Genomic DNA, 113448 nt, shown 5'->3' with positions numbered 1-113448 from the left:
CGGACACAGGTTAGTTGTTTTAAAATTAAGATTTCATTTAAATAGGTCTAATAATGTAACGCGTGTCTATTGATGATTTCTTATTTTTGTTAGGTGGTTGCGACGTGGAAATCAGCATATTGGGAATGATGATCTGATTGTATTTCGTCGCAAGTTGGATATCATGAAAAGACATGAGGTAAGAAGATCATAATGAATTCGTTAAACAATTAATACAATGTCATGTTTAAGTGAAAATTAACAATTTTGTTATTGTATGCAGTTTCTGTGGGAGCCTTACACATCAACTGTTATGTCGTCGTTGCCTCCGATATGTTTGGTTGGTAGCGTAGCATGGTGCGCGGTGGTGCCACTAATTTGTTTCCATGTTGTTGAGTGGCACCAACCCGATAGAGTGTTGCGACAATTTGGGATGCAACAACCTATTCCCGAATGTCCTTCGCAACCACTAAATATCCATGGGCTAACGCTGAAAGGCAAACAATCTGAAAATTGGTTCCAGTTGTTAGCCCCAATGATCAGCCAATGGAATAATCGAGCTGAGTTTAGGGTCGACGTGTATCCTCGACAGGAGGGCCTATTGAGTTTTAACTTTGATTACATGGTGTGGTATAGGCGAAAAACAAAGATATTTGTCGACCCAAACAATGCTAACACAGCTACATTGGTATTTATTTATTTTTCAATTTTTAACTTCAATTTATTTTTGAAAGCATGGGAATTAATGTGTGAACCCTAATATTTACAGGCTGAAGTTGCGGAGACATTACAGTATATGGTGTCACCGCAAGGAAGGAACACATGGACAGTGGATGATCTCGTGCCTTATATGGAGAAGATCACGATTTTATCAGAAGAGCAAGAGAGAATGACTGAGCCGGCGGCACATGGTCCAACATCAGAGCGTCGATTCCCACCGCAGCAGTTTCACATGCTTCAGTCAAGTATTGAAACTCGCGGTTTTGACAGACGAAGGGAGGCTGTGGAAGCGCAAGAATATGAGAAACAAATTGAGGAGCGTGGCCATGGAATGTATTACACGCCACCAACATTTGCGGAGTATCCTTCACAGATGTATCAGTATCCATTCCAAGGTCATCACACTGATATGTCTGCAAGCTCACATTCGTTTGGTGGTGTTGCGGAAACACAACCTCATTTTTCATGGCCGACTATGACTCCTACACAGCAACATGATGCCCCAATGGTGACACCTGACGCCCCATTAGCTCCGCAATGGAATGTACCCGGAGCAATACCTGATATGGGTGACTTATTAGGTGTTGATTTGCGTCAGGAGTTCTCTGCTGAGGCTGAGGAAGTACAACCAGCGAGGCATCGTGACAGAAGAAATCCCGATCGTCAAGCGCAAAGATGGGATCGACCATGTGGCACATCCTCACGTCACCACAGACATGATAATGAATGATTTTAATGTCTCTGCTTATATTTGTTGTTTTATGTTTGTAATTTGACTTTGACACTTAATGTATGATATCATATTTATTAAGGTTTACTAATGTGTACACTTTTTGTCGAGCATCTAACTATTGGTACTAACTAACGATGTATTAACGAATGTAACTGTTGTTACTAACTATTAGGGGTTATGGTTAGGGTTAGGGTTAGGGTTAGGGTTGAGGTTTATTGTTTAAGTTTAGTGTTTAGGGGGTAGGGTTAGTGTTTAATTTTAGGGTTTATTTTTAGGGTTAGGAAGTTTAGTGTTTAGGGGTTAAGTTTAGTGTTTAGGGGTTAGGGCTAGGGTTATGGGTTTAGAGTTGAGGTTTATGGTTTAAGTTTAGTGTTTAGGGGTTAGGGCTAGGGTTATGGGTTTAGAGTTGAGGTTTATGGTTTAAGTTTAGTGTTTAGGAGTTAGGGCTAGGGTTATGGGTTTAGAGTTGAGGTTTATGGTTTAAGTTTAGCATTTAGGGGTTAGGTTTAGGGGTTATGGTTGAGGTTTAGGGTTTAGGGTTAGGGTGAGGGTTAGGGTTAGGGTTAGGGGTAGGGGTTATGCTTAGGGGTTAGGGGTAGGGGGTTATGCTTAGGGGTTAGGTTTAGGGTTAGGGTTAGGGGTTATGGTTAGGGTTTAGGTTTAGGGTTAGGGATTACGTTTAGGGTTTTTTGGGGGTGAGGGTTAGGGTTTAGGGTTTAGGGTTGAGGTTTATGGTTTAAGTTTAGTGTTTAGGGGTTTATGTATTTTATTAATTTACATTTTTCTATTTTTTATTATCAATTTTTATTACTAATGTATAGTTTATGTGGCGCATGAAACTATAATAATAAAAAGAAATTATGAAGAACAAATAAAACAAATAATAAAAATATTATTTGATGCAATTAGAACTGATTTCAAAGAAAAAACAATAGTAAATGGAAATAGAACAAAGTGTATTACAATAAACAAAATGCGTAAAAAAGTTCCTTGATGGTCATACAAATTTATTGACCAGATGGAACGACTGCAGCGAAAAATGAACCAGAGAATTATCAAATTCGTTCTAGAAAAGCCAAACGTGTAGTCAAGAATTATGAAATTCGTTCTAGAAAAGGCAAACGTCTAGAAAATAAAGTACACCAACGAAAATTAAGTACTTTTACTAACTAAAGTCAAACGTCCAGATACTCCACATTGACAAAGTCCATACTTCATCATTGTAGATAGTTCTCCTTTAGTATCAATTTGAATACCCTTAACTAAAGCATTGGACTCCCCACTTTCACTCTACCTATGTTTAGGGTTGACGTGTTATGGTTTAGGGTTTAGGTGTATTGTTTAGGGTTAGGGTTTAGTGTTTAGTGTTTAGGGGATAAAGGTAAGTTTTAGGGCTTGGGGTTTGGGGTTTAGGATATAGGTTTAGGGTTTGGGGTTAGGGTTTAGGGTTGGGGTTTAGTGTTCACCATGAAGGGTTAGGGGTAAGGTTTATTGCTTAGGGGTTGGGGTTTAGTGGTAACAGTTAGCGTTTAGGGAAATGAATTCATTGAACCCCACAAATAAGTAATGTATACAAACCAAAATAAGTAATGTACAGAAATCAAAATAAGTAATGTTATAAACTAACAAATTCATTGAACCCGACAAATTCAATACATTTAAGAGAACTTAAACAAATACAAGTCAATTCAGTAACATACATAAATCAATGATTTGAACAACTCCCATGCTCAGATTGCATTGGACAACGACGCCTATTATGCCCTTCGGCTCCACATCTACTACATTTTTGTCGGTGCTCAGATGGTTCGATCCAATCCATCTCATTCCTTATCCTTGTTGATTTTGGCCGACCTTTCGCACGAATTGTAGTTGGGTCAGGGATAAGTGTCCATGCGTCATTAGAAGGAGGAATAACCGCTTCATTCCCAAGAGGCCACCATTGTGCGGAGTAAGCTTTTAAGATGTGTTCGTTTGTGTAAACAACATCTATATATTGGTAGTAGTTCATGCTCACGTAACCACAAGCTGCAATAATGTGTGAACATGGATAGTGAAGCGTAGAATACCTTCCGCATTGACAATGACGTCCATTCAAGTTTACTGCCCACTTTTGTCCGCCACGTTGCGTTATAGGGTTGAAGCTCTCCTCTACTTCAAACCTTGTGGAGTGGATATCATACACGCGAACGATGTGCGAACAAGCTTGTTCTTGATTTTTTCTAAGTTCTTTAACAAGCTTTGAACAATATACTTGTCCTTCATTTAACTGTCTTTGGGCTTAGCGGCCACGCTCAACAAAGTATTTTCGACACCTACTGTACGTTGATTTGACCAACGCTGTTATGGGAATGTTGCGACAATCCTTCAAAACCTTATTGATACATTCTGAGAGGTTGGTTGTCATGTGGCCATACCGACGTCCTTCTCTATCATAAGCCATCGTCCATTTTTCTTTTGAAATGCGATCAATCCATGTTGCTATGGCTGGACTCAATTCACGAAATTTTTCTAGATTTTGATCAAAAATGTGCTTGCAAGGAGTGTAGGCTGCATCAAATTAGTTATGAATAAGAATTTTAAGTATATATCAAACTTAAATAAATATGACCATGAAATATGAAATCTTACCCAATTTCTTTAACATTTCTTTTTGTTTGGCATTATTGAATTTCCGATTGAAGTTGCTTGCTATGTGTCGCACGCAGTAGACATGATAACCGTGGGGAGGTTGCCAACCAAGTGCTTCGTTAGCGACAACGGACTTTATACTCGCGTGTCGATCAGATATTAGACAAATACCATTTTTATCTGTGACGTGTTCACGCAAGTGTGCCAAAAACCATGACCACGCTGTCAATGTCTCACCTTCCACCATCGCGAATGCTAGAGGAAGGACACCACCATTTCCATCTTGTGATGTGGCCATCAAGAGGGTCCCACGGTATTTGCCGTACAAATGTGTCCCGTCAACTTGTATGATTGGCTTACAATACTTGAAAGCCTCTTTACATTGGCCAAAAGTCCAAAAAACTCTATGAAATTGACGATGTTCGCGACTAACCGTATTCCCAACGATAAAATCGTCATGTAGTATTTGAAAATGTGATCCAGGGGAATGATTTTGCATGTGTGTTAGCCACGACCCAAGTTTCGCATATGACTCATCCCAATCGCCATATTCAATTGCAATGGCTTTTTGTTTGGCCAACCAAGCTTTTTTGTATGACACCTTGTAGGCAAATTCACTGTTAATCCTCTCTTGAATCAAAGAAATTTTTATTGATGGATCTTCTCTGATCATGCCTGTGAATAACATAACAAAATTTAAATGACAATTAACAAATAATTAACATAATATGAACATAAAATACGTACCTACTACACAAGTGGCGATTAAATCAGAATCAAGTTTCTCGTGATCTTGTGTGATGGTCATATTCAAACATGTGTGTGGTCCACCCCATTGTGTGACTTTCCATGTATCTGTTTTTTTAGATAAAATTGCCCTCATATAGAAAGGGCAAGGACACTCTGCACTTTTATTCAAGCAACAAACCACATACTTGTTCGATTTGCTTTCAACAACTTTGAACTTTGATGCACCTTCATAACATATTGTTTGACTGCATTTTTGACCGCATCTTTACTATCAAATTCCATGCCAACATATAATTCTTCACCAATATTAAAGGTCGACGGCAACTCCAAACCGCAAATGTCCTCCTCATCAGGATAACTCCAGTTGATATTGTTATAATGCATAGCATCATTCCAAAATGGATTTTCAATTCGTTGTGCACCTAACAGTTCAAAATAAAAATTCAAATCATACTTATTTAGCATTAAATGGAATTTCCATCAAATAATAAATGTATTGTCTAATTTTTTTGTACAGCAAATTATACCTTCTTCTGGGTGAACAATCCTTACTGGTTGAGGAATGTTGGTGACTTCATCGTCAGTATCAGATACACCGTCAACACTGTCATCTTCGTCTAAAGACTCTTCAACGTATGAGTTAGACACAAGATAATCATCATCATCATCATCATCATCATCTTCGGCAATATGTAAATTGCTCATATTTGTTGTCGGTTGTGTCTCGTCATTAGATAAATAATTTCCACATGATGTATGCGAATTTGCAGAATGAAACATTGAACCACCAGCCACATCCTTTTCTATGTACAATTCAAGAACTGACATTTGTTCTTGTTGTTTAAAACTTTCCAACATTGTTTCAACGTCTTCGTCATCACAAATTTGCAAGGCAATATATTTTCCTGACACTAAAAATCTACAACTAATAGCAGAAATAATTTCATTATTTTGTAACTTTACCTTGTCTCCAATTTTTTTCTTCAAAGTATTGAAACTAATTCCACGTTTAATCTGAATGGCTTTTTTACTGCCTTCGAATATTACACCATCATTATCTTCATATACCCTTCCATTGAAATACAACACTGTTATAACTGAATTCATCGTCTACCTACAAAAACAATATTTTAACACGTCAAATAATTTATAAAATGGGTATGACAAAAAAAAAATTGCTTGAACTTCAAAATAAAACTTTATTTTAAAAAAATAAATTCACTTCAAATCAATTTCACATTAAGACACTTTAAATAATTAACATGTAGTAATTTTAAACTAATCAAGATGTAATCAAAATTATTATCTTTAAATAAATTAAACGTCAATACACTTAAATAAGACAAACAATTTTATAAAACTTAAAATCCTAACTAATAAAATGTAATCACACAAAAGTTTCCTTTATTGGAAATTCACATTCAATTTTTGTTTTGAAAAAAATTAATTAACCATTTCAAGATAGTAATTTTAAAGACAAAATAAAATACATCATACTTCATATTGGATTAGTGTCGCTTTATACTATTGTATAAGAATTGAGAATGGCATACTTCATACTTCATATTAGTGAAAATGGCTTTTAAAGACAAAATAAAATACATCATACTTCATATTAGTGAAAATGGCTTTTGCATGATCTAAATTACACGAGCCTCCAATTTCTTGCAGAAATGATGATTTCACACTTTCAACGAATGTGTTCACTTTAATTATGAGGAAAAAGAGAAAGGAAGGAAGCAAATAAATTAAAGTAAAAAATAAATATGATAATTAATGTTATCAATAAAAAAAGGACAAAAAAGGATGTTAGACGGTTATAATAATTGAGCTGTGAAAAATTAAGATTAAAATTTTAAGTATGTTTGAAAATTGGAAAAAAGGGGGAAGAGCAGAAAGAAAATAGCGGACATACAAGGTTTATATTTATTTGGATGTTTCCAATTTATAAGGAGGAAAAATAGAGAGCTAATTAATTTAAAACAATCAATAATAACGTGAACTTATAATTTCATTTTTTTTACAACCATCTTTAATTATTAAAATCTAATATAATTAACTTAATATATTTTTCTCCTTAAAAATTTTCAACTTGGAGGAACTTAAATATATATAAGAAAGGATTTAATAAAAGTCTCAATTTACTGATCTCCCATATTTTTCTAAAAGTCCTTGCCAAAGATTATACTAATTAGGACTTACAGGGTGCTAAGAAATAAATTATAATGTTAAACAATTTTTATTAAGAAATAAATTATTACAACTTCATATTAAGAAATAAATTACACTCAAAATACTTACTTCAAATAAACATGATGCTATAAATATTTTTAATTTTAAACACAGTTAAAAGTATAATATTAAACAATTTTTATTTTACATACACAAATTTTTAATATTGATAAAAAAAATTTAATTTTCCATACACAATTTTGAACATACATAATATTTATCAATTTACTTAAACTCATAAACAAAGTTTCAACACACACGAATAGGCATATAACATATAAAACTAATTTATAAAAAAATTAATTCAACAAAATACTGATCAAATTTAAACGAAGCTAACAGTGTTTGGACTTTCAACAAAATGCTTGCTAACAGTGCTTGCTAACAGTGCTTGGTTGAGACTTTCAAACCTTGAAATAAACTTCGAAGATTGATAAAATTAAATGAAGCAAATCTGGACAATTTTTAAAACCTCTGAAGAACGCACTAAAATTCGAAGCACTCAAATGGTGAGTTTTATAAACACTGAGCAGTATATAAAGGCCCAGGAGGTGCAAATCGCCATTGAAATGGGCGATTTCCATGTGTGCAAATCGCCAAACCAAATGGCAACTCTCCCCTAAGCCCAAAAAGTCAAAAAACCAGCTGCAACTACGTCCTGCAAAGTCTGCAACCCTAGACTCTGCCTGTCTGAAATCGCTAGTCAAACCTGCGATTTCAGCACAGCCTTGAAATCGTCAGCACCGCTGGCGGGACGCGCCTTCCCCTGATATCGCCAGCACCAGTAGCGGCTTGCTATATCCACGTGTCCGGTGCTCACGAACTCGCCATTGAAGCTTGCGATTTCCATGCACAATCCATGCAAACCACGTACAAAACAGCACCATGGCGGAATAAGTTTCAAAACGACCCCAAATGGAGAATAAGTTTGCAAAAGGACCCCAAATGAGAAATTTTGCCTGTGTTTGCTGGTCAAGGTGCAAACAAGAGGCTTCCACGTCTGCATAAACTACAAGTGTTTTATTATTTTTAAATAATAAAAAATATAATGATAGTTTATAACTATCATTAAAAGTTATAAAAAATATAAAAAATATATTTTTATTATAACATAATTAATTTTGAAATAATAATAAATGTAATGACCATTAAAAGTTATCACTTTTTATAAATGAAATTGTAAACCAAAGAACCCGATAGATTGAAGTTTTTCATCCCTTTTGTGTGAATATATATATATATATATATATATATATATATATATATATATATATATATATATATATATATATATATATAATGTCATCGAGTAACTGTTAAAGGAAGCTAATTGGTTAAGTCATGATATTACACGCCATAAAGCTTCGGTCACAAACCATGTAAACATCACATCAAGATATTCGATTGTACGTTAAATTAAATCATATATGGGCTATTCCTTTTGTACTTAATTATAAAATCTGTCATTCTATTTTTTATTTTATTATTTGAATTTTTCAATATTTTAAAGTTTATTATCTGAGTTTTTAAAGTTAATTTTAACTTAAATTTTAAATGTTAATTATACTAGAAAGTTGATTAACATTTTTTTAAAAAAAAGACTTTATAAATGTAAATAACTAAAATCATAATCCTTAAGAGAAGAAGCGTACTCTTTTATCATTACACCCAATACAAGTACTCATTTAAATATTTTATACAAAATATAATACTAATATAGGTTTAATGCAAAAATGGTTTAAAATTTAATTTTTTTAATTTATTATGTTTTTATAATCTTATATATTATCTTTTAAAATATAATATATAAGATTAAATTTTATTTTTCCATAAATTAGAATATATATGTTTATATAAATTTTATTTTTATTTTATATATTATATTTTTATAATTTTATGTATATTTTATCACATTATTCAAAACTTATTTTATACAGTAAAAATATAATATAAATTTTATCTATCTATATTTTTTATATAAATTATATTTTCATAAAATAAAAATATTTTATTATCTTTTAAAATATTTATATATGTGATTTAATGATTTTTTTACCTATATTAAGATATTTTTATTATTTATTATAATAATATTTTTTATTTAAATTTAACTTTATTTAATCAGGTATATAATTTTTTTAAAGAATTAAATTATATAATAAAAATATGTGATTAAATAAAATGTCAGTATTTTCTATTCTTTAAAATACTTATGTATGCGATTTATTGAAAATATTTTTATATATATTACAATAAGTAAAATGAATATCTTAATATAAATAAAAAAAAAATATTATCACTAACTCACAAATATTATTTTAAAAGATAAATATAATATATAAAATTAAAATAAAACTTATATAAATATACATATTTTAATTTATGTGAAAATAAAATTTAATCTTATATATTATATTTTAAAAAATAATATATGAGATTATAAAAATATAATAAATTAAAAAAGAATAAAATTTAAATTTTAAATTATTTTGCATAAAATTAAACGTATATTAATATTATATTTTATACAAAATATTAAAAAGAACATGTAAGTATAGTGGTAAAAGGTGTGTTTTCACTCCAAAAATTATAATTTTAGTCTTTTTTCAAGCATTTTTAAAGTTTTATTTTTTTAAAAAAAATATTAATCTAACTTTTTCTTTTGAAAACTCACATCATATATAGAATTAGGCGCACTTCATGCAGATCAATATACACCTGTTGGGAATCCAATTCCCCATGATTATAAAGTTTTGATATAAAAATGAAAAGATATATAATTTTAAAGTGAATTATAACATCTATTTAATTGTACTTGTCGTTTAATTGAGTAACGAGAGTCTGAGAAAGAAGAATCCCAAAAAAGTGAAATGCCATAATTCGAAAAGAGAAGGCAGGGCAATATGGGAATGTCGTTCTTAAAGCAAAGCATCTTCAAAATTATTATTTGTGAATAGTGTGTATTTGAAGGAATGTGTTAGAGAGTATTTCTATCATTTCTCTTATGGGAATCGTATAATTACTGGTTTTGGAAGCAAAGCATCCTTTTAAAACGTGTATCCTGTTAATAAAAGGAAATAATAATCTAATCTCCCTCGTATAGTCGTAGGCTATTACCTCTTTCTCTAAAACTGTTACACTACTGAATCCTGTCTCTCTATATATACAATACAACCCTATTCCTCCCTGCATCACAAATTGTTTAGATAAAGGGTTGCTATATAGCAAATCAAAACAACATATCCAGATGAGCAACCACAATCATCAACAACAGCCTTCAACTGCTGCTCCTGCCCCACAAGGTATACTAGTACTATATATCTATGTAACTATGTTAAATGGTTTTTATTATTTTTATTTATTTTCTGGCTTGTGTTTGGGTATTGAATTATTAATATTTGTTATGTTGTGAACACTATATATGTAACTCAATAGAGTCTCCAACAAAGGACAAGGACCTTGACACTCGATCGGCATGCCCGCCGCCAGGCGGTGCAGCACAGTTCGTTCAACCCCCTCTTACTCCCACTGAAGAAATCGGTTGTCTTGAAAAATGGTATGTCATTCTTTTTTTATTAACCCGAAGTGTCTCAATAAATTTGAAGAACAGATCTTCTAAAATAAAACGGTGCAGTATTTAATAAAGTAATCAAATTATTAGTCAATTTAACACTTGAATAAATAGTTAGATATTAGTACTGCAAGTAAATTATGATCTTCTATCAACAAATAAAAATTAATCGTCGTAGAACTTACGTGCCTAGCTATCTATAAACACATTCTTTCCAATTCATTCTCGTAGAAACAAAAGGCTCTGTGAGTGGGATGGCTGACAAGAAATTTTTAAGAAAAAGAAATCAGAAATATGATGAACGACATTCAAAAATGAAATTGGGGCACCAAGCTTCGGAAACGCACCAGTATTAACATAATTTGTTGTTCGATCAATTTATAGACTTGGCCATCTGAATAATAAAAAAAGAAAGAGATTGCAAAAACTCAATAACAATAGGAAAATAGAATAAATAACAAGAAAAAAAAAGGAACAAATATGGGTATATGTATAAATAATGGATCTGATGTGGTGAATGTCTAAAATTTAAGTTTAAACTGGTCAATAACTTGGTAGCTTTACCAAATATTGCACCATTTTACTTTAAAGGATATCTCAAATTTTTGTATTTTTTAGTGGCCTAAAATTATGAATAATTTAAAATAACATTTAAAAATATTATAAATCTTTTTATAAGTGTCAACTGAATTTTTTTAACGATATTATAAATATATATATATATATATATATATATATATATATATATATATATATATATATATATATATATTAGTAATGAATAAATATTTTTAATATATAAATTTTAAATTTTTATAATGCTCATGATAAATTTTTTAAATTTTAAATTTGTAATGAATAAATAATTTATATTATAATACAAATTCATTTTTAACTATTAACATTTTATTTTTAAAAAAATATTAGAATTCAATTTAAAAAATCAAGATTAAAATGATAGTTAATTTGAAATAGATAAGTTATTAAGAAAAGAGCAAATTACAACAAATCCTCGTAAGATTCGCACTAATTACATATCCTTTTAAAATCATTTCTTTTACACCTCCTATTGTCACAATGTTAATTTTCCATTTTGTTTTTAAAATTGATTTACATTAAATTTAATTATTTTATGAAAACCCAAAATTGTTCCTGATTTTAAGTGGTCCGAAGGAAAAATTCTTTCGATTTCCCCTAAATTACACATGTAACTCTGAACTTTTCAAATTATTACACATGTATCCCATGTTTTTAAAACTATTACATATATATCTCATATGTTTTACAAATAATACACGTACACCCTATGTTTTACAAATTTTAACGTGATATCTCTCTTCCATCCTTGTTGTCAGAATGTCAAAAATGCAATAGGATTATTTTTCATAAAATATTGTTAACACAAAGTACATCACAAATTTTGAAGGTCTTGCGACCAAACACTAAATAGTGTTCATAGCACAATATATCTGTTGAACATCATCAAAACAAAAACAAGAAAAAAAAATTAATACCATGGATAGAACAAGGAAAAAATTTAACAAAAAAACTTAATCAAACCTGTCACTCAATAACACCTCCTAAAAATGGGATTTCACACTTGTCCGCGAAACGCACCACCACCAACTTCACTGGACTAGGGGTGGGTAAGCGGGCCGGCCCGTCCCGTGTAAGACCCGCCCGCATAAATTCGCATTGGCAGCGGATCGGGCCAATCTGTCCCCGCTTCTTACACGGAACAAATAAATTGGTCTGCCCCAGCCCCACAAACCCCGCGGGTCAAACGGGCCGGTCCGCGGGCCTAGCTTTAAAAGAATTTTAATTTTAATAAAAATACAATATAATCAAATTAAGTTCAATACAAATGTAAATAAAATCTCAATAATTAGTCAATTACATCAATAAAATAAATAAATCATACAAAAACTCAATTCATCATGTTTATAACTTGTTGATCAAGAGTTTCATGGTTCATTCCCTTATCCCATGATTTTATCATATAATAATAGACAAGTGAAGTGTGATGGGTGTAGTAAATTTGTGAAAACAAAAGTATCTCTGCGACAAAATTGAGAAAAGAGGCATAGAATTTAAGAGTTCAACAACAATGAATCAACCCAAATAAAAATAGGATAAAAATAAATTCTAGAGAAAGAAGAGATGTACTTTACGTGGTGGCGCGGTGGTGGGCCGAGGCTGTGCCGCTGTGGTGTGTCGGGTGACTGCGTGAGTGTTAGTCGCGTTTTGTCTTCTTTGTAAGGGAAAGAGTCGTATGACATGCGAGTGTGTGGTGGAGAAAAACCGTGAGGAGAAAAAATGTTCTTAGTATGCTATAATGATAACTACTAAATATGATATGAGCTATTTTTTATAATAAAAATATATTGAAATATATTTAAAAATATTTATTTAACAATTATTTTTGGCTTAAATGATAAGAATTGATATTTTTATTATTCATAACTTGGAGATATGAAAATGATAGATTAAAAGAGAAAAAGATCAAAAAAATATCAAAAATGAAGATTTTTTATCACTTATCTTTTTTATAATAAAAATATATTGAAATATCTTTAAAGATATTTATTTGAAAATTATTTTTTGGCTTAAATGATAAGAATTGATATTTTTATTATTTATGACTTGCATATATGAAAATGATAGTTTAAAAGAGAAAAAGATTGAAAAAATATCAAAAAGGAAGATTTTTATTATTTATCACTTATCTTTTTTATATTAATCTTTTATTTTTCTTATCTTATCTTTTTTATCTTTATCATCTTTTAATTTAAATTTTTTATTTTTATCTAATATATATTTTTTTATCTATTATTTTAAAAGAAAAGAAGTAAAAAAGAGAAAATCAAATCTAATATAATTGGGTCAGGGTCACACAAATCAAACCTAATACGGGCTACGGGTAACCCGCGGGCCAAATCCGCATAGTCTGCGGGTTAAGCGGGACGGGCAAAAAAATATGACATAACCATAAACGGTTTAAAAAAATTGATCCGTAACCTGCGCGGACCGCGGGTCCCTTGGGCCAATCCGTGGAGTTGGACCCGTTTACCCACCCCTACACTGGACTCCGCAAGATAGTGGCTCCAAAGGGGTAAATGTTCAACATTGATGTGTCAAAGCTAGGAGATTTAAAGGACAAAAATAGGAATAATTTGGGGATTAAAATTTTCATAAAAATCATGTGATTTAAAAAATAAACGGGATTAACATCATTTACAATGAACATGATACAAGTGTAACAAGGCCATAAAAGTTAAAAAAAAAATATGTATATATAATTAGTACACATCTCAAAAAAGATTTCCATGATTTGTTACTAAGAAAATCAAATGTCCCAATAAAGACGAAAACATAGTAGTTTTAAACAAACAAGAAAAATACTTTTTAAGTTAATTACTGAATCTAATAGATATGAAATTAAAATTAAGAAGTACTTTTTTTTTAAAAGGCCAAAAGAATTATTTTATTAAAGTAACCATAGCTTTAGCACAAGTTGTGCAGAAGCAATGCTACATACAGTCAAAAGATAAGACACTTGACATAACGAAAGTGTTAATAATTCCTCAAAACACTTCCATGTAAGAAAAATCCTAAAAAGGTTCTAATTAAATAATAGCTTCTAACATCATTCTCATTCAAAATAAAGATTCTAATATATATATATATATATATATATATATATATATATATATATATATATATATATATATATATATATATATATATATATATATATATATATATAGATATATATAGATAACGGGTTTAAATAATCTTTTGATCAATAATGATTTTTGATTTTAGTCCTTTAATTAATTAAAATTTTTTTTCTTTGTTTTAGTCATTTTGTTAAGTAATAACGTTAAATAATAACATAATAATGATGTTGGTAATTCATTGACTTGTTATATTATTAAAAAATTTAATAGAACATTCATGTATATTTTTTTTAAAATTATGTTTTTGCATCCTTATTTATCTTATTTATCTAGAATAGATAACAATATCATACTAATAGATGAAGAATTTAAAAATACAATTTACTAAAAAATATATATATGAATACTTACTATTTTGTTAAAGTCATTAATAATGTGACAAATCAATGAAGTATCAATACCTCATCAATTATATGTAACATATTTTTTGTAAAATTAAAAAATAATAAACATTATATATCGAAGTCCTGATTAATTTTATGTTTAGGATTCCCATTAATACCAAGATCACCTCAATCCCATTATCAAAGTCCAAAAGCAAAGTGTCAAAATGCATTAAAATTTAAACCATGCTAGTGAAATCCAAGAAAACTAGTGAAATCATGCTAACCTTTTCATTTAAACCATTCAAAACATGAATCACAAGAAAATATATACCTATATTCGGTTTTTTAGACAAAACATGGACTTCAAATTCAAGTCCAATTTTATCAATCAAGGCTCTATAAATTTTCTTATCCTTGATTTTTTTTAGTTACAAAATTTCGAATGTAATGTTTTTCTTTTTCTTATATAAAAGCTAACAGATCTAATAAATTATTATAAGTTTATTTGTTTTGATAATTTATAAATGTTTTTTTGTTTAATTTGCCGATTGAAGAAAATGTTTTTTTTTGTTTAATATTGATACTCGTGACTAGAGGGAAAATGACACTAGTTGATACTGTCTTATTTTGCAGTTTAATTGATCTTTGTTGCTGTTGCAAACTTGACTTTTGCTGTTAAGTTTCGAAGAGACGTATTTGGTTGCTGAATCAAAGCATTCTAGTTGGCATCAACAGAGTCCTTGTCTATATGTTCTGTCAATTCTATACTAGAAAATTAACATTTGTTTAGATTTTTCTTCAGACGAGTGCTCTTTGAGGATGCGAAAAATGTCTCAGTAAAAATTATGACAATTGTTGTCAATTCTGTATCTTAAATATTAATGCTTAATTCACGTACAGGTTTTTGTAACTTTGAATTTGAAGTGATTAGAGCTCTAGGTTCTTTATGTTTGATCTTGAATCATACAGTATACAATAACTAATAACTAAAGTTTTAGTACAAAGTTAGTTAAATGCTCATACACTGTAAAGCTCCTTTACAATCAATCTATCTCTACAAATTGCCACCTCATTTTTAAAGTTTTAATTAAACAAAAATAATTGAAAATTGTAAAGAATTCACGTTCTGTTACGTTCGTTCACTCCATCGACTTACGACTTCGACGCCTCAACCTCTAATTCTCCCACTTTTCGTTGCCGCCTAGCTTGAAGATCAATGTCTAACATTCAATATTTCTTGAAGGACCCTTATATACTCTCTGTTGGGATGTGCAACAATCTGTAAATTGTGTCTACAAGTACCATTCTCCATCTTCACTTCACTGTGGTTATCCTTGGATATTTTGCATGAATTATAGAAAAAATCATCGTGGCATTCATCTTCTTTGACATTCATTAGCTTCCCAAGGGTATAAGCTGCAAATAGAAGACAAAATCATTACCGCAAGCGGTAACTAATACTATTAAAGAAAATATAAAATTAACAAGCACCAAGGAACGTTGCTTTTTCAAATAAGAAAGCCGGAAAATTAAATCGAAATTTTTGCTTTCGCTGTGCGTGCTCGAGGTAGTGTGAATCCGAATGGGGGAGGCAGCGGCGTTAATCAAGAGGCGTCGACGTCGACGTCATAAGTCGAGAGAATGAACGACCGTAACAGAACGTGGGTTCTTTACAATTTTTAATCATTTTTATTTAATTAAAAACACTCAAAGTGAGATGACAATTTGTTAAAATATGATTGATTGCCTATCTAAAGGGATTTTACACTCATCACCTTGTATGGGCATTCAACTCACTAACATAGAGAGAGACTAGGACTCCTATAATATCATCATATAAGAATAATTAATGATAATCCTCGTATCAAGATTAAAAATAATAAATAATTAAGATTAAAATATTTAAAATTTTAAATTAAAAATTTAATACATCATGAGATATTTAAAAGATTAATCAAATAACAAATAAATATATAAAGATTTCAACTATCACTTTCAAATATATCTCAAATAATTTATCATCATTATTATTATTGTTTATTGCACCACCATGATCACTATCATAATTGTTGCCGCTATGAACATCATTATTAATTGTCATCACCTTTGTTGTCATGACGGTTGTCGTCGTTATTGTCACAACCACCGTCGTTGATAGTGGTGATAATTATGACACTAACGACAACGATTGTCATAACGACAGAAGTGGTGGATAGATAATAATTGAGATATTTTTTGATTGGTTTATTTAGTGAATCTTTTAGCGATTTAATGACTATATTAGATTTTAATTTTAATTTTTAAGTATTTTAATTTCAACTGCCTATTATTTTTAATCATGATCATATCTAATGGTTATTATTAATTGTTTTCATGTTCTCACACAAGAATGTGTCATCAGATGAATAATATTTTATATATATATATATATATATATATATATATATATATATATATATATATTGGTAATGATATAAAAAATATAGGTGGAAGCCATTGTTGGCAATGATTGAATCAACATGCTAATGTGATGCATAATCTCTACAAGATTTCTTTATAAAGTTTACTACAACTATACATAATTGTCTAAGGGCTACTTATGGTGAATGACAAGCTTGCATTTGTATTCCTTCTAAGAAATTCAACATGTTATGTTAAATTCCCTATAAAGAAGTAAGAATACTTGGAACATACATGCAACAGTGGGAGTACTAAGTGTAGTAGACCTATAAAGGTAAGAATACTAAATTAATAAGCAACTTGGAGATGTTAGGAAATGATACTATGAAAGCCTAAAGAGTCATAAGGAGAAAGAATATCATGTGTAATTGGTGTTGTTCTTAGTGAAAAATTCTATAAGTGTAAGGATCAGATGTATTCCAAGATTTTTGGATGAACTCAGATTTTGTGTGTTGTATCCATTCATTACTTCTCATATTTATTTGCTTGATGATTGATATATATTTGTTGACAAACTTCTTAATTGTTGATATAATTTCTATCTAATTCTTAAAAGAAGTTTCCAAATTATATTAGGCTTAAGCAACAAATTTAAACATGAGGATGAAACTAAATTTTGTAACAAAATAGAATATGAGAATTTACATACCATATTTGAGAAGCAACTTCTCATAGAAAAATGTAGTATACATCTTATTACTGTTTTCATTTCCTAGTTTAAGGAATAAATTTCTTGTCTAAAAAACATATACTTTTGATATCCAAGCTAAAGTTTGAGAATATATGTGCACAAATTCTCACATACATCAATCTTCCAATCATAGAGAGGAACGTCGAAGCCCGCAACACTTGCCTTGCACACACGAGCAAGCTCTATATCGCATTACCTCCATTAGTTAGTTGGAGTCAATTGGCTTTACATTAAACCCAGTACCATTTCGGTGTAGCCATATACTCCACATGCACAATGGATGCCAAAACCCCCCACCAAATTGATTTTGTCTTGTGTCCTTTGATCCTCCCATTATATTGCCAAAAGTGGGGAATGCATGATGATGCTAACACTCTAGTGTCCCGAAACCATTGATAGCATGATAACCAAATATAATGGGCAAATCTATATTGAAACAAATGATGTTGTGAAGATTCTACACATTCCACTACTCCAAAACTGATCTTCAACAACATTGGATCTAAAACGGTTTTTCCAAAACCATCATTATTCAAAATGCGGTGATATTTTTGTAAATAAATGAATCTTTTTAACTACGGTTTTTATAAAAAATTTCATAAAAATAAGTATTCAAAGACATTTTTTTATAAAACCATCATAGATATCACGTGCTTAAAGACAATTTTATAAAAATCATCATAGAATTCAAATGTTCAAAGATAATTTTTATAAAATCGTCATAGATATCAATTGTTCCACCATGACTTTTTAAAGACCGTCTTTGAAATAAAATGTTCCATCCCCTTCCGCCCCTTCTTTTTCTCACTTTCCCCAACCTAATTTGAACCCAAATCCCTCCAAATTAGCACATAATCAGTTTTCGCTTGGATTTGGAAACCATCCGCGCATCCGTTAGATCTCAAACTAGTTCAGTTGGATTCATCATGACTGTTGTCGTCCTAGTCCGCGGTGATCAGACACAGTAGAGGTAGCAGAAGTAGTTTAATTCATATGTCCTCTCTCTGCCTTGGACATAACAAAGAGCCTATTAGGCCTTGGGTGAAAGTCTTTTCGCCTTCTCTACTAGTGTGAGGAAGGTTGAATCAACATGGCGAGAGCTCACTTCATGAGATCTCCTTCTACGCCGCAAATTCACACAAGCGAGTTAGTCATCATCGATCTGTGCGCGTTGAGGTGGTGTGGCAAGTACAATGCCAACACCGGAGCGTGGCTCTTTTTGTGGAGGCTGCAACGGAAGGAATGTGCCGATTTGCGGTGCCATCGAGATGGAAAACCTTCAATTTAACTATTACGTAAAATTGTTTTCCCCCTCTCCCATTTTTGAGTGTTTTGATGGCTATTTCCGATTTGTTAATTCCAATTCTTTCAGATTTATCTTTTAGATATTTTTGTGTTTTACACTCTTGTATGGAATGTTTATGGATTCTTACTGGGGCAAGAGATCGACTAGGAGAGGTAAGTAGTCTTTTTAAGTTGTGATTGACGAACGATAAATATTTTTTATAATATGTTGTGTTATTATTAATATCTTTTATGTATTGCTAGTCTTATCTGTACATTTCAGAATTTAAGATTAGTTGACATAACTTTTTTGTGGCTGTATGTGGTCACCAGATTAGGTCATTAGAAGCACTGCATAAACTTTTTGAGCAGTTTCCTGGAGCTTTTATGGACATACTTCATGTTCCTTTACCCAACATGTGCTGCTTGTGAAATGTGCTTTTTCCTGTTTTATGATTTTCATTATGTATTTGGAAGATAGTTGTATGTGTATGTGTCCTATCTTTGTTGTAGCTCTTTGAGAATATATCCTCTTTTCTTTTAGATTTTCCCCTTAAATAGTACTGTTAGTTGTATAAGCTTATATAGTTCTTCTCAATATTTTATATTTTCAGGAGTTCTCATCAGCTGTTTAGGTTAGCCTTTTGCTATAGACAAAGGAAGAAATAGTTTAGTTTAAATTCATATGTTTGTTTGCTTGATACCTGTGTACTAACTCTAAAATAAGGAACTTTTTTATGTTGATGGGAAGGTTAGGGTACACTATCATGTTTGCTGAACATTTGTTTCAAACTTGAGTAAATATTACTTATTCAATTACTCTTCATCCAAAGGTTGTGGAGAATAACAAGGTTGATGCTGCTCGATTTGCCCCCTTTTGGAATGAGATCATAAGAAATCTAAGGGGGGAGGATTATGTAACCAACTTGTTAGTCATGGAGATGCTATACATTTTTTTTTTGGCTTTATTTTATCTTTCTTCTTTCTAGCAAAATGGAGTTGCTTTTAATGCCTAGGATTTCTGGGGATCTTCCTTTGGTTCAATGTCCATTTTTTCTACTTGCAAGTAAGGTATTTCAGTTATTATAATCATTGTCAAGTTGTTATTAAAAGGTCTTTTTTTGAGTGTTTAAAAAAATGCACTGTAATTGTTCAAATTTTAGGTTTATGCTAGAATGAATGTTCGGTCCTAGTGTATATTTAAATATCTTTTTATTCACATGAATTTTAAGTAGGTTTCTAGAGTTTATAATATTTATTAATGATTAACACTATGAGTCTAATACTATCACTAATGGGGTTTAATGTTCTGTTTTTTTTATGTCGCATCATCACTCTACTCTAGCCACAATTTGTGCCTTCCCGGATTTGTATTGATGATATGAAATTGATCAGGTTGGTTCTATTTCAGCTTGATCTGTATGGATTACTTTGAGTGTTGCTAGGTGCACCCAGCATTATTGTTGGTGCACCCAACATTCTAACAAAATGGCAAAATTGCACCTGCTTGTTTTTCTTCTTACGGATCAAGGTGATCCGCACGTTGATCCGTAAGAAGAAAAACAATAATTTATTAATTAATTTGTTATATATAGAAATCTATTTTTTTAGTTGAGAGTCTTGTAATTGAAAACGATTATGCAATACATGAATTCAAACAGTACATTAACTTCAACATAGTCGAACAAAATTAAATTTCCATCAAATACTACAACTAACTAACTCATGCTAATTTTGCGACAAGGACAACTCATCTTCCATTTGCGGTACATGTTTACTGAAAACAACTAAAATTTCTATTGGTCCAATCTTTTTCCAGTAGTTAGACTCAATGAACACCTTCATCACGTCCTTGTTGGTTTTGAGTTCAATTATTTCAAATTTTATAACTTTTTCTGAATACTCATGGTGACTTGGTTTCCGAAAAAACAATCGTCTTACCATTTGTGTTTCATCAACACCATAAGGGAGAATTCCACGAGGCGCAACTTGTTTGATCAAATCCTTCAGTTCATCCATGGTACATCTGGTGGGAATGTCAAAGTTTTTGGGATTTTTTCCTGTGAACGAGTAACCAACAAACTCATTTTGGCGTGACATGTTCCACCTCCCATTGTAATATAGCAGGGCATCATGAGTAGGGGTCATAGTAGTTTCAAGTAAGTTTAAAATATCATCTGGGGTTCTAGCAATGCTACATAATAACTTAATCGGACCAACAAACGAAAATTCATGATTACACATTAACATTGTGTTAACATCAGCATCATCTTTCAGTTGCATACATTGAAACCGAAATTGATTACCTGCATACGTGAAAGGCTGTCGGTAGTAAATTTCATCCAAAAATTGCTTGTCGGTTAGCTTAAGGGTATTGTGTATTCTGGTTTTTAACGTTTGAAAATCACACCCGTTAGGTACTCGAATGGGAACTAGAGTGGAAGCTTGGAAGGAAACACCATTGTCGTTGTGAACAATGGATCCATTTGGAAAAATAAAACCTAATGTGGAGTTCACAACTGTCTGACTGCTAGTCTCTCCCAAGAATGCCATAGTTTTTTGTAAGACTTGGGTTGATACTGAAACTTGTGCTTTCTTACAAGGTTAGGTTGTGCCATATATATAGATGAGTTTTAATATCAGTGCTGCATTTTTTAAAGATTGAAAATACGCATGCACATGCTTTCTGTATGTGTTGTCAACTACACGAATGACATGACATGCTTTAGCTTGCATCAGATCTGCATGTGTAGTCATGCTGTGTAGGGTCCTTTCACGCGCTTTATGTTTATGCAGACAACAATTTATCATACATGGTTTTCCACAATGTGTAGTCAAGTCAGACAACGATATAACATACATGCTTTTTTAGAATTAAGTAATAATTTTGTTGTGGACGTAACAAATAAATTACATGTTCAAAATGATCAGGCATTTATAAATTACATGTTCAATCATCATTTATGTCAACATAGTCTCTCTTGAACATCACGAAGCTCTTGTAATGCTGCATTCTGCTAATATATGGATTTGGCCACGACTTCGCTTGCGGATGACAATTGCTAGACCATAACAATGATACAGGCGGTAAGGGACAACGTTCTTTTAAATAAACCTGTTGTGTATGCGAAAAAAATGTTAACTCAATCCTACAAAACTCATTGCATAATCATAAAAAAAACACTTCATATCTACAATGTACCTCAACAAAATGATTGTCATACACATGATCGATACAAATTATACGATGCAATGAAGAATTTGTCAGCGGTTGACTTCTAAGGGGAAAGAATGTCATGCTTTGTTGTTTAGTCAAGGATACAACGATTACGTTATACCTTGATGCAATGACATGTCCCATGTCCGTTATATCCATCCACTTATCCGTTGTCACCTGAATAAAACAAATATACACGTCAAACTTAATTTCAAACTAAAGTCTTAAAAATCAAATACATAAATTACATACCTTGGTTAATCCATCAACAAGTAGTGACATCCTTAATTCCTCAAATCTCTCTGTGCCACCAAAGAGCTTGATATAGTCTTCTGAGAAATTGGTAAGTTCTTTAAACAGATGGTTGTGGACCACCGACCAAGAGTCTTGACCCATACCTAATAAACCGGCAACCGACCGATATCCACAGTTACCATCACCTTTGACATCAACAATCTTATCAATGAAGTCGTGCATAAATGGTTGAAACTGGTCCAACATGGCCATCATCGTTCTTTGATTCGGTTGCTCAGAGGATGATGCAGTACGCCTCACCGACGAATTGCTATTTTGTTGTGATTCAAAGGCATCTACATACTCCCAGTAAGATGGATCGCACTTTGTTGACCTTGGGTTCCTACTCGTAGTTTTCTTTGGTGCCCCCTTTGTGTTAACCTTTGTTGGAGGAGGACACATCGAATGCTAATCAGGGTGTGCAATTTCCCAAAGTTTACTTCTTAGAGTAAACTTGCCACAAACATCAAGTTCTTCAAATTTTTGGTATATTGTTTCCATTACATCCTTGATGCCCACCTCGAGCTCAGATAACCCATGGTTTGAAAAACTAAGTTTCCTCCAAAACATATGGATTGAATCAAGTGGGATGCAACCACCAACATATTTGGATAGTTCACAAGCACAAGGAAGACCAAGCGTGGTTCTCACCATGCAACCACAACTTGAGGGATTCTTGCCAGCATAGTCAACACACTCTAATTCAGCAGCAATCTGATTTAAAGCATACCTTGAAACCATTCCAAGCAACCTCCTGTATAAGGTTTTTTGGAACACATGTCCAACGACATGTGTACTTGTTTCAAATGATGCTTTAGTTTGTGCGTGCTGCAACATAATCATGTTGTTCACGGCATCCCACACACTACATAAGTCTCCAATGCTATTTTGTAACAGTCTTTTTAAAGACGAGTAAGCAGATTCAACCCTACATTTCAAATACACAAATAAAAATAAACATATACAATAATACAATTCCATAAATTTTTCAATGTTAATAGAAATAGTTGAATAGTTTCATACCTGTTTGTTGTTGTGTTTCCTAAGTGCATCACCTTATTAGTCCAGGCAGAAACAAATTTTTCCTTGTGTGGTATTATCCATGTTTCCTTGACATAGTCAACAAATATTGGCCAAGGTGCGCAAGCTATTTCGAACTTCTTCAGGCATTCATCAAACTGTTGTTCTGAAGGACAATCAGTCAGAGATCCCCAACAATCCATGACATAATCCCAAGCATTTTTTTTGCGCAATTAGTGATTTACATTTAGCCTTCACATTCTTGTTTATGTGAAAGATGCACAACAAATTTGTGCATTCAGGGAATACATCTTTCACTGCATTCATCAATGTTTGGTCTCTATCAGTGACAATAACTCCAGGGAGGGCATCACGCTTTAAAAAAAGGTCTCAGAAGCGTTGTAAAGCCCATACCAAATTATTAACGCGTTCACCCTCCACATATGCAAAACCGGCAGAGAATGTCATCCCAGTCGGTGTCACCCCAACAAAATCGAGCAATGGGAGTCTATACCGGTTTGTTTTGTAGGTGATGTCTATCAAAAACACCAAATTACATGAGTTGACTAACTTCACTGAATCAGGGTGACACCAAAAGATATCACGAACCACGTCTTCATCCTTTATTCTGTGCCAATAAAATATATTGATCACGTTCAAGAAGCTTCATCAAATGTTGCATTTCAAGATCGCTTCCTCTTATGGAAGAATGGAATGCACTTCTTGCATTGTATATCTGTTTAATAGTCGTACAACTATTGGCATTGTGTTCCTTCAGAGTTAGCAGAATGTTTCTTGGCTTCACCATGGACTTCGTCATATCAGCAATAAGTGTTTTTTCAGCTTTAGTCAATTGCCCCACATATGGATGTCCAACTAATGACTTGTCCAATTCATGATTATGCACTCCACAAATCAACTTCACCATCCAGCCTTCTCCTCCAACCACTGGCTTGCAACGAAGCTTGAAGGGACACCCACATTTCCTAATCCCAGTGTCTCTTTTGATAAATTCTTTTTTCCTACACTTATACTCGCCACTCCTTTCACAGCCAATTAACACAAACGTACTCCTTCCTCTACTACCTGTGTTTGTGTCCGACCTTAAAATCACCGCCACAAATCCGTTTTCGTGAGCCACGGATCGAGCCCACCGCAAAACATCCTCTCGGCACTCAAACACCTACAAAATCCACATAATTTAAGTTTTCTACCAGTATTCATTTTATTAAATATGTGACAAACATTAACATTATAACCTGAGAAGTCTTGAACGCATCCGAACAATCAACATGTGGTTCATTCGCACCACATGATTCTACATTTTCATAATCCATATCCCCTCGTTCAGACATTATTTCATACATCCACTCATATTCATCCATCTAACCAAATCAAACAAAAAATGGCCATACAAAAAAATTAGTAATTTAAAAGAAAAAAGGAAAATAAATGCAAAAACAGATGCAAAAATGCAAAAACAACAAATACCAAAAATAATACACTTACGGATCAACTTGATCCGGAAGCTTGTTAATACTCTTCCGGATTAAGTTGATCCGTAACATCCTTCCGGATCAAGTTGATCCGGAAAAAGCTTACGGATCAACTTGATCCGGAACTCATCCGTACGTCCGCGACGAACAAACCACCATCTGCGTACCTCGTTTGTCGCCACCGACCACTGCAAAGCTCGACGCCGAAACCTTCACCTTCTCCGCTGTGCTCAACGCTGCTACCCCCACGAACCAGAGGCAATGCCCCACGAAAAAGAGAAAACGAGAAGCAAAGTTTTCTGAAAATGGAGGTAAGAAGCTTTTCCGGAAAAAAAATGGCATTTTTAAGGAAGAAAGGTGGTAGGGGCAATTTTGGCATTTAATAGCTTTGCTGGGTGCTCCAGCAAAAATGCTGGGTGCACCTAGCAACACTCGATTACTTTTAGGAAAAAATTGCGCTTGTCCAATTAATTTGTGGCTAAAATTGGGCCAGTCAAATGCTCAACATCCTTTGGTTCTTGTTACTGTTTTTTAATGACCAAATGAAGGGCGGGACATGCTAGGTGCACCCAGCAACATTGCTGGTGCACCCAGCAATTAGGTGAATGGGCAAAATTGCCCTTGTATTAAAAAAATAATTCCTTCTTTCGGAAGAAGGTTCTTCCGGTAGAACAATTTATTCTATCAGAAGAACCTTCTTCTGGAGAAGTTACCGGAAGAAGTTCTTCCGGTAACTTCTCCGGAAGAAGGTTCTTCCGGATGAACAATTTGTTCTACCGGAAGAACCTTCTTCCGGAGAAGCTACCGGAAGAAGGTTCTTTCGGTAGAATAAATTGTTCATCCGGAAGAACCTTCTTCCGGAAGAACAACAATTTGTTCTTCCGGAAGAACCTTCTTCCGGAAAGCTTCCGGAAGAAGGTTCTTCCGGAAAGCTTCCGGAAAAAGGTTCTTCCAGTAGAACACAAATTGTTCTTCTGGAAGAAGGTTCTTCCGGAAACTTTCCGGAAGAAGAAATTATTTTTTTTAACGCAAGGACAATTTTGTCCATTCACCTAATTGCTGGGTGCACCAGCAATGTTGCTGGGTGCACCTAGCATGTCCCATGAAGGGCTTGCCAATTGTTTTGGGCTAAATTTAAAGCAACCCAATGATTTACATTCACGATAGTCCGGTCCAGTTATTTACTTTTGGGTTGATATTCAAATCAACCTGCTTATTTTTCGGTCTGAAAATAATTTGGTTAAATTAATTTGTTTTATCCCTATAATTTTTGGGAATGTTCACATATGTTCATATTTTTTTATATTCTAAGCAGTTATAGGGATAGACTGATTTCAGCAGTTATTCTGAGCTCTTAGTTGCATTCAGGATGTGTCACAGTGATTTATAAAATAATCTACATTGCTTCACCCATACTTCTAAATTACTCTCTATCTATACATTCTTTTAATTGTTATCCACTAATTGATAGTTTTTGTAATTCACTACAGATGAGTGGAAAAACTTGGCAAATTTCCTGCATGGGGTTACTTTTAGAAACATTTTCCCGAAATGGGTCTGTTTCTAAAGTAATCCCTGCATGGTGCTCTTTTTTACGTAGAGACCATACAAATCGCAGGAGGGAATGGCGATTTCGTCGTCGACGCGACAGCTGGCACCGGTGTCGCCATCTTCAATGGCGTGTTGCACCAAGCTTAGACTCGCCAGTTTGACTGGCGAGTTGAGGGTAGGGGACTGTTGTCCTCAGGCTACGTGCAGCAGCTTTGCAGGAGGAGAGACAGCTTTTTGGCAGTGGAAAACGCCAGTGCTACTGGCGATTTGTGCTGCAAGTAGGAGTAGCCAGTAGCACTGGCGATTTGAGCATGAAGTAGCCATTCCCAATGGCGATTTCAGCTCCTTTATAAACCAAAGCTCCGCCCATTTGATGTGCGTTTCTTGAAATCATCTGAGAGTTGATATTTTATGTGCCTTTTCTAAAAAATAGTGAGTTTCAAATTGTTTTATTATCCTATTTTGTGTTGAATCCTAAAAACATTGTTGAAGGCAGGTTCAAGGTACAACTTTAAGGTATAAAAGTTCAAATGTGTATAGTTATTTTTAAATTATATTAAGTTGGTGTTGGTGTAAAAAAAATTGTATTGAATATGAAGTTTATAGTTATTTTATAATTATATTAAGTTGGTGTTTATGTTTTATTAGTGTCTTAAAAATTTATGAGTGTTCTTTGAAATGTGTTTATGTTGGTGTTTTTTTAAGATGAAGTTATAATATTTTTTAAATTAAATTAGATTAGGTTCATTTGTTGGTGTGTTAAAAATTTATATGCGTTGAAGTTGAAAGTGTTATTTATTTTAATATATTTGTAGTAATAATTTTGTAATTACCTATTTTTATTATTGTGAAGATTAACTATTTATATGCCCGCCTAATTGAGATATTGTACAAATGATTGATGTTATTGATATTTAGACACTTACAAATTACAGACACCATAATAATACGTTTAAATTTTTGTTATATTTTTTTCCGTCAAATCACTTAACGAAATACACCATAAAAATTTATTTGACGATGCTTTGTTGTTTCTCGTATCATATTTGTTTGAATATATTTGTAGTAATTTTGTAATTACCGTATTTCATTTTGAAGTTATTATTGTTAAGATTAATTATTTATATTATTAATTTCGTTCATGAATTTTTTTATTTTGTCTTTAAAATTTATTAGTTTGAAATTATTCATTTTTTTTAAGTGTGTCCCATGAAATTTATTTCAAGTTAATTAAATTATTTTAAAAGACAAATTGAATGTGAAATTCCAATAAAGGGACCTTTTGTGATTAGATTTTATTAGTTTGAAATTATTCATTTTTTTTAAGTGTGTCCCATGAAATTTATTTCAAGTTAATTAAATTATTTTAAAAGACAAATTTAATGTGAAATTCCAATAAAGGGACCTTTTGTGATTAGATTTTATTAGTTTGAAATTATTCATTTTTTTTAAGTGTGTCCCATGAAATTTATTTCAAGTTAATTAAATTATTTTAAAAGACAAATTTAATGTGAAATTCCAATAAAGGGACCTTTTGTGATTAGATTTTATTAGTTTGAAATTATTCATTTGATTTAAGTGTGTCTCATTTTATAATTTATTTGACGTGTTAAAATATTGTTTTTGTAGGTACACGATGAATTCGATTATAACAGTGTTGTATTTCAATGGAAGGGTATATGAAGATATTGATGGTGTAATATTTGAAGGCAGTAAAAAAGCGATTCAGATTAAACGTGGAATTAGTTTCAATGCTTTGAAGAAAAAAATTGGAGATAAGGTAAAGTTACAAAATAATGAAATTATTTCTGCTATCAGCTGTAGATTTTTAGTGTCAGGAAAATATATTGCCTTGCAAATTTGTGATGACGAAGACGTTGAGACGATGCTGGAAACTAAAACTTATCAAATTAAATTAAATTTATCATTTCTAACTAAAACTAACTTAAGATAAAAAAAAAACTAATAACACATATTAAATTATCAAATTAAATTAAATTTATCATTTCTAACTAAAACTAACTTAAGATAAAAAAGCTAATAACATATATTAAATTATCAAATTAAATTAAATTTATCATTTCTAACTAAAACTAACTTAAGATAAAAAAAACTAATAACACATATTAAATTATCAAATTAAATTAAATTTATCATTTCTAACTAAAACTAATTTAAGATAAAAAAAAACTAATAACACATATTCATAAAATTATAATTATAAATTCTAACTAAAACTAACTTAAGATAATAAAAACTAATAACACATATTAAATTATCAAATTAAATTAAATTTATCATTTCTAACTAAAACTAACTTAACATAAAAAAGCTAATAACACATATTCATAAAATTATAATTATAAATTCTAACTAAAACTAACTTAAGATAAAAAAAATAATAACAGATATTAAATTATCAAATTAAATTAAATTTATCATTTCTAACTAAAACTAATTTAAGATAAAAAACTAATAACACATATTCATAAAATTATAATTATAAATTCTAACTAAAACTAACTTAAGATAATAAAAACTAATAACACATATTAAATTATCAAATTAAATTAAATTTATCATTTCTAACTAAAACTAACTTAACATAAAAAAGCTAATAACACATATTCATAAAATTATAATTATAAATTCTAACTAAAACTAACTTAAGATAAAAAAAACAAATAACACATATTAAATTAAATTTATCATATCTAACTATAACTAATTTAACATAAAAAAAACTAATAACACATATTCATAAAATTAAAATTATAAATTCTAACTAAAACTAACTTAAGATAATAAAAACTAATAACACATATTAAATTATCAAATTAAATTAAATTTATCATTTCTAACTAAAACTAACTTAACATAAAAAAGCTAATAACACATATTCATAAAATTCTAATTATAAATTCTAACTAAAACTAACTTAAGATAAAAAAAAACTAATAACACATATTAAATTATCAAATTAAATTAAAGTTATCATTTCTAACTAAAACTAACTTAACATAAAAAACTAATAACACATATTAATAAAATTATAATTATAAATTCTAACTAAAACTAACTTAAGATAAAAAAGCTAATAACATATATTAAATTATCAAATTAAATTAAATTTATCATTTCTAACTAAAACTAACTTAAGATAAAAAACCTAATAACACATATTCATAAAATTCTAATTATAAATTCTAACTAAAACTAACTTAAGATAAAAAAAACAAATAACACATATTAAATTATATTTATCATATCTAACTATAACTAATTTAACATAAAAAAAACTAATAACACATATTCATAAAATTATAATTATCAATTCTAACTAAAACTAACTTAAGATAAAAAAACTAATAACACATATTAAATTATCAAATTAAATTAAAGTTATCCTTTCTAACTAAAACTAACTTAACATAAAAAACTAATAACACATATTAATAAAATTATAATTATAAATTCTAACTAAAACTAACTTAAGATAAAAATACTGATAACACATATTAATAAAACTATAATTATCATCAGCATACAAATAAAATAAAAAAATAATTAAATAAACTCACTGAAAAATTATAATTGAAGAAATTTGTTCAAACAGCACAACAGCAAGGCAAATCCTTCTTCACAGCACCAGCAAAAATCCCACCACCAAGCTTCTCTCTTCTCTATCTTTTTCAGGCGTGAATGGTCTACGGGGGAGGGGGGATTTAAAAACCCCAAGCAAGGCAAATCGCTGCTCGTGCTGGCGATTTTGTCCAACCAAAACGCCATTGGAGCTGGCGACACCCTGCACCTAGGAACTGCCCATTGCAGGTTGCAGACTGCAGTGTTGGAAATAGCCTGCACCTAGGAACTGCAAACCCCTCAACTCGCCAGTCAAACTGGCGAGTCCAAGCTTGGTGCAACACGCCATTGAAGATGGCGACACCGGTGCCAGCTGTCGCGTCGACGACGAAATCGCCATTCCCTCCTGCGATTTGCATGGTCTCTACGTAAAAAAGAGCACCATGCAGGGATTACTTTAGAAACAGACCCATTTCGGGAAAATGTTTCTAAAAGTAACCCCATGCAGGAAATTTGCCGGAAAAACTTTCTTGCCGGAATCGGTCATGAGACTAAACCCGCTCCCACCCTGTCTCTCGCCTCATTGTCAAAACAACTTGTGTCTTTTTTTAATTAAGAATATTTTAATCTAAAAATAAGTAAAGTGAGAGACATTATAGATTGAACCTTGATGCAAGAGAGGGATTTCTTTTAACATTTTTCTAAAATTAAAAAATTAAAAATTATATTAATAATCATAATAAATTAATAATATAAAAAACAGATTATATTTATATTTTAAAGTAATTCTTAACTATTATATAGTGAGAGAACTAGAGAAGTACTTGTATAGAAGTATATGTTAGTGTTACATGTCCATTCTCAGTGAAAACAAACAAAAAGCCAAGGCTGAACCTGAGCCTGAGAAAGAGAAAAAATAAGAATAGACATTGCATCTATTATCATATCTATATGATCCTCTTGACGATATGATCCTCTTGACCAAATAATTCACTCTCTTTATGTCTTTCTTTCAAACTTTCGGAAATGTGCTTTTGCTGAAAAAGAAAAATCTTGAGGACATGGCTGCATGTAGTTGTTGGAGGCCACCCTTGTCACTGAATAGCCATGGAAAAGAAAATTGGCTTTCACGAGGCCCCACACATTCCAATTATTATGTCTTCAACTATGGTCAAAGTGTAACATACCAAGAGATGAGGAAAAAGAGAGTTAAGGTTTGTGAAGAAATGCTGGGGGTAGTAGTGGCGTGGAGGGTGAATCTGATGAAGAAGAGTTTGTGAAGGCTTTTTGGCAAGTCCATTCTTACACGTCTGTGCATACCAACAGAGTATTTGTTGTTGTCCCGTAATTGTTGCTAGTCCTTGTTTGGATGCCAATCAACGTAATACTTCGCTCTCTCCCCTCTCTCTACATAGACAAAATTTTGGACTTGTGTGATAAGAATGGAAAAAGCAAGTGAGAAATAAAATAGATTAAGACTGTGGCTTTGTTTGTTTTGAAAGATGAAAATAAATAAATAAATTATATTCTTTTATGTGAGACATACACCTCATACACTCTAATTTAATTTTAAAAAAAATCTTTAATTTTTATTTTTTTTTTCTCTAAATCAAATACACTTTAAGAAAATGTCTTCATAGAAACTCTTAATTGAGACTTGTCACTTTTTAGTTTTGCTCTTTTATTAGTTTTTTCTGCATTTTATGTTTCGCTTTGATTGGATGGAAGAAAAAATAGAAAAGGAAAAAAAAATTTAAAATTCGAATTGAAAAAAAAAAATGAAAGAAAGAAAAAATTTAAATTTTTATATCTACAAAAATAATTTTTTTCTTCCATTTTCTTTTCAATTAAATAGAGAAAATGCTTTCTTAATCATGTTTTCTTTCTTTTCTTTGTTCTTTCCTCATACTTTCTTTTTAGAAAACATACCATTAATCTTTTCTCTATTTTTATTCTCTTTTCTTATTTTTTCACTCTTTTATTTATGGGAGTAAATTGATGCTCAGCTCCATATGTTTTAGGGATGTTCATGGGTACGGATCATCTGTGAATCCAAATTAACCCAAATTGATTCGAATAGTTTGAGTTGGATCATTTATGTATTTGGGTCAAAATTGAATTGATCAAAATCGTTAATGTATAGGTCAGAGGTTTAGATTTATAGATACGTTGACCCGATCCGTGAACTCGTAATTAAAATATAAATTTTATTATATATATATATATATATATATATAAATATATATAATAAAAACTAAAGAAAATGAATAAAAAATAGGATGAGGTGAAAAAAAATGAGTTAGATAACTATTCAGAGGATGATGTTGAAGATGAATGCCATCAGTTTGACATTTTGAATGGGTGAAAATTGAAATAATCCAAATATTATATTGTTTCCTAGAAATGTATTGGTCATTCTTGTGTCTACTATATCATCTGAGGCTGCACTTGGTATAAGGAGTAAAATTTTAGATTTATTTCGTAATTCCTAGAGTCTCACTAGTGTTGAAGCTTTCATTTGTGCTCAAAATTGACTTAGATATACTAAGAAAAATGTTAATGACTTTCAAGTTAAAATAAATAAAGCAAAAAAGAATAAATCAATTTGTAAATCTCATCAAAGAATATTTTATTTTAATTTGTATTTGTTTATTTTAGAACATTATGATGATGATATTAAATTAATCAATTTTACTACTTTTGGATATTTGATAATAGTGTATCAATTATATTGAATATTTGGATGAATCATGATATATAAAATGATAGTTTTAAGAAGAAAAAAAAATTAAATTCAAATGAATAATCGGTTGACTTCAACCGAACAAAACCGTTCATAAATAAATTGGATTTCAAAAGAAATAATAAAAATTAAATTGAATCAAACCAATTAAATTTAATTAAATTGAATTAAATTTAATCAAAACGAATCCAAACCTACCCACGAACACCCTAGAATTACCAATTCCTTTGTAAATTTGATTAAACATGTGTCGAGTTCAGAATCACATTATTGCACGTGAAGGTAACCTTTTGCTTCGTCACATTCCTTGTATTCCGAAGAGATTTTTTGACGCCATTCACTTTTTCTCTTTTCATGCTACAAGTCAATCTCTGCATAATTACTGTACTTATTAAGAACATTTTAATAAGTGATGTTAATGAAAATTTTAGATTTGAAAACTAATTTTTTATAATTTCACTTTTAATAAGAGATGTTTATGAGATTTTTAATTTTATAAACTAATTTTTATATAATTTCATTACCTAAACAATTGAGGTGACAACTCTTACATAAAGATAAGAATAAATCGTGGATGAAATTACACAAACATTTATTTTAAGGGTTAATTAAGTTTTTATTCTCTCGAATTTATTAGATTTCAATTTTTAATTCTTTAATTTTTTTGATGATTTTTAGTCTTCTATTAAATTTTCATTAGCATTTTTTTTCAGTTCTTTAACAAAAAATTAGCTCATTTTTAATCTTTATTTATTTTTATTGCTCGAAATTCATCTTTGTTTTATCTATTTTTACTTTTTTTATTTTACATTTGTGACTAATTTTGAGAAATAAAAATAATGAAGAGAAAAAAATATAAAAAAGTTTTAGAAAGATTATAAACATTAGTAGAAAATTCATAAAGGACTAAAATTTATTAAAATTTGAAAGATTAAAATTGGAATTAAAAAAGTCAGAGGAACAGAAAACTTAACTAACCAGTATGTTATCCATTATAATAATCTTTCTTGTAAGACATGTTAGATAAAAAAATCAGAACCATGGTCGTCCGTTAGATAATTCAATCATTTACACTTCATTTGGAGATTTTGAGGGAATTATCACATAAAATATTTTATCTTCAAAGGTAAATGAAAGATAATTGAGTTTCTAAATCATTGTTATCTCTGCAAATTAATTTATATTGTCACCTGTGTCAGTATTTTTAGATTTCCATACAAACATTCCCAATCCCAATTAGGTTATTCAACCACTATTTTTCTGCAGAAAAAAAAAAACTACTACTTTTCACCTTGGCGTGTTCACTTAACTGGATCATAATAACAATTAGATAGAAAGATTCACTTAAAAAACGAATACAAATTTTGAAGTTCAAGAGTTTAATTATCAAAAGCAAATACAAATTTGAAAATAGTTCAAAAATTTAATTAAAAATTATCAAATAATTCCAGTACTCCTTAATAATTTAACCTAAAAAAATTACTTTATTATTTATCTTAGAATAAATAGATATTTTGATTCCTGACTTTTGATTCCTTTAGCAAATTAGTCCCTATCTTTTTGAAATGTAAAAAATATTTTAGTGTCACTATTAAATTTAAAAGTAACACTGTTAGTGAGGTACATTGTTGACAATTTTAGTGCCACATAAACTATTCAATGTGACAAATTGTCTCAGATTGTGACATGTAGACCGAACTTTAATGCAAAATTTCTTCTTCACTTGCTTCTTCTTCTTCACTCTAATTAGTAGCATTCATCTCTGAACTAACCTTCAGCACTGCAAGTAAACGTGATATAGCATTAAGGCTAAACAAAACAAGTTGCGAAAGAAATCACCAACATTTTGTGAATTAAAAAACAATAAATGGAATTAAACTCTGTGAAGGATATCAGTAGCATTGAAGACCTCGCTGAAGAAGTTTCTAGAAGAAAGATGCAAAGCCTGATACCACTCCTTGGAGAAAAAACACGAAACTCAGGATCCAAGTGTGAATTCTTTTTATAAGGAATAGTTGCAACACAATTAGTCCAATCTTGTGACCGAACCAGTTAAGAAACAAAAAACGACGATGAGAGAAGCAAAACGCACCGAACCAGTTAGTCCAATCTTATGACCTCTATAGTAATTCGACACCGTATAGCGTGAAGAAGTTGACAACATTGTCGTTGCGGTTGCACTGGATGACGTGAATGACGTAGAAGCGTAGAAGAGAAGTCTCCAACTTAGAGAGCATGGAGGCAAGCGGCGCGTCGGAGGAGGAAGAGAGGTAGTGCTTGAAGAAACCGAGGAGCGCAAGGAGGCAATCAGCGTGGAACTTGGGGACGTAGAGGGAGAAGATTAGGTCGAGGATCTTGTCGACCTCGAATCCTTTTCCGATGTCAGTGCGCAATTCGGCCTCATAAGATTCGAGGGTGTTGGTGAAGCTGCGGAACACCAGAAACTCCCTCACAAGTCACAAGCTTCTCCGTGTGCTACATCTTCTCCATTGATGCGTGTTTGGTTTGAAGAGTAGTAATAGTTAGCACACAACTCGTGCCTCGACGTGTCTTGACTGTGAATTGGGATTGTGAAACTATTTGGAATTTACATACTGTGTGACGGAGGCCCTCACTTCCAATCAGCTAAGCCGATTCATTAGGGGTGGGGTGGATAAAGTGTAATTCGAGCAATAAGGGTAGTGAAACGTAATAAATTTTACTGATCAAATCAGTTTTTTTTTTATTTTAATTTTTTGAAAATTAAAAACAATTTTGGAAAAAGAAATCAAATGTTAAAAGTAGGGATGTTGCAGTTATCTATTATGAAAATAAATGGAAATAAAGGGAAATAATTGCTCAACTAATTAGAGTGAAGAAGAAGAAGCAAGGGAAGAAGAAAATATTTGATAAATTTTTAAATTTTGCATCAAAGTCCGGTCTACGTGTCACAACCTGGGATAATTTATCACGCTGGATAGTCTATGTGACACTAAAATTGTCAACAATGCACCTCACTAACGACATTACTTTTAAATTTTAACAAAAAGGGTTAAAAGTTAGAAATAAAATATCTATTTACTCTTTATCTTGTTTCCATAAGATCTAGTGTGATACTTAACAAATCCCATTCAACAAAATCCAAGTAAATAAAGAGGCTTCTTGAGTTAAGTTGCAACGAACAGAACACTCCCATGGCGGTTTTGTCTTCGAGCTCTCACACATCCCTTCCAAACCTTTCCAAATTTCCCTTCCACAGATTCAATTTCCATCCCCACCACCTAAATTTACCTCATTGGCCCTCAAAACCAATGCCAAAGAGTTCCTTATCGCTCTCAACAACTTGCAAAGGCCGCAACGTGTTCAGTGAAGAGTTCAACGGAAGCGTGGCGGAAGAGGAGAGTTACAACTCAATGGACAATAAGCAATTCGTGCGTTGGTTTCGCGAGACGTGGCCTTACTTGTGGGCCCACCGTGGGGCCACCTTCGTCGTCATCATTTCCGGTGAAATTGTCACTAGTCCCTTATTGGATCCCATTCTCAAGGCACCTCCAAATTTTTCAACTTCTTTTTTTTATTGGGTCATTCATACATAAATAAAATATATAACCTTCTTTTTTTTTGTTTTTATAAATATCACATGTATTATTTACTGGAAAAAAATTACTAGATATGTGTGTCTAATGTCTATGATCCGACTAATCTCTATGTCACTTAATTCAGTTTTTCAATTTGCGAAAATGAATTAATGAAGCTCAATGAGGTGTTATGTAGAGATTAGTTGGAACCAGGTTTTGGACCATGTAATAATTTCTCCTATGGAAGGCAATGTTCGAGCCAAGTAGGATCACTCTGGTGAATAACTATGTATAAAATTGTTAAATGTATTTTTCAAAATAATAGAAGAAATTTTTTCTACTCGCTGCACCGTTCAATTGTTCCCCATATTTAGCTATGTAATGTGGTGCGTGCTGCAGGATATAGCCTTCCTTCATCACCTGGGAATCCGGTTTGTTCTTGTTCCGGGGACCCATGTCCAAATTGACAATCTTTTGCTTGAGAGAGGTGAGCCATACATGCAACACAAGGAAATGAAATCATCATGGTTTGAATGTGATTGGGTGCTAGTGGCTAATTTTCTTAATGTAGTGAAAGGGACATATTATTATCACCTTGTGCTGTTACTTACCAACACCACAAGAGAGAAATGAAATTTTAGCTAGTGAGCATGAGCATTGACTAGTGATGTTGTTGTTTTGTAGGGAGACAGCCTAAGTATGTTGGTCCATATAGGATAACTGATGACGAGTCTCTGGCAGCGACAATGGAAGCAGCTGGGAGAATAAGATTGATGATTGAAGCAAAGCTTTCTCCTGGACCCTCCATTTACAATAGCCGTCGACATGGTGGCAATAGCCGTTTGCATGAAGTTGGTGTCAGTGTTGCAAGTGGGAACTTTTGTTGGTTTTGAGGAGGAAATTATAAAAAATAGAGGAGAGAAGAGAGACAATACGTATGCGGAGGAAATAGAATTATTCTATTCTAATTCAAATAGTTCTCAACAGCGATACAATAAATAGCAAAAGATAAACTAATTAGATAACAAGATATTAGCAAAACAGAATATTAAAACTAACTTGCTCCTTAAAGATAAGAACCACTTATTTGACTAGGCTAATCCATTAAAACTGCCTTACTCCTAAAATATAGGAAATCAAATTATTTACTAAATCCTATTTTAAAAATTGAAAAATAAAATATTATGCAGTTACAAAAGTATATCTTCAACACTCCTCCTTGCTTTTGGAACTGCAAACTCCAATTCTTTGAGTTCAAATTTGTTGATAGGTAGTGACTTTGTAAACATGTCAGCCAGTTGATCTTTAGACTTACAATAAATTAAGTTCACTTCACCACTTTGTTGCATCTTTATCAAATAATAGAACTTGATGTTGAAATGTTTAGTCTTCCCATGACACACGGGATTGTTTGCAATAGCAATGACTACTTGATTGTCAACAAAAATTTCAGTTTTGTTCTTTTGAGCAAATAGAATGTTTGACCTTGTTGAAGTGAGATACATTAGATATCCAATCAAGCTCCCATAATATCCTTCATCAATGTTATCAACACCTTCTTTCTTGCTAAACTTCTCCTTTTGATTCATTGGAGTGCTAACAGATTTGCATTCCTCCATTTGAAACTTCTTCAAATTTACTTTTGCATATTTCCTTTTTTTCATGTTTAGCATTCTTTCAAGATGGCAATGATCAAGTCTCTTGTGCCAGAGTTCCGTGGGTGTGACTTGAGTGAAATAGGCTGTATGCTCCTCCTCTGCTGGATCAAATGAGAAGCTTTTACCTTTCATTTTAACCCTTAGAACTTCCCGGCCAAAATTGTCATAGATAAAGCAATGTTGATGTTCAAAGGACACTTTAAATCCCTTTTTAATCAACTGACCTACGCTTAGCAAGTTTTGGTCAATGTTAGGTACATAAAGAACATCTGATATTAATTTGATACCTGAACACGTTGAAATTGCAACAGTTCATTTTCCTTTTACAGGAATATAGCCACCATTCCCAATTCTGACCTTTGAGACATTAGTTGGCTTCAAATCTTTGAATAAAGTCTTATCATATGTCATGTGGTTCGTACAACCACTATCAATCAACCAACTTTCACTTGATTCACTACTCAAGAAGCATGTGGCCACAACCAGTTGGTCCTCCTCTTCTTGATTAGCAATCTGAGCTCCCTCATCATGGTGATTTTTGTTGGGGCAGATCACCACTTCATGTCCTATCTGGTTGCACTTGTTACATTTTGCATCTGGTCTCCTCCAACATCTGAAAGGTGCATGACCTTTTTTGCCACAATGCTGACAAGGTGGATAATTTTTCTTTTTATCCTTACCTTGGTTGTTTGCACTGTTTTCGCTACTTGCTGGTTGATTCTTCTTGAAAAAATTCTTTTTGCTTTCATCAACTTCATGATGTTTGGCGGGCAAAGCACCTTCGACAACACGATCTTGCCTCATCAACCTTCGCTGCTCTTGAGCTTGCAGGGCATGTAGCACTTCTGCCAATGTGATTTCCGGCACCGTTACCAAAATTTTCTCTACAATTCTCGAATCAGCAAAATCACTTCCCAACAACTTTATCTTGTTGGCAATACCCAATAATTTGTTTGAGTATTCTTTGATTGTCTCTGACTCTTTCATCCTTTGAAGCTCAAATTCTCTCCTTAAATTTAGCACTTGCATGCTTCGCATTCTATCATCTCCAGCGTATTCCTCTTTCAGATAATCCCAAATTGCTTTGCTTTGGGTGATTTAAGAGTCATGATTCTGATGAATATCATTTGTGAAACACCAGTGAACAAACATGATCTCGCCTTTGCCTTCTTCATCTTTCTTTCCTTGTGATTTTTAATTTGGGCCATGGTGGGATTTTCAGGCAGCGGAAATATTTCATAATCCTCTTCCACAACATCCCATAAATCCAAAGACTCCATGTAGGATTGCATTTTCACTTTCCAAAGATCATAATTCTCTCCATCAAAGATTGGAAGAGTTATGTGGGAAAAACTTGCTTCACCTTCCATGGTAGAGGTCTCGTAAGAATAAGGCTCTGATACCAATTATTGGTTTTGAGGAGGAAATTATAAAAAACAGAGGAGAGAAGAGAGACAATATGTATGCGGAGGAAATAGAATTATTCTATTCTAATTCAAATTGTTCTCAACAGCGATACAATAAATAGCAAAAGATAAACTAATTAGATAACAAGATATTAGCAAAACAGAATATTAAAACTAACTTGCTCCTTAAAGATAAGAACCACTTATTTGACTAGGCTAATCCATTAAAACTGCCTTACTCCTAAAATATAGGGAATCAACTTATTTACTAAATCCTATTTTAAAAATTGAAAAATAAAATATTATGCAGTTACAAAAGTATATCTTCAACAACTTTCTTGCAGCCAAGGTTTGAATTCTGTGATTCAATTTTTTTTTCATACTATATGGACATGTTAGTTTCTATTCCCTTGTTCTGTTGTTGCGGTAACTATGACATTAAGATGTTTTCCCACTGTTTTCTGCTTCTGTCACTGTTAAGAGCAAGTCTTTTAAAACTTTTTGTTTGGCAGAGAAGAGGGGTTGTCAAAGGAGTTGATTTTGGGTCAACTGGGGAGGTTAAAAAAGTAGATATTTCTCGCATGCGTGAAAGGCTTGATGGCGACTGTATTGTTATTTTAAGCAACTTGGGCTACTCTAGCTCTGGAGAAGTATTAGATTGCAAGTATGCTTTAGAGTCTCTGATGATTACCTTTTACAACTTGGTTTTTCTTGATTGCTTCCTGCCATATATTCTGTTGTTATAACATGTTTGTAATTTCTGATTCATGCTCTATTACTATTTGGCTGCTACAGAAAGCCTCAATATCTTATGTCATTCATATTCTCAATCTAGGGGGTCAGCCAGGGGCCAATGGTGAGGTTGTTGCCATGTGACTAAGTGAAAGGTTCTAATTGTGGTTCAGCCTCTCTCTCAAGGGAGTAAGGCTGTGTAGATGTGACCATTCCCAAACCCCATTATTGTAGAAGCTTCCTATCCATCATCAATTATGTTTCTTATATGAATATCTTGGCGAATATTAATATTTTTCTTTCGAGGCTAGCTTTTGAGGATTGGAGTTAGACATAGATTGGAAGAAACAACTTCATGGAGAATGTGCTCAAATAAAAACATAGGAAGTTGGTTTCTTAGGGCAACAATTAATAAAGAGATTTTATAAGGTTTTATGCAGCTATTTAGTACATAAAATAGTTGATTCTAGAACTTGACATCTTGTGGAATGTGAAAAAATACTGAGAAAATAGTGACACAAGTTTTTAAATAACCTTTTTTTATGTGAATCAGATTTACTCCTGTGTCAATGTGTTCAATTTATTTTTCTCTTGAATGTTGCTATATATAGTACTTGGATGTGATCTAACATAGGAAAAAAATGCTTAAATACTGGATATTGATGAGTTTTGTTTTCCACAGCACCTATGAAGTTGCGACAGCCTGTGCCTTGGCTGTACGAGCTGACAAGCTTATATGCATTACAGATGGTCCAATACTGGATGAAAGTGGACACCTTATTCGTTTCTTGACTCTTCAAGAGGCAGACATGTTAATTCATAAGCGGCTTGAGCAAAGTGAAACAACTGCTAACTATGTGAAAGCTGTTGCTGAAGAAAGTTTCAAATCTCTTAAAAATTTTAATGGGGCAGTCCATTCTTCACAGAATGGAAAACCATTTTCAGAATGTCATAATTCAACCTTTCATAATGGTGTTGGTTTTGACAATGGGAATGGCCTATCTGAGGAGCAGGGTTTTGCTATTGGAGGTCAAGAGTCACTATGTCGAACAAATGGTTACCTGTCAGAACTGGCTGCTGCAGCCTTTGTTTGTAGAGTGAGTTGATGGTTCAACTTTTCCTTTGTGTCATTGGTTATTTAGGTCTATATTGCCTTAGCATCTTGAGTCACTGAAAGTCTGAAATTTTTATTTCTATTGTCTCTTGTTCTGTTTAACTATGATAGCCAGGTCCATCTCATTACTTTTAAAAAAACCCTTATAGTTCTTAAAGATTTTATTAAAATGAATAAGACAGCATGTAGAGGGAAGTTTGCAACTATCGGAAAAATGATCAACTACAGCTCGCAGCCCTTATTCATTAATGGTGAAGCTTATATACATCTGCAACGTGAATTCTGTTACAACTGAAAAGATAACTAACTAATTCAGCCAACTAACTAACTATTTCTGTTAAAGCTGTTTATACTGCTAAGAGCCCCCCTCAAGCTGGGAATGGATATTCATCATTCCCAGCTTGTTACAAAGGGGCTGAAAGGTGGCTGGTGGTAAAGCTTTGGTGAATATGTCCGCGAGTTGCATGGAGGATGAGACCGGAAGGAGCTTTACGAGACCCGCAATGACTTTGTGGCGGATAATATGGCAATCGATCTCGATATGCTTAGTGCATTCATGGAAAACGGGATTTGTTGCTATCTGAATTGCAGATTGGTTGTCACAATATAAGGTGGCTGGCTGAATAAATGCTACACCAATGTCTTGGAGAATATACGTTAACCATTGCAGCTCACAAGCAGTAGATGCGAGAGCTCGATACTCGGCTTCGGAGGAGCTGCGGGAGACGGTGGACTGTTTCTTTGACTGCCACGAAATGAGCGAAGAACCCAGATAGACAAGGAACCCTGTAGTGGATTTTCGAGAATCTTTACACCCCGCCCAATCCGAATCACTGAAAGCTCGGAGTTGGGGAGTCCCGGTTGCTGTGAAGAACAGCCCGGATCCTGGTGAACCCTTGAGGTATCTCAATATGCGAAAAGCAGCTTGAAGATGAATGTTGGTAGGAGCCGACATGTATTGGCTGAGTTGTTGAACAGCGTACGCAATATCTGGGTGAGTGTTGGTCAGGTATATGAGTTTTCCTATTAGTCTTCGATAGGAGAATGAGGACTCGTCGGAAAGAGAGTTGCCTGAGTTCATCTGTAACTTCATGGAATAATCCATGGGTGTCGAGTGTGGCTTGCAACCTAGCATACCTGAATCAGATAAAATGTCTAAGGCATACTTTCGTTGGCATAAATGAATTCCATCAGTGGTGCGGGCAATCTCGAGTCCCAGAAAGAACTTCAAGTCGCCAAGGTCTTTTATTTTGAATTCCTGATCCAGGAGGGTGGTGATATCTTGTATTTCCAGTATAATTTTCCCCATGAGTATGATATCATCTACGTACACCAAGAGTATGGTAGTGACTGACTTAGTGAGTTTTAAGAAGAGAGAGTGGCCTGAGTTAGATTGCTGAAACCCATGAGAGACTAAGAAACTAGATAACTTTGTGAACCATTGTCGGCTAGCCTGTTTAAGCCCGTAGAGGGACCGTTGAAGACGACAAACAAGCTTCGGGTTTTCAACTGCAAGTCCAGGTGGAATTTGCATATACACTTCTTCTTCAAGCTCTCCATGGAGGAACGCATTGTTGACATCCAATTGTCGCAAGTGCCATTGATTTTGCGCAGCCAATGCGAGAAGAACACGAACGGTAGTGAGTTTTGCCACCGGAGAGAATGTGTCGAGGTAGTCTAACCCCTCCATCTGAGTGTAACCCTTGGCGACCAAGCGTGCTTTATACCTTTCTATGGAACCATCAGCCCGATATTTAATCTTGTAAATCCATCTGCATTCGATAGCTGTCTTGTGAGGAGGAAGAAGTGTGAGTCTCTAAGTGTTGTTCGTCTACAAAGCTTGTAACTCGGCCTTCATTGCCTTAATGCAGCAGTCATGGCGAGAGGCTTCGGCATATGATGAAGGTTCTGTGGCTGATGAGATGGTCATCACGAAGTTCCTATGGGCAGGTGAGAGATGTGAGTATGAAAGCACTGAGCTTAGTGGGTAGCGAACAATCACTGAAGCTTTTGGTGTAGATGAAGCAAGAACTTTGTGGTAATATTGAAGGTATGTCGGGGAATGTCTTGATCGTGTTGAACGCCAAAGGTGTGAAGGGTCTTGTTTGGTTGAATGTTCATCACAGGAATGTATTGGTATTATGGGTTGTGATGAGTGACTTTCTTCTGGTAGGTCAAGGTCTTTGCCGGAAAAGGGTCTCGGAGATGGAGATGGGGTTGAGTTATCTAAGTTTAAATGTTGGGTTTCAGGCAAGTATGGAAAATGATATTCGTAAAAAGTAACATTTCTAGATACTGCAACATCGTGAGAATGCAAATCATACACAAGATATCCTTTTGTATGAGTTTTGAAACCAATGAAAATGCATGGGTGTGCCCTGGGATCAAATTTTTGCCAATTTGCTTTGATTGTGTTGATATAACACAAACATCCGAAGACACGGAGATTAGATATATCACATGGATGTTTATGCAATTTTTCGTAAGGTGAAATGTTATGTAAGAATGGTGTGGGAATGCAGTTAATTAGATATGCAGCATGCGGCAAAGCATAACACCAAAAAGTAGGTGGTAAGTTTGCCTGAAAGAGGAGTGCTCGTGTAACGTTGAGCAGATGTTGATGTTTGCGTTCTACGATACCGTTTTGCTCTGGGGTTTCGACACATGTGGTTTGGTGTAAGATCCCCTTTGATGCATAATATTCATGCATTAGAAACTCTATGCCATTATCACTTCTTATAGTTTTAACTTTGTCGTTATATTGTCTCTCAATGAAAGCAATGAAGTTGATGATTGTATGTCGCGTTTCCGCTTTAGATTTCATAAGATGTATCCACGTGAATCTCGAGTGATCGTCTACAATAGTTAGAAAGTATTTATGACCATGCATGGATAGCTTTGAACATGGACCCCATACATCCATATGCAGTAAATCAAAGGAATGAGATGCATGCGAGCTGCTAGATGAAAAAGAGATTTTCTTATGCTTTGCATAGTGACACGTGTTGCAGACAATTTTTTTATCATTTCTCAAAAGAGGATAATAGTTTTTCATACATTGTAGCCTTTCATTTGATGGGTGTCCCATTCTAAAATGCCATAGGTCTATGGGGATGATGTTGCATCTAGGATGAGTGATGGTAGAGTAGATGGCTTTGGTAGTTATCTGGTTTGGTATCAAATGGTAGAGGCCATGCTTTGCTTCAACTATACCAATCTTCATATGATTTTTCGCTTCCTGCAACACGCACGATGTGGAAGAAAAGATTAATTCATAATTATTAGAAGATACGAGTTTTGATATTGAAATAAGATTGAATGTGAAAGTGGGTATGTAGAGCACGTTATGTAAGGTTAAATTGGATGAAAGATGTACGGTTCCTATGTGAGTAGCGTGAACGAGATTACCGTTTGGAAGCTTTACCGTGATCGGGCTGATTTGTGTGTAGGAATGGAGATTATGCAAAGAACAGGTGACGTGATCCGTTGCTCCCGAATCTAGGATCCAGGAGGTGTGATGTGCTTGGGTAGAGAGTGAATTACCTGGGTTCAATGGTGTGTTAACAGTGCACGAGGAGACTAATGCAACTTGTTTAGACTGCGCCGTGCTTCCTACCGGCGGCTGCTGGATTAAGGCAAGTAATGCCTTGTACTGCTCAGGGGAGAAGTGAACAACCTCTTGTGACTCGTGTTGCTGAGCTTGATCATTTGTAGCTTTATCTTCCATTATCATCACATTGTTTACGGTGGTTCTTCCACTATACGGTTTGTATCCCGGCGGGTATCCATGTTTCCGGTAACAAACATCTACTGTGTGCCCAATCTTGCCGCAGTGGGTACACGTCTTTCTTCCATTGTTATTCTTGTTTCTTCCATCATAACTTGCAAGCATCCCATGCTTCTTATAACAAGCACTTTCTACATGACCAATGCGCCCACAGAAATCACAAGTGGTCCTCGTCGCGTTTATGGAGATGTCCTTGGGTTCAAAGTTGATGTTTGGTCTTGCGTGCCCTAGCAATTGTCTTTCTTGCTGAGCTACATAAGAAATTTTTTTGGATATGGCAGGTATAGGATCCATGAGAAGTACGTGAGAACGAATGTTAGTGTACTGTTCGTTCAAACCTCGTAAGAATTGCATGGCTCTATCTTCAAGCTTGCGTTGTGCGATAATGGTGAAAGCAGTGCATGAGCACCTGATGTTGCACGAGCAGACCGAATCAGGTCTGAAATTCTCAATCTCGTCCCAGATTACACGCAGACGAGTGAAGTACTCCGCGACTGAAAGTGAACCTTGTTTCATCGTTGATGCCTCTTGCTGGAGGTCGGGGATTCGCAGAAGATCTTCCTGCGAATACCGTGACTTCAAATCTCGCAAAATCTCCTCAGCTTTGTCCATCCAGAGTATACTCTGCAGTATGGAGGTGGCCACCGAGTGAACTATCCACGATACGACCATATTGTTGCACCGACGCCAAGCTCCATAGGTTCTATCTATCTTTAACAGTTCAGGTGTGCTTCCGTCTATGAATTCCACCTTGTTCTTGGCACTCAGCGCAGTAACCATGGACCTACTCCATGAATGGTAATTGGTTGAGTCTAATACTGGGGAAACAAGAGCTATGGCCGGGTTCTCGCTTGGATGAAGGTATAGGTAGCTTTCTGTGTTATTGATTGAAGCTTCGTTCATTGTGGATGGTTGAGAAAAGAGGAAGAAAGGTGTGCGCAGCAGAACTCTCCGTTAGAAGAGCTCTGATACCATATTAAAATGAATAAGACAACATATAGAGGGAAGTTTGCAACTATCGGAAAAATGATCAGCTACAGCTCGCAACCCTTATTCATTAATGGTGAAGCTTATATACATCTGCAACGTGAATTCTGTTACAACTGAAAAGCTAACTAACTAATTCAGCCAACTAACTAACTATTTCTGTTAAAGCTGTTTATACTGCTAAGAGATTTGTCAAGTGACTGATTTCTATAAATGTAATGACCTCAATGTAACATTTTTTTGAGAAATGACCTGTTTTTAGTAGTCAGTTGTCCTATCATTGATTACTTATACAGAAATTCCTTGAGAAGTTGCTTTTTGATATAGGATGACATTGCTTGAAATCCCAGTTATATGATGCTAATGGTATAAAATTTTTCTGTTTGTCAGGGTGGTGTTCAAAGAGTTCATTTGTTGGATGGCACTATTAGTGGAGTTCTGTTGTTAGAACTGTTCAAGAGAGATGGGATGGGAACAATGGTGGCTAGGTAGGCAAAAATTGCCCTCTATCTCATGAATTTTTTCCTTATTATGAAATATTTTTTCTGAGTTGGTAACTAGTTGGTGAGAGTAAGAGCAATATGTGGTAAGTTGTATCCTTCATTCATTCATTCATCCAACTTTTCTTTTTCTTGATTTTATTTCAGTTATTAATGTTAATAAACCAAAATTTTAGTTGGTATCCCTGTATTTGTTATATCAGTGAGATTCAAACTTGTTTGCAGTTGTATATGATTAGCTAATGGTTACATGGATGGTTGTTAAGATTGAAGGATCCAAATATTTGATTTGGATCTCTAGACCATATGTGATCATTCTTCTTTACTTTGATCAGTTAGTTGAAATAACAGGCTATGTTAGCGTTAAATACTAAAGAGAACAAACTGATTAAATTCTACCATGGCATGACAATATATTATACCCTTGAAGAAATTTTTGCTTGCTTTTATTTTTAAAACCCAAAAATAAATTAATACCAAAATGATGTTCATGGGGTTTCCAATGCTGCTGCCTATTAGCAATAAACTATATGTGGCAGATATTGTTGATGGTGTTATATATGATTGATATCATTTTCTTTTCTTTTTACTTAGTTCTATTTCTCAAAGCCTTTATCTTCATTTGCCTGCCTTCAAATAATTTTGCAGTGACCTTTATGAAGGCACCCGGATGGCTCAAGTAACAGATTTTTCTGGAATGAAAAAACTTATCCAGCCTTTCGAGGAATCTGGCATATTAGTTAAGTAGACTGATGAAGAGGTTTGCTTGATATCTTCTTCATAGCTATTGTAGAGCCCATATTATAACCATTACTGGTGATTTTCTCAAGTAGTCTCATACATTTGATTATTCTCTATTTATAGCTGCTTCAATCATTAGGCTCCTTCATTGTTGTTGAAAGAGAAGGACAAATAATTGCTTGTGCTGCACTTTTTCCTTTCTTTGAGGAGAAGTGTGGAGAGGTTGCTGCAATTGCAGTATCCCCTGATTGTAGAGGCCAAGGACAGGGAGACAAATTACTTGGTATGTTAATTGTTACACTCTCTACCCCGATATACATATTTATATAATAAAATACATGAAAATGTAGAATTACATAAAATGATTTTATTCAATAAACATAAAAGAGTTCATATGGGTAAAAAGTTCACATTTGTGTTAATCACTAAATTAAAAACTTATCAATTAAGGATATGAAAACATTTTTGACTCAAAACAAGATCGTTCAAAACTCTAGAGAATAAACTAAAGACTCAACATGTGAAACAAAAATGATAGAAACTACATGTCCAGAAGTTCATGCAATTAATACAAAAATCCCATGTCCCAATGTCACATCATATTAGAGCATTGTATCTTAGCGTCTTCTAGTAGTTCTTTAAAGTCATTCTCCTAATCATTTGCTCCCACGAACACAAGGTTCGAGATCATCACAGGATCCAAACACAAACAACGCACATGGAGTGAGTTATCACATTCCTAAACAAGTAGAGATAAACGAAAGCACACACACACACACACACACACACACACACACACACACACACACACACACACACACACACACACACACACACATATATATATATATATATATATATATATATATATAATATAAGTATAACAAGCTCAACTTAGTACAATTTTCATCATTTTACCACTCATTGCATAATATCACTTGATCTAAGGATTTAATCACAAAATCACATTTCATACTTTTACATTAATCATGTGTTCAGAACAAATCATCTCAAGTACAACACAATATCTCATACTCACACAATTCATTATCCATCATCATATAGCAAGTCACAATGATCATTACATAAATGTTATGTAACAGATACACTAAGACTCAATTGTATATGCAATGTAATATCATGTCAGTGAAAAACCTCGTCTGGCGCCTAGGAGTACATGACAAGACATACCATACAGTGATAAATCATGTCACTTTCACTAGGTAAAATCGTAGGGAGACCAGTCAGGGTCACACTGTTTTGCGAGAATATTCCAACCATGTGGAATCGGCACAAACTTAAAGAAACACTCAAACCGAGTGAATTTACCCCCAAGGCCTAGACTCTAAAGAGTTCATCAGGGACTCTCCCTCCTAATTCAGGTCCAACCTAGAAAATATTTTAATACACAGACTATATCTATGAACTATACAAAACACACGACTCCTCAGTTATTCTCAAAATAATTTTAACTCTTTATGTCTCAAAAAGTGATTTAACTCGTGGGGTTCTCACAATGGATTCCATCACAATACTCGTCGTGTATTAACTTATCGCCCTTAAAGGGTCTTACAGTTGTGTGATTATACAGTTCATAACTCACAACTCAATGCATACAACATCTCAATACACATGTGATCTCACAATTTAACACATACTCAACTTATCACTTATACACAGTTCATCACACTTTCATAATTTCAAGAAATCACATTATCACGCCTTAAGCATTATATACATATCACACCATAATAATATTAATATGTTATGTTCATATGACTAATCATCTCATTAAAATAGACATTTAAAATCATATATGTACCACTGGAGTTTGAACTCTGCAATACACACAACTACTTAGTTGTTTTCAAAATCATTTTAACTCATTGCGCTTCATAGTGATTCAACTCGTCGGGTTCTCACAGTGGATCTCATCACAATACTCGTCGCGCATTAGCTTGTCGCCTTTAAAGGATCTTACAATTGTGTGATTGTACAGTTTATTCACAATTCAGTGCATACAAAATTTCAATACACGTGTATCTTACAATTCAACTCATACTCAAGTTATCACATATACTCAATCTCAATCACAATGTTATAATCCCAATGCAATATATTATCACACCTCACGGATCATACAAAAATCACACAACATTAATATTTACATGACACAAAACATGCATATATTAAATCGAACTATATTATTTTCAATTTAAAAGAGTTAATGAATAATTCAACTAAAAATGCATTAAAAGTATTTATCGTTGAATCTTGATATATTAATTTCCTTCAATTTAATTTTATTATTTAAACTATTAATTTGTAATTTATTTTAACAATTCATATACATATATATGTGTTATAAGTGTTATAATCATCAACACAGAATAACCAAAACATAACAAAGAACGTTTCCAATAATCTAATTCTCATGCTAATTTAGTAAATCTTGTCGAAAACACAAACAAATTATACAAAAATGTTTCTCACAACATGGGGAGTAAAATTTCTCAAACAATTTTACATAATCATATCAAAATCAAAGGAATCAAAATCATAGGTTCAAAAACACGAAAATACCAATAGCACTCAATTTTGTCAACTAATTCGCATCATGGCATCAATTGCACTGTCAAACATAACAATCTTGTGATTATAATCGTAAAGACAAAATTACAATACAGTAAACATTCCAAAATAAATCCCAATTTGATCATCTAAGGATCCTTACACATGTTCATTTTAACCCTAGTTGCGATAAATTCATTCCTTACCTTTAAGCAGACTCATGTGTATAATCCGACAGCGATAGTGACATCTATAACGGTTTTCTAAGATTCTTCATACTTTTTCTTTGGTTGTTCTGCTAGAGTTTCCAAGCATTAGAGAGAAAGAGAAGGGATTAGAGCTTTAGTTTCACTGTCTCCGTGTGAGGAGAATTTCTCTCTCTACTTACATTATTTCACTAATCCCAACGGTGAGAATGTGAGAAAATGAGTTCCAAAGGTGGTGTCCAAATGTCAGAACGATCCAACGGTGAATGAGTTCGAGATCATAGTTTTACTGGGACTGGTTTGGATGCATGCAGGAAAAAATAAAAGGTTTTGGGAGAGAAAGAAGAGAAAACGAATTTGGAAGAAAGAAAGAGTGTAGAGACTATCTTAAGTGTAAAATATAACCTAGTATGTCTTTATTTTTAGCTAGGGTACTTTGAGTCTATTATTTATTCTATTTTGCTTTATTTTGTTGATTTATAAAAAGAAACTTTATTTTACTCTTTCGTTAAAAAAATAGCCAATTAAAATATTGCTTTATTTTCTAAAACATCATTTTATTCTATTTATTTTCTAATACTATGAAATTATTATTTTAATTAACAAAAATCATTTCCTCTCATTTATTTAATTTCTAAAAACTCTATTAACTTTTAAATAAAACTTTTTTTATTTATTTTACGAAAAATAGGGTGTTACATTAATGTTATTTATTGCCGCTATGGATTGACAATTAATTGACAATGAACCAGTGATTAATAATTTGTGGAATATATTGGATTTCCAAGGTGACTTTTTTTGTTTATTCTGCTCATATTGAGAATTAAATGACTTGAAATGATGTTTATTGCAAAGAACTTTTCAGAAAGTAGCATTAGCATTAGTAAAAGGGTTTGAAACTTTAAATTATGACTTCAGTTCCCTCAAGTCTACATGCCCTTTCAAATTCATTAATAGGGATTCTACAAAAGTTCAAAACATGCCATAAATTATTGGGGGATTAAAGGACTCTTCCAAAGTTTTCATAGTCTTGTCATTTCTGATACTCAAAAAGGATCATATTATTGCACTAGACTAGTAAGAACTGATTTTGTACTGATACTATTTCAACTACTTCTGCTCTCATATTTCAGCAACATAGTTAAACCCAGACTGCCCAATTAGACCAAGTTAAATGTGAGCTTATCCAATTAAACCTCTAAAACTGGCATTCCAAAAATGCCTATTGACCGAATGAACCTGTACTGAACTGTCAAGACCATGCAACTGCACGTGGTTTAACAGGTTCAACCAGTCCAAGGTTAATATTATTGTCCTGAAACCAAAACAGGAAATGAAAATTCAAACTTCAGACCTGTGGCTGGTTAGTGTCCTTAAACCGTCTTTCTGATAGCTACTGATCACTTGAATTGGTACTGAACTGTTCAAACCTCATTTTTAAGCACCTCTCGAACTACTATGCTAAGTTTGGCTTTTACTTTTGATGCACATATAATATAGCATATAGTTTTTTAGTTAAACCGTTAAAACAAATTGAACATGGATTCATACTTACCATTGAGTCATTTAATCAAATTAAAGTATTATAAATTTACATGAAGTTATTAATATTTTCCTTTTCTAACCTATATTATATAGTGCATGGTTAATTTATTTATACTCAAACGTGTGTTATATTTTTCTAACATATTGCTACATATGTACTTTCATGTACATATGTACACATGAAATCCCGGTTTATCCTTAAATTTCTCACAATGCCATGTAACAGTGCTAGTATTTATATTCCAACAGAACCACAGTTACAAGGAAGTTCGAATGTAATCAAAATAGAATCACTGTAACAACAGGAATTTAAAGGAACAATAAATGCGACAGCACACTGAAATTCATAAAGATTCGGCAAAAGTCATCAATGGGTCCTTTCCTGAAAGATAAAGGAACGGAAACAAGGGATGAGCTCAAATTGGGAAAGAGAAAAAGAATGTAAGAGGGAATTTGATTTCAGAGAGAAAAGGGTTCATACCACAAGCATGCCCTTCAATGATTGTAATCACACAATTTAACGCTCTCCCTCCTCTCACGTGAGCTCTTGCGCACTTCCTTGCTTTCCTCATCGTTTGACACGTGGCCATGATGCTTAACAAATTCTCCCGCCTTTTCTGAGCCCTCCTTCACACGTGTTACATTACTCATCCCTTTAACAACAACCTTGTCCTCAAGGTTGAATTCTGGATAAGACTTCTGCATTTCATCAACATCTTCCCATGAATTATCTTCCTGAATGAATGAATTCCATTGCACCTGCACTTGGGAAATCTCCTTGTCATTTCTGTGAATCACGCGAGAGTCCAAGACCTTATAAGGTAACAGAATTGGGCCAAACTCAGTAGTTGTGAGAGGCAGTGGAAAGTATTGCTGCTTAGAGTCTCCCAAGAACTTCTTAAGTAAAGATATGTGGAAAACCGGGTGTATCTTAGTTGAATCCGGAAGTAACAACTTAAAAGCAACCTCGCCAATCTTCTCAATAATTTCAAAAGGTCCAAAGTACCTAAGGCTCAATTTTTTATTCTTTCTTAAAACCACCGAGTGCTGCCTGTATGGTTGTAACTTTACCAAAACAAGCTCTCCTACCTCCAACTGAACCTCCCTTCTTTTTTTATCAGCCTGAAACTTCATATAATTCTGGGAGTGATGTAGGTTACCCTTCAGTTTAGTCAATAATGTATCACGAGCTTTCAAAATGTCTTGTAATGCTGGTGGATCATTCTCATTGTGTTCATACCTTATTATATTAGGTGGAGGCTTGCCATAAACTACTTGATATGGAGCGATCTAATGCTATGATGGAAGGATGAATTATACCAGTATTGAGCCCAAGGTAGCATCTCCAACCAGTTTTTGGGATGAACAAAGACAAAGCATCTTAGATACATTTCCAGCCTCTTGTTAAGATTCTCTGTTTGGCCATCGGATTGTGGATGGTAAGAGGAGCTCATAGCCAAATTAGTGCCTTGTGACTTGAACATTTGCTTCCAAAAACTACTGATAAACACCCTGTCCCTATCTGACACAATTGATTTAGGGAAGCCATACAATTTAACAATGTTATGTATGAATGCTTCTGCTACAATCTTGCTGTTAAATCCTGGTTTCAAAGGAATAAAGTGAACAAATTTTGATAGTCTGTCAACTACCACCATTATGTTAGAGTAACCATGAGATAATGGTAGATTGGTGATGAAATCCATTGCGATTTCATCCCAGATCATATTAGGGATAGGTAATGGCTGAAGAAGACCAGCAGGCAACAAGGAATGAGTGACTTTGGCTTGTTGACATATGACACATTCCTGTACAAACTTCCTAATATCCTCCCTCATCTTAGGCCAGTAAAATTGAGCATTGATTCTAACAATTGTTCTAGTGGTTCCAGCATGTCCTCCCACCTTGGATGCATGAAATTCAGTCATAATCATCTTAAGCAATTGACTATCATTAGGCAACATAATTCTCCTTTTCCATATGATCACATCCTGATGTAATACATAATCGCCACTCTTCCCAGCATTGTTGCTACAGAGCTGATAGATTTTCATCAAAGACTCATCATTCTTTGTTGCAGCTGCCACTGTTTGAAGCCATGTATTTGAAGGTTCAGACCAAGCCATAGCAAAGCTTCTGGATAGTGCATCAGCAGGAATATTCTCTTTTCCTGGAGAATACTGAATTATGAAATCATATCCTATAAATTTGGGTAACCACTGCTGCTGTTCTGGAGTTTGTAATGTTTGATCAAGTAGTTCTTTCAAGCTTTTCTGATCTGTCTTTATAATGAACTTGTGACCCAGTAGGTAATGTCTAAATTTAGACAATGATTCAGTGATTGCATAAAACTCTCTAGCATAAGCAGATTGCTTTTGCATTCTTAGGGACAACTTCTTAGAGAAGTATGCAATAGGGTGTTTGTTTTGGCTCAACACAACCCCTATGCTTGAACTAGAAGCATCTGTTTCAAGAACAAAAGGTGCAGCAAAATTAGGGATGGCCAACACTGGAGCTGTAGTAAGGGCCAATTTCAAGGCTTCAAAGGCCTTATCTGCTGTATCACCCCACTTAAATGAGTCCTTCTTTAATAAATCAGTTAGTGGTGTAGCAATGTTAGCATATCCCTTGACAAATTTTCTATAATAACCAGTCAACCCTAAAAAGCCCCTTAATTGCTTCAAATTGGTAGGTTGAGGCCAATCTTTAACTGATTCCAACTTTTTAGTATCCATAGCCACTCCATCACCTGATAAGGTATGACCTAAGTAACCAATCTGCTGCACACCAAAGGTACATTTTGAAAATTTAGCAAAAAGTTGGTTCTATTTGAGGATATTGAGCACCACTTCCAAGTGATTCAAATGGTCCTTCCAAGAGCTGTTGTATACTAGAATGTCATCAAAGAACACCAATACAAATCTCCTCAAAAAACCCTTAAAAATCTGATTCATTAAGCTCTGAAAGGTTGCTGGTGCATTGGACAAGCCAAATGGCATGACCAACCACTCATACAAACCTTGATGTGTTCTGAAAGCTGTTTTGTGTCTATCATCCGGATTTAGGAGGATTTGGTGATAGCCAGACCTTAAATCAAGCTTAGAAAAGTAGCATGCTCCATATAATTCATCAATTAACTCATCCACTGTTGGAATGGGAAAACTGTCCTTAATAGTGATTGTATTTAATGCTCTATAGTCAGTGCATACCCTCCATGAACCATCTTCTTAACCAAAATGATTGGGGAAGAGAATGGACTGTTGTTGGGTTGGATGATTCCCTCTTTAAGCATGCCTTCCACCAACTTCTCAATTTCCTCCTTCTGACTGTGTGGATATCTATAGGGCTTAACTTTGACTGGATTTGATCCTTCTAATAATGGTATGGAATGAACATGAGTCCTAAGTGGTGGTAAGCCACTAGGAGTACTAAATACGATACCGTAAGTATGCAACAAGAGTGACAATTCAAGTTCCATGTCCTCAGGCAGCTCCAACAAAGGAAAAGAATGAGTATCTTCCTGGACAGCATGCATGCTATAAATTCCAGCAATTGCATCAGTGTGTACCATCCTCCTAATGTGTTGAAGGTGTGTTGTGGTAGGTAAAATGTTACTATCCCCTTTCAGGGTAGTGTATCTTCCCTCATATAAGAATTTTATCTACAAGGTCTCATAATCAGCTAAATGAGGTCCTATGGTCTTAAGCCAACTTGCACCCAATATTAGATCAGCCCCTGATGTAGGAAGTAAAAATACTGGTAGTGTGAAAATATTACCCTGAGCTTGTAGAGTCAAATTTTGGATCAGTACTTTAGATTCCATGTAATTGCCATTGCCAACCATAACTCTGAACATAGGAGCCTGCTCAATTGGTAGCTTCAAGAATTTAGCCACTATTGGTTGAAGGAAATTATCTGAACTGCCACCATCTATCAACACCTTCACTAGCATAGTTCCCACATAAGCCATGAACTTAATTGTGCCTACTCCTAAGCCTCCTTTCAAAGCATTCAAGGATAAGTGGTGATCATCAATCACTGGCTCCCTTTCTTCTATTATCACCTTGGATTCATTTACAGATTTCTCAGCATCCTCATCCCCCAATTGTAAGACAAAGCATTGCCGGTTTGGACACTTGTGATTAAATGAAAATTTCTCATCACAAAAATAGAATAAGCCTTTCTCCCTTCTCAGTTGCATTTCTGCAGGGCTAATCCTTTTAATGTTTGAATTCTTAAGTGGTGGACTCGAAGGGGTAGGTAAAAAGGGTGGTAGGTTTGGTTTAGGGTAGGTGAGGGTGGTTTTTGGTGTATTTTTAGGTGGTTGGTTAATAGAAGTGCCAATGAAGGATGAATTATTATATCTGGTTGAATATGTGGTGGTGGATTTAAGGGTAGGGCAATACTTTTCTTCATACAGTTTAGCTAAGGCAACGGCTCGCAAAAGGTTTAGAGGTGACATAGCAACAACATCACGTTTAATATCAACATTCAAGCCACTTATAAAACAATTCAGAATAGCCTCCTCAGTCAATCCTTCAGATCTATTAGCAAGGGACATAAATTTCAAATAGTAATCTGAAACTGAACCTGATTGCTGCAATTTAAACAGTTCAGCCATAGGTCAGTCAAAGGGTGAAGGGCCAAATTGGGACTCCAAAGCAGATGTTAAAGCGGACCAGGTGGTAACTGCCTCGATCTTCTGCAACATTTGGAACCATGGTATGACGTCCTTCTCAAAATGCATAGATGCAATGTCAACACGATCTGCATCAGGTGTATTGTGGTAATTGAAGAATTTATCCGCCTTAAATATCCATTCCAGCACCGGAGAAGAGCCATCAAAATGGGGAAAACCCAGAGAAATGTCTTTGATCGGTGAGACCATCATGACCGGAGGAACTCTCACGGTTGAGTTTGAGTTCGAAGGGCTTCCATGATTGAGAGAAGAATTTTGTAACAATTGTTGTAAGGATAACTTGATCTCTTCCATTGTAAGTTCATGAGCCTGGTTTTTAGCTTCCATTGTGGTTTGCAGTTTCTCCACCGTCGTAGCTAAACGTCGAAGATCATTGGCGTTCGTGCGTACCTCAGCTTGCAGTACCTTCATTCTGGTGTTCTTCGCCATGGAAGTCAATGAAAGCACCAATGTAACAGTGCTAGTATTTATATTCCAACAGAACCACAGTTACAAGGAAGTTCGAATGTAATCAGAATAGAATCACTGTAACAACAAGAATTTAAAGGAACAATAAATGCGACAACACACTGAAATTCATAAAGATTCGACAGAAGTCATCAATGGGTCCTTTCCTGAAAGATAAAGGAACGGAAACAGGGGATGAGCTCAAATTGGGAAAGAGAAAAAGAATGTCAGAGGGAATTTGATTTTAGAGAGAAGGGTTCATACCACAAGCATGCCCTTCAATGAATGTAATCACACAATTTAATGCTCTCCCTCCTCTCACGTGAGCTCTTGCACACTTCCTTGCTTTCCTCATCGTTTGACACGTGGCCATGATGCTTAACAAATTCTCCCGCCTTTTCTGAGCCCTCCTTCACACATGTTACATGCCAATTCATCGCTAATTTGACTTTGAAAACATTGTTGAGAATCCGAAAGTTTTGGGAATTTCATTTGTCAAAGTAGAAAATGTCAACACATATTCAATTATTCATAATACATTGACCTTCTTGATGTTACCTTACTAGGGTATTCAATCTCAAGGCATAAAACCATTGACTTCCTTTCTTTTATTTTTGCTATCTTGGCTTTGGAAAGTATTGAATCTTACTAAGCAGGTAGGTTCCTTAAGAGTATACCTACAGTTGTTGACTAGTTCTTTGTGCAATTTTCGTATCAGAAATTGTTTGCAAATATTGTATATCATCAGACCATGATAAAATTTTAAGGGTACATTGTTTCCAATGTCATCCAGAAACTACTTCTATGGTGTGGTGTGAGGTCCATGCAGTGCATAGTAAGACACCTTTTTTCGAAGCTGTTTGATTATAATATTTGGGTACTGTTGCTCTACAATAGTGTTTATCTTATGTTTTGACTGTATCTGTTTAATTTTACGATCAAATGAAACAGATTATTTAGAGAAGAAAGCATCATCTCTTGGATTTGAAATGCTTTTCTTGCTCACAACTCGGACAGCAGATTGGTACATACCCTCCTCAATGCACGTCAAGCATATGTCAATATATTTATCTAGAGTCAATGTCATTTTGTGCTTTCAGTGGATTGTTACTTACTTCATACTCTATATCTATTCTTTATTGCTGCATATGGTTTGTTAACTCCATAAATGCTTTTCTAAAGACATGAATTCCCATTGTATTGACAGGTTTGTGAGGCGTGGATTTTCAGAATGTTCATTTGATTATATACCTGAGAAGAAAAGGAAAACAATTAATCTATCCCGCAAGTCTAAGTATTACATGAAGAAGCTTCTACCTAATAAGAGTGGAATAACTGTTAGTAGCAGATTTACATCCTCTTAGCGCATCTTTTTTCTACCGGGGAAAGGTTGGTTGGATCAGGTTGTTTGGCACTTTCTTAGAGTTTAGGTAATTATCTCCTAATTATATGGTTGCTGGAAAATCAATAGCTATGACAAGTTCTCTAACACCTAGTTTTCTGTTATTTATTAGTATTATTTAATTTCCAGATTTTGAGTTATTTTCTCTCTCACCCCAAATCAATCAATGCAAGTTGATTTCCTAGTTGTTACACATACATGTTTGTATCTTCTTTACTTTAAGATACAGAAACTAACACAAGTGACTGGTGAATTACATAAATCAGGATTCACAATCTTCAATACTTAGGCATTTTTACTTAAAAAGGGCTCTTGGAACTTTATAAATTACAGAAGCTTCCATGGCACTTAAATAGCAGGTCTGACAGCTTTAGGTCTGACATTTTCTTTATTGAAAGGGTTTTAGTGAGCATGTTCGTTGTATTAGTATCAGGATTTAGTTTTATAGCAGTCTGGTGGCATCAACTGCAAGCAAGCACTCGTTTTTATGGTTGTATGAACTATATTTTATTGACATTTGACAGTCAGCAGAGCACAATCATCATCACCACCATCATTTTGAAACAAAGGAGATTTCACAATAATTTAAATGAGATTCGTGTGCTATTTCCTTAAGTTTAATTCAAGTGTTTTTATGTTTTCATATATCACTAAAGAATGATGAGAAGAGTATTCAAGTGTGTGAAATTCCACTTATATGACCGCTGGACCAATCAGTGGCGGAGCCAGAAAAATTATAAAGCCTGGGCAAAAAGTTAAAGATAGCAAATTCACATTGTATATAATATGTAAATAGTAATCAATCAAAATAAAAGAGACTCGTCATTTTGTCAACAAAAATATAGTTTAAAATAAAAGAGATAAACATAATCTTACAATAGCGGGTTAAATAAAATTACAAGGCAAGTGTCCTTTCCGAGACTTCTTTGCGGTAAATGTTCGAATAATATCAATATCATCAAGCGACTTGAATATCTCCCGCTCCGTGTAACATACCATCAAGTCATTGAACCACACATCGTTGATCTTATTGCGCAATTTAGACTTGATAATCTTCATTGCTGAAAAAGCTCTTTCAACGGATGCTGTCGACACCGGCAATATCAAAGCTAGCTCAATAAGTTTATAAACCAATGGAAATACCAAATGTTTCTCAGTTTGAACCATCTTCATAGCCAAACTTTGAACATCTTCACAAGTGGAAAAAGAAGCATTTCTTCTCACTTGAAGCACATAAGTTTCAAGTTGATCCCTAATTGTTCCTCGGTCATCATCAGAGAAAAGAGTCTGCATGATAAATATCAGCAAGACGAGCAAGCTTATCAACATCAAACTTGGAGAAAGAGTTCTTGGGGTCAAGACATGAGAAGCAATCAAGTATAATGTTACTTCCTTCACTAAAGCGGTGATCCATCTCCACACATATTTTATCAATAGCAACATAAAAAATCTTTGCACGGTAATGATGAAGATTAGTGATAGTCCTCCCTTCTGCTCTTGAACGACCCCGAACCGGTATTTCGTCATCCATATTTGGTACCGGAATACTTTTAGCTACACAAAATCCTTGGACATCGGCAAAAAAATTATTCCAGCCACTCTCTCATTGTGCCCAACCGAGCTTTGACAACATCAACTAATTCCATGGCATTCACAATATTAAGATCTTTTCTTTGCAATACATTTGAAAGCTCGTTTGTGATACCAAACAACTTTAACATTAACCTCAAAATAAAAGCAAATTTAAAGCTCTCCATTTTTTCTATCAAACCTGCTGCTTGAGATGGTCCACGTCCATCTTCATCAACCATACTAAGCACCTTTAACACGGAGGACCACATTTGATCCAAACGAAGCAATGTAGTATGATGTGAACCCCATCTAGTATCCCCGGGTCTAGTGAGACTAGATGATTGGTGTAAGCCCCTTCCTCTAGATATCTCACCACTCTCAAGTTTATTTAAAATATCTTTGTGTTGTGCCTCTGTCAAAGCATCCCTCCTCTTACAAGATGCACTTGTTGTATTCACAATCAAGGTGATGTACTCAAAGAAATCATGAATAGATGAGCAACTACTAGTAACAGACACAACAACCAATTGCAAACGGTGAGCATAACAATGGACATAGAAAGCATAAGGATTTTCATCTAGAATTTTTCTTTGCAAACCATTAAATTCACCTCTCATATTTGAAGCTCCATCATATCCTTGCCCTCGTATCCTTGAAATAGATAATGTGTACTTATCAAGAATACCATAAAGAGCATCCTTTAATGACTTAGATGAAGTATCTGTGACATGATGTAGAGCAATAAATCGTTCCACAACATTCCCTTTGTCATTCAAAAACCTAAAACAAATTCAACCAGTTTACTTGGCGGCATAGAGAGTAATAGGTAATGAAAATTGGAAATTGGAAAATACAACTACTAACCTCAACATCACCGCCATTTGCTCTTTGACGGATATATCACGTGACTCGTCAATAAGCACGGAGAATTGTCTATCACCAAGCTCTTCCATAATCACCTTGGTAACTTCATGTGCACAACACGTTGCAAGCTCCTTTTGAATGTCACCGCAAGTCATTTTGCAATTTTTTCCACCACGGTCAAAAGCATCCCTCACTTGTTCATTCTGAGATTTTACCCAATCTACCATCTCTCTAAAATTGCCCTTATTTAGCGAAGTAGATGATTCATCATGGCCACGGAAAGCCATGCCTTGTGCTATGAGATATCTTGAACAATCTAAAGAACAAGTCAAACGAATCTTATACAATTCTTCTGATTCCTTGGTTGCTTTAGCAAACTTACTTGTCACACTTTGTCTTTGATTATTATAATCATTGTAGTGCTTGACACATGAGTTGTGCAAACTATTATGACTACCAACATGACCTTTCAAGCCTTGAAATGCATGCTTCCAATCTCTATATCCGCTTTTAGTGAAGACTTCAAAACCAAAGTGCTCGGCCCTCCCGGGTTGCTTAAATAGAAAACAATAAAAACAATAAGCTGCATCCTTTATCTCACTGTATTCTAACCATGTATAATTCTTATACCATGATTTACTAAATGCTCTTTTAACACTTCCAAATTGAGTACGAGGAAAGTTTGACAAATCTGGTTGCATTGGACCCTTCAATATATATGCCCTCCTCACTTGGTCTTGAATATCCGGAGCATACTCATTAATTTGTTTCCTACGACCTAGATCACGCACAATCTCATTTGGATTAAACTCATTAACCACATTATTAAGTGGTGGTTCTAATTCAGCTTCCGGTTGCACAACATTCACATTCTCAATATTTTCTCTATCAACCAAAAATCTCCTCATATCTGAAATAAAGATAAAATAGTTACAAAATTGTAGCAAAGAAAATTTTAGTGTTTGCAATTGATATATTAGAAAACTCTTTTGCAACCATGTATGTAGTGCAACACAAAAGACCAAAAAGAAATTATTAACTTAAGCAATCAAAAGTCTTTTCCTCTAAGCTTTTTTCCATATTAGAAAAGCAAAAAAAAAAGGGAATAAAATATGACTTTTTCTTCTTCAATAAACGTGCTCTTAGTGGGGAAGAAAAAGAAAAAGTGTCCACTATGACTCTATGAGTTCACTGTTCACACTTGAAAAATGGAAGAAAAATTAAAGAACACGGAAGTATCACAACAAACAAAAACACTTTCCATCTTAATCACTTTTATTTTTCCTAACTTACCTTACCTGCGGCTGCTATGGGATTATGGAAGAGAAGACGGCGACGACGGCGCGGAGAGGAGGAAATAGAAGGAGTCGGCGATGGAGGGAAGAGAAGACACAGAGGAGAGGAGGAGGGAGGCGGCGGCGACGGAGGGAGTTGGAGGAACTGCCCACTGCTGGATTCGGAGAGACGGAAACTTTCCGTTTCCTTTTTCCTTTTTCCTCTTTCTTTTTTTTTAAATTTTATTTGTTTTTTAAGACTAATAAAAAAATATTGGACTTGTAACAAAAAAAAATGCCTAGCTGAGCCCGGGCATATGCCCCTGCTGGCCGCATGGTAGAACCGCCACTGGGACCAATAATAGTTTGGCAAATATTTATTGATGAAGTTCAAAAAAATGTGATTCGATTATTTATCAGGATTTGGACTAACTGAATGTAAACATGTGTACGTTTGAAAATTATCATTATTATTTGAGTAAATTACACATACCTCTTGAGGTTTGTCTTTTTTATTTTTTTGGTGAGATACAAAAAGAAGAGCTTAAAAACACATAGGGAAAGAAACTTGGCGCTACATCAGTTCTAAGAGTAGTCAAAATACAATCTGGAGCAAATTCAAAAACTTGATAAAAAGCTTGAGCCTCCAAAGCATATTTCGTTAAGGCATCTGCGGCCTGGTTTGTCTCCCTGAAGACATGATTTCACGTGATTTCTTCACTATAATCATGTACTGGATCTCTCTGGTCATCCCGTAGCAAGGATGCAAGCTACTACAATTATTAGTAATAAGCCTAATAGCATTTAGAGAGGTAGAATTCATCCTTATTTTTCTAAATCCTCTTGACCATGCAAGTTTAAGACCCAAAAGAATGGCCCCAAGTTCGGCGTGTAACACTGAAGAAGCTCCAAAAACCACAAATACGTACCCTTGTGAAATTTTTAATAAATAAATCCTAGTTGTTTCATAAAAAAGTGTTTTTTTAAATCATTTTTCTTTTGTTGATTTCATTTGTGAAAATATTTAAGTACAACATCGTAAGCATTTAGGAGTTATTTACTGTCTATCGTATGCGCATAACTTGAATTAAAAATTCTTTCAAGCATGTAGATCCTTCAAATCCTTTGATATGTTAATGTCGTTCTGCACAATCATTTCCACCATTGATTCCACCATGAAGAACCAAACACGCAAAGTGCAGATTCCAGGTTTGCTCCTTAGGCAGTCGAAGAGAGAGAATGCTGTTCTAGGAGAAGGCAATCTAGTTAACTTTTTTTTTTTTTAAGATAATATTAATTGTTAATTTGTTAATTTTTATTTTGGGAAGAATTCGAAGTCACAACTTTTTTTTGTCTTTTTTCCTTCCAATCTTATAATTTCAAACTTTCTTTTTAAACATATTAAATGGAATGTTAACTTATACAATACCTTTTAATTATATGTATGTAATAAATGAGTTTAGCTACACTGCAATATTTTTTACTTTCTTTTTAAAATGCATAAATAAAAGGTTACAAATACCTCTTTAAAATCAAATAAGAATATGTCAATTATTTTTTATATTCATTTATAAAAATGATTATTTTTGTGTATAAAAAAATAAAGTCCCGTGCATTGATGTTAATTTAACCTATTAATTATGTTGAAATTTAAATTATATATGATTCCGGAAAGATTACCAAAAGATAGTGAGTTTATAGTACTTTTTTCAATTTTATTATACATTACAATAAATTAATACAAATAGACTTCACATTAAACTTATGTTGAACAAATTATGTTATTATTGAAGTCGAAAATCAATAATATAGTTGAACTTTCTAGAGCGTTATAATCATTGCTTTAAAAGGTTTATCCTTGATGTCTCATACAAACCTCTCAAAATATAACAGAAACATGTAGAGCTAAGCTTACAAAACTCACATTTGATCCCGGAATAAAAAGAGAGAAAGCTTAATAAATGTAAAGAGAATACAAAGAGAAACAAAGAAGAAGTAGAGAAGAAAAAAACAAGCGGAAGCAAATGACCTCATTTCCTTTTAAAATCATTTTTTCAAAAAAAACTTTAGCCAACTTTTTATTTTTTTTTTTGTCTTTTATCACCAATTATGAACATATAATACCGTTGTCCCCCTCTTAATTTTTACTTTTATTGACATTAATAGAAAATTTGAATTTCAAATTTAAATTTAAATATTTTTTTAAAAATATTTATTGTCCATTTAATTAAATATTTTAAAAAAAGTTCTTTTGAAATAAATATTAAAATTGCAACAAATTATACTGACAACTAAAGTTTTTGGTCATTTATATTAGATATATATTCGTTGGTGATTGGTAGTAAAAAATCTTCATTGGTATATTATGGAGTACAAGTCTAAATTGAACAACTAATATAAAAGAACATGTACGTACAGCATCCTTGTAGGTAAAGGTCACCCTATTTCAAATTTTTGCTCATTTATGTTATAGTTTGGCATATTTTGTCTCAACTTGAAGATCCTCTCATACAAATCTAAAAGTACATGTATGTACAGTATCCTTCTAGGTAAAGGTCACCATACTGGAAGAACCCCCAATAGAATCTACGTACGGCCCTTTGTATGTTGACTAATATATCTGGCATAAGCAATGACCCTTCGTCGTCCACCTACAAAATTAAACCACCAAATTGGAAAACAAACGTAAGAAAAATACATTTTAAAATTGTGTTGACGATCCGATCCAATCAAATCAAATTAGTAGAAGTAATAGATCCAGGATTATGCTTGATACAAAAATGCAAAGGTTAACAATTATCCCCATGAGGATGTCTGCATGGTAGACACGAGACAAAATATGGCATTCGAAATAAAACCATCCTAATAGAATTGCAAATAAATGAACTAAAACGATCTAAATAAATTTGCAAAAAATGAATAGCAACACGAGATATAACGTTTGAACCAGAATAACCGCCCCATCCTTGACCATGTTTGACTAGTGTCTGTATTCTGAGACGAGGAAACAAACGAGTGGCAAACAAAATGTGCAGAGTAATAATCTTCTTGTATTGAATGCAACATAACAAGTGTAGAATAATAATTAAGAAAGTGGATCGATTACTTTACTACCATGTTGGGGTATACATCAAGAGGAAGAATGTATAGTAAGAAACTATACTTTTCATATCCTAACCAAAAAACACTAGTTCACCAAAAAGGCCAAGCTTAAATTTACCATGTTAAAAACACCCCAATGGATTGACTCACCATGAGGAGTAAAATAAGCCCGGTTTGATCCCACCTTTGTACAAAAGCCACTGCCACAAAATGTTTTTAATAGAGTTCATTGGAATCAATTATAAATAAAGAAGTGATGAGTTTCAAGAAGAAATAAAAATTAAAAAAAGTAAAGGGTTTAAAGATAAATAAAAACTAGAATTGAAATGATAGTTGAAAAAATTGTCTCAACCCATACTGATAATCTGTGAGAGTATGTGAACTTATAAACATGTCTGGACTTAAAAGAATATGATGATATTTGTGTGTTTCAACCCTTATTTCATGGTGCAAACTAGTATTTACAGAGAAAAATTTCTAATTACTCACAACTTCTAATAAGTTCTCCTAGTAACTTCCAGTAATATTAATCCTTGATAACTTGTATATTCAATATTCATCGTCGATTATTTTTATTTTCAATCTTCATCCTTATGACATGTAACTTTAATCTCTATTATTGATATCTCTACGGTATTGGTAATTTTCAAATTTTCATTTCTTTTATCATTGTACAATTAGTCTAAAGACTATATTTTAATACTTAATTAAAATAGTCTATTAAAAAGACTTTCTCAATACTTCATCAAAGATCAATTTCAAATAAAAAATGGCAATGTTACGACATATCAATCCCCACCCATCTAAAAACATTAGCCCAGACTGAGTGTGCAAAAGGAAAGCCAAAAGGGGATAAAGGGAAATTGAACAACAAAGACAAAAGAAGAAAAGATGTGGAAGGGTTTCAAAATATATCTCACCACACCAAACTTGTAAATCCTTTACACTTCGTGTGCCTTCTCAAACCCCAAATGAATTGAGGAAAAATAAAGAAAACAAACCCAAATAATTGGTTAGATACACACGAGGCTTCTCGTAAATGAAGTTTTAGCTGTGGGAATAGGCTCCAGCCCTCATAGGGATTTATAACCTAACCTACATTAGGCTTGGGTTAGGCCATAATTTTTTCAAAAATAGATCATACTTACGCTTTTATAAAAACTTATTTTATTAAAAAGGTTAGACTTTAGATCATTTAAAAAACCTCTTAAGTCTAACATGTCAACCTATTAAAATAAATGCAAATTATAATAGTTTGTTTATTATTATTATTATTATTATTATTATAATATATCAAAATCATTCATTTGTTTATTTTTAAAAAAATTATAAATGTTGACATACATAAAGTCAAACATATAAATTTATTTAGTGATAAATTTATGTTTTAATTAAAAGGTTTATTACAACATAAACTTTTTAACTAATCTTGAAGGCGATAAACTTACCATCATATTAGTGTGATAAACTTGACTTATAAAAAATTTAGTTTGCCTATTTTCATCTTGTTTCATGCTTTGAGTAACACAATTTTAAATTTTATAAATTATAATTTGATTCACACAATTTTTTCAACAATTTATAAGTCTATGGTCTAATGTAAAGAGAAGGTAGACTTATATAAAAACTTCAATATGAAATAGGTCTTTAAGTATAGGCTAATAGATGAAGGAGTTTCTAATATGTGAGGCAAAAAAAACCTAAAGATATTGATATTGTTAGCAGTTAAGATATTGTGTGCGGTTTCAAATAAAGTCTGCATGTTTCAACCGTTGTTAACTTATCTACATATATAATAGATGCATTTTACACAGAAAAGCTAAGAACTTGAAACATAACAAATTTACAAAAATAGATCAACCATATGCATAGCAGTAGGAACATGAAAAATTCAATCGTTTAGTCACACACGGAAGAAAAATCTAGCATCAAAATAAAATTTATAGACATGTTAAAAGACAGAGACAAAGAGGATTAGACACCTTACTAGTTCACTCAGTTTAGTTCGTTGTTTTTTTTTTCCCATGAATCAGCTCTAACAACTAAGATTACTTTGTTCCACATAATAATGCTAAGCTAATTGACATAAACATATCCAAATTCCAAAGCCACAAATGCAAATGAAGAGCTCAATCAAGTAACCAGGTATCTTGCGATGAATGAAACGCTAAGGTAAAATGAAACTAATAAAACAAGAAGAAAGGCAAAACACACCATCTTTGCCCTCTTCATCATCCTTTTCTTCCTCATCGCTCTTAACCAGGGCCTCCTCGTCGAAAATTTTTGAGGCAAAGAGCTTGTACTTACACCTCGGGTCACTGTTGTCGTCAACCTCGTCATCTTCGAATCTTTTACTCTTTGTTTCCTACTTATAATTCAATAAATTTTGGGTTTCCTGAACTTCAACCTTTTTCTCCTTGTCCATCTCAAATTGACCTAAAAAGGTATTGAGGTGATATTCGATTGAATATATTGTTACGGTGAAGACAAAAGAGTAGCAACCACTGAAGGTGATCGAGAAGACAAACGAGGGAGTGAACTAAGAAGACAGTTTCACTCACAACTTAAGCCTTAAACGGTAAGAATGAGAGAGGGGGATCACGGTTTCGCTACTTAAACTAAACAACTACGATTATCTTTCCTCCCTCCATTTATATAGTCGGTCATAAAAGACAAAAGATACACCTTAGTAAATAAGTAAATTGCCTTAATTAGAAGCAACCTCGCACCATAATAAGCAAATTACCTTGGTCAATTAGACGGTACATGTATGAATGGTGCGTAAATGGTTTTATTGGCATGTATTTAATAAATTATAAATTGAATAATCCAATATTTAACATTAATTTTTTATTCTATTGTTTAATTTATTTGTAAAAATATATATAATTATAGTAATTAAACTGATTATAACTCTATACCAAAAAAAAAAGTTATTATAATAATTATATATTCTGATTCAATCAATCAATTTTATTCAAATATAAAGGAATAAAAAAATTACTAATTTATAAGGAACTAAAATCCAATATCAAACACTAAAAATAAAATTCTTGTTTTATTAGGGACTCAATGTAAAAAAAAAATATTAGGGATCCAAAACAAAAATCATATTCCTAAAACATATCTTAGCAAAAAAGAAAAACAATCTATTGTTATGCCACTATAATAAATTAGAGGATGGGGTTTTGTCTTCAATTTTAACCATTGTTGTTAAGATTGAAATAAAGTTAAAACGGAAGTCTGAGTATCGTATCCATAGGGACTTTGTTTGTACTTAGGTAGATAAATATTTAATTAAGAAAAAAATTTGAAAAAATAATAGAAAACAATAAAATAAATTGCTGAAAATTAAATCAAATAAGAAAAAGAATTAAACATGAATTAATTAAGGACAAAAAAGATTAGAAAATCCAATATTATTGTAGAAGGAAATTTTGAAGATGAGAATGTTGAAAACTTAGCCTACCAGAGCTATTCTTTGATGTAGTGTTAATGATTTTTCTCTATTTATAGTTATTCTAATTTACACCTGCATATACTAGTATACTCTAACTTTGGTCCCTCGCATAAAAGAGCCCTATTTATCTATTTTCTCTCCCAAATTCCTTTGTAAAACTAAAATAGTAAATTACACTAAGAATAGAGATATATAACAGGCTAAACCACTATTAGAAAATACACTTTCAACATCAGTTATTTACGGCATTCTACATCGATTTTAAAAACGATGTTTAAAGTACCAATGTTGAATGTATTATTGTTAACATCGGTTTTGAAAAATCGATGTTGACATAAAAATGTTAACCGATGTTATATATAACTAACTACAACAAAATAAGTGTATAGATGATGGACGTTGACATCAATTTTCTAAAAACACTGATGTTAATATGTTTGTTAACATCGGTTTTCTAGAAAAACCGATGTTAATGTTATAGATTAACATCGATTTTCTATAGAAAATCGATGTTAACGAACATATTAACATCGGTTTTTCTAGAAAACCGATGTCAACGTCCATCATCTATACACTTATTTTGTTGTAGTTAGTTATATATAACATCGGTTATTTATAAATAACCGATGTTATTAGAAATAACCAACATCGGTTTTTTGGAAAATCGATGTTAAGGTGTATGTTAACATCGGTTTTTCCAAATAACTGATATTGTTTACTATATTAACATCGGTTTTTATTAATAATCGATGTTATTAATTTTCAAGTTTTTTTTATATAAACTTTCTGTTTTTACAATAAACCCAAAATTGTACCTGTAAAATGCAATTTCAGACTCAATTCACAGCAAATAAACATTTTATTCTGCTTTCAAGCAGTTTTAATCACAATAAACATTGAATAATTGATTTATTATTAATAACTATCAACAAATGAATTCAATGTTCAAATTACATAGGAAATGACAAAAATGTTAAACTAAAGTAAACTAAGCTAAACTTAATGTCCCTAAATCCTAGCTGTGAGCTCTAACTCAGAGATAATACTGTGCCCACTGGATCTACAGTGCCTTTAATCTCTCTGGCTCCAATGGTCTAGGATCGTTAAAATACTGCATCATGAAATAAATGATAATAAGTTAATAATGTAATACAAATTATAAAAAAATCGAATTTGTTTGAAATAAACGTACCGCTTCCCAATTATTCCTGAAACTTCCTAAAATGATGGTGGACATCCAGTGCATGATATAATAGCCACACTCAGTACTTCCTTTTTGTCTATTACACTAAATACATAATGAAATTTGGATATTAATTAAACAATTAGTGTACATACACATAAGAAGTATATATAAGCATTGGTTTTATGTAAATGACGAACCTTGACGACAATCCACCTAGCATGAGCCTTTGATTTAGGCTGTGGAGCATCATCAAGACCTTTTAAAGCACTATTCCAGACGAGTAACAATTAAAAAGTGGTGTTGTTGAGGTATTTGAATGCAAATGCATTGAAAAGAACATTGACCTGTTAAGTATCCCCTTAAGGTAGTTGTCTGGCCTGTTATGCAATGAACAAAACCAGACAATTAGGTGTTCCTTGGGCACGATGACCACCATCTGCCAGTGTCTGCTGCAGTGGGGATGAATATGAGTTAGTATATTAGTAAACATTAATTAAATTAAGTTATTTTGTGTGACTTACCCATTCAGGTAGGCTCCAAGGTAGACATCGCATTTTGAACTATGCATCCAACTCTTTATGTAACTTTCAGTCTCAAACTGCAATTGCCAAAACCTCTGAATGGACTGTGGCTCGAGGAATCCATAGATATTGGAATTCCCCGCTCGCATACTTGTTTCAGTCAGATGCCTGTTTATGTTAAGTCAATGTTAAATATTTATGAATTGAAAGCAATAAGTTAGGTAATTAAAAGTAATCTAAAATTACTTACAGAATCCACAGCTCTAACACTGATATGCTAAGACATTGACCACCGTGTGCGATTTCGGAGAAGTCTTCATGCTTTATGTAGAGCGGGAAGTCTGGATTAAAGACCCCGAACACAGTGGCATCCCATGTAACCTGGTAAGGCCTCAAGAAAAGCTTCGGGATGGTCAATGTCATCAAATAAAGCGGATCATCGACCTCCTAATCCGGCTTTTGAGGTGGTTTTATCGGAGACACAACTGGCTATTCATGAAACAAAGTTAAATGGGTTATTTGAGGCACGCTGAATGAATTAATTCAAAAAGAAGAAACATATAGTAAGAGTAAAGTACCTGCTGTGATAAAGACTTGACCAGATGTGTCGGCCAAGCAAGGAAGGTGTGAATTGTCTGGCCCAATAAGGAAACCTCATAAGTGGGTATAGGAACTGGAGCATCTGGATTTTTAACCTCCTCCACACCCACCTTTACTTGGCCAGGCAACAAAGGAGTGTTATGAACAACAGTGGATCCCTCATAAACTCTCCCTAGGGCAACCAGGCAGGCAGGATTTGCTTCGATGTACAAGCCGCACCTATCCGAGTCACCCGTCTCAGGATCGTTTCTTGAGGGATCAACACAACTCTCCTTTGTGCTTACTCGAGGACCTAAGGGACCAACCAGATGCTCCGGAGGCAGTACAAGTCCCTGAGATTTCATCTGGGACTGAAACTAGGACTGCATCTGGCTGAACGATGCCATGAGCTGCTGAGTCACTTTTTCTGTGATCGATTCCGTTAGCTGGTCCTAGATTTGATGGGTCAGCTGCTGCAATTCTTCAGGAGGCAGCGAAGAAGAGCTGCGGGACGTCCGTGCAGCCGATCCGAAGTATTGCTTGATGGTGACACCAGCTTCAGCAGCACAGACACGTCTAGGGTTCTCTGGACGTCCAATAGCAGCGGTGAGAACATCCTAACGTCCATGGGGGATGAAGGATCCCTGTGTCGCTCGCTCCTCAAAGCAATCCTACACAAAAAACACACAGTTGTACATGGCATTCACAAAATATTGAAATATAATTCTAATGGTTAGTTGAAAATGACTTACGATCTTCTCAGATATTTCCTTTGCGGCCTCAGTTGTCATCTCCCCTGTTTTCTTCGTGCGGGCCATCTTCCACTTCACGTGGTGTCTGACACGGGATGGAAGGTCGATGACGCTATCAACGCTTCCTGACTGTGCAGCTTCCTGTTAGTCGGTGAAAACGACTAACTTTTATGTATAAAAATTGTATAAATTGTATCAAACTCTCCCAATTTATGGTTATTTTATAGTGTTATAAGTATTTTATGTTAAGTATAGGTAATAAATACTTAGTATTTTCATTTTGTGTGTTTAATAATCATTTTCTCTCAATTTCAAGTTAATTAGGCATGCTTTGGAAAGTGTTGTTTTTCACCTTCTCGCTAAGCCAATCTGCTGGCTTAGCAAGCGTCCGCTAAGCGCAACACTCTTGGACTAAGCACGAGGAAGACTCTGGAAGAAGATGAGCTGTACAGGTTTGCTAAGTGCACCACTTCATCTCACTAAGCGCACCACTTCAATTCATCCGCTAAGCGAGAAAGGTGCGCTAAGCCAAAAATCACTAATGTGCACTAAGCGGTCCATAAGTGCGCTAAGTGCACGAGCACGAACAAAGCCACCTATTTAAGCCTAAAATCAGATTTTAGAAAGGGAGTTTGGACTAGGATTCAGAGCTTTGCATGTCTAGGGTTTCTAGAGAGAGAAAGGTCCAAGTTCTAGAGAGTTTTGAGAGATTTTGCTGTGTGAAGATCTGCAGAGACCAGAGCTTGAAGCAGGAGCCGGTTTGAGAGCCGGAGATGAGTTTGTGAGTGATTGTGAGATCCTAGAGGTGAAGGAGACATCCTCACCACTTGTATTTTTGCAATCTTTCATCTTGTTCTTCTCTTTGTTGTTAAGAAGGCTTCCTGGTATGGAAAGCTAAATCCTCTGTTAGATCTTCCCTGTAGGTACCTGATATAAATATATTTCTATCTATTTAATGATGTTTTGTGTGTTCTCTGTGCTATCTGCTTTTCATTCCAGTATGCCTTTACCTTGATCACCTAGATGCATGCTTTGTTAGGGTCATTCAACAGTGGAAACTGGTCTAACTCTAAAGTCCTTGATAGTGCAGGGTTGAGTTGTCGTGCTTTCACAAGGAATCGGGGTGCGATAATTTAGTTGAGTATGTGTGTCTTAATGCGATCCTAGTTGAGTTTAGTCTTACAAGATAAATCTGCGAACGATGCTTAATCAGGATTAGGCTAAACTATCATGAGGAATCGGAGTTTGGTATCTCAGGAGACACCATAAGAACACATGAGCATTGTTAGATAGAGAATACCTCTTTAGCATCAAGCACCTATTAGAAAGACCAACGTGTTCTCTACTTGTTTTTACACATCATTTCTCTCGCGTGATTTTCTTTCTTTTTTGCACAGATAGTTTATACACCTGTTCATATTCACACTTACCTTTACACACCAGACACCTATTTGCTGAAATAGCTTACCAAATAACACAAGTTCCTTGAGTGTTCGATACTCGGTTCTTACCGTTTTATACTATTTGTGCGATCCGGTGCACTTGCCGGAACCACAAAAACTTCCTCCAACTTCTTCTTGGTCTTCTCAGCCAGGAGCTTCTGCTCCAAATATTCATAACCTCCACAAGACAAAACGTGGGGGGCAGTGTTCTATTTTTGGATCGCGTGTGCCTTTTTTTGCACATCCTGCAAAAATAAAACAATAATGTTTCAAATTGCTAGAATGAATTATAACAAGTTAATGTTTTTTTAAAAAGAAATTAAATGGCAAGGTACATACCTCCCAAGAAGGGTCTCTACGAGTCTGGCAAAACTAGGCCTATTTTTCCTTGCTTATGTCGTAATTCTCACAGACAGTGTTGTCCACACTGTCCTGATCGGCTGCAAGGGCCCATTTCCTCGTGAGGTCTAATTTAAACTGATTCCATCTCTTGCCAACAGTCTGAAGTAACTTTTTTTTCGTCCTACTATCAGGAGCCTTTGGGATTTCAAATTCCGCCTGACAATAACAAATAAGGTTTATTTGTTACAATAATGTTTTTTTTGGCTATTAATTAAAGAACATCAAATAAGAAAATAAAAATACCTAAATATCCTCCCAAATCAAGTCCTTATGAGCAGTAGGGACCTCCTTCCAGTTCTTGTACGTCATGTCCACCTTATCACACGCCACAATCCCCAAATATGTTCTTAATTTCTTCCTGTGGGGACCATCGGCCTTGCCAATAGCAGGATCAATGTGGACCACTGGTCTCTCAGCACCAGCTGGTCTAGTAGACAAGGATCATAGACGTGAGGCTTTCCGTGACTGCTTCACGGTAGACGGCGAAGCTGATGCGTCGGAAGGAGGAAGAGGAAGAGGAGGAGGAGAAGGAGGAGGAGGAGGAGGAGGCGAGGCTGGTGGAGAAACCATGATCCTTTATCTGATCGGGAATCTGTTCCTGTTGAAAATAAAGGCTATGAAGAGATTGCACAAACTTGAAATATGGCAAATTTAGAAACATAAAACTGAAGTTGACCTACCAAATGATGAGATCAAAGATGCTGCAGCTAGTGAATTATAAATCAACAGTAAGAAGAGAGCACTCAAACATAGAAGGAAAAATTATCAAATGAAGAATTTAGTGCCACAGATAAGGGCAACGAAGGGAGAACTGAAACACACAAGGAAAAATTATCAAATGAAGAAGTTAGTGCCACAAATGAGGGTAGTGCAGAGAATAGCATCAAAAGCAACTATAATGAAGTGAGTAAATTTGAAGATAAGGACAAAGAACAAAACATACAAAATTCAGAAATGAAAACCGAGGGTGGTTCAGAGAATAATGTCAAGAACAAAGATGTTGAAGATGGTGACTTAAAAAAAAGCATACAAACTTCAGACGTATAAAATTTATCAGATAAAGCTGCATGATAAAAGGTATAGTGTGGATAGTAATATCATTGAACAAGAAAATATAGTGAAGACTATTATTCTAACTTCAAATAGTGCTCTTCTGTTGAATCTCTCTTTACTTGCAGAAAAGGATTTCAATTTTGCTGTAACTGACAACATGTGCCGATTTTTCTTTTTGTTTAAGCTCTAATATCATTCATTGGTTTCTCTTATATTTTCTTTTTTTCCAATTTGTAGGTAAGTTCATTGTCAATTGTAAGATGGGGTGTGTGATGGCAAGATAAAAGTTGTAATTTTTGTAAGATCTTCCTTCCTAACTTCAAATGATGCAGTGAGGCATGTATACATAAATGTTGATTCTGTATAGTGTGTATTTGAAATTTGATTGATTTTTTTGCACATCCTATGTATAACACTATAAAATGGGATAAATACATTGGTCTTCAGATTTCACCTCAATAAACAAAGCTGATGCTTCACGTGGATACTGAATTTTGAACAACCTTTGTAGCTACTTCCTGCAAGAAACAACACAGATTAATAAACATTACAAAATAAAATTGTATGACTTATGTAAATGAATCTATCAAAATGAAATATATAAATACAAAATTACATTAGACGATGTTAATTAATTCTCCTTCATCATGATCATTACGATTAGCATGAACGCCGTCAACTTCTTCTTCTCCGACAACGTTAGGAGTGATTTGTGTGGACAAAGGACTAACATAGGTGTCCATGTATGAATCATCATCTTCTACATTAACACCAATTGTTTTGCCCTGTAGAACCACACACCACCTTTCATCACAAGGGTCTTGCACGTAAAATACTTGTCTAGCTTGTTCTGCCATGATGAAAGGGTCATTGGGGTAACCAAGTTTCTGTAGGTCTACCAACGTAAATCCTATATCATCGATGCGCACACCAGTGTTGCTGTCAAACCATTTACATTTGAAAACACAAACAATAAATTTCACATAGTTAAGCTCCCAAATTTCATCAATGAACCCAAAGTAAGGGATGGAAGCTACACAGGGATTGGCGTCATGCACACTTGAGAAGTGTTGAGATTCAGCCCTTAGGGTGACCCCGCTGTTTTGCATTGTACTTTTGTAGTCTTGTGCTTTTGTGTAAAATGAATACTTGTTTATGTCGTATGCTTGCCAAGTTATAACATTTCTTTTAGGCCCATCTGCTAGCTTTCTTAAAGTTTCTGAAGCATTTTCATCTACAAAGATTGTATCTTTAAACCAATCATAGAAAGTCTTGTTATGCTTTTTCAACACCCAATTCTTTGACATTTTTGGATTATTCTATTTGACATAAGCTTCATGCTTAAGTATGTATGGCAAAACTTCATTACTGTTGTTCAAGACATACAAGTGAGCTTCTAACAAATCTTTTAGACTTGGAGTGATGCAAGCTCCATTGGAGCTTGTAGGCCTAGGATCTTCTTCATCAATGGATTCCTTTGCTTCTTGGAAGATGAATGGCAGCGGAATGGAGAAAGGGAAAGAGAGAGGAGACGCCACTTCAAGGAGAAGATGAGTCTAGAAGAAGCTCACCACCATAGGAGGCCATGGATAAGAGCTTGGAGGAAGAAGGAGATGAATGAAGGGAGAGGGAGAGAAGAGCACGAAATTTTGTGCTCTAAATGAGCTTTGAAATCTGAAGTTTAATATTCAAATCATCAAAGTTGAAAAAAATGCACACACATGACCTCTATTTATAGCCTAAGTGTCACACAAAATTGGAGGGAAATTCAAATTTCACTTGAATTTGAAATTGAATTTGTGGAGCCAAACTTTGGAGCCAAAATTTCACTAATTATGATTAGTGAATTTTAGTTATGGTTCAGCCCACTAATCCAAGATCAATTCCAAGATTCTCCACTAAGTGTGCTTAGGTGTCATGAGGCATGAAAAGCATGAAGGACATGCACAAAGTGTGACTATATGATGTGGCAATGGGGTGTAGTAAGCAAATGCTCACCTCCCCCTCTAAAATTTAATTGGATTGGGCTTCTACCAATTCAATTAAATTTATTTCCAACCACACACATCAAATATCCACTTAGTGCATGTGAAATTACAAAACTACCCCTAATACAAAAACTAGTCTAGGTGCCCTAAAATACAAGGGCTGAAAAATCCTATATTTCTAGGGTACCCTACCTACATTATGGAGCCCTAAATACAAGGCCCAAAAATAATGAAACCTTAATCTAATATTTACAAAGATAAGCGGGCTCGTACTTAGCCCATGGGCCCGAAATCTACCCTAAGGCTCATAAGAACCCTAGGGCCTTCTCTTGCATCTCTGGCCCAATCTACTTGGAGTTTTTCTATCCAATGCCCTTGCGGAGTAGGATTGCATCATTCCCTCCCCCTTGAAAAGGATTTGACCTCAAATCCTGAGGTTCTTGATACTCTGGGCTCCTTCCCTTAACACCTGTAAAAAGAACAAAAACATATGTATTAGTGGTGTTTAGTATGTTGAAGTAAGGTAAGGTCTGAAAACTCATTTCCTGGGCATCTTCCCATGAAGGAACATGGTTCCTCACCAACTCAATGAGTGGTGCTACAAGTATAGAAAAATATGGGGCAAACCTTTTGTAAAAGTTTGTTAAGTCTTGGAAGCCCCAAATTTTTCTTACACTTGGTGGAGCGGGCCACTCAGGAATGACCTTTATTCTCTTAGGGTTCATGGGAACCCTTTGATCACAATTTAAAAAATTAAGAAAAGTAAAGCAATAGAACATACCTTTTTCTGTATTTTCATGTTGATTATTCCTACCAAAAAGTATGACAAACCTAAGGTGTCCCATATGAGTGCCTAAGTTTGTATTGAAACTAAAAATAAGAACAAACCTACCTAATGAGTCCCTATGTACACAAATCATGAAGATGTTGGGTGCATGAGTAATTTTACAAAAGAGTGTTGCACCACCCAAAGCATTCATCACACCACCTATTTTAGGGATTTGGTGCCTAATAATACCTATTTTGGGCACCAACAAAGCACAAGGATTTAATCTCTTGCGAACCAAACCCTCATCCAACAACTCCTTTACTTGAGGAATAAACTCAAGCCTAAGAGATGTGGCAATGCTAACAAGTGTCTTTTTACAAAGGAGAAAATGTGGAGGTTGTCTAAGAAGGGAAATTTCTTTAATATTTGTCTTTATTTCAAAATGTCTTTCCTTCTTAGCTAACCTCTTGGAGGAGACACTTACCTCCTTACACTCCTCCTTAACCATTAAAGGTTGTCCTTCTTCTTGGGGGTAGATCTCTTCACTAGATTCTTCCCCTTTTGCTTCTTCACTTTTACTAGAGGAAGGTGAAGTAGTAGCCTCATCTTGGCTACTATAAATGTCTTGGCCCCTCATAATCATGGTTTTCTTGGTGGGGCATTGAGAAGTAATGTGTCCTCTTCCAAGACATTTAAAGCACTTCATGGAGCTAGTCTTCTCTTGCATACTAGCCTTAAGGGGTTGCTTTTCTATTGTCTTCCCCTTATCATCTTTGGGCTTAGAAGGTCTCACCCCTAAGATTCCTTGACCTTGGTCTTTCTTTGGATAAGAGTGAGAGCCATAAGATTTTGAAGTAGACTTCCTTTTAAGTTGTTGCTCTACCCTTATTTCCCAATCTAAATTGGCCTCTACATTGTCCTTCCCATGGAAGTATGGGAGTTTAATGTTAACCTCTTGAGGCTTTCTTTCATTTTCTCTCCTATGGGAGTGAGGTCTAAGATGTGACCTATGCCTTCCTTCATAATAGTCACGAAGTTCTTCACTTAGGCTCTTGCAAGAGTTATGACTACTATAGGAGACATGTTTTTCTCTTTTCATTTCTTTCATTATTTTTCTTCTTTCTTCCTCTCTTATTTTCTTTCTTTCATCTTGACTTATTTCTTCCACTCTTTTTTTACCTTTTTCTTTTCTCTCTTGTTTTTCTTTCCACAACTTAAGGGATCTCAACTCATCTAATATCTTATACAAGGGGTCCTTAGGAGTAGAACCCTCACCATTAACACTAGATGAAGAATGAAGACTCATGTTGGTTCCTAAGTTATGGTTCTTTCTTGTTGGGGGTTTGAAAACAAAAGGTAAAATAAACTATGGTTGAAACTAGCCAAAATAAACACTAAAAGAGGTGTGAAAGATAAGGTAAAAACTAATTAGTAAAAGGCAAGCTATCTAGGCAGTTTGACAATGGAGGGTAAAGGAAATAAGCTATGAAAATAAGCAAGAAATTAAAGTGCAAGAAATGCAAACTAGGCGGATCCTAAGAGTGTTTGGATGACCTCATTTAAGGTTCCCAACAAAACACTCACTATCCTAAGGGGAAATTGCCTAAAATTATTACACACAAATGGAAGTAGGGTGACCTAGCGGAGGCTCCCAACTTACTTCCAATGAAAGGCCTTTTTGTTACAAAATTTGAAAGCAAAGCAAATTGCCAATTACAAAATTACAAAGAAAAAAGTCCTCAATTGTGGTGGCTATTCTCTCTTTAGTGTTTCACTCAATTTGGAGTGCTTCTTAGTCCAATAGCTCTTAAGGTGGTTGGCCCCTTGCTTCTTGACTCAAATTCTTCAAGATATGGCACCAATCCTCCTTTCCAATTCCCTATATGGCAACTCACAAGCAAGGAAACAAAGAGACAAGCAATAACCAAAGACAAAAAAAAAATGAAATGAAAGCTAAACCAATAGAGTTTTAACAAGACAAATTTCCAAGGATTATTCAACAATTAAAGCAATGAAAAGCACAAAAAGCAAGCTAGAACTCAAAGAGAAACCTAGAATGGCTCTAGAGTAGAGTAGAAAAAATCTAAAAAAAAAGACTCAAGAAACCTCTAGTTTTGGCACTTGTTTTCACAATAATGTTCAATTGAAATTTCAGAACTAGGATTGGTATAAAATATGCACCAATTATAGAACAAATTTTGAGCCAAAACAACAAGCACACTTTCCTTTCACTTTTCTTTTTTTTCCTGGACACTGATTTTTCTGCCAACTTGTGAGATTTTTATTATTTTTTTCTTTAATCCAAATCGCTTGATTCTTTTTTTATAATTTTGGTCCAGATGTCTAGAAAATTCAGTAAAAGTTTCAGCTCAAAACACGTAGTTACCAATTCCCAGTAATTTATACAAGTTCGTATGTTCAAGCTGCCAGCACCAGCGATTTCAACCTAGAAATCAAGAGTAGTGTTTATGTTGCTTAAGGCTTGGATAGTTACAATTTGTGTTTGCTTATGCTCAATTATCTTGAATAACACAATTCAAGAGAGCTTAAGACTTATTTGATTCACAAATCCAGCCACAACTCAGCACCACAACTCAACTTCATCATAGGCATCATGTAGGAATCTTAGAAAACAAAAAAGAGTTCAACAACAAGACTACTTCTAGGAATTGATTTAGAACATGTTATGAACTAAATAACATGCATGAATTAGACTCAAAATTCAAAAGATAGGCTAAGAATGACAAGAATACATGAACAAATGTATCTAGAATTCAATCAACAAAATAAAAATTCAACACAAACTTAGAACATAATGTGACAATTACTATGACTAAACATGACTCTAAGACAACATGGATTAAGTGATTTACACTTAGATTTTTGTGTTTTTTTTTAATCAATATTTTGGAAGAACATTTAGATCTAAGGTTCAGCACAAGAATATTATGAATGAAAAATGATAGAACCTAAAATCAACACAAAAACAAGACTCAAGAGTAGATCTACAAAATTTGAACCAGAGAAATGCAAGAACAAGTGTAGATCTTAGATTTAATCATTTATTTTTTTGAATCTACTCTAAACAGCACCAAACCACAAGACAATGGAGGATATACATGGAGAACAAGATGAAGAACAAGGAATTAAAGAGAATTCACCGAACAAAAAGATAGAGGAAGCAAAAGAACATCACCTAGATGAAGATGCTCTTGATACCACATGATGCAAGCTCCATTGGAGCTTGTAGGCCTAGGATCTTCTTCATCAATGGATTCCTTTGCTTCTTGGAAGATGAATGGCAGCGGAATGGAGAAAGGGAAAGAGAGAGGAGACGCCACTTCAAGGAGAAGATGAGTCTAGAAGAAGCTCACCACCATAGGAGGCCATGGATAAGAGCTTGGAGGAAGAAGGAGATGAATGAAGGGAGAGGGAGAGAAGAGCACGAAATTTTGTGCTCTAAATGAGCTTTGAAATCTGAAGTTTAATATTCAAATCATCAAAGTTGAAAAAAATGCACACACATGACCTCTATTTATAGCCTAAGTGTCACACAAAATTGGAGGGAAATTCAAATTTCACTTGAATTTGAAATTGAATTTGTGGAGCCAAACTTTGGAGCCAAAATTTCACTAATTATGATTAGTGAATTTTAGTTATGGTTCAGCCCACTAATCCAAGATCAATTCCAAGATTCTCCACTAAGTGTGCTTAGGTGTCATGAGGCATGAAAAGCATGAAGGACATGCACAAAGTGTGACTATATGATGTGGCAATGGGGTGTAGTAAGCAAATGCTCACCTCCCCCTCTAAAATTTAATTGGATTGGGCTTCTACCAATTCAATTAAATTTATTTCCAACCACACACATCAAATATCCACTTAGTGCATGTGAAATTACAAAACTACCCCTAATACAAAAACTAGTCTAGGTGCCCTAAAATACAAGGGCTGAAAAATCCTATATTTCTAGGGTACCCTACCTACATTATGGAGCCCTAAATACAAGGCCCAAAAATAATGAAACCTTAATCTAATATTTACAAAGATAAGCGGGCTCGTACTTAGCCCATGGGCCCGAAATCTACCCTAAGGCTCATAAGAACCCTAGGGCCTTCTCTTGCATCTCTGGCCCAATCTACTTGGAGTTTTTCTATCCAATGCCCTTGCGGAGTAGGATTGCATCATGGAGTGATCACATGCAGTCCTCTTAAACCCTTACCACCCACTCTGTCATCATGCTGAGACTCAGGAAGGCCAACAGGTTTAGCCTTCTCAATGTATTCTAAACAAAATTCAATGGCTTCTTCTGCAATGTACCTCTCAACAATAGATGCTTCTGGACGATATAGATTCTTTGTATACCCTTTTAAGATCTTCATGTATCGCTCAACCAGGTACATCCACCGCAAATAAACAGGACCACAACATTTGATTTCTCTGACCAGATGCACAATCAAGTGAATCCTGATGTCAAAGAAAGCAGGGGGAAAATACATCTCCAACTGGCACAATATAATTGCGGCCTCATTTTGCAGCTCATCAAACTTAACAGGATCAACGACTTTGCTACATATGGCATGAAAGAAAAAGCACAGGCGAGTTATGGCTAACCTGACTTTGTTTGGCAAGATGTCTCGTATAGCCATGACTAACAATTATTGCATCAACACATGACAATCGCGAGACTTTAACCCTACAAGCTTAAGATCCTTCAACTGCACAAGGCTCTTAATTTTTGAAGAGTATCCTTATGGAACCTTCACCCGATGAAGACACTGACATAAACTTATCTTCCCCTTTTTGGACAAAGTATTACAAGCTGGGGGCAAGTAAATTTTCTTCCCATCAGACCTTGGATGCAACTGTGATCGTGTCCCCATCTCATCTAGATCTTGACAGGTATTCAAGCTATCCTTCGTCTTGACCTGAATGTTAAGGAGCGTCCCAATCACACTACCACATACATTTTTCTCGACATGCATAACATCAATACAATGTCTAACGTTTAGATCAGACCAATACGGAAGATTAAAGAAAATGGACCTCTTCTTCCATATGCAAGTCTTACTTTTATCCTTCTTTTGGGTCTTTCCAAATACACTATTTAGGTGTTGAACCCACTGGTATACCTGCTCATTAGTCAACGGTATCGGTGCAATATCGTGATCTTGACTTCCATTAAAAGCTTTTTTCAGCCGTCTGTAACGATGATTGAGTGGTAGAAAATGGCGATGCCTACTGTAGACTTTTTTTTCATGTTTTAGTTGTATGTAACTTGTGTTTTCTTCACACATGGGGCATGCATGATGATCCTTAACACTGTAATTGCTGAGATTCCCATATGATGGAAAGTCATTAATGGTACAAAAAAGCATTGCACACATTTCAAATGTCTCCTTGTGAAACACATCAAACACTAAAACCCCCTCGTCCCACAACTTTCTCCGGTCTTCAACCAACGGACTTAGATAAACATCAATGTCATTTCCTGGTTGCCTTGGGCCCGATATCATCATTGACAACATCTTGTATTTTTACTTCATGCACAACCAAGGAGGCAAATTGTAAATTACTAGCAAAACTGGTCATGAACTATGTTGAGTGCTTAAGGTGCCATATGGATTCATTCCATCATTGGCTAGTCCAAGTCTAAGATTTCTTGGCTCTTTCCTGAAATCCAGATACAAACCATCAATCTTGTTCCACTGCGAGCAATCAGCCGGATGATGGACCATTCCATCAGAAATCCTTCCATTTGCATGCCATGTAAGGTCTTTTGCGTCGTCCTCGTTAGCAAAAAGACGCTTAGACCTTGGAATGATTGGAAGATACCACAAAACCTTCGCTGGAGGGCCTTTGTTTGAGTTTTCATCAAAATTGTTTTCCTCTTCATCCTTCACTTTGTACCGTGAAGTCCCACAGATAGGGCATTTGGACATTTCTTGGAATTCATGCCTGTACAGTATGCAATCATTGGGGCAAGCATGAATCTGCTGATACTCCATACCCATCGACCACAGTATCTTTTTCGCCTTATAGTAAGTTTTAGGCAACGTGTTGTCCTCTGGAAGCAGATTGTGCACTACCTCAAGCAGTGAGGTGAAACTTTTGTCACTCCACCCATACCTGGCCTTCACATTAACCATACTTAACACCGCAGATAATAGGGTTAAGGAATTCTTGCACCCCATAAACATAGGCTTCTTTGAATCACTCCGCAATCCTTCATAGACAGGGGCGTGTGCTTGCTGAAAAGACTCTTGTCCAAGGTCACGAATCATGTCCTCCAAGCGATATCCCATTTCTACATCAAACGGTTCAGATTGGGACCCACTCTGCATGTCAGTCACTTCACCATGCCATATACATGTCGTGTAATTCTTCTTAATCCCATCACACAATAGATGCTCCCGTATGTCGTCCAATAGTTGTCATCTTCCGTTCAAACAGTTGATGCAAGGACAATAATATTTTCCTTCTTCATTGGGTTGACCTCTTCCCGAAGCAAATTGCAAGAACTGCTCGATGCCATCCTCATATTCTGGGCTCATGCGACTTTGATTCATCTAACTTCGATCCATCTAAGCAATTCCATGCATGAAAATCTCACTTTTTTTATTTATAGGTGTGGCCCTATCTCATTTAGGAAGACTGTCTTTTATGTTAGCTTCAAACATCAGGGCTAGCATTATTTTGAAAAATTTCACTAAATTTCGGCAACATTTCGCATTGGTCTCCTAGTACACGACATGACATCGGGGAAATTAATTTCCCGATAATCAATTATGCACTCAGAGAACAACTTGTAATGCATTGTACCAAAATTTCATCAAATTAATCAAAATAATAATAACCTTAACGAATGAATCTAACATAAAAATAACAGTCTCCCCAAACTGTCCAAACGGACAATTCAAGACTAAATACAATGACTAATGCAAAATTTCTGCAAGAATCATTGCATTCAGTCTCAAAAGGGAATCTAAGGTTCACTCAGCATGAACAACAGTTGTTTATATAGCAAATTACATTGATGACATACAAGAACATACAAAACCTAAATTTCAATTACAGACAAATATCGACATCAACAGTTCTTTATGTAACTAATTTCAAATTCTGGGTTTGGAGGGTGCTTATGATTTATTATTGTAGTTGGGTATGTTTCTTCTTTTGTGAATATGTTAGAGGTATGACAGAGGTGGATGGAATATGTGACAACCAAGAAGGATTAGGTTGTGAGTACACCAGCCAACCCACTGCTTCCGAAACCAATAGACCTGACCTCTTGAGTGGAGGAGGATATGGCAGCAAAGGTGACTAAACTCTGGCTCTCAATTGTTAGATGACTGTTAGAGTTAGTTTGTTAGTGATAAAGGTAGTTAGTTAATTAGGTTAGTTGGGCTGGGACAATTTAGACTCTGAAGAAATAAGGCATGTTTGCATTTATATATATAGAAGAGACATTGGGAGAGAGGAACATTTTTTCATTTATAACAAAATTAGTGTCATCAGGGTGTGTGTGTGTGTATAATATGAGGGTGTGTGTGTGTATGATGAGGGCGTGTGTGTGTGTGTGATGAGTGTGTGTGTGTGTGTGTGTGTGTGTATGTCATGAGGGTGTGAGTGTGTGTGTCAACTTAAGCAGAGATTAATTAAATATAAAACAAGGGATAAAACAAGAGGTTAATTAAATATAAAACAAGGGTGTGTGTGTGTGTGTGTGAAGGAAGTCAAGCCAAGAGAATGATGATGTGGCAAGAGGATATTGGCTCTAGAAGATTATCCTATCTGCTATTTTGTAATTCTGTTAGAATCAAAATCTTTTTCTGTTATGCCTTGTATGCAAAATCAATAGGAATGTAAGAGACTAGGATAGCAAACACATTACAAGGATAACGATGTCATTTTGGAGCAGTCGACTTGTATATTTTGAGACATGGAGGACTAACTTAACCCTTAAAATTTGTTGTTGGTGCTTCTATATATCACTAGTGGAAAAGAGACATATTCATCACAACTTGTAAGAGATGCAGTTGACGGGGTAGTGTAGAAGAGGGTTGATACATGGCTGCATCCGATTGAATGTCAACACGTTTTTAATGGTAGAGAAGTTAGATCACTAGATGTACCAAAACCAGATTCCTTTACTAAAATGATGCAGATTCTATCTTCGGATCTGCTTTTCTTGTGGCTGCTATTGCATGCTCAGGGATGTTTTTTCTTTCATTTTGGCAAGGTACAACCATATAGGTCAGCTGGTGTATAATATATATGATTGTTATTATAAAGAAAACGCTTTACTTACAATTTTGTAAATCTTGTGGTTGTTAAAGTTAGGTAACCAAGTAGTGACAGTAAGAATCAACAGTACATGCCAATTCTAGCTTTTGTACAAGTGCCCACGATGTTTCATGGTGGAAACTATGGACAAGTATATTATGGATGAAAGAAAATTCAGTTCTTTTTTCACCATTTTGTAGTTTTGGGTATTATGTGCTTTAGCTTGGAATTAACTTGTCGCACTTCTAAATGATATCTTGAAGAGGAAACTTTGACACAGTTCACTAGCTCTAGTCTTCTCTTATATAATGTTATTTGTGACTATATCCCTATGTGAGAAAATTAGGATATAATTTACTTATTATTATGCATAGAGATTCAAGGTGGTTCGAATTTATAAAAGTATTTAATCCTTGAAGACAATGGTCAGCTATTAGTATTCTATAATACCATTGCAAATGCCAAAAAAGTCACAACTTTCATTTATTGGTATCCATGGGTGCTAAACTTGTATAGAAAACATTCCAAAGGAAGGGAGTTAGCTAGACCAGTAATCACAAGGTTTGCAATTGTTTTTCTCACTCTACAATGTATATCACAAAAAAAGAATGCTCTTCGATCTAGGTTTGCTTCAGCAGTGGGCAACTGGTAGTCATGCTAGTAAAAATAAGGGCAAACTAGTGATGAGTGTTGTTTTGTGTGATTCTAGATTTTGGAATCTATCCACTATTGCTTTAAGTGTGTCACTCCAAACCTGTCATGCTATATATCTATGAAGCTGTGTATAAAGCTAAAGAACAAATAGCTGCAAATTTCAAGAATCAAGAATCACGATATAAGAAAGTGTGGAAGATAATTGATACTCATTGGGATTTGCAATTACATAGCAATCTTCATGCTGCTTCATTCTATCTTAATCCCAAGTAAGCAATTTCAATTTGCTAAGGATTATAGCCTACAATTATTTAGAGAATCATTAAGAATGTGGGCACTCTTTCTGGGCCATTCTTGAAAATGGGTTGTATCTTAGGCCTCAGAGTGTCTCCTACTTACAGGTAATACTCACTTTGCTTTGATTAAATGGACATAAATTTGGAAATTGACTTGAAGCATAAGATTGCAAACATGGTTTTAAATTGTGGTTTGCAACCGCAATTGCAGATGCAATATTATGATTTTTAAGGTTTCTATAAACTTAATTAGACTAAAATAAATAAATGTTCATCAACAATTTTTCTTCATTGCTATTTGTAATACAACTACAAGTCTAACTTTAAAACCCTAATTAGAAACTGTCAACTACTAAGGTTTCTTCTTGCAACCTTAAATCATGCAAGAGAGAAAGTTTTCCCTTGTCTCAAAATATGGGTGAGTAGTAGTGACTCACTTTGTACACCTTTTGGGTTTCTCTTCATTTATGGAATCTATGGAGAGAGAGTGAACCTTGGACAACTCATGGAATCCATGTGGAGATTCACATGTGACTTTACTGTAAAGGCCTTCTTTCTTTATTTATGGAATCTCTGTGTATGTGTGTGTCTGTGTGTGTGTGTGTGTGTCTGTGAAGAGCACAAGGTGGATTTCAAGGATAACAGGTCAGTAGACCCAGAGAAATACACTTTCAGCCTAACAGGAAGGAAGCCTATTAGTTTGGAAGAGAAAAGGAAGCTTGGTGAAGGGTATATTCCACTGCTGCAAACCTCTATACCAGAGAAAATGTAGACACTTACATCACATTTTCATGTTAGAGTAGGAGGATTGAAAGTTAATTTTGGGCTGCATGGCTTGGTCACCATGCTTCAATTACTTGAAACACTATTGGAACTTTATGTCAGTAGCCCCAAGCTATTCATCATTACGATGAAATGAAACTTTAGGGGAGGAGTATTGACATATACTCATTAGATGTTAGATTACTTAGTCAAACAAATACAGGAATTTATGTAACAAAGAATGGTATTGGGCCTGCAATTGATTATTTCTTATTTACTTTCCAAATTATTCAATAAAAACTACTTTCATGGCATTGGTGAAGATGTTGTTGCAAGCTGTCCTATACTCAGGAACAAGTGCTTATAAATCAAACAGTTCTACAACTATACAAGTAATGCATACAAAAACAATTTGAAAGTACTTTTCGAATCAAAGATATAAATACCTGAGTTGGAGGCTTCACCACAATTGACTTTCCAGCAATGACTACAGGACCACTTCTCGAAACAGCAATGAGCGCAGGATCAAGAATGGCTAAAATCACTCCTAATGGAATTTGAAAATAGTATGGCAACACAATTTAGTGTTTAGCAAATTAACAAAAAAAAGGCTAAGTGACATTATAAATTATATTCTAAACTCCACCAATATAAGTTTTAAGCCACTTTATTTTTAGGATCTGTTTTGATCTCTCAAGACCTACCCTGTCATTTTGTTAGACAACTAAAACTAAGACATGGAAATAGATTATAAAAAAACACCCTTAGAGAGGCTAAAAGAAGATAAAATTAAAATTAAAATTTTTCATTGATGCCTTTACACGATGCAAACTCTATGCTAAACAGAGGTATACAAGAAATTCCCACTCTAGGCCAATTGTAATTTCTAATACAGCTGCATTACTAATATCCTCATGGAAAGTAACACCAAATCTATCTGCCATAAGGGCAGCTGACATGATATTAGGAGCAAAATTAATAACTTGCATTACCTATGCTTCACTATGATTAAACTTAGTTAGAGTGTCTACTACTTAATTCCCTTTGCTATTCACTCGAGGAAATGACATCAAAGGCTCTTGAAAGGTGAACTTGTTGTTTGAGTGACAATGTTAAAGTTAGAATGAAGTGAGAAATCATCCATGGTTGAAGAGACTCACTATCACTTGAGAATCAGTTTCAACCCTCTAGACCATTTATGTTGAATCCCTTGCAGAATAGCCCATTATTCATCGTGACTCGTGAGTAAAACACCAAGACTAGCAAAATTCTAACAAGAATTCCCCATAAATGTTGCGCAAGACACCACCACAAGCAGCACAACATTCCCCATAAATCTACATGATGTCCACTCTATGACAGATTGGTTCTCATAATGAAAGGCCAATGCATAAGTCTGATGATGAAGTTTCTTTTGGCTCTAAAATAATCAATTTTAACCAGCTAGAATCTATTGATCTGCTGGAAATACATGGTTCACATTATGGAGAAAAAGACATATATAGGTAACATAAATTAATTAGCTTTTCATCCCATAAGGGTTTTTCGATCAAACTGATTTCATTAGTGAAGATGGAGTTTAAGTAATTAACAAAGTGGTCTAGGGGGGTTACTTTTTGGATATATGTGGCTTTGCACAACTGTATAAGGTCCTAATTGAGTATGAAATTAATCTCTCTTTCCAAAAAGCATCCGAATATCTCTGTCTACCTAGTTAGCTGGATGTATAGACTAGAGTACAAAATGACTTGTGTTTATGATGCAGGCTAAGAATTTTCTAGCATGTAGGAGGGAATTCAAGCCATGTTACTCAATTTAATTGACAAAACTCTAGCTACCACACGAGTTATGTTTTTTTAGTAGACTTAGATATCTCATAATTGAAAATGACCTGATGGTACACAATTTAAAATGTTCTAACCAACATAAACAAAACCAGTTTTATTAATGATTATCCTAAAAACTAATTAGTGGACTTAAGGTTGTGGATTTTAGGCAACCTGAGGTGTTATTGGTAAACAAGGTTCATCAATTTGAGGGGAGAAAAAGGCCACTTGAGGCATTAGCAGATATGGGACTAAATGGAGAGTACAATTTGAAGGACTTAATGACATTGGTAAGCTTAGGAGCTGCACGCACCCGTTCTGACCCAAAATTAAGACCAACCACTAGACACATAGTAAGCATTCTTGGTGCGAAGTTATGGACATTTATTGACAATGCAGGTGGATTCAGTCAAATTGAAGAAAAAGGGTAGTACTGGGCAGAGTACAATGAAAGAGTAGTTTTATATCAATACAACACATTTGAGAATAGGATGGAAAATGCATACATGTGTCTTTCTCAGAACTGAACAACAAAATTATAGTGATTGATTATGGGATGGTAGCACATGCATGGTTAGACCAAAATTAGTAAGTGGCAGATTTCAAACTATTCATATGAAATAAACATGTTGTTTAAGAGTGAGTACTATATATAATAAGTGAGCTTGTTTCCACTTTAGGACTTTTTGGAACTGGGAATTTGGATTTTGGATAATCTATATTAACGGGTTCATGTTGAAAAGATAGATTAAATAATTATAATATAATAATTTATATTAATTATTGATGTTTTTTAATAATTTTATACTTGATAGTAAGCATTCTTGATGGCAATGACAAATTAATCAAGGGAGAGAACATGGAGAGTAGGGAAGATTGGAGAGAAACAAATACTTGCTCTTTGTCACTGGTTAAGACAATTCAAGGTCTAGGAATACAATGAAAAGTTGCACAAACACCAATGAAACATGGAGCTAGTCAAGTTGCTCTTTCAAGGTTAGGAGTGAAGCAGCACAGAATTTAGACCCTGTATAAAGTACAATCTACAAAATCTCACCACCCCCGCTAAGCAAATCCCAAACTTAATTTCCCACTGTTATAATACCATTCAAATCTTATCGTTGTTGATGATGAAGGCATGCTAGACACACCACATGATTAATACGCTAACTATAAAAACTGAGTTTTAAGCCTGGGATCCTTGCTTTCAACAAATTCCATGAAGCCAATTTTATTTGATCAATTAAATGGTCCAAGTGAGGCAGCATACTGTTAAAAATTATATCATTCTTGTTCTAGCACACATAGTTGAGTTTTTTTTTAACTAAGTTGGCATGATGGTGTAAACTTAGTATTGGGTGGTGGGGGTGTTATATTTATCTTCTTTCAACAATAATTGATAGCAACAATATGCAGCAACAAACCATTTTCGAAACAACAAAAACATAGCATGCAGAATAACCAATCAAGGCAGAACGAAGAAGGCAAAATAAGCAAGCAAAAACACACCAAAACACTCTGAAGTAAGGATATGGTGGCACTAACCTTCTAGAAGCAGTTTGTCTCCGGTAGCAATTTTTTTTCAAATTTGTTTCTTTCCTCCAAGGCACTACCTGCCAAAAGCTGTTAAGAATACTAGATAAGTAACTTGTAGTTCAAAAATAATAATTGAGTTGTAGACTAAAATTTAGGGGAACAGAAAATGTTCAAAATGGGAATGGAAAGTTCCAATTGGATCACCTCACCCACTGGGTAAGTTTGTGCTATCGCAGTAATGAATATGAGTGACCAAAATTTAGGGTTTTCAAGTAGCTAGCGATAATGAGGTTGTTAAGGTTTGCCAAGAGTGAGAGGGTTCTTTATTTTTTAATTGGAAGCGGAAATTGTGAATGTGAATAAAAAAATCATAGTTTAGGGTGTCTGACATGCAATAGGAGGGACAGATTCCAGAAAGACCAATGCCAAAACTGAAAAAATTGAAGCTAATCTCTGTAGAATTGCAGTTTTTGTGACATTGATATGCAACAAAGTTGAAAATGTGATGTATGTCAAAACAGTTCTGAGATGCCTTAGAGCACAACATATTTATTCAGGTGAGTGTACATATAAATTTGGATTGTTATCTTATGTGAAGTGCTAGTTAACCTTTGTGATCACTCTTCTTTTCTCTAGCAGAAAATCAAATCACAGAAGGCAATAATCAGAAGATGAAGAGTAATATAGGTGCTTAAATGTTTCAATGATTGTGCTTCCAAATATGCATATTATGGTGTGATCCTCTCTTTTGATCATCATTGCTTTTATGTGGAATAAGGTATATGGATTGTGACTGGAGCAATCATAGGGGTTATATTGATAATACTTATCACTGCATGCTTCATGTCTCGAAGATACTTCATATCAGCCCCACCAAAAAAAAAAATCCTAACTCCACAATTATTTTAAACTCATGCTAGATAGTATCATTGAATTAAGGTTATTATGCTCATGTATCCTAACATTTGGAGACATGTTAACCAAAACTGCATGTCCCAGAGTTCCTATTACGAAACTGTATGCGGCCACTAACCGTTTGAATGAAATGAATATCATTAGGAAAGGAACTTCAGGTGAGATTCTTTTTTCTCACCTTGTTGAAAAGCTGGTGGTGACAAAAAAATTATTTAACCTAATCATGAATGAGTCTAAACAAAATCGAAAAATACAATAAGACATGATGGCAACAATACAGTAGGAGTAAAAATTGCAACAATAGTCCTAATAGGCACGCACATGTATCCAAAACAATACTATGTCTTGCACTTTTAAAATTTCACTTAATATTGTCCAGGATCACCTCCCCTGAAAGCTCAAGGTCTAAGGAGTTAAAGTGTTAAACAAAGGCCCATGATTGTTTTCCAAAAATAGGTCACTTTACCTTGTACTAAAATTCAATACAAGGAAGCAAGAAAACTACTTGATCATGGAGACGCTGATATGATATTATGATGTTAGGTTGTTAGCTGATATGTTATTATTGTTCTATCTAACACACAACTCTACCTTGTGCCGAAATTCAATAAGGAGGCAACAAGGAAACTACTTGATCACAGAGGCCTTGATATAATACTTGGAATGAACTCTCCTCCTTAGTTAAAGATCTGTTAGGTAAAATTGGTGATTGGTTTTATAACTAACAAAACTCTGATTGAAATTATGATCGAAACCATTGTTAGCACAACTAATGTATAGCCTCCTTTCTATACAAAAAGGTACAAAAATGGCTTACATTATGTTCTTATCTATTTTGAGCAGAAAAAATTATGGGGAGAAAAAAAAAACTATTTCTATTAAGACAAATTTCACTCTACACCCCTTAAGATTTAGCAATATTACCCTCAATACGTTATTTTTTTTCTTAATCTTACACAGATTTTCCTTAATTTATATGATAGCATGTACCCTTCCTATTAATGTAAACCTCTGAATCTCTTATGGTACTACATGAATTAAAAGACATTGGAATAACGTCAAAAAGGGATTCATAAAACTAACACTTAAGGGTATTATTATTATTATTATTACTATTATTATTTTATTTGAGTAAATTACATTGACATTCATCGAAATTTCGTCAAGTTTTGCTGATATATCTCCTTTTTTACCTTTATACTAACTCTTAATTATTTGAAACCTCGCACCCCCTATATATTACATCGACTCCCCTTTTTATTTGTTATCCAAGAAACACATTACACCATGTACCCTTACATGGAGTTGTTGTAAATGTTAAACCTTGTGGAGTGTCAGTGTTAGTGTAATTTGATTAACAATTTTATAGGGGGAGAAGCATTTCAACTGAAAAGTTTCTATCTAAAGAGGAGAGTAGGATCCAAGCACCAACAAAGCCCTCTAAGGAACAACATAAGATTCAAACGCCTACAAAGAAGGCTAATGCTAATGGAATTGTGGAGGAACCAGAAAAGTATAGTAAGCTAAGAACTTTCATTGGAAAGAAATCAGCTGAAGTTTCTAACAGTGGACTCCCTGGAAACTTGGTCAAAGTTACTCTAAGTAATACAAAACTGGCAGATGCAAGTGTTCAATGGGCTTCACTCCCATCATCTATTTCGAAGATTGGAAGGGTATATCCATTAAGAACACATAATATATTTGAAAGAAATGGTCTCATGAGTTACACTGAAACAACTCAAATGAGTATCATGTTAGATTCATGAATACTACTATATAATAAGTATGCCACAGGTATAAAACTTGGTCATATGATCATATCATTGTTCCTAACTTATATCCTTACTAGATGATTATTCAGAAGATTATATGGCATATTGAATCCTTCTGCTCAGATGAGAAATTCTTTAACTGTATTTTGTTCTTATTCTATGTTGACATTTGTGACAGGAAGTAATGAAACACAGAGATGTGGCACAGATAGCAACAATTGAGGCTATGCAAGAGCCTGCTGCTGCTGAGAGTTTATTGCAATGCCTAAGGTATGAATAACTCAAATCAGGAGAATAACTTTAGGCAATTAATTAAGGACAATTCTTTAGGACTGCCAAAATGTTTAGAAGTCTTCGTTTACACTGTTACTCAATGTAATACCAAGAACAAAACTCAGTCCTAAACTTCAAAGTCACACAGCAAAGTCCTAAACTTCAACAAAATAGTTTACCTCACTCAAAATGACACCTTGCGAGCACGAGTGAGCACCCCGAACGGAATGCAAAGTCAGCACCCCAAACAGCCCACGACAATGACCAGAAACCTAATCCTTCGAGCAAGATCGAGCACGACTCCCACAAACCAACTCCTTGCAACACACACAAACAAAAATCCTTGCAGTGAGCACAAGTTCCCCAAACAAACAAACAAAGAAGAAGAACAAGAACAAGAAGAAGACAACAAAGACTAAGGTCGTGAAGAAGAAAAGAAGTTGTACCTAGGTAACGTGGCTACGTTTCATGATCGCGAAGAAGCTGTACAAAGAAGCTGAAGAACATGTACTCACGGTCGCAAAGAAGAAGAAGCAAAGAAGAAGAAGAAGAAGCAAAGAATAGAGTGCGAGGAAAGTGTAGGGCTCGGGTTCTGAAATTTTAAAATATAAGTTCAACATCATTTTTCAATAAAAAAAAAACCGATGTTAACCCAATGATGTGAACGTTAACATCAGTTTTTTGAGAAAAACCGATGTTAACATATCATATTTTAACATCAGTTTATTAAAAACCAATGTTAATTAATAGACGTTAACATCGGTTTTCCAAAAAACCGATGTTATCGTATGATATGTTAACATCGGTTTTCCAAAAACCGAGGTTAACTAATGGTGTTAACATCGGTTTTTAAAAAACCGAGGTTAACGTCTATTAATTAACATCGGTTTTCAGAAAAACCGATGTTAAGGAATATACATTATTTACAAATATGTCACCTCATTTAGATTAACATCGGTTTTGTGCCGATGTTAAATCTACTTTTTTTAGTAGTGAACAAATATCAACATATTCCTAGTGATGACTTTATTTAGATACTCTTTCCCAGTTCTATTAAAAGATAATGTTTTCCAACGCTACCCCTAAAACTTACCATGCAAATGGGTGATCAAGCCACAAACAATAATATTAAGCACATGAAAAGATAATGCAAATGTAATATTCATAAATAGATAGGAAAAAAAATTAAATCAAGAGTAGTTGGTTGTCAAGTTCCCAACAAAGGAGGTTTAGTCTCTCATTGTCATGGAGGCTTTACAATTACAAGTGGAAAATATTTAGTAAAGGGGGAAAAGATAAGAAAGGGAATGGAGGGAAGGAATGACTCCTAATACTTGCTTCTCCTTCTTCTAGCCTTTGCTTTCTATAAGGAATTGTATTCTATTGGAATTTATGTATGTCTTTTCCTTCTTCTCTCTTCTTCTTTTATAAGTGCATATTAGTGGGTTTCTTGCACTAAGCCCGACTTTACTTTTCTTAATTAGTCATGTTTTCCTTCATTATTCTTATTTCCTTAATTAGTCTTGTTTTCCTCAATTAGTCTTGTTTTCTTAATTAGCCATACTTTCCTCAATTAGTTTTCTTTCCTTAATTATTCTTACTTTCCTCAATTAGCTTGCTTTCCTTAATTAGTTCTGCTTTCCTGGGCTTTATTTTACTCACTAAGCATCATAAATTCATCACTTATAATATTCTCTACACAAAAACTTAAATTATGTTAATTTAAAAATTATTTGCTCAAAAAGGAAAAATTAGGAGAGAAAAATTACAAATTCCTATATAATTTAACCTCAAAATATACTCATAATTAGCAATTATCAATTATCATCCTTCCTTCTTAAAGATACCCATTTTTGCTACTCTTACTCTTTTCTCTTATTGTCTGTTTAAAGTTCTATATTTACTACCATAAAGTTTTCCTTCGATCTTGATAGATACTTTTTTTCCACAAATAATACCCTATGTCTTTCTGAACAGCGACAAAGACAGGACTTGTCTTGTGTGTCAAAACCTATTGTTTTGGGCTCTATTAAAGGTCTGTCATAACTGTTGTTAGCCATCATGACGAGTTGAGTTATTTTTTTTTCATTCATCTTTTTTTCTTCTCAAGTTTCTCTTTTTTTCCTTTAAATTCTACCAACAAAGACAAGATCGCACGAGAAAGAGAGAAAGAGAATCTAGGGTTCATGATTGCTCTTATTCTTCTTGTCATTTTATTTTATTTATTATAATTTTTATCAAAACATTGATGTTTTTTTTATTATCAAAACATCATTTAAACATTGTTGTTTTCTTTAATATTGACCTTGTTTATTGTAAATGTCATCCTGAACTCAAGACTGAAGTTTTTAATATTATGTAGTCATGTTTCTAATTTGAAAGTTTTCTCTTATAGAAGTGTATTGTCCAGGACCCACAAAATCTAAGTGGCATCCTACTTGGCACTTACAAACATGTGTCAACCCTCCACATCAACCCTGTTACATGAGTGCGAACGCCTGACCCTTAGCAGTCAAGCTCCCCAACCAGCAATTTACCTCTAACCTACTCATATTTGAATACATTCGAATATATTATCTATTGGCAGGTATTAATTTACTTGTAAACCCACACATTATCTATAAGGTATGATTATCTTCTACCTTTATCTATAATTCAAATGTTTATCTCTAACATTATCTGTAAGCTCTCAGCTATTATCCATATGCCGGAAATTATCTACAAGGCTACAATAGCCCCTACAAACAAGGACCAGTACCCTTGCTCAACTAATGTAAATACAGGTTCCATCGAACCACTCTACATGACTTGCTCTCACACTCAGCACACGACAACAAGCTTGTGCCTCTCTCTCACTTATACGAGCTCCATTATAGCATTTACTTTCTTTACTCTCCTTACACATATTTTTACTTGAGCGTCAGAGTCCTTTGTTTTGCAGGTCCCCCCTCCTGTCAAAGGTGCTTCTCTAAGCTTACGTGTGAAGTTCGGACCCCACTCAGCCACGTCCACCCTGACGTGCCATGGTTTCAGATTTTGGTAAGAACATTTGGTGCCCACCGTGGGGCCACAGTAAAACATATCCTGCGACCTCTTTTCAATCCTCTAACATTCATCCATGGTTTGCACTCGATCTGGCCTCAGACGTGAGACCCCCCTCACCGACTCTCATCCGCATCTAATAGTTATAACAAACACAGACACTCTACAACAACTCCAAACCGCATCGCGGAGATAGAGCGACGCCATGAGGAAGAGTTGACAAAGCTAAAAGTTGACCATGACCAGCTAGAGGCTCGGGTCAGGCGTCCCCAGGGCAACAAGCAATCCACTCACACTTTGTCTGAATGCACCCAAGGGGAATCACACCCCCAATGCACAGGAAACACTACAGACTACCTAGGTCTCTCCCACATGCACCGTTTGGATGATGCAATTCTATGTCGTGTCTTTTCTACATCTTTCAAGGAAGCAGCATTAACCATTTGACTGGGTACGGTGGACTCCCACCCAAGTCCATAGACAACTTTGACACCCTCGTCAAACGATTTAGCACGCAGTACACCACTAGCAGGTCTCACCGCATGACCTCGATCACCTTGGCCAGTCTGCAACAAGCAGATGATGAGTCCCTCAAAAAGTTCATGGACAAATTTGGGCGCACGGTCGTGTTACAAGATCCAAAATCTTGATCCTGAGGTAGCGTTACAAGATGCAATCCTACCCTGCAAGGGCATTGGATAGAAGACTCCAAGTAGATTGGGCCAGAGATGCAATAGAAGGCCCTAGGGTTCTCATGAGCCTTAGGGCAGATTTCGAGTCCATAGGTTAAGTATGAGCCCACTTATCTTTGTACATATTAGATTAAGGTTTAATTATTTTTGGGCCTTGTATTTAGGGCTCCATAATGTATGTAGGGTACCCTAGAAATGTAGGATTTTTCAGCCCTTGTATTTTAGGGCACCTAGATTAGTTTTTGTATTAGGGGTAGTTTTGTAATTTCACATGCATTAAGTGAATATTTGATGTGTGTGTTGGAAAATAAATTTAACTAAATTGGGAGAAGCCCAATCCAATTAAATTTTAGAGGGGGGCGTGAGCATTTGCTTGCTACACCCCATTGCCACATCATATAGTCACACTTTGTGCATGTCCTTCATGCTTTACATGCCTCATGACACCTAAGCACACTTAGTGGAGAATCTTGGACTTGATCTTGGATTAGAGGGCTGAACCATAACTAAAATTCAATAATTATAATTAGTGAAATTTTGGATCCACAAATTCAATTTCAAATCCAAGTGAAATTTGAATAGAAATTCAAATTTCCCTCCAATTTTGTGTGACACTTAGGCTATAAATAAAGGTCATGTGTGTGCATTTTTTTCAACTTTGATCATTTGAAAATTACACTTCAAAGTTCAGACCTCTTTTGAGGCACAAAATTTCATGCTCCTTCTCTCTTTCTCCCTCCACTCATCTTCTCCTACCTTGAAGCTCTTATCCATGGCTTCCTATGGTGGTGAGCTTCTTCTTGACTTATCTTCTCCTTGAAGTGGCATCTCCTCTCAACTCTTCTTCTTCTCCATTCTGCTGCCATTAAAATTTAAGAAGCAAAGGACTCTATTGATGATGAAGATTCAAGGCCTACAAGCTCCAATGGAGCTACATCATGTGGTATCAAGAGCATCCTCATCTAGGTGATGTTCTTTTGCTTCCTCTATCTTTTTGTTTGGTTAATTCACTTTAATTCCTTGTTATTCATATTATTCTCCATGTATATCCTCCATTGTCTTGTGGTTTGGTGTTGTTTAGAATAGATTCAAAAAAATAAATCGATTAAATCTTAGATCTACACTTTTTCTTGCATTTCTATGGTTTAAATTTTATAGATCTACTCTTGAATCATGTTTTTTGGTTGATTTTAGGTTCTATCATTTTTCAGTCATAATATTCTTGTGCTAAACCTTTAGATCTAAATTTTCTTCCAAAATATTGATTAGAAAAAAAACACAAAAATCTAAGTGTAAATCACTTAATCCATGTTGTCTTAGAGTCATGTTTAGTCATAGTAATTGTTACATTATGTTCTAAGTTTGTGTTGAATTTTTATTTTGTTGATTGAATTCTAGATACATTTGTTCATGTATTCTTGTCATTCTTAGCCTATCTTTTGAATTTTTAGTCTAATTCATGCATGTTATTTAGTTCATAACATGTTCTAAATCAATTCCTAGAGGTAATCTTGTTGTTGAACTTTTTTTTATTTTCTAAGTTTCCTACATGTTGCATATGATGAAGTTGAGTTGTGGCTGGATTTGTGAATCAAAATAAGTCTTAAGCTCTCTTGAATTGTGTTATTCAAGATAGTTGAGCATAAGCAAACACAAATTGTAACTATCCAAGCCTTCAGCAACATAAACACTACTCTTGATTTCTAGGTTGAAATCGCTGGTGTTGGCAGCTTGAACATACGAACTTGTATAAATTATTGAGAATCGGTCACTATGAATTTTGAGCTGAAATGTTTGCTGAATTTTCTGAACATCTGGAAAAAAATTACAAAAAAAGAACCAAGAGATTTGGATAAAAGAAAAAAATAAGAAAAATCACACAAGTTGGTAGAAAAATCAATGTCCAGGAAAAAAAAGTGAAAGGGAAGTGTGCTTGTTGTTTTGGCTCGAAATTTGTTCTATAATTGGTGCTTATTTTATACCAATCTTAGTTCTGAAATTTCAATTGAAAATTAGTGTGAAAACAAGTTCCAAAACTAGAGGTTTCTTGAGTCTTTTTTTTATTTATTTTTTTTACTCTACTCTAGAGCCATTCTAAGTTTCTCTTTGAGTTCTAGTTTGCTTTTATGTACTTTTCATTGCTTTAATTGTTGAATAATCCTTGAAAATTTATCTTGTTAAAAATCTATTGGTTTAACTTTCATTTAATTTTTTTGGTCTTTGGTTATTACTTGTCTCTTTGTTTCCTTGTTTGTAAGTTGCCACATAGGGAATTGGAAAGGAGGATTGGTGCCATCCATTGAAGAATTTGAGTCAAGAAGCAAGGGGCCAAACACCTTATGAGCTGTTGGACTAAGAAGCACTCCAAATTGAGTGAAACACCATAAAGAGAATAGCCACCGAAATTGAAGACATTTTTTTGTAATTTTGTAATTGGCAATCTGCTTTGCTTTAAAATTTTGTAACAAAAAGGTTTTTCGTTGGAAGTAAGTTGGAAGCCTCCAATAGGTCACCCTACTTCCATTTGTGTGTAATAATTTTAGGCAATTTTCCCTTAGGATAGTGAGTGTTTTGTTGGGAACCTTAAATGAGATCATCCAAAAATTCTTAGGATCCGCCTAGTTTACATTTCTTGAACTTTAATTTCTTGCTTACTTTCATAGCTTATTTCCTTTACCTTCCATTGTCAAACCGTCTAGATAGCTTGCATTTTACCAATTAGTTTTTACCTTATCTTTCACACCTCTTTTAGTGTTTATTTTGGCTAGTTTCAATCATAGTTTCTTTTACCATTTGTTTTCAAACCCCTAACAAGAAAGAACCACAACTTAGGAACAAACATGACTCTTCATTCTTCATCTAGTGTTAATGGTAAGGGTTCTGCTCCTAAGGACCCCTTGTATAAGATATTAGATGAGTTGAGATCCCTTAAGTTGTGGAAAGAAAAACAAGAGAGAAAATAAAAAGGAAAAAAAAGAGTGGAAGAAATAAGTCAAGATGAAAGAGAGAAAATAAGAGAGGAAGAAAGAAGAAAAATAATGAAAGAAATGAAAAGAGAAAAACATGCCTCCTATAGTAATCATAACTCTTGCAAGAGCCTAAGTGAAGAACTTTGTGACTATTATGAAGGAAGGCATAGGTCACATCTTAGACCTCACTCCCATAGGAGAGAAAATGAAAGAAAGCCTCAAGAGGCTAACATTAACCTCCCATACTTCCATTGGAAGGACAATGTAGAGGCTTACTTAGATTGGGAAATAAGGGTAGAGCAACAACTTAAAAGAAAGTCTACTTTAAAATCTTATGGCTCTCACTCTTATCCAAAGAAAGACCAAGGTCTAGGAATCTTAGGGGCAGAACCTTCTAAGCCCAAAGATGATAAGGGGAAGACAATAGAAAAGCAACCCCCTAAGGCTAGTATGCAAGAGAAGACTAGCTTTATAAAGTGCTTTAAATGTCTTGGAAGAGGACACATTACTTCTCAATGCCCCACCAAGAAAACCATGATTTTGAGGAGCCAAGACATTTATAGTAGCCAAGATGAGGCTACTACTTCACCTTCCTCTAGTGAAAGTGAAGAAGCAAAAGGGGAGGAATCTAGTGAAGAAATCTACCCCCAAGAAGAAGGGCAACCTTTAATGGTTAAGGAGGAGTGTAAGGAGGTAAGTTTCTCCTCCAAGAGGTTAGCTAAGAAGGAAAGGCATTTTGAAATAAAGACAAATATTAAAGAAATTTTCCCACTTGGAAAACCTCCACATTTAGTTCGCAAGAGCTTAAATCCTTGTTCTTTGTTGGTGCCCAAAATAGGAATTATTAGGCACCAAATCCCTAAAATAGGTGGTATGATGAATGTTTTGAGTGGTGCAACCCTCTTTTGTAAAATCACTCGTACACCCAACATCTTCATGATTTGTGTACATAGGGACTCATTAGGTAGGTTTGTTCTTATTTTTAGTTTCAATACAAACTTAGGTACTCATATGGGACACCTTAGGTTTGTCATACTTTTTGGTTGGAATAATCAACATGAAAATACAGAAAAATGTATGTTTTATTACATTACTTTTCTTAATTTTTTAAATAGTGATCAAAGGGTTCCCATGAACCCTAAGAGAATAAAGGTCATTCTTGAGTGGCCCACTCCACCAAGTATAAAGAAAATTTGGAGCTTTCATGACTTAATAAAATTTTACAAAAGGTTTGTCCCATATTTTTCTATACTTGTAGCACCACTCATTGAGTTGGAGAGGAACCATGCTCCTTCATCGGAAGATGCCCAGGAAATGGGTTTTCAGACCTTACCTTACTTGAACAACCAAACACCACTAATATATATGTTTTTGTTCTTTTTACAGGTGTTGAGGAAAAAAGCCTAGAGTTTCAAGAACCTCGGGATTTGAGGTCAAATCCTTTTCAAGGGAGAGGTAATGATGCAATCCTACCCCACAAGGGCATTGGATAGAAGACTCCAAGTAGATTGGGCCATAGATGCAATAGAAGGCCTTAGGGTTCTCATGAGCCTTAGGGCAGATTTCGGGCCCATGGGCTAAGTATGAGCCCACTTATCTTTGTACATATTAGATTAAGGTTTCATTATTTTTGGGCCTTGTATTTAGGGCTCCATAATGTATGTAGGGTACCCTAGAAATGTAGGGTTTTTCAGCCCTTGTATTTTAGGGCACCTAGATTAGTTTTTGTATTAAGGGTAGTTTTGTAATTTCACATGCATTAAGTGAATATCATGACGGTGACTCCAGTACATGTCATCCACGACAAGTGGCATGTGCACATGAGCACCCTACTAAGCCTCCAGTGTGTGCCACCCACGACGAGTGACACACATGCAAAAGCGTATTATCTTGGTGACTCCAGTACATGCCACCCACGGCTAGTGGCATGTGAGCACGAGCATCTTAACAAGCCTTCAGTGTGTGTCACCCACAATGAGTAATACACATGCCTCCAATATAGGTCACCCACGGAGAGTGACATATATGCAAGAGCATACTGCTAAACCTTCAGTAGTAGGCACCCATGGCGAGTGACATACATGTAAGAGCATATTGTCATCATAAATCTAGTATGTGCCACCCATGATGAATGGCATATACACAGAAGCATATCACCATGTCTCCAGAGCGTGCCACCTAGGACAAGTGGCATGTATGCAAGAGCACAATGCTCAAAACATAGGTTGGACAATTCCCTAGTCAATCCTCTATAGGGCTCACAAAACCCAAGGTCCCCCTTGGTGAGTCCCACTGATTCACACCACCACATCTCCAATACCTGCCACTTTGTATGAGGCGTGTATGCAAGAGCAAGCCAGTTCGCCTCTAATACATGTCACCCATAGTGAATGCTATGTATGCAAGAGCATAGCACTTACACTACATGCAAGATTCGTTAAACCCAAGCTCCGCGCTTGCTAATCCTTATAGGTCTACAAAATCTAAGGACCGTCTTTGGTAAGCCTCGACATAGCTCTGTAAGCTTGACAAAACTGAGGCCAAACATGTCCCTAGTTCAAAGCTCGACAAACTCAAGGACCACCCTTGGTGAAGCCTCACATTACTAAAGTTCCATCCCCATGGGAACTCAAGGTACGCAAGGTCTACCATTGACAATCTTTCTTATTCCTAATTTTTATCTATGTAGGAATATAGGCTTATCAAAAACCTAAGGTTCGCCCTTGGCACATATTCCTGCAACACCTATGGTTCACCCTTGGTACATACTTCTACAAAACCCAAGATACTCCCTTGGTCCGCTCACATGTAGCAACTATGAAGACCACTGTTAAGGGTCCAAGTTCTGCAAAGTGAACTGCCACCCCATTATTCGAGAAGACTTTTAATCAGGTCAAAGCCACACTTACTCCTTATAACCATCAGGCGAGTACTTTTGCAAGTCAAGATGATCCACCACCAGATTGTATGACAAGACCTTCAACCAAGGGCAATTAAAACACAACTCCTCACTACAATCAGGGGAAAACTCCACAAAATAGAAGGAATCTCCACCAGATAGGTGACAAGACCTTTAATCAGGTTGAAATCAAACCTGAGATGACTCTGCGTCATTCTACTCTTTCCAAGACCACCATGGTCCTATTTCTACATCAACAAGGTCTTGCTTCTTACGCTGTCTACATCATGACAGAATATTCATACGACCAGAAGTATAGAGTGTTGCAAAGACAAAGGCAACATATATACACACAAGACATACACATTTAAAAAATTTGTCGTCAAAGGAAAGCTTGTGCATTGAAGAAAATAAAAAATAATTGTCATAGTTACAAGGTGTTTGCTTCCCCCACACAGTTCCTTTTTCTTAAATTTCCAAACACTTGTATCAAAAGGGAAGTGATATACCGGCAAGTGCTCCGGGTCACCAAGTATTTAAAATTAAAACGAAATGATCTGAGTATCGATCTCAGGGAACTTGCTTATTAGATAGAGTTTTATTCAGAAATAGGGCATTGTGTGAACAATATTGATAATTTAGAATATAAACAAAAGTAAACTAGATTCTATGTTAAAAAGCAATAAATGCAAGTAATTAAAAGTTGACAACAATAGGTAAAAAGCGTTGGGTCTTTCTAACAAACGAGTTGATGCATATGAAGATATTTCTCTAATTGATCATGTTCTTGTGTTCTATGCTGAAGCCTAAAGTACTAAACCTCGATCCCTTGTAAGTTTAGACTAATTTAACCCAAGCTTCGTCCTCAGATCCCTCTTGTTGGACTAGGCTTAACTTAAACAGCATTATCATCACAGCATAATAAGAAAAGTAAAACCCCGCAATCCATACCTGGTAATGCAATTATTTAGCCATGCTTCTATCAAGTTCTAAGGCAATAGTACATTTCCCAATGCTAAAGTCACCTAACAGTACACACAAGTGGGTGATCAGACCAAGAGCATGCAGTAATTAAGCATTGAACACACAAGACACAATTAATTAGATATGAAAAGTAATTACATCAACTGTTCATTAGAAATCCCCAACTAGGGTTTTCAGCCAGCCATACAAGGAACCCTAATACAAGTGAGGCAGAAAGTACAGAGCAATTGTTGCTTACATACGAAGGGGGATCCCTCCTCCTCTTCTTGGCACCTCACAATCACTCAAACACTCTCTAATCTCTCAAAGTGATGAACCTAGCTTCCTTGCTTAGCTGTTTCCTTTTTGCTTCCTCTAGAGCACTTTTCTCGAATTTTGTGCAAAAGTATGAAGCTATGGTAAAAGTGCTCTCTCTTTGATGATGCCCAAAATCTGACAGTTCGGGCTTTAAATAGGCTTTGAAAATCGCGCTGTCGCGCTTAGCGCCACTATCGCGCTTAGCGCAAGTAAATGGATTTGGGCTTGGTGCCAATGTTGCGCTAAGCCTGGAAAGAGATGGATGACTCGCTTAGCGAGCTGATCTCGCGCTTAGCGCGCTGCTTCGATTCTTGTGCTCTTCCAGATTCTCTCATCACGCTAAGCGCGTTGTAGCTACACTTAGCGATAGATGCACGTGTAGCCCACAGGTTCCGTTTAGCGTGACTGCTCCTTTTAGCACTTCAAGAATTTAGCCTCTTTTGACCTAAAATTGTACATATTTTATCATTAATTCCAATTAAAGATACTCTAATGACAGGTATCTAAACATATCAAGATTTATTTACAAATTCCTACAAAAGAACTATAAATTGGGGAAGCTATACATGTTTTGAAAAAGTTTTCTATACAAAAGTTAGTCGTATAAGACGACTAACACAAGGCCTATGCGGCCAAATTCCAACAAAGAAGAAAAATGATAAAGACAAAGGCAGCCTACACATAGGCATCATCGCCTTGCTCCATAACACCCTGCCCTTCACCAACAGCCTCCTCCTCTGCATCAATCTCCACCTCATTAAGCAGGGTGCAAGGGATAAATCATTCATGCACATGGTCAACTTTTTGGCTAAGTGGCTATTTACAATCAAAACATGGCCTTCATCATCCTCAAATTCATGCATTCATTCCATAATTCAGAGATTCATGCAAAATTCGTTACCCAATGATAGACTTTTTTCTCTCACAATTAAGATCACACTCTCCCCAGGTTACGGTTAACGCATTCCTTCACAATCAATCTGACAAACCGACTAACATTTTCAGTCATAATCCTAATTTCATGTTCTTTCTCTTCTAATGACTGCATGCTTGTTCAAGCCATATGATCTACACATTCCAATCCACTCAAATCATACAATTGCTTCATTCAAACCAATCACAAACATCGAATTTCAAATCAGATATCAAACCACTGAATATAATCAATGCACTGTTCAATCATGCTTTTATACAAGCTACCAAACAAAATATGACTATAAACTGAATTTAAAAACTGAACTGGAAATTAAAAACTGAAACATAAACATAAAATGAACTAAAACAAAATAATAATAAAATTGTTCAAAATGCAAGAAAATAAAGATCTTGTCAATCATCCTACAAATGATCCTCTGCATGCTCGTTTAGATCCAACACCAGTGCAGCTGGAGGGTCCTGAGCAAGAGGCTGGTCAGGCACTAGTGCAGGTGCAGATGACTCTAGGTCTTCAAGGACTGGAGCTGGTGATGGGTGAGGAACGAGCTCCGGTGATGCTACCTCCTTGTCATACCCTAATTTCGTCCGGGGATTATTATTTGATGATATACAACCTTTGATTGGCCGCTTCAAGATACTTGGCACCCTTTGTTGCACAATATGTGAAGCCCCGAGACGTGCCGAAAATCAAAAGGAAGCAGGCTTACGCGATCCGTGAAAATTCCATAATGTGATGGAAATCGAAAGGAGGTGTTTTTCGCAATCTGTGAGTTTTCGTAACTTCTTCGAAAGCTAAAAAAGAGTAAATACATAATCCGTGAAGATTCGTAACCTTGCGAAAAGAAAATAAGTATCGTTACGAAATTCGTAAAGTTTAGTAACGTTACGGAAAAAGAATTACCAAAAAGGTAAGGGGGGTGCATTTAGTAAAAGGGGGGTACAAATAGCAATCAAGCCCACTTGGGCCTTCCAGATTCTTCCTCCAGAAGGCTGTTGCTTCTGGAGGAAGCAATCTTGCTCGCCTGGGCGAGCTGGGTGGCAAGCTCCTCCCCTATTTTGCTATAAATAGGGGGAGGAGTGAAGGGAGAAGGGGTTCAGCCTTCTTGACACTTCTTATTCTCTCGAAATTGCTGAGGAAAATTATTTCCGTGAAGAAAATCCAAGCCGAGACGCTTCCGTAACGTTTCCGTAACATTTTCGTGAGTAATTACGCGAAAATTCTCGATCGTTCTTCAACATTCATCGTTCGTTCTTCGTTTTCTTCAGTCTTCAACGGGTAAGTACCTCAAACCGAGCTTTTCAATTCATTCTATGTACCCGTGGTGGTCCACATTTTGTCTCATGTATATTTATTCTCAATTTCATTCGCTTTCTATACCCCCTTTTGACGTGCTTCAGTCATTTATTTAAGTTGTTTCTCGCCTAATCTAAAAATAAAATAAATTTCCACCGATAGTTTGAATTGTATTATCCGTTAATTTCGGTTAAAATGAATTCTGACCGTTCGGTCGTGCCGTAACCACGTTGGAAATCAAAAAAGAGGTAAAATAATAATATAATAATAAAAAATACCCTTTTAGTAAAATAAAGCGAAAAATCAATCGGACGTTTTCTCTTTGGGATTTCTCATTCTTAATTGAATTGACTAATAACTAAAGTGAAACTAAGGCTAAAATCAACTCGCCTAGTCAAGCTCGTCCACAAAAAATAGGGTTTTGAAAGTTTATCATTTCAGTTTCTTACCAAGTAAAATGGATCATTTTTAAGGTCCAACGCCTTAAAATGATCACCTTTCAAGTAAAAAGAATCACTTGATTCACGCATAAGAAAGAACTACGTAGGTCTGATTTCCTCTTTGATGGAGGGTACGTAGGAGCAAAAGCTCCGCTTTTGTCGACCTCAAAAAATAAAAAGAAATAAAAGTTAAGGTAATACAAATTTCCACAATTCTAAAAAATAGGTTGTTGTCCTTTGAGACAAACGTAAGAGGTGCTAATACCTTCCTCAAACGTAAATATAACTCCCGAACTTAGAATTTTCATTTTGACCGGTTTCCTTCGGTTTTTCCGACGTTTTCCACAAATAAACGTTGGTGGCGACTCCGTGCATCTTTCCTCCTTTGGAAAGCGCACCCGTGAGCCTCGCCCTCGCTCGCCCGCAAAAGGGCACGTTGCGACAGTTGGCAACTCCACTGGGGATATTTTTGTGAGTTAGGCCTATTTTAAGGAATTGTGGATTTGTGAAGCTCTGTGTGTGCATTCATTTGAACTGTGTAAAATGTAAATAACTGTTGTCTATTTTGCATTCTTTACACTGCATTCTAAGCACCCACGGGTTTGAGTAAAAATGGGGCCCTATACCCGGGTTCATGGGAATTTAAGGAGTGGAGGTGAATCTATCATCATGCTAGGTCTCCGACTTGCTTGATAATAGTGAAACCTCGTCTAGAGCTTTCTCTCTTTATAATGTATTGTCGCTGGTATTCCATACCGCCACAATATTGTTATCTTGAGTGATGATACCTCTAGAAAACAGCCGTGTGAGTTATGAATTGTTGGGGAATAGTTATTAGAGACCCCTAGATATTGTCCTATAGGTTCCCAAATAGGGGCAAAGAGCAAACACGCTCTGTGCCATTCGTTCTCATGCATTTTTTTGGTAAATAGCACCAGTTTATAGTTTTTCTAGTGATGTTTGGTTTCTTTAGGGTAATACGTGACCTTTTTAATACTACGTTGAGGCGCCATCATGCCCAAAACGTAGCATTAAAATTGGATCCCTGCAGTCTCGTATGTGTGAATTACCCTTTTGTGTTGTTTTCTTTCCGTTTCATGCATACGCATTGCATCATTCATGTCGGAGTCTTGATCCACCCCTTTTTTAGGTAAATGATGGGGATAAATCAAAACGGAAAGAGGTTTTATCAAGTCAAGGTTAAAAGTCTAGATGTCACCAGCCTCAAGGAATTGGGACGATTGATGGGACCTCTCCAAAGGCAAGCCTTTCGCAAAGTGTACGGAAAGATTCTAGATTTGACCGCGGCGGAGGTATTTATGGAGGTTGTCATATCCCTCGCCCAATACTATGACCAGCCGTTGAGGTGCTTCACGTTTGGGGACTTCCAAATGGTACCGACTATTGAAGAGTTTGAGGAGATACTAGGATGCCCTCTTGGGGGGAGAAAACTGTATCTTTTCTCCGGGTTTCTTCCCTCCTTGAGCAAGGTTGCAGCTGTGGTCGGGGATTCGGCAAGAGAGTTGGATCGCATGAAGCAAACTTGCAACGGTGTAGTGGGCCTGCCACGGAAATACTTGGAAGGCAAGGCAAGGGATATGGCGAGCCAAGAAAAGTGGGGGCCGTTTGCGGATATACTAGCTTTGTTGATTTTTGAGGTTGTCCTCTTTCCGAACGTGGACGGTTTGGTGGACTTAGCCGCCATTGACGCTTTCCTCACGTATCACCATAGCAAGGAGAGTCCAGTGGTGGCTACCTTGGCAGATTTGTTTGATACCTTTGACCGGAGATGTGAGAAAAACAGTGCACGGATTGTCTATTGTTTACCCGCTCTCTGTGTGTGGTTGGTTTCACACCTATTCCAACAAGACACAAGACACCCGTGTCCGCTTCAAAGCTATCGCTCATGTGCCGAAAAAAGGAAGGGTCGATTGGGACCAACATTTGGCTGGAATAGGAGGCAACGCAATCAATTGGTTTCCTCGTTGGAAGGAAGGCAAGGAAGGAGTTCTCTTCTCGTGTGGGGACTACCCTAATGTTCCATTGATAGGGACTAGGGGTTGTATTAATTATAATCCCGCACTCGCCATAAGACAGCTAGGGTACCCCATGAGGGGAGCGCCAACCAAAGAAAGTCTCTCGCCTTTCCTTGTGAGGGATCTAGGCGCGCAAAGTCTCAAGGTGATACAAAGAGTCCACAAGGCATGGAGAAGTCCATTGAAGAAAGACAAGGAGCTTAGAGGCATCCGAAATGGCGTCATCGGTGGTTATCATGGATGGCTAAGAGTTCACACGCGAAGGTTAGATTGGCTCTCCAAATTGAAAGTTATCAATGAGGAGAACTTCGAAGCTCCGGAGGAAGATGAAGAAGTCCAAGCTCTCAAATTAGAGCTAGGGAAGGCGAGACTCGCCAAGGAGAAGTTCAAATCAGCCGCTACACACATCCGGAAAGAGTGCACCGAGTTACAAGAGAAAAACGCAGCCACTGCAAGAGCCCTTGAACAAGAAACTAAAAGGGCCCGCAAGGAGAAATTCCGAGGAGCATTGTGGGGTAGCAACAGTGAGCTCAAGCTCCGAAGAGAGGAAAGAGACCGGTCACAGGTGCATGGCATGATCTTAAAAGAAGAGTTAGCTGTGTGCGCAAGATCCAAGAGGAGTTTGGCTCAACACTTGGAAGCCACGGAGCAAAGCATGCTAGCTATTATAGGGCAATACAAGGAAGAGTTGAACCAGTCTGTGGCCCATGAACAAAAGCTAGTGGAGGATTTTGCACAAGTGTACGCCGAAAAAGAAGCAAGAGGGAGGGTGATTGATGCATTGCATCAAGAAGCGACTATGTGGATGGATAGGTTCGCCTTGACCTTGAATGGAAGTCAAGACCTCCCGCGTCTATTAGCCAAAGCAAAAGCCATGGCCGAAGTGTGTACGGCCCCCGAGGAGATTCATGGGCTAATCAATTACTGTCAACACATGATAGATTTGATGGCCCACATAATTAGAAACCGTTAGGTTCTCTTGTAAACACCTTTGTATAATCTTGGCTAGATGAAAGCTTTGTTCTTTTTATAAAATGAGAAGTTCTGAACTCATCATGTTATCTAAAAAACCCTTGGGGTGGATCCAAGTGCTCCAATCTTTCATTTGCATATTCATGTTTTGGTGGCATACTCACCGTTGTTTATTTCTTTAGGAATTTCATCATAACTAAAAAAACACCAAGGCACCCCTATAACACTCGATCCAGAAAAATGGATAATGCAGAGGGCGTGCAGGAACAGATGAAGGCCGATCTATCAACCTTAAAAGATCAAATGGCTTCCATCTCGGAGGTCATGTTAAAACTCCAGAAAACTATAGAGGATAAAGCCACGACAACCGCCTCCAGTACAGTTAGGGAAGCGGAGCCGGTGCTGCAGCCTGCCTTAAATCCGGGCCGAGACAGAAACACGGCAGTGTTTGGTCGAAGGTATAGCCCGCAAGCTTATCCTTATGGCTTGCCTCCGGACTTCACTCCCCGTGCCACCCCAGAAGATTTAAGCCAGGCCCCTACTTTCGAGGGGCAGCTCCCACCTTATGACGACTATCCCGGGCAAGACGATGAGGAAGGAGATACCCATCTCGGTCCCCTGCTCCACCTCAAAGATCCGTCCCCCCATGAACTACCCCAACCAAACATAGTCCACCATATCCCGACTTCACCCACACCCGTAAAAGAATATGTTCCCTTTGTGGAAGATAAAGGAAAGATTGAGGCGCTTGAAGAGAGGTTGAGAGCAGTCGAGGGCCTCGGCAATTACCCATTCTCGGATCTAGCGGACTTATGTCTCGTACCCAATATCGTCATTCCTCCCAAGTTCAAAGTACCGGACTTTGATAAGTACAAAGGGACGACATGTCTGAAAGGGCATCTTCGGATGTATTGCCGAAAAATGGGGGCGTATTCTGCAGACGAAAAGGTGTTGGTCCATTTCTTTCAAGACAGCTTGGCCGTAGCAGCTGTAGCATGGTATACCAATCTGGAAGCTTCCCAGATCTGATCATGGAAGGACTTGGCAACTGCTTTCATTAGGCAGTACCAGTACAATACGGATATGGCTCCCGATCGGAACCAGCTTCAGAGTATGACTAAGTGAGAGCATGAGTCCATTAAGGAATATGCCCAAAGATGGAGAGATCTCGCAGCCCAAGTCATACCGCCCATGATGGAAAGGGAGATGATCACAATTATGGTAGATACGTTACCCGCGTTCTACTATGAAAAGCTTATAGGCTACATGCCAGCTAACTTTGCGGATCTCGTCTTCGCCGGAGAAAGGATTGAATCTGGACTACGAAAAGGCAAGTTTGAATATGCTTCCAATGTGGCCCCCTACAACAACAGAAGAGCCCCAGTAGTGGGCGCGAGGAAAAAGGAAGGAGACGCCCACGCAGTCACCCCCGCCCCGACGTGGATGAAAGCACCCCAAAATATCCAAAGCTCATACCAGCCCAATCCCCCAAATTTTTTAATCCGAGCCGGGAATTCCCTCCCGACTCAAGTAAAAGGACTACCCGCATCAGAAAGAGTGCCAACCCAATGCACAACTCCAGCCGCTCCCCGGCCAATTAATAATACAGCCCCCGGCGCGAGCTATAAATATGCACAGCACCCGCCCCCGAAAGATAACTTCTCTCCTATTCCAATGGCATACTCCGAGTTATGGCCTTCATTATTGGAGAATCACTTGGTGGTGGCCATACCTGGGAAGGTCCTCCAGCCACCCTACCCCAAGTGGTATGACCCGGGTGCCAAGTGTGCGTACCATAGTGGAGTTCCCGGACACAACATTGACTCCTGCATCCTGTTCAAGTATAAGGTGCAGCACCTGATTAGTGCCGGCTGGCTATCGTTTCAGGAGGAAGGCCCAAATGTTAAAACCAACCCGTTAGCTAGTCATGGAGGGGCTAGCGTGAACGCCACCGAAGAGGATGGGCCATCGCGGGCAAAGAGATTAAGAGAGGTGGCTACTTCTAGACACTTCATCTATCAATCACTGCAAGCGGCGTGCATGGTCTCCCGTGGTGGAGACGAAAGGGATGAATGTTTGTTTCACCTCGGGGAGTTGCATGACATGGAAACCTGCCCCGTGGTGGAAGAATTGCTTCAGCGGTTCATGGATTGTGGGCAGCTTGAAGTGTCCATAGGAGGGAGGGAAGAACCACAAATTTGCATGCAATCGGAAGAGAAGAAGGTTCCTCTAACCCCCAAGGCCCTAGTGATATGTTTTACTAGGAAAGGGACCGGCTCCACACCCATGTATCCCCGGACAGCGCCCAAGCCAACGCCATTTGCATATCAAAGTAATAAGGCCGTTCCGTGGAAGTATACCTCTCCCGCATTCAGTGAAAGAGTTGCGACCGAAGTTGACTCCCTGTCAACTAAGGTGACCAACATCACCGGCCTCAGTGGCACAACCCGCAGTGGTCGGGTGTTCGCTAACCCTCACCCGGCGGAGTTGCCCTCCAAGGGAAAAGCGCCCATGGTCCAAGAGCCCACAGACGTAGCCACCCCCTTGAAAGAAGTAGATCCTCCAGTGGTAAGAGGGGCTGAAAAGAAAGAAGGTCTTCAAGGTAAGACAGTGACTTTGGAAGAGGCCCATGAGTTCCTTCGCCTCATCCAACAAAGCGAGTTTAAGGTAGTCGAGCAACTAAATAAAACTCCAGCAAGGATCTCTTTGCTTGAACTGCTCATAAATTTCGAGCCTCATCGCGCGCTGTTGATAAAGGTCCTTAACGATGCCCATGTAGCACATGATATCTCAGTGGAGGGTTTCGAAGGCATCATTAATCATATAACCACCAACAATTATATCGCGTTTACGGAAGAAGAGATTCCCATTGAGGGGAGAGGACACAACAAGGCTCTACATGTGTCGGTGAGATGTATGGACCATGTTGTTGCAAAGGTACTTATCGACAATGGATCAAGTTTGAATGTGATGCCGAAAACCACTTTGGAAAAGCTTCCTTTTAGTGCGTCACGTTTAAAACCGAGCTCGATGGTGGTGCGAGCCTTTGATGGTACTCGGCGAGAAGTGATGGGGGAAATCGACATTCCCATTCAGATAGGCCCCCACACTTGCAACGTGGTGCTTCAAGTAATGGATATAAATCCTGCCTATAGCTGCCTTTTGGGAAGACCTTGGATTCATGCGCTGGGAGTGGTCCCTTCAACGCTTCACCAGAAATTGAAGTTCGCA

General features: G+C 35.3%; 1 protein-coding gene, 1 long non-coding RNA gene and 3 pseudogenes across 2 annotated transcripts; 2 read left to right on the top strand and 3 right to left on the bottom strand.

Moving 5' to 3' along the window:
• Positions 1 to 10165: 10165 nt before the first annotated feature.
• Positions 10166 to 15634, top strand: LOC114412489. Its single transcript, XR_003666756.1, has 3 exons — positions 10166 to 10347; positions 10481 to 10601; positions 15316 to 15634. It is a non-coding gene; the product is annotated as an uncharacterized LOC114412489 (long non-coding RNA).
• A 6426-nt stretch (positions 15635 to 22060) lies between these two features.
• LOC114412488 lies at positions 22061 to 25008 on the bottom strand. The gene is made up of 6 exons (XM_028376414.1): positions 24908 to 25008; positions 24803 to 24831; positions 24303 to 24751; positions 22587 to 22720; positions 22320 to 22511; positions 22061 to 22232 (listed from the first exon to the last, which is right to left on the bottom strand). The coding sequence occupies exons 1-6, from the start codon at positions 25001 to 25003 to the stop codon at positions 22068 to 22070; spliced, it is 1065 nt and encodes a 354-aa protein (XP_028232215.1). The 5' UTR covers positions 25004 to 25008; the 3' UTR covers positions 22061 to 22067.
• Positions 25009 to 34893: 9885 nt separating this feature from the next.
• On the bottom strand, positions 34894 to 35476 carry LOC114411279 (annotated as a pseudogene).
• An 834-nt stretch (positions 35477 to 36310) lies between these two features.
• On the top strand, positions 36311 to 58567 carry LOC114411278 (annotated as a pseudogene).
• A 690-nt stretch (positions 58568 to 59257) lies between these two features.
• On the bottom strand, positions 59258 to 62346 carry LOC114412487 (annotated as a pseudogene).
• Positions 62347 to 113448: the final 51102 nt, after the last annotated feature.

The sequence above is a fragment of the Glycine soja genome, chromosome 5, assembly GCF_004193775.1.
Source record: "Glycine soja cultivar W05 chromosome 5, ASM419377v2, whole genome shotgun sequence".
In the NCBI taxonomy this organism is placed as follows: Eukaryota; Viridiplantae; Streptophyta; class Magnoliopsida; order Fabales; family Fabaceae; genus Glycine; species Glycine soja.
The sequence above is the reverse complement of the archived record's forward strand: the minus strand, read 5'-3'. Positions and strand labels throughout refer to the sequence as shown.

Bases quoted from the DNA above. Each gene is read 5' to 3' on its own strand.
- LOC114412488 (XM_028376414.1), bottom strand. From the start codon at position 25,003: ATGTCTGAACGAGGGGATATGGATTATGAAAATGTAGAATCATGTGGT. The intron at 22,512-22,586 runs GTATGTAATTTA...TGTTTTATTCAG, and splicing joins TTGTTGATGGATTAACCAAG to GTGACAACGGATAAGTGGAT. The intron at 22,233-22,319 runs GTACATTGTAGA...CATACACAACAG, and splicing joins ATGACAATCATTTTGTTGAG to GTTTATTTAAAAGAACGTTG.